Source organism: Neoarius graeffei, chromosome 2 (genome assembly GCF_027579695.1).
Source record: "Neoarius graeffei isolate fNeoGra1 chromosome 2, fNeoGra1.pri, whole genome shotgun sequence".
Taxonomy (NCBI): Eukaryota; Metazoa; Chordata; class Actinopteri; order Siluriformes; family Ariidae; genus Neoarius; species Neoarius graeffei.
Genome location: NC_083570.1, coordinates 73,818,676 through 73,947,427, shown reverse-complemented (window position 1 = coordinate 73,947,427; position 128,752 = coordinate 73,818,676). Strand labels below are relative to the sequence as shown.

The window sequence follows — 128,752 nt, the reverse complement described above, 5'->3', positions numbered from 1 at the left end:
GTGGGCTTCTCTCTTCAGGTAACATCTCCACTCAGCATTACCGGCCATGCCCGCTCTCACTTCCTCTTATTAACTTTCAGTGACTGTCATTGGCTGTTGCCGATCACCTGCTTCCCTCCTGTGTGTATTTAAGCTGCAGTTCTCCCAAGCCTCAGTGTCAGATCATCTGCAACTTCCAGCATCATAACCTGCTCTGTGTTCCTACTACTCTGATTCCTGAAGATATTCTGTTCTGTCTGATTCTGTCTGCTCTCCAGCCCCGGTAACCTGATCTGCCTTCTGTCCTGTCGACTCTGCCTCTTGCCTGCCTCTCCTGTACCTTCGCCTGATCTCCAGCTCGCCCAGCCCTGCTGCTCGCCTGCCTCTCCATCTGCCTGGTGTGAGCAGCCCTGCCTGGAGCCCTACTCTTCTGCCCTGGTAACCTGACCCTGCATTTCTGTCCCCTATCTTGCTACCTGATTTGTGACTCTGTGTTCCAGCCTGCTCTCTATCTCCTGCCTGCTGAGGGACTGCTTGCTGGGAGACTGCCTGAAACCCAAGAGCTGTCAGCCTACAGCCACACCTCTCTGACTATGCCTGATCCTATCTGAGTTCAGCTGCTAAGCAGAATTGGGCCTGGTCAGTACTTGGATGGGAGACCTCAGATGTCACCACCACACTCCCACCAGCCTCTCAGTCCTCCTACCACTGAACTTCTCACACACACATTCTCCCAACTCCCTTTTCCCCTGCTATTAATAAACTGTGGTTCGAGTGCATTTGATCTCCTTTCCTGTCTGGTCCTTGACAATATTTATTGATTCCCTGTTGTGATTTGAAGAACTTGTTTGGTCTGGTCTTTGCCAGTTTTCTGGAAAGTAACATGGGAAATCAGTGTATGGGGAAGGAATAGTAGAAAGGAAAACAATGGAGAAAGATGGATGTTATTCCAGGTGGATTGTGAAGGAAAGGGGGATAAAAGTTATGAAGTGGTAGAAATTGTGGTGGCACCAATGTAAGGAGTTATATCTATAAATCTATTTGTTATACTAATCTGTAAATGTTACTGTAGTACCACCATTGCATGTACCGTAGGTTGACAAAACTGCACTTGTTCATTGTGTGAAGTTCTCTTTTATGTGTCGTTGCTTGACACAGTGTAATTTTGTGTTATGAAGACTGCATGATGCCGTGTCATTTTTGTTATGAGTATCACTGTGGCAGCGGGGGCATGGTCAAGCATCGGTCTGTGACCGGAGGGCGGAGTCAGGGAAGTTAAGTGGCAGAATCACTACACCTGTCATTAATTAATGTGTTTGTGTGTCTTCCCAGTGACCGCGCCCTATTTAAGGAGCGAGAGCGAGAACAGAGGGAGCTCTCTCCCCACCCAGACGACTGATGTGTGTGCATGTGGCTGAGTGTATGAGAGAGTAAACATATAAGCTGAAAAGCTAAATAAAAAGAGTTTTGTGAACTCAGTTCTGGCCTGCTGTCCTTCTGTGCTCCACCCATGTATACGAACTGTTACAGTGGTGCTGAAACCCGGGAATGAGCACAGAAGAGAACAGCCCCATGGAGTCCTCCCCTTTCGCAGACCTGATCCACGCCCTCACCACGGCCCAACAAAGCCAGCACCAGGCGCTGCTCGCCCTCTGAAAGGAGCAAGAACAACGGTTCGAGGCCCTGGTGCTGGCGCAACAGGAAGATCGTCGGGCGTTCCGGCACCTCCTCGCGTCGGCAGGGTCCACCATCTCCACCACCATGGGCCCTTCCCCTCTCACCCTCACAAAGATGGGCCCGCAGGACGACCCCGAGGCCTTCCTCACACTCTTTGAGCAGATAGCAGAGACCTCGGGGTGGCCGATGGAACAGCGCGCGGCGCGCCTCCTCCCCCTGCTAACGGGAGAGGCGCAGCTGGCCACACTACAGCTCCCCGCTGACCGCCGGCTGGCCTACATGAACCTTCGCCGGGCCGTCCTCCAGCAGGTGGGGCGCACCCCCGAGCAACAACGTCAGCGCTTCCGCGCTTTGCGCTTGGAGGAAGTCGGCCGGCCATTCGTGTTTGGCCAGCAACTCCGGGATGCCTGCTGGCAGTGGTTGAGGGCCGACAACCGTGATGCCGAGGGACTCATCGACCAGGTGGTACTGGAGCAGTTCATTGCACGTTTACCAGCAGGAACCGCAGAGTGGGTCCAGTGCCACCGCCCAGCATCGCTGGATCAGGCAATCGAGCTGGCAGAGGACCATTTGGCGGCTGTCCCGATGGCAGGACAGCAGATGACCTCTTCTCTCCTCTCTCTCTCTCTCTATCCTCCTCCTGTGTCTCCTCTTCGCCCCATTCCCGCACTGTGGAGACGGGGGCCGGCACCACCCCAGCCGGCCCGCTGCACCCGCAGTGCCCTCCCGTTTCTCCCTTCTGTGTCTGTCTCTCCCCCCCTCAGGTGAGTGAGCCCCAGAGCACTAGTGCAGAGAGGAAGCCCAGGCCGGTTTGCTGGCGCTGCAGGGAGCCGAGCCACCTCCAACAGCAGTGCTCGGTAATGGAGGTGGGCGCGGTGGTTTGGATCCCCGACGCGCCAGGAGCCGCCCTCGATCGGGCCGGAGCGTATCGCATACTGGTGAGTATCCAAGGGGATACATATCAGGCGTTGGTGGATTCTGGCTGTAATCAGACCTCAATCCACCAAAGCCTGGTGCAAGACGAGGCATTGGGGGGAGCACAATTGGTGAAGGTGTTGTGTGTGCACGGGGATGTTCACAACTACCCCTTAGTGTCGGTCCACATTTTTTTTCGAGGGGAAAAATGTATAGTGAAGGCGGCGGTTAATCCTCGCCTTACCCACTCTATAATTTTGGGGACTGATTGGCCGGGATTTCGGGATTTAATGACACACTTAATGAAGAGTGGGTCCTGCCATAATTTAACAGGGGGAGGTCCCGGTGTTGCTTTGGCGGGAGCAGCTGTCATAGAGCCGTCTACGTCATCTCTGCGTCAGAGTGAGGAGCCACCAGCCCCAACTCTCTCTGTTGGGGAATCCCTCGCGTATTTCCTATTAGAGCAGTCGTGAGACGAGACTCTGCGGCATGCGTTTGACCAAGTGAGAGTAATCGATGGTCAAACGCTCCAGCCAAACGCTACCCCGTCCTTCCCCTACTTCGCGATTATGAAGGATAGATTATACCGAGTGACGCAGGACACTCAAACTAAAGAGCAAGTCATGCAGCTTTTAATTCCAAAGAGCCGCCGGGAATTGGTATTCCAGGCGGCTCACTTTAATCCCATGGCTGGACACTTAGGGCAGGATAAAACACTAGCCCAAATAATGGCCCGGTTCTATTGGCCAGGGATTCACGGCGATGTCCGTAGGTGGTGTACGGCGTGCCGTGAATGCCAGTTAGTAAATCCAGCGGCCATTCCAAAAGCGCCTTTGCGCCCTCTACCATTAAGCGAGACCCCGTTCGAAAGAATTGGAATGGATCTCGTCAGGCCATTAGATCGGTCAACACGAGGGTACTGCTTTACATTAGTTCTGGTGGACTATGCAACGCAATACCCGGAAGCAGTGCCTCTTCGCAATATCTCAGCATGCAGTATTGCTGAGGCACTCTTCTGCGTTATCTCCCGAGTTGGAATCCCGAAAGAGATTCTGACTGACCAAGGCACCTCGTTTATGTCACGTACACTGAAGGAACTGTATGGGTTGTTGGGTATTAAGCCAATCCGCACCAGCGTGTATCACCCACAAATGGACGGTTTAGTTGAATGGTTCAATCGCACCCTCAAGAATATAATTAAAAAATTCGTAAGTGGGGACGCATGTAATTGGGATAAATGGCTCGAACCCTTGCTATTTGCAGTGCGAGAGGTCCCCCAAGCCTCCACGGGGTTCTCCCCGTTTGAATTATTATACGGGCGTAAGCCTCGCGGCATTCTAGATGTGCTGCGGGAAAATTGGGAGGAGGGACCCTCACCAAGTAAAAATGAAATCCAATATGTTATTGACCTGCGCGCAAAATTCCACACACTCATGCACCTAACTCAGGAGAATTTGCAGCAGGCCCAAGAACGACAAACCCGCCTGTACGACAAGGGTACGTGCCTTAGGGAGTTCGCACCGGGAGATAAGGTACTTGTACTGTTGCCCACATCGAGCTCCAAATTGATCGCCAAATGGCAAGGACCTTTTGAGGTCACACGGCGAGTCGGGGACGTTGACTATGAGGTGAGGCGAACGGATAGGGGTGGGGCACTACAGATTTACCACCTCAACCTGCTCAAACTCTGGAACGAGGAGGTCCCTGTGGTGTTGGTGTCGGTTGTTCCGGAGAAGGCGGAGCTGGGGCCGGAGGTTCAAAAGGGAACATTGGCATCACGTACCTCTCCGGTCCCCTGTGGAGACCACCTCTCCCCAACCCAACTTGCGGAGGTTGCCCAGTTGCAGACCGAGTTTTCGGACGTGTTCTCGCCCCTGCCCGGCTGCACCAACCTCATAGAGCACCACATTGAGACGCCCCTGGGGGTGGTAGTGCGTAGCCGCCCTTACAGGTTACCCAAGCACAAGAAAAAAAGTGGTTTGGGAAGAACTCAAGGCCATGCTCAAAATGGGCATCGTCAAGGAGTCCCACAGTGACTGGAGCAGCCCGGTGGTCTTGGTACCCAAGGCCGACGGGTCGGTCCGGTTCTGTGTAGACTACAGAAAAGTCAATGCGGTGTCTAAATTCGACGCGTACCCAATGCCTCATATTGATGAGTTGCTCGATCGGCTAGGCACGGCTCGTTTTTACTTGACACTGGATTTAACAAAGGGTTATTGGCAGATCCCCTTGACTCCATTATCCCGAGAAAAAACGGCCTTTTCCACACCGTTCGGCTTACACCAATTTGTCACACTTCCTTTTGGGCTGTTTGGGGCACCCGCTACGTTTCAGCGGCTGATGGATAGGGTCTTCCGCCCCCACGTCACCTATGCGGCCGCCTACCTTGACGACATTATTATCTATAGTAATGACTGGCCGAGGCACCTCGAACATCTGAGGGCCGTCCTTAGGTCGCTGAGGCGAGCGGGTCTCACAGCCAACCCAAAGAAGTGTACGATTGGGCGGGTGGAAGTACGGTATCTGGGCTTCCACTTAGGCAACGGGCAGGTGCGTCCCCAAATTAACAAGACAGCAGCAATTGCGGCCTGCCTGAGGCTCAAGACCAAAAAGGGGGTGAGACAGTTCCTGGGGCTGGCTGGCTATTATCGTAGGTTTATACCTAATTATTCGGACGTCACCAGCCCACTGACTGATCTGACTAAAAAGGGGGCACCAGATCCGGTCCAGTGGATGGAGCAATGCCAGTGGGCTTTTTCTAAGGTAAAGGCTGCACTGTGTGGGGGGCCACTTTTACACTCCCCTGACTTTTCTCTCCCCTTTATGTTACAGACGGATGCGTCGGACAGAGGGCTGGAGGCGGTTTTGTCCCAGGAGGTGGAGGGGGAGGATCGCCCAGTACTGTATATCAGTCATAAGCTGTCGGTGAGTGAGGGGCGCTACAGAACGATTGAGAAGGAGTGCCTGGCAATCAAGTGGGTGGTCCTCACCCTCCGTTACTACCTGCTGGGACGCCCTTTCACCCTCTGTTTGGACCACGTGCCCCTCCAGTGGCCCCACTGCATGAACGATGCCAACGTGCGGATCACCCGTTGGTATCTGGCACTCCAACCCTTTAACTTCAAGGTGATCCACAGGCCGGGGGCGCAGATGGTCATGGCAGACTTCCTCTCCCATCAAGGGGGGGGGGGGAGTCGGCTGCAGGCCGGACGGCCGGATGGCCGCCCGGCCTGAGTCGGGCGGTGGGGGTATGTGGCAGCGGGGGCGTGGTCAAGCATCGGTCTGTGACCAGAGGGCGGAGTCAGGGAAGGTAAGTGGCAGAATCACTACACCTGTTGTTAATTAATGTGTTTGTGTGTCTTCCCAGTGACCGCGCCCTATTTAAGGAGAGAGAGCGAGAACAGAGGGAGCTCTCTCCCCACCCAGACGACTGATGTGTGTGCATGTGGCTGAGTGTATGAGAGAGTAAACATAGAAGCTGAAAAGCTAAATAAAAAGAGTTTTGTGAACTCAGGTCTGGCCTGCCGTCCTTCTGTGCTCCACCCACCTATACGAACTGTTACAATCACTAAATCGGAAAAAAGTAAAATGCACCCACTAAAGTCACTGTTGGTGGTTAACAAAATTGCACCTGTTCATTGTGTGAAGTTATTTTTTATGTGTCACCGTTGCTTGACACAGTGTGAGTTTGTGTTATGAAGTTTGCATGATGCCATGTCATGCCTGTTCATTGTGTGAAATTATGAATATTCTTATTTTTAAACATACAGTTGAGTGTCACTATTGCTTGGCACAGTGGCATGTTGTGTTACATCTAAAACTAAATAAAAAAGGAAAAACAAACTAAAAAGTAAAATGCACCCATAAAGTCATTGTTGGTGATAAATTGTGTCACATTCATCTCATTATCTTAGGCATAGTAGTGGGTTTAAAAACAGGCTGATGAATGTATGGACTAGTTGAATAAGGACTTATTGTTGAGTCTCTAAAATAGTCATTGAATTAAGTGACTTGTTTGTAAAATGAAGTGTTTAACAACCTGTTAAAAATACACCAGAATGCAGGAAATGGCATCTAATTAATTAAACATTTTCTGGGGGGGGACCCCTAAACCCCCCGCCAGTGTGTCCCCCCACATTAAAAATGCTTCTGACGCCCCTGTCCTCCACTTTCGAGCAGCTGCACCTTGCACCAAAATGTCTCTGCTTGCACTGAGATTCACTTCACTTGCGTGTGGTGAGTTGTTGTAGGTAACGCCCGGAAAACCCAGAGTGGATTTTCAGTGGTATGTGTATTCTCTTATCGATCAAGTGGAATGGATTCTTTCACGAAGCAATAGAAACGGTGCTGGGTGAACTAATATTTTATGTTAAATGTGTGTGTGTGTGTGTGTGTGTGTGTGGGGGGGGGGGGGGGGGGGGGTCCAAACGAAGAATTATGAAATGTGAAAGGGACAAGTTCCCTTCACATTCAATGGTGGCGACGCCCATGGTAGAGAAGGTGCTTTGGTACCAAAAGGTTGCTGGTTTGATTCCTGGGACCAACAGGAGTGGCTGAAGTGTCCTTGAGCAAGGCACCTAACCCCTCTGGGTATGTTGTATGTCTCTCTGGATAAAAGCATCTGCTAAATACCTATAATATAATAGGTGTGTACTACTTATTTAAGGTACAGTATTTTGATGTGGGTTGCCATATAAGGGGGGGAGGAACCTATACAGCAAAGATAGCCCTACTGAATTATTATCATCACTGATGAACAGAGGTACATATTGTATTTGAAATGTGCAACTCCTTTCAACCAGGTTTTTGCACTTTTCTATTGTGAATTTGAATCTGAAACTCGATTAGGTTCTTTCAGAAATCAAATCCCTCCCACTTATTGGCATATGAGAGAGTTATATTTTAATTACATGACATCTGAACTTGTTATTCCTCATACTTGTGCTATCTTTCTGAGTTTCTAATAAAACTGCCTCTTGCTCATTTCCTACATTGCTGATTCACACCTCAGTATGATCTAATTTATCTTCACTATTATCTGTAGGAATAGCCAATGCCATCCTGTTCATACCCCAGCCATGGAATACGCTTGTGTCCATGTTCTGAACAACAGCTGTGTAAATCATTAGTAATAATAATAATAATAATACAAAAATATTAAAAGGAATAACAGTGATATCACTGTGCCATTTTTCTAAATGAAAAAACAGTCTTTTTCAAAAACAACATTTAAATAATGGTCAGCTATTAAAAAAAAAATACCAACCGTGAGCAATTTTGACACAAAACAAAAAAAATCTATATCAATGGTATATTTTCATATGATAATGTGCAGTAGAGGGTTAAAAACTTCATATTTGTATGCACTGAGAGGCAGCTTGCACTGTATAATTAAATTCTTACTATTATATCTTCTATAGTGTTATGCTAAGACGACAAGATTAAATATATAATAAATATGTGGGAAGAAAAGCAGTGCAGTAAGGTTATGAATAAGTATTCATTTGGTCAAAAAACCCCTACATTCCTGAAAAGTCAGTCTTCCTTTTTTTTTTTTAGGATCTAATAAAACACCGGTGCTGATCCTCAGTATAATATGAGAAGTCATCACAAGTCTGACTATCAATGAGTCAGTACTGCTGGGAAGTATAGCCTTTGTGTGTGTGTGTGTGTGTGTGTGTGTGTGTGTGTGTGTGTGGGTGGGTGCTTGGCCTGCTGGTCCAAAGTATCCTCTATGAAAGACCCACATATCTGAGTGTGTTAGTCAGTGTGTGAGGTCACTGTCTGAAATATGACTACATTCTATGATTTCATACCTCACTCAGCTCATTCATTTGAAGTGCACTGAACTGTTGTTAATCAGCTTTGCTCCCACTTCTGACTAAAACAATACAATGCATTTCATAGCTTATTCGGACTTCCGAAAATGCTGCTTGTAACTGTATTCATCTCTATACTTGCCTTATGTTTGTAATATTAATACAGTCTTGAAATAAATGTGCCTTTTTAAACCTGTTACTATAATACTAGGTTAGTTAAACTAACCACACAAGTTCACTTCTGTCACAAATAGCTGTGAAGTGGAAAGTTGCATTACATACAGCGCCCTCCACAATTATTGGCACCCCTCGTTAAGATATGTTCTTAGGCTTCTAATACATTCTTTAAAAATATATATATATAGGACAACAATGCAAAAAAAAAAGAAAAAAATCCAACCTTTAATTCAAGTGCATTTATTCAGTGGGAAAAAAATCCTACATTAAAGGTCCCATGGCATGGTGGTTTGTTGATGCTTTAAACGGGCTCGTGGAGGCTTCCGGATGTTATATCCGCAGCCTTTCTCGAAATGAACCCTCGGCGCGTAAATATAGCCTCCTGGGAGAAAGCCCCATTTCAGCGCTTTTCCCAGTGCATCGTTTTGCTAATGAGAAGCAGGAGGCGGGGAAGGGTAGAGGGTGGGGGCGGGCCATGGGGGGAGGGGGAGGGGCTTGACCAAGCTGCGCACACACATACTTGCTGCTATCAGCGCCTGTAGCCACGCTGCTAAGACAAAACCCCGTTCTCCCTCGGACTCCTTTCGTAAACTCAACGTGACACAGAGAACAGAGAGTGAGAGTGTTCGAAGTGGTAGTTTACGAACGTATAATACCCTAGGCTTGAACACGCACTCCATAACCAAAGAGGATAGAAGCAGCAACTACAGCAACATATCGCTTATCCAACAGAAGACATGCATTGCGGAGCAATAGTCAAACATAAGCTCATAAGTTACAGTCAATTTCCAGACTAAACTCAGTTTAACAGAGCATGCTGCATGCTCTTTAGTTTTGTAGCGCAGATTACCTGGCTAACTGCAGGAAGCGGTTAGCTGCACAGCTAATGTAACCATTGCTAGGCTAACGCACCGATTTTAAAACACGGCAAAACGACCAGTTATACACTTACTTGTTCGGTGTTTGTGGCTGATGCGGCAGGGATGCTTGGTACAGACCCTGGCTTCAGTGACAGTTGATGTGCAAAACCTGCCCTGTACTGTCCCAAGTTGTGGAAACATTCCTCAAGAAAATGCTTCCGACAAACATACACCGTCTTAGGTAGACTCGACGGCGTATTATTGAAGTAAATAAAATTAAGCCACTGCGTCTTCAGGGGCTCTCCCGTCGGCAGTAAAAACAGACTCTTTTCTGTGTTGTCACATCCATGTACAGCGCAATTTCCATGTTTCGCTCGCTTAGGTGATGCCATGTTGTTGTGTCCTCTATGGTCTCCTCACTACAACTGGGCGGGCAATCCATACAGTGGGTGGGAATCCAGGGGGGGGGGCGTGGGGATCATCTCCCTTGCTGACGTAGTAAAGGGAAGAGCTTATCAACGCGCCGTTTTGACGCGCCATTCTCAAATGTTGGGCATAGTTTGGTTTACACATTATGAAATTTCTAGCCACTGGGGTGACTTAAGAAGGTCAGAGGAACTCATTTTAACATTAAAAAACCTCAGAAAGTGAAAATTTCATGCCATGGGACCTTTAAGAAATAATTCTTTTACATTGAATCATATGTGCCACAATTACTGGCACCCCTGATGTTAATACTTTGAACAACTCGCTTTTGCCAACAAGACAGCACGTAATATTCTCCTATAACATTTCACAAGATGGGAGAATACAGAGAGAGGGATATTCAACCATTCGTCTTTGCACAATCTCTCTAAATTGTCCAGAGTCCTGGGTCCTCTCCTATGCACTCTGCTCTTCAGCTCACCCTACAGGTTTTCAATTGGGTTGAGGTCTGGGGACTGAGATGGCCATGGGAGGAGCTTGATTTTGTGTCTGGTGAACCATTTTTGTGTAGATTTGGCCACATGTTTAGGGTCATTATCTTGCTGAAAGACCCAGTGATGACCCATCTTCAGCTTTCAGGCAGAGGCCACCAGATTTTGATTTAAAATGTCCTGGTATTTCAAAGAGTTCATGATGCCATGCACCCTAACAAGGTTCCCAGGGCCTTTGGAAGAGAAACAGGCCCACAGCATCACCGATCCTCCCCCATACTTCACAGTGGGCATGAGGTGCTTTTCCGCATACTCATCTTTTGTGATGTATTAGAGTGTTTGTTGCCAAAAAGCTCTATCTTGGTCTCATCTGACCAAAGCACACGGTCCCAGTTGAAGTCCCAGTACCACTTAGCGAACTCCAGACGTTTACGTGTATGCTTGTAAGTGAGAAAAGGCTTTTTCCGTGCATGCCTCCCAAACAGCTTGTTGGCATGTAGATAGCACCTGATGGTTGTTATGGAGACTTTGTGACCCCAAGATGCTACTCTTTGATGCAATTCTCTAACAGTGAGCTTTGGATAACGTTTTACTTCTCTTACCATCCTCCTCACTGTGCGTGGTGGCAAGATACACTTGCATCCTCGTCCAGGCTTGTTTGCCACTGTTCCAGTTGTTTTAAACTTCTTGATGATTCCTCTGACTGTAGATATGGGCAGGTGTAGGCGAGTGGCTATTTTCTTGTAGCCATTGCCTGACTTATGAAGGTCGACACACATCTGCCTTACTTGAATGGTGTGTTCTCTTGTCTTTCCCATGTTGAAGAGTGGATAAGAGAAATAGGCCTCTGTGTCACATCATATTTATACCCCAGGGAAACAGGATGTGATGAATTACTAATTAAAGGTTCCTACCGTAGATACTCTGATCAACTTTATAAACTACAGTAGAAATGACAGAAATGCTTCAATTACATTTATTTTCTAGGAATTGTTATGGGTGCCAATAATTGTGGAACAGGTGATTTTATGAAAAATAATTATTTCTGTCAGGGATTTTTTATTTTTTGTTTTAATTCACTTGAGTTAAGGGTTACAGTTTTCTACAATTTTCAGTGTGAGATTATGCTTCTGCAATAAAAATTGAATTTATTTTAAGGCTTTTAACACATCTTAACCAGGGGTGCCAATAATTGTGGAGGGCACTGTATTTAGTTCTTTAAGCATGCATAACACTTCATCTTCTAGGATTAAAGCATCATTATGACAGAACCTCTTCCTCAAAATGAACTATGGCTATCTGTTTAAGTTTATCAGAGGAGAAACCACAAGCAAGCAGGCAAGTGCTCACATGCAAACACAGCCGCATTCCATTTATAGTGCACATATGAACTTGGGATAAAATGTAACACATAAAGGTGTTTTTTTTCTGTCATGATGTTAAGACTAGTTATACAGGGAGTCTGGCTGGGGTAACAAAGGCTAAACTTTTTATATAACATCATGTCAAGTGTGTTACCGGAGGTTAGTCTAATTTTAAGAAAGACAATATTTCTCTCAAGATTCCTGAAGTGTTTTTTGAATATTATTTTCCTTAAAGATGATTCCTCTGATGAGGAAACACTCAGTTATAGAGTTTTACAGAGAATACTGTGCTGTAATGAAGAAAATTAAACATTCCGGACTTAGTGGTGTTCTTTGCAAAAACATGATAAAGCCTAACATGATATATGTCATGTAATAAAAGATGAGAAATTGGAGGAGCTTTGCTACAATGTGAAAGATGCCAAAGAATGACATAGATGGAGTTACTAAAGAAATATTTATTCTGCCATTCTTTTACCTGCCAATATTCAGAGCTGCTCGTCTCACTGGCAGCTTTACTAGGCAGATTTATTGCATCGTAAGCTCTGGTCCTGCCAAACATCCCATAAACATGAACTACATTTATGCAAACAGATGCTAGACAATACGACGTCACTTATGCCTCCATGGTTGAGGCACATCTGAGTTCGCTCTTAAAAAAAAATGGAGATCAAACTTAAACTGAATTCTTCATTCTGAATTTCTATTCTGTTCTGTTTTTTAAGCAAAACTCTATAAAGCGTTTTAAGTGGTGGTGAAGTTTCTGCATTACAGAGCTATTTTCATAACCCACTGTCCTACATGACCACCAAGGCATTTAATTTAAATCATTGCCATTTTGACGAAAAAACAAGATGCATTTGAGAATAAAGTATTAGATGTGCCTGTACCCACTTGTTTTTCCTGAAAATCTGAAGAAGCCTAGTTTTAGAAAAAGGGATGGATGGAAAATGGATGAATAGACTTTGTCAAATCTTTTAGAATAAAAGTGTATTTCACTCTTTAACCATTTTGAAGACTCCCTCCACCTGATGCTTTTGTGTAGAAAAGAGGTCTTTCAGACAGCTACATTGTTTTGTTGTTGTTGTTGTTGTTGTTTTTACTCAAAACTGAGATAAGGAATAGGCTTTAGAGACACCATGAATCTTAGTGAAATTGTTTATTTCCCACACAACAACTCTGTCAGACATCATTTCACTACAAAATATATTTTTTTAAATGGAAATTAAAAAAAAAAAAACTGTTCCAGTAAAGAGTAGTAAATCTTAAGTCATTGAAACTTAACTGGGCAGCACGGTGGTGTAGTGGTTAGTACTGTTGCCTCACAGCAAGAAGGTTATGAGTTCGAACCCAGTGGCTGACGGGGGCCTTTCTGTGTGGAGTTTGCATGTTCTCCCCGTGTCTGTGTGGGTTTCCTCTGGGTGCTCCCGTTTCCCCCACAGTCCAAAGACATACAGTTAAGTTAACATGGGGCAGCCTTTGGCTGAAGTGCCCTTGAGCAAGGTACCTAACCCCTGACTGCTCCCTGGGTGCTGTAGTATGGCTGCCCACTGCTGTGTGTGTTCACTGCTTCAGATGAGTTAAATGCAGAGGATGAATTTCACTGTGCTTGAGTGTGCATGTGACAAATAAAGGCTTCTTCTTCTTCGCTTCAGCCTACAAATATTTTTGTATGAGGTAAGTTGATTGCATGTGTACTAGTACAAGGGTATAGTTATCAGACAGGAATAGAAACAGTTGGAATCCAGGGTTTGTTTATAGGAAATAAAGGTGTCATTTTGCCACATCTAGTCTGTTGTTATGGTCCCCAGGCAAGGTATAGCAGCACTTCAGCAGAGACCTTCATATCTAATGACTGTAAAAGATGACTCATAGGATATAGTGAAATACACCTGGCTCTGGCTCTCTCATACACACAAACATACATCCACAAACCCAAATACACAAACCTACACATGTGCGCACACACACACACACACACACATTTACACACTTATGTATTTGACCAGTACACTTTAGAATCTACCATAAATCAGAAGAGCCAGTTGACAGTGATAGTTCAAAGGCGATAGACAGATCAAAGGCTAAAGGAAAATTCCAGACCTATTAGGTAGTTGGTTTGGGTCAACACAGCTCTGTCCACAGAAGTAAAAGATGATGACTGATAGAACAAAAAGAAGGCTTATGCTTGCGTGACAGTATTGTTTCATAAAATATCCTTCTTTCATCATATAACACCATCATGTAATTTTGTACTTGAACTACTTTGAAACTGGTAAAATATTGGTATCAGTTCATTATGGATTGTTACCTCCTCTTTGGTGAGTCAGTCTCAGTGAACTGTTGTCTTTTGAAGTTAGACTGATGAACTTCAAAAAAATAAACAAAAAAAACCAACCTCTAACTGGGAGGTATGAGTACTAAAGAATGTCACAACTCCAGAAATTGGGCAGTTAAGGTGTTCCGAATCCTGGTTTGAGATCTACAACTATAATGTAATTGAGAAAGGGTTATAATATATCAAGGGTTCCATCCATCTATCCATTATCTGTAGCCGCTTATCCTGTCCTACAGGGTCGCAGGCAAACTGGAGCCTATCCCAGCTGACTATGGGCAAGAGGCGGGGTACACCCTGGACAAGTCGCCAGATCATCACAGGGCCAACACATAGACACCCATTCACACCTACGTTCAATTTAGAGCTACCAATTAGCCTAACCTGCATGCCTTTGGACTGTGGGGGAAACCGGAGCACCCGGAGGAAACCCATGTGGACAGCATGCAAACTCCACACAGAAAGGTTCCTGTCGGCCACTGGGCTCAAACCCAGGTCCTTCTTGCTGTGAGGCAACAGTGCTAACCACTACACAACCATGCCGCCCCTATATCAGGGGTTATAATTTGTAATTTATTAAAGAACAGCACATTTACTTATTTAACCATTTATAGTTACAGTTAATGTTGTGGAACATCCACTATACAGGTTAGTTCCTGTTTTCACTTACAACCCCGATTCCAAAAAAGTTGGGACAAAGTACAAATTGTAAATAAAAACAAAATGCAATAATTTACAAATCTCAAAAACTGATATTGAGGAAATCTTTTGGTGGAGAGGGTGGAGACCTCGAATGGCTATCGTAGCCTGCAGGGAATCGGCCATCAGACATTCTGTCGCATGTCCCAGACCCGGTGAAATGTAACTGAATTGTCTTGGCCAGCCCTAAGGGTCCCATCTGCATCCCATCATTGCTGAGGAGTGTGCTCCCATCACCCAATCAAGCATCCAGCCAGAGCAAGTCATGATATTTTTTAACCATATTAACATGCCATTGTTGTGTATTATGCCTGATGTCAAGACTCTTGTCTCTGCGAGCCTACCACACAGATTTAATACTTGTGTCATTTTTAGGGCATACCTAACAACCTGTGTTTTCTCTCTCTCCCTCCCCCCCCCATCTGTCCCTCTGAGTTACATGTTGGTCCTGGGATTGAGATGCTGGCCTCTTCTGCCCCTCGGACCTGCTTGATCCATCCTGGTGCCCTGTGTCTGGTTGGAGTTTTATCGCATCGCTCCTGTGGAGGACAGCCCCATGAGGACAGTTGAGGGTTACACCTGGAGGATGCTCTGGACTCTTACAGTAATGCTTTTATGGCTGAGGACTGCAGTTGACTTGCTAACTTTAGGACTGCAGTTGTCATGAACAGTTTTGCACTCAAGTTTCCATCAATGAAGAGTTACAACATCAACGAAACTGTCTTCATGTTAAAACTGTTAATGTTATAGTCATGCTGTCTGTTGTTGCCCAAATGAGGATGGGTTCCCTTGTGAGTCTGGTTCCTCTCGAGGTTTCTTCCTCATGTCGTCTGAGGGAGTTTTTCCTTGCCACCGTCGCCACAGGCTTGCTCATTGGGGATAGATTAGGGACAAAATTAGCTCATGTTTTAAGTCATTCAAATTCTGTAAAGCTGCTTTCCGACAATGTTTATTGTTAAAAGTGCTATACAAATAAACTTGACTTGACTTGACTTGATATTGTATTCACAATAGAACATAGACAACATATCAAATGTCGAAAGTGAGACATTTTGAAATTTCATGCCAAATATTGGCTCATTTGAAATTTCATGACAGCAACACATCTCAAAAAAGTTGGGACAGGGGCAATAAGAGGCTGGAAAAGTTAAAGGTACAAAAAAGGAACAGCTGGAGGACCAAATTGCAACTCATTAGGTCAATTGGCAATAGGTCATTAACATGACTGGGTATAAAAATAGCACCTTGGAGTGGCAGCGGCTCTCAGAAGTAAAGATGGGAAGAGGATCACCAATCCCCCTAATTCTGCGCCGACAAATAGTGGAGCAATATCAAAAAGGAGTTCGACAGTGTAAAATTGCAAAGAGTTTGAACATATCATCATCTACAGTGCATAATATCATCAAAAGATTCAGAGAATCTGGAAGAATCTCTGTGCGTAAGGGTCAAGGCCGGAAAACCATACTGGGTGCCCGTGATCTTTGGGCCCTTAGACGGCACTGCATCACATACAGGCATGCTTCTGTATTGGAAATCACAAAATGGGCTCAGGAATATTTCCAGAGAACATTATCTGTGAACACAATTCACCGTGCCATCTGCCGTTGCCAGCTAAAACTCTATAGTTCAAAGAAGAAGCCGTATCTAAACATGATCCAGAAGCGCAGACATCTTCTCTGGGCCAAGGCTCATTTAAAATGAACTGTTGCAAAGTGGAAAACTGTTCTGTGGTCAGACGAATCAAAATTTGAAGTTCTTTATGGAAATCAGGGACGCCGTGTCATTCGGACTAAAGAGGAAAAGGACGACCCAAGTTGTTATCAGCGCTCAGTTCAGAAGCCTGCATCTCTGATGGTATGGGGTTGCATTAGTGCATGTGGTATGGGCAGCTTACACATCTGGAAAGACATCATCAATGCCGAAAGGTATATCCAGGTTCTAGAGCAACATATGCTCCCATCCAGACAACGTCTCTTTCAGGGAAGACCTTGCATTTTCCAACATGACAATGCCAAACCACATACTGCATCAATTACAACATCATGGCTGCGTAGAAGAAGGGTCCGGGTACTGAACTGGCCAGCCTGCAGTCCAGATCTTTCACCCATAGAAAACATTTGGTGTATCATAAAACGGAAGATACGACAAAAAAGACCTAAGACAGTTGAGCAACTAGAATCCTACATTAGACAAGAATGGGTTAACATTCCTATCCCTAAACTTGAGCAACTTGTCTCCTCAGTCCCCAGACGTTTACAGACTGTTGTAAAGAGAAAAGGGGATGTCTCACAGTGGTAAACATGGCCTTGTCCCAACTTTTTTGAGATGTGTTATTGTCATGAAATTTAAAATCACCTAATTTTTCTCTTTAAATGATACATTTTCTCAGTTTAAACATTTGATATGTCATCTATGTTCTATTCTGAATAAAATATGGAATTTTGAAACTTCCACATCATTGCATTCTGTTTTTATTTACAATTTGTACTTTGTCCCAACTTTTTTGGAATCGAGGTTGTACATTATGGCAGCTATGGTCCTGCAATGAGTCTCTCTTTTCTATCTCCTGAAATTAAAAAGACAAAATCCCAGCTTGTCATATTACCTGCTTCTTCAGTGTTCTGCCTGATGGCAGGTCCTCTCTGACGGCTTCAGCCATCAAAGTTTCTAGGGAATAATTACAGTAGTGGTTTCCTGTTGTTTCTACTGGATTATTATAGAGGTTTACTCCTCTCAACCATTCAAACACACAGTTTAGAGTAGCCAGTTAGCCTAACTGCATATCTTTAGACTGTGGGGGAAACCGGAGCACCCGGAGGAAACCCATGCAGACATGAGGAGAACATGCAAACTCCATACAGAAAGGCCCCCGTTGGCCATGAAGTTTGAACCTGAAACCTGCTGTGAGGCAACAGTGCTAACCACTGCACCACCATGTCACCTTAAATCAAAAGTTATATTTGTAGATACAGTCCATCTAAGAACCACAACAGTCCCTTTAAGGACTACATTTCCCATCACCAGCTTCCGCGTTGACCTGCGTCACGCGGGGGCGGGATCACCAACGTCACATCCTCCATGAAAGCATAAGAAACCCGGGAACTCCTAGCTCCTCCTCTTTTGGCGCCGTGATTTCAACACGGACACAGGGAGGAATTGCTCGCTCCGCGAGCAAACCCAAAAAGACGTCTTTTCTTTTCTTTCTTGCAAGAATCAGAGTAACGCGATTTCTTTGTTTACCTTTGGCCACGGTAGACTCTAAGATCACGCGATTTTAAACTCAGCTTGAGTTACAACCGGTTTATTCATTATCAGTACGTACGGACTGCAGCCCAACAGTTCAATTAAAAATTAGGAGCGACGGAATTCCTCCTAATTAAATAGCTGTGCACATTATTCTGATCAGAGACTCTCTTCTCATCACGAGCGACCACGCGTCGAACCAAGGGATCCTCTGCTCCACGGAATCGATTCACGGAGACCTCCACAACGGTGAAACTCCAAAGTCTCGGAACATCTCTTCATAATCTTGCTAGAGGCAAGATACTAAGTAAGACTGGCAAATTTTGGGCATAAAGACTAGTCTTAGGAATTAGCTTTTATCAAACTAGTGTGAATTTAAACTCGAACGGTTTAACTGTTTACACTGTTCGACACGCAGCGTGTTGAATTGATGATTGTTATATTTTGTTTTAATCTCTCAATTGTTTTAATAGATAGGCTGTGAATGCTTCTCTTTATTCCTGACTAACACTTTAATTTCCTTATCACACATTTTGACCTTATCAAGCTTTCAGTGGATTCAGTACTGTTATAAGCTAGTGAAATTAGCCTATGGCTAATTTCTTTTGTCCCATTAGCATCCAAAGCTAAGTGTATTGTCTTAGAAACATGTGGCGGTCCTCCCCCACTCACAAACACACCTTAGCTAGCATCCCTTTGTCTTAGCTTAGCCACACGTGGTTAATCTAGGCCTACACGAACACGTGGTCACCAGGCCTGACACACACACAAACACGTGGTCACAGGCCTCACCTGGCCTCACAAATATACCTCAGTTAGCATCCTATGCTAGCTTCTTTCTTTTGCTAGGCTATGGACCCTTTTCACGTGACGTCACGACAAACGCGGCCGCCATTTTGGACGTGTACTACCAGTAGTTTACCACAGCCAACATTGAGGAACGGCAGCAAAGAAAGTGTTTATTTTCAGCAAGACTTCCATCATGCCACTATATTGTTGTGCACCTGGATGTAGTAACCATCAACAAACAAGGCAAGGTTTATCATTTTATCGGATCCCGGTAGATGCTGACCGACGGAGAAGATGGATAGCGGCATACCAGCGCTTGTGTAGTGACCACTTTGTTGGAGGTAAGACGAATAAAATTAGCCAGAAAAGGCATTACATTGCTGTTAACATTCTGTGGCGGCGAGTGTGTAACCAAATAGGCTAAAATAACCCATTGTAACCTCTTTGTTCTTCTGTAGTAGCTATTAGTTAGCGTTGTGTTCCTTTGCTGTTGGTAGACTGTAGGACAGATCAGAGGCAGTGTCCTACAAACAGCGCTTAATTTGAGGGGGAGCAAGCCGGAGCGCGCTCCGGAACCTCGGGCGTTGGCTCCGGCAGCTATTTACACTGGATCCGGTGATCCAACACCTCTTTTGACTATGTAACAAAAAAAAATAATAATAATAATTAAATTAAAAAATGCAAGTTTATTTAGTGTTAATGTCTGATTTTGATATCTGTCTTGTTGGTGATTTCTCTCATGAAACGACATCCACAAAATATCTGCAGATGAACTTAATTTGCAGTGTTATTACAAAACATGCCCAGAAGCGCAGCGCCGCGCCCCTCTCCCCTCTCCTCTCCTCTTTTTTTCCGCACCAGAGCCGCTCATCCTCTGCGCTCCGGGACCTCCCACTTTACAAATTAAGCACTGCCTACAAATAAGTGTTCAAAATAAGAGGAACATGTATTTGTCTCTTAAATCCAGGCTGTTCCCTGTAATCTGTAACAACGGTTGGAGAAAGTAATGGCAACTAGTGAGTGCACAAACCATAGAAGGTAAACTGTACACAGCGCCAGGGCAGTGTGATGGTATGTCTACTTTTAGATTGTGTTAGCTTATCAATGAACACACTCGTCACTCGATGAGTTTCACGTCTTTACGACGGATACTTAAATGTGTGTTAGGTATTACTGTTGCAGTCTAAGCAGTCATTGTAGCAGTTAGATGAGCGAGAACCGAAAGGGTCTGTGCCATAAACCGTTATTTCTGTACGGCGTTGCTAATGTGTCGTTACTGTTGTTATTTCTCCCTCTGCTCGCCCTGTAAATGCCCTACGTCGCTGGATAGCGAAGGTGTTTTCTGCATCTCGCTCCTTTTTCTTGTATGTTCTCCGTTTGTCGCCTTCCTGGCATTCAAACCAATTCGAGCCAAAGTCCGCTACATGTCCAAAATGGTGGTCGCGTTTACGAAGGTCATGTGACTGAAAAGGGTCTATAGGCCTTACCACGTGGTCAACTCCTCCCCCACAAACACACGTGGAGTTAGCTACCCGAGCTAATCCTTTTTGTAGGCCACACACACAAGGCCACAAGGCCTCCCACGGGTGCAGATAGAGGGGGGGATGGGGGGGATTCGTCCCACCCAGATTTAAATTCACCTCGTTCGGTCCCCCCCACTTATAGGGAGGAAAAACCGTCTATGCTGTCTTTCTTTGCATAAGGCAAACCTCACGGAAAAATCAAAAGACTAATTACCATTCGGTTTATTGAGGTGCACAGCAGTACATACATAGTTGCAACTGCGCAGACTGCACAGGTTGCGAGCTCGAGCTTGGTTGCTATGGTTACCCACAAGAAGTTTGACAGGCATATTGGGGACAGCTCCTCCTAATTCAGGACCCCAACACGGCAGGATGAAGGGTGCCAAAAGGCAGAAAACGATTGCATCATTTTTTCAAAAAAAAAACGACTGTAAGTAAACTGTGCCTTACTTTATCATATCACCTTGCAATTTTTTGATAGTCTGTTCAAAGTAATGTCGTAGTGAAAGTAAAATTGTACGGAGTGATGCCTTTCTGGTAGCCTCCTTCTTTCGGTGGTAGCCTGTAGATACAGTGCTCAGAAGGCAGTTTTAATGTTTAATCTGGCGTTCCCTGCCATAATTTCAGCGAGCAGATTGTTTCATAAGGAAACTTTACAAAGAGTTGTTGACTGACTGCCGCTCACGCAACACACAGGCATAGTTAGAAAGTCAGGATGCACTGGTTTACACTTTACACACACGCCCAGCCTCTCGCTATGTTTAACAGTTGGAACTTAGCGGTTTTAAAACTAGTTTTGCAGTTTTGCAATTTCTGTGCATGATGATAATGTGTAAACTTTGGATTTCCATAGGCTATGTTAAAATGTTATCATTGTCCTGGCCTGCAGGTAGTTCCTGGTGATGGCAGTGAGGGAGGTGAAATAACATGTATACACACTCCCGTTCAAAAGTTTGGGGTCACCCAGACAATTTTGTGTTTTCCATGAAAAGTCACACTTTTATTTCCCACCATAAGTTGTAAAATGAATAGAAAATATAGTCAAGACATTTTTCTGGCCATTTTGAGCATTTAATCGACCCCACAAATGTGAAGCTCCAGAAACTCAATCTGCTCAAAGGAAGGTCAGTTTTATAGCTTCTCTAAAGACCTAAACTGTTTTCAGCTGTGCTAACATGATTGTACAAGGGTTTTCTAATCCTCCATTAGCCTTCTGAGGCAATGAGCAAACACATTGTACCATTAGAACACTGGAGTGAGAGTTGCTGGAAATGGGCCTCTATACACCTATGGAGATATTGCACCAAAAACCAGACATTTGCAGCTAGAATAGTCATTTACCACATTAGCAATGTATAGAGTGTACAGTGGTGCTTGAAAGTTTGTGAACCCTTTAGAATTTTCTATATTTCTGCATAAATATGACCTAAAACATCATCAGATTTTCACACAAGTCCTAAAAGTAGATAAAGAGAACCCAGTTAAACAAATGAGACAAAAATATTACACTTGGTCATTTATTTATTGAGGAAAATGATCCAATATTACATATCTGTGAGTGGCAAAAGTATGTGAACCTCAAGGATTAGCAGTTCATTTGAAGGTGAAATTAGAGTCAGATGTTTTCAATCAATGGGATGACAATCAGGTGTGAGTGGGCACCCTGTTTTATTTAAAGAACAGGGATCTATCAAAGTCTGATCTTCACAACACATGTTTGTGGAAGTGTATCATGGCACGAACAAAGGAGATTTCTGAGGACCTCAGAAAAAGCGTTGTTGCTCATTAGGCTGCAAAAGGTTACAAAACCATTTCTAAAGAGTTTGGACTCCACCAATCCACAGTCAGACAGATTGTGTACAAATGGAGGAAATTCAAGACCATTGTCACCCTCCCCAGGAGTGGTCGACCAACAAAGATCACTCCAAGAGCAAGGTGTGTAATAGTCGGCGAGGTCACAAAGGACCCCAGGGTAACTTCTAAGCAACTGAAGGCCTCTCTCACATTAACATTAGCCAATGTTCATGAGTCCACCATCAGGAGAACACTGAACAACAATGGTGTGCATGGCAGGGTTGCAAGGAGAAAGCCACTGCTCTCCAAAAAGAACATTGCTGCTCATCTGCAGTTTGCTAAAGATCACATGGACAAGCCAGAAGGCTATTGGAAAAATGTTTTGCGGATGGATGAGACCAAAATAGAACTTTTTGGTTTAAATGAGAAGCGTTATGTTCGGAGAAAAAAACCCACAGCATTCCAGCATAAGAACCTTATCCCATCTGTGAAACATGGTGGTGGTAGTATCATGGTTTGGGCCTGTTTTGCTGCATCTGGGTCAGGATGGCTTACCATCATTGATGGAACAATGAATTCTGAATTATACCAGCAAATTCTAAAGGAAAATGTCAGGACATCTGTCCATGGACTGAATCCCAAGAGAAGGTGGGTCATGCAGCAAGACAACGACCCTAAGCACACAAGTCGTTCTACCAAAGAATGGTTAAAGAAGAATAAAGTTAATGTTTTGGAATGGCCAAGTCAAAGTCCTGACCTTAATCCAATTGAAATGTTGTGGAAGGACCTGAAGCGAGCAGTTCATGTGAGGAAACCCACCAACATCCCAGAGTTGAAGCTGTTCTGTACGGAGGAATGGGCTAAAATTCCTCCAAGCCGGTGTGCAGGACTGATCAACAGTTACCGGAAACGTTTAGTTGCAGTTATTGCTGCACAAAGGGGTCACACCTGATACTGAAAGCAAAGGTTCACATACTTTTGCCACTCACAGATATGCAATATTGGATCATTTTCCTCAGTAAATAAATGACCAAGTATAATATTTTTGTCTCATTTGTTTAACTGGGTTCTCTTTATCTACTTTTAGGACTTGTGTGAAAATCTGATGATGTTTTGGGTCACATGCAGAAATATAGAAAATTCTAAAGGGTTCACAAACTTTCAAGCACCACTGTATGTCTGATTAGTTTAAAGTGATCATTAAAAAGAACAGTGCTTTTCTTTCAAAAATAAGGACATTTCAAAGCGCCCCCAAACTTTTGAACGGTAGTTTATATATATATATATATATATATATATATATATATATATATATATATATATATATATACACAAAATGGAATCATTTGCTGACAGCTCAGTCCCCCCAGTTCAAAAATCCTATCTGCGCCCCTGCTCAAAAGACCAACAGCGCTCTGGCATTATCAGCTTTTAAAAACTGTACACTTTGTGTGCAGGCTGCCTGCCTACTCACGATAATCACAGCAACTACAAATCAGTCCTGTATGGGCTAAGATTTCATCTGAAAGGATGTACCGGCGTTGTTTTGATCAAGAGTTATCACCAACCTCTGATTCATGCTGGTTTACTCCGCCCAAACCCCGCCTCTCTGTACTACTGTCCAATAGGAAGAGGTGGGCGGGGCTTCACCCGAACATGCTGTCAAAGAATGCACGCATTTTTGAAGATGGTGTGTAGTGTGGGATTAAACCCTCAGCTCGGGGAATTGTGTGCGGCGAGTTTTTAGTTGGCGTGCAGTTAGATTAGTTTTAAATGTGTTAAACGAGGCTGCCGAGTGAAGTGAACACACACACACACACGCAGGATTACAGTCTCCTGTTTATCGGTGAAATATCAGTTTTAAATCCGCTCTCCACGCCGCTGATGTGTGAACGGCATGTCGCGGAGGAAACAGGCGAAGCCGCGGTGTGTCCACATGGATCCCCCTGTACACTCAGGTAAGCTTCAGGAGAGCCGACACGTGACTCAAGTAACAGGTAGATGAGAACTTAGAAAGAACTCAGGATGACTGAAAATATCATACAAAATTCAAACAGTATTAAAAACACAGCTTAATTTTCCAAATGATAGACTGAGCATCACAATCATGTCTGTGTGTGTGTGTTAAAATGCTCCAACTTTTCCATGTTTTCGGGAAAGTTAGTTCTAAACGGTTTGTAATTGTATATTGAGAGAGACAGGCCTATAAGACAGCTACCTAACTTCATATATAGCTTTTATAGTCAGATCTATTCATGCTGGTTTACTTTATTTTCTGTATAAACAAGCCATAAATTCAGTCTTTAATTTGCTCGTGAATTAACTATGACATCACTCACTTGCATTAGGGAGTCCTGAAAAAAAAACATGCTTAAATTCTTCATTTTAATTCAGTGACAATAATACAATAATCTCCCTGTTTTGATGATAATAATAGTCAGGTTCAATGCCCAAACTGATAATCACATCATCAGTTTTTCATTGGCTAATCAGACACAAGGTAAGGTACGCCACCACTCTTGCCGGAGCGGTTGGAGGTTAGGTGCCTTGCTCAAGGGCACTTAAGCCAGTCCTGCTGGTCCAGGGAATCAAACCAGCAACCTCTGGGTCCCAAAGCTGTTTCTCTAATCATTAGGCCATGGCTTCCCCTATAATAATGTTGTTATTATTATTATTATGAATCACTATTTCCACAATAAGTAGTAAAAGCATAATTAATGTGAATTAATTATTCACGCTGAAAACATGTAATAAAATATAATAAAAGTTTGCATTGCCAATGAGTTTCAAAGTGGGAAATGAACATTTGTCTTACAATTGATCTACAAATGAAGAAAATTCAACTCCAAAAGTTGTTCAGAGGATACAATCCACAGACATACAAGTTACCAGAAAACATTTACATCACTTTCAGAAAGGGAAGTCCGATTTTCTGAACTGATAGAATTGTTAGATTTTTCATTTTCATAATGAAGGAATACCTATGGAGTAGTGATGCACAAGTCAAGGTTTATAATATCCACACCCATCCAACCCGTTATGAGAGCCAACCTTCACTGCCTGACCTGCAAAAATTCTGCATTAATCAACCACCTGAACCCAACTCGACCTGCAAACTGCCAGCTTTATCCAAACGGTGATGCTTTATCACTTTTTGAGCCGCTGCACCAGAACCTGCAATATTTTTCTAACAAGCTTACCCGAACCTGCTCAACCCATGGGTTATGGGTCAAGATGTGCATCACTACTGTAGAAGCAAATACTGTACATAAAATGTTTTGTTGATATAAAGTATATTTCTTTGTCTTCTTTATTTTTTCCAGTGGGTATGCAAATATTTTGCATTAAACTTTAATACCATTTGATAGTACTTGAATTTCATGTTTAATGTGTGATTAATGTCTATATCTAACAAAATATATTTTTTCTTTTGTTCTCCAAAGATATTACAGACTTCCACATAAACAATAGGAGCTCTCAGGCTTGTGATGTCCATGTGTGTGAAAATTGCTGCGCTGAGTTTTTAAGCTTCTCAGATCTCCATGAACATCAGATGAGTTGCTCTAAGAATGCACTAGTACTAATAGTGAGTGAAAATGGAGGATTGACCTCTGCGTCTTCGTGTTTCACGTTTAATTCACCTACTCAGAGTACAGAGGACCAAACAAATAACAGCATCAGTACTGAAGATACTGAAGGATTATACGACACAATACTTGAGGAAAACAGAAAATCTTCACCTGTGTCTGACAGCAACAGTGACAACGCCAGTCATTTCCAATCAGATAATGAGAACAATATTGAAAATCTGAGTACATGCATTGATAACCTAACTTCAGAGTACTCAACGGTTATGCCTGAACCAGACTCTTTACCTGAACTGAGTAAATTATCGTCCACCAGCAGCAATGTCATCATTGAGAATTTAGAAAGTACAAAAGTGGCTGTGGCACAGTTCTCTCAGGATGTATGTTTGAATGCCCTGGTTAACAGCAGTAATCTAACCAACAGCCACACGACCATAATGAGTCTGATTGAGCAACTTGTTGCTGTACAACAACAGCAGGTGCAGCAGCTGAAGCTCATTGAGCAAATTCAACAGCACATATTACTGTTATCAGCCCATAATACAGACACACACGTACCCTCCAGCACCTGCCAAGATACATCAGAGATTTCTCAGACTGGCCCTCTAATAACACTTAGCTCACACCTCTCCCAGCAGCTAGCAGAAGCTGCAGGCCTAGCACAAAGCCTGGTGAGTCAGTCTGTCAGCATTAGCAAACTCGGACAACTTAAACATGCGGTATTCTCCAGCAACCATGATAGCACGGCACTCTTGAGTGTCCAAGATATCACTCAAATGACAAATGTAGATAGAAGCAAAATTGGCATGTATCCATCTGAAAAACAATCTGACCATGACGATACATTTTCTAGACAGCAGAGTGGCACAATTCACTCCCCTTCCACTGTTTCAGCTGATAGCACACCAGATTTAACAAATACTCTCAGTCTACCTCATAGTCCTACTGGAAATTACATCTTTGAAAACTCGTTGCCAAGCATTGGGGCAATTGTGGAGGACTTGAATGCCTTGACTGCTTTAGCTCAACAAAGGAAGAGCAAACTGCCCAATATGATTTCATTTGAGCACAAAAGGCCTTTTGATGAAGGTTTGTTTAAACACAAATGCAGATTTTGTGCCAAGGTATTTGGAAGTGACAGTGCATTACAGATACACTTACGATCCCACACAGGAGAGAGACCATACAAATGCAACATATGTGGGAATCGGTTTTCAACACGGGGAAACCTAAAAGTTCACTTCCAACGTCATAAAGAAAAATATCCAAACATTCAAATGAATCCTTATCCAGTTCCAGAGCACTTAGACAATGTTCCAACGAGTACTGGCATCCCATATGGCATGTCCATGCTGCCAGATAAGCCTGAGTCCAAGTGGTTAGACAGCAAACCATCTGTGACCAGCCTACCTGGTTTGTTGTTAACTTCATCTTTGCCAAGTCTTCCAAGCATAATTAAAAGAGAGGCACAAGTGGTATCAGTTGGTAGACCTGCTAGTCCTGGCACTGGTGGTGTAAATGGTTTTGAGAGTGGTAACAACAATAAAGAAGAATCCAGCAATGATCATTTTCCAACACTAAACAGAAAATATAAAGAACTAAAATACCTGAGCGCACAAACATATTTAAACTCCTCTGGAAAAGGTTCAGAAGACCACAGCAGTAATGGCAATACATCTAACCATACAGATTCATTCATCCCACTCCTGCATGTGGATATCAAACCAAAATTAACAGTAGGGGGTCTATCAGATTGTAGAGACACTTCAGAAACCACCAAGCTGCAGCAATTGGTTGAGAATATAGACAAGAAAAGCACAGATCCCAACGAGTGTATGATCTGTCATCGTGTACTTAGTTGCCAGAGTGCTCTCAAAATGCACTATCGCACACATACAGGTGAGAGACCGTTCAAGTGCAAGATATGTGGACGGGCTTTCACAACCAAAGGCAACCTCAAAACGCACTATAGCATCCATTGTGCCATGCCACCTTTGAAAGTGCAGCATTCGTGCCCCATTTGCCAAGTAAAATACACAAATGCCATGGTTTTGCAACAGCACATACGCATGCACATGGTGAGACAAGTCACCAGTGTTACCCTCCCAGAAAAGGACCAAAAATCAGTAGAACCTGATGCATGCTCAGGAGAAGAGAAGAATCTGGATGAGAACCTTTCAGATGAGAACATGGAAATAACCGAGAGTTTTTCAGAGTCCAAAGATGCAGTATCATCCCAGGACAGTCTGTTTTCATCTCTTACCTCATTGCACACTAACAAGACATCTGGGGAAGAGGAAATGATACAAGAGAAGGATTTACTAAATGGCAAGTTAGAGAACGTGTCAATAGAAGGAGATCATTTGTCTCTCAAGTCATATCTTGGTAATGACCTTGCGAACCAACGATCAAGGAGCCCTGCTTGTCCTGAAATCACATATTCTTGGGACTCTTTGTCTAAAAATGGCTTACTAGACAATTATAGATCCCTTACATTTGAGACTCACCAGAAAACATCAAACACAGAGCTGACTGGCACAGGTCTCTTACAGCCAAATTTGACATTTGATTCAACACCTGCTGATATCCTAAAACAAGGAATGACCATTAAGCTTTCTTCAGGTGAACAGGGAACCTCGAAGAACAATGCATGTGATGTCTGCAACAAGACATTTGCCTGTCAGAGTGCCTTGGACATTCACTATCGTAGTCATACCAAAGAGCGACCATTCATATGCACTACGTGTTACAGGGGGTTTTCCACCAAAGGGAATCTAAAACAGCACATGCTCACACACCAGCTGCGAGATCTACCTTTACAGTTATCTGAACAAGCCAGCGAGAATCTTGTTTCAACACCGAATCCACCTGATCCCTCTATGGGCCACTTAGTTTGCTCAAAAGTAAAGATGAAAGTCAACAGCATCTTAAATAAAGATGGCAAAGATGCAGCATTAGGCATGATGACGTCCTCAGGTCGCTCAATGACTGTTCTTTCAGAACCACCAGCACCATCCCGGAAAACCTTCAAACAGCATTTCTGCCGCACTTGTGGAAAGACATTCTCTTCTTCCAGTGCTCTACAAATTCACGAGAGGACCCACACTGGAGAGAAGCCTTTTGCCTGCACTGTATGTGGACGTGCCTTCACCACTAAAGGAAATCTGAAGGTACAACTACCCAAAAGTCCCTTGTGCTGTAAATATCTATCTATCTATCTATCTATCTATCTATCTATCTATCTATCTATCTATCTATCTATCTATCTATCTATCTATCTGTCTGTCTGTCTGTCTGTCTATTTTTTGCTCAGTTTATCTATACAAAATATGAGGGTGATTCAAATGAAAACCTTAAAAGTGTAACATAAAATTGAATACATTTTTTTTTCCTAGGGGAATCCAGACACTAGTTAAGCACTGGAATACGTGCATTAAATGAAATGGAGACAATGTAGAAATATGTTACACTTTGGTGACAAGTATTTGCAATAAACAATGCAAAATAAAATTTTTACATTTGACTCACCCATGTATGTAACACAAATTTAGCATTCCAAAAACCTTTATGGAGTAGAAAAAATATTGTGTGAAGAGAAAAAGAGTTTTTAAGAGTTGCATAAAAGTGTAGTTATCACTTTTAAAAGTTTCCTGTTATCATAAAATTAGTAATATCAAAATGACAAGACTCTAATACTCGTACGAGCATTATTTCACTATTAACAGGATCTTATGCAGCATTAATGCCTAGCTTTTTGGGGTTTTTTTTCTTCTTCTTCTTCTTGTTTTTACTTCCTTCTAGGTTCACATGGGAACCCATATGTGGAACGGTTCTCCAGCTCGCCGGGGTCGCAGGCTCTCTGTAGAAGGTCCTTTTACTGTCCTTAAATCCAAACCTGTAAAAAATCCAGACACTCTTTCAAAAGAAACTGTCAATAGCAATGAGTCTATTAGCTTCTGGAATCAATATGTCACAGCACCTCTCACTACTGGCTTGGCGTTGAAAACTAATGAGATCTCTGTGATTCAGAATGCAAGTATACCACAAGTGTCCCTTTCTGATGGACGTGGAGGAAATTCACCTGTTGGTGGATTCACAGCAAGTCTTGAGAAAACACATAATATAGAAATCAAAAGAGATGTTCCTTGGATTGAGAGGCTTGGTGAGAATGGGACATGTTTTCACATTACACCATTTATTGAGGAGAGTAAAACTGATTAATATTTGTTGAATGTCTCTTCTGAGAATAAAACATTAGTTACCTGATTGCAGTAGATATTCTACTATGAATACATATTCTGCTTTTTCAAAATGTTCAACCATTTACTCTATGTTGTGATTTTTGCTTTTTTAAAATTATATTTGTTAAATGTTTTTAAACTTGAACATTGATTTGTAGGTATTTTGTCCTTACATACTCAGACACTGTTTCACATCAGTCAACTGTAGGGTTTTTTTTTTTTGTTTAAATATATTTTATATATTTGAATCATGCTATGACTGATTTATTGTTAATAACATTCTTAATTTTTTGTTATGGATATTATTAATGATATTTAGAGTTGAATTCTGAATTTTATAGAGGTAGGCCCAATGAGTGTTTATTCACAAAGTAAGAGGGTTTCTTATTAGTACTATAAAACTTATTAGTATTAGTAATACTTAATGCGAAAACTATTTATTGTGTTTATATTTTACATATTTTATCTGCATACTATTATGCAACAGTTTGTTTATATAGGGTTAGTCAAAATTATGTTAACACTGAAATGATAGAAACCATCCATTCACAAAACATACATCATATCTGCAAGATGATTTACAGGATGGTCTCAACCTGTTTGCCATCATGTTCAACACACAAAACCAGCGAGCAACAGTACCATTTAATCTGCCATCCATTATGTATGTCTATCTGCAGGAGAAAAATAATCCATTAGTGTTAACATAATTTTGACTAACCCTGTATATACTTTTTAAACTGTGACCAAAATTTGATAAATTTGGTGGTACAGCAGGTGTACCGCACCTTGGGACAGCGAGGTGTGTGTGTGTGTGTGTGTGTGTGTGTGTGTGTGTGTGTGTGTGTGTGTGTGTGTGTGTGTGTGTGAGGGAGCGAGAGAGAGAGACAGACAGACAAAGAGAGAGAGATTTAACATTATAGTAGTATTACATGTCAGAATGTAAGAACTGCATAATTAAGTTTATATATATATATATATATATATATATATATATATATATATATATATATATATATGAGTGATTACACGCTTATGGGTACTGAAATGGGGACATGAACTTATTTTTAAAAATTCACCTAAAACCATTTCTTTTTTTACCATCAGGTCACAAAACATGTAATCTTTAATGAATGATATGTTAAAAGATAACTTTAATTTTCTGAGATGTAATAAAAACATATTTATATGCCAAAGTCAGAACGTAACAGAAGTGTTGTGGACATATAGATTCTCAATTTTAACAATGTAGAATTATTTTTTGAAACATAGGAAGGTGATGTTTTAGCAAATATAATTAATAAACATGTGTAGTAGAATAAACATACACATTCTTTCAATAAGATTAACATGGTATATAGCTAGATTGTAATTAATTTGTAACAGACGCGAGATGGACAATCGTAACAGAAGTAATGGAACAGACATCATTTTGGAACTCATAGGCTTGACTTTGACATATAAATGTTTTTATTACATCTCAGAAAATTAAAGTTATCTTTTAACATATCATTCATTAAAGATTACATGTTTTGTGACCTGATGGTAAAAAAAGAAATGGTTTTAGGTGAATTTTTAAAAATAAGTTCATGTCCCCATTTCAGTACCCATAAGCGTGGAATCACTCATATACATACATATATATATATATATATATACACACACACACACACACACAGTGTGTGTGTGTGTGTGTGTGTGTGTGTGTGCGTCTCAATATTAGAATATCCTGAAAAAATTCATGTTCTTCTTAATTTAATTCAAAAAGGTAAGCTTTCATATATTCTATATTCATTACATTTAAACTGAAATATTTCAAGCCTTTTTGTTTTAATTTCCATGATTATCACTTACAGCTCATGAAAATCAGAAATCCGGTATCTCAAATTATTAGAATATTTCATTTCGAGTTTGAGTGAAACATTATAAATACTGTGTATCTCTCAGTCTAGTTCAGTACACGCAACCACAATCGTGTGGAAGACTGCTGACTTGACAGTTGTCCAGAAGACAATCATTGACACCCTCCACAAGGAGGGTAAGCCACAGAAGGTCATTGCTGAAAAGGCTGGCTGGAAAAGGTGTATATGTTAACACCAGGGATGACTGCAGTCTTGAGAGGATTGTCAAGAAAAGTTGATTCAGGAACTTGGGAGAGCTTCACAAGGAGTGGACTGAGGCTGGTGTCAGTGCATCAAGAGCCACCACACAAAGACGCCTTCAGGAAAGGAGCTACAACTGTCGTATTCCTAATATCAAGCCACTCCTGAACCAGAGGCAGCATCAGAAGCATCTTACCTGGGCTACGGAGAGAAAGAACTGGACTGGTACTCAGTGGACTTGATAAAACACAGTGGACCAACATCAACAGATAACCTGGTACCCCAAATCATCACAGACTGCGGAAACTTCACACTGGACTTCAAACACCTTGGATTCTGTGCCTCTCCATTCGTCCTCCAGACTTTACAACCTTGATTTCCAAATGAAATGCAAAATTTACTTTCATCTGAAAAGAGGACTTTGGACCACTGAGCAACAGTCCAGTTCTCTCCTTAGCCCAGGTAAGATGCTTCTGATGCTGTCTTTGGTTCAGGAGTGGCTTGATATTAGATATGTGACAGTTGTGTCTCCTTTCCTGAAGATATCTTTGTGTGTGGTGGCTCTTGATGCACTGACACCAGCCTCAGTCCACTCCTTGTGAAGCTCTCCCAAGTTCTTGAATCAACTTTTCTTGACAATTCTCTCAAGGCTGCGGTCACTTGTGCACCTTTTCCAGCCAGCCTTTTCAGCAACGACCTTCTGTGGCTTACTCTCCTTGTGGCCAGTGTTGATGCTCATCTTCTGGACAACTGTCAAGTCAGCAGTCTTCCCCATTATTGTCATTTTGTGTACTGAACTAGACTGAGAGATACATGGTATTTACACTATTTTACTCAAACTCAAAATGAAATATTCTAATAATCTGAGATACTGGATTTCTGATTTTCATGGGCTAGTAGCTATAATCATCAAATTTAAAACAAAAAAAGGCCTGAAATATTTCACTTTACATGTAATGAATATAGAATACCTGAAAGTTTAATTCAAAAAGGTAATTGCAAAAAAAAAAAGTTTCATGAGATTCTATTTGTTTGAGACGCACTAGTATACTGTATATGATTGCAAAGGAGGTTTTGGTGTTCTATATGTTATAGCCGACTTTCCGTCTGTTTCTGTACAGTTCTCTGTGTTGTATGCTTTTATGAAGAATAATGCTTTACAACTTTAACATAATACTGCCAGTGTTTCCACCTGCACAACAAAAGTCATGCCCTTTCACTTGTGATATAAATCTGGGTCACTTTGTCCTCTGAATTTACATTTCAATAAACCCACTAATAATAACACATTGTGCTATACTGAATGATCTTTGCCAATGTAAGGCGATAGCTCTCGTGCTACCTTAACAGAATAAAAAGGCCTATTCATTTGAAAGGTGTACCATTCATAGATATCAACTACTCTGTCTAATGACTTAAAAAAATGTAGTCAACAGTTGCACTATAGGCAGTATTTTTTTATTAAGATTATTCAGAACTGTTCATGAACAAATTACTTCAGCTTGTGCTTACAGTTATACTCATCTTCATTTAAGAATACATAAGAGCAAGGAAATGTAGCATATGATGTGGTGTTATACTCTTTTGTATTAATCAAGTCTTTTTAAAAATATTTCTCCAGAGGCATGCACTCTGTGCACAAGCTCATTACTCTCCAGTGATGGATCCTGGAAAGGAATTTAAGCAGCATCAAATACAACTGACTCATAAAGGCCACTAAATTAGTGCACTGAATGCACCACAATCTCACATACCAAACCCCGTGTTGAATGAGTTCTGCTTCATGAACCGTCAGCCCCCATTAAGTGTTTCTCCTGGTGGCAGTGGCCAGCTGACAGGGGAAACCCAACACCATTCTGTGTCCATTAGCATTATAAAATGAGCAATCAGCTAGAATGAGGCACAAGGGCTTGAGTACAAAACACATCCACTCTGTTCATCAGATACATATCTGACTCAGACAGATGGGACGCCCTGCAGCAGTCTGAGCTGAAGTGTCTGAATAAAAAACAGGAAGGCTGGTCAGGAAGTGAAATGGGCATGCTTTTGTACCCCTTCTCAAGTCTTAAGAAAATTACACAAATGAGACATGGGAGAGAATTTTATATCCTTTCATTGTTTGGTGCAATTATCTAGATTATTGCATGTGGGTTTCTTTTATGATTTTCATGATCATAAAATGTTTCTAAAAGGCAACATAAAAACTATAATAATAATAATAATAATAATAATAATAATAATAATTCCACTGAATATTTTGCTGTGATTCTATTAGACATTTTTATGGTCCTGACAGCTTGTTGAAAGGACTCATAAATGGCAAACAAAACAACGCTTTTCCAATTATCACAAATTTCTCTTCAAAACTGCTGATATCAGCGTGTTGTTTACAATGCAAAGAAAGCAATTCCTTTGTAAGCATTTTCCGCATGATCATCACACTTTTGTTAGCCTGACAATGGAAATATTCAATAACAGGAGAACGGCCAAATCTCCACCAGGGCTTAAACTTATCCACCCCAAACCCTACTACTGATAACACTGTGATTATGGCTTTATGCTGGCTGCACGTATGGCTCAGATCATATCAGTCATAGAAGCTTAGTCAGTTGTTTCATGACTGTGGGGTCAGGCTGTGCCTGCTGTAGTAAATTCCAGAGAGAAGAGCTATGCTTGCTTTGCAACTTTCTATTGCAATAAAGTGCGTTATAACACTTTCAGCAAGTCTATCAACTGTTGGATTGCCATGTGGAGTTTCTTATGTTTTATTCCAGTTTAATCAGTATTATTGCCACAGACTATTCACAGAGTAGCAATTAAATTGGGAACATTTGTGTCACTGGTTGCCGTCAGATCTTAACGAGACTCTAAATAAGCCCTTTAAAGGCAGACTTAGAGTAAGGAGTGAGTATAAACTGTAAAACATAGATACATGGTGAGTCTCAAGTCCCTAATTACAGTGATAAAGGCTTTAGCTTTTCTAGTTAGATTAGATCTAGATTAGTTTGTTCCACTAAAATAAGGTAATTTCTAACTTTTCTCAATTCACTAATCATAATAAAAAAAATTCTTGATTCGCTTGTAACTATGGATATTCAATTTTTAGAGTGATTAAAATAAGGTCATAAATAATAAAAAAGTTAAATATAGAAAGAATTTATTTAGGATTATATAGGAAGTGAATTACAGACCACATAAGAACAAAGTGTGGTATAATATCGAATTTTCTTTATGTTGAAAGAAGTTTTAAAATACCCAATCAATCAATTATGTTGAGCAAGCTCGGACCCCCATGACCCTGCCTCTCCAACCAACTTTATCCTGCACTGCCACAGGCAGTTCTTCTACAACCCAGATTCCAAAAAAGTTGGGACAAAGTACAAATTGTAAATAAAAACGGAATGCAATGAAGTGGAAGTTTCAAAATTCCATATTTTATTCAGAATAGAACATAGATGACATATCAAATGTTTAAACTGAGAAAATGTATCATTTAAAGAGAAAAATTAGGTGATTTTAAATTTCATGACAACAACACATCTCAAAAAAGTTGGGACAAGGCCATGTTTACCACTGTGAGACATCCCCTTTTCTCTTTACAACAGTCTGTAAACGTCTGGGGACTGAGGAGACAAGTTGCTCAAGTTTAGGGATAGGAATGTTAACCCATTCTTGTCTAGTTGCTCAACTGTCTTAGGTCTTTTTTGTTGTATCTTCCGTTTTATGATACACCAAATGTTTTCTATGGGTGAAAGATCTGGACTGCAGGCTGGCCAGTTCAGTACCCGGACCCTTCTTCTACGCAGCCATGATGCTGTAATTGATGCAGTATGTGGTTTGGCATTGTCATGTTGGAAAATGCAAGGTCTTCCCTGAAAGAGACGTCATCTGGATAGGAGCATATGTTGCTCTAGAACCTGGATATACCTTTCAGCATTGATGGTGTCTTTCCAGATGTGTAAGCTGCCCATGCCACACGCACTAATGCAACCCCATACCATCAGAGATGCAGGCTTCTGAACTGAGCGCTGGTAACAACTTGGGTCGTCCTTCTCCTCTTTAGTCCGAATGACACGGCGTCCCTGATTTCCATGAAGAACTTCACATTTTGATTCGTCTGACCACAGAACAGTTTTCCACTTTGCCACAGTCCATTTTAAATGAGCCTTGGCCCAGAGAAGATGTCTGCGCTTATGGATCACGTTTAGATACGGCTTCTTCTTTGAACTATAGAGTTTTAGCTGGCAACGGCGGATGGCACGGTGAATTGTGTTCATAGATAATGTTCTCTGGAAATATTCCTGAGCCCATTTTGTGATTTCCAATACAGAAGCATGCCTGTATGTGATGCAGTGCCGTCTAAGGGCCGAAGCTCACAGGCACCCAGTATGGTTTTCCGGCCTTGACCCTTACGCACAGAGATTCTTCCAGATTCTCTGAATCGTTTGATGATATTATGCACTGTAGATGATGATAATGTTCAAACTCTTTGCAATTTTACACTGTCAAACTCCTTTCTGATATTGCTCCACTATTTGTCGGTGCAGAATTAGGGGGATTGGTGATCCTCTTCCCATCTTTACTTCTGAGAGCCGCTGCCACTCCAAGATGCTCTTTTTATACCCAGTCATGTTAATGACCTATCGCCAATTGACCTAATGAGTTGCAATTTGGTCCTCCAGCTGTTCCTTTTTTGTACCTTTAACTTTTCCAGCCTCTTATTGCCCCTGTCCCAACTTTTTTGAGATGTGTTGCTGTCATGAAATTTCAAATGAGCCAATATTTGGCATGAAATTTCAAAATGTCTCACTTTCGACATTTAATATGTTGTCTATGTTCTATTGTGAATACAATATCAGTTTTTGAGATTTGTAAATTATTGCATTCCATTTTTATTTACAATTTGTACTTTGTCCCAACTTTTTTGGAATCGGGGTTGTACTAGGCAGCCCGTGTCATCCCGCAGTTGATCGATGTAGGTACGTGTGGGACTACCCACAGAGGTGGTACCATGTTTGAGCTGCCATAGAAGGAGATCGCTAGCCAGCTCTTCCTTGTTGCACCAGCAGTGGCCAGCAAACTGTAATCTTTTCTCCCGGATAGTTACCGATACGGGGGGAATAAATCTGTATAGTTCATTATTTGTTAGATGGTCTTTCCAGGAGATATTTAAAGCTGTTCTTAACATTCTTGTAACAGCACCGTTGACTGAGGATTGGAGTTTGGAGGTGAGTGTCCAGGTAAGGCCTCTGCATGCTCGTGCGACAAGGCTTTCGCAGATAGCTTTTCGCAGACCGTTGTAATTTATTGTTGAGCGGGGATAATAGGCGTGCGCGATGTTATTCACCGCCACAACGCAAGGGGGCGCGAAGTCGCTAGGAGTAGTTGGTGGGTGTGGTTAGTGGAGTGTTTATCCTCCGGTTACTTATACTGACTAGAACTTTTTTTTTTTATAATGACTAGAACTGGAGTCGTATAGATGTACGTACTTCCTCAATCAACCGCTCTTCGTGCTGCTCCATCTTCACTCGTGTTTTTAAAAATGGCGGTCGTGAAAACAAAACAAACCGGGAAAGTAGGGAAGCGGAAGTGCGTGTACAGCGGATGTAGAGTGGACCAATCAGAGCCCTCTTGTCTGCGACGCTGTCTGCGAGGCTTCTGCGGTGGTCACAATTTTTGGGAGGTGCGCGCAGAGCGTCTGCGAAGGTGGGGGGGCTACGCAGACACTGTCTGTGACGCTATCTGCGAGGACTGGGTTGTCAGCATAAATTGGCCTGTAGTTGACCCATAAAGCAGGACAGATTCAACGGTGACTCTGAAGAAGTTACGTTTTAGGTCTGGTAGAAGGTTGGATTTCCAAACTTAAAAAAAATAACCCCAAAGACACATAAAACGGATGTCCGATCATGTAATTTGAGCGTCAGTTGTATTTAACAGAATTTATCCAAGAAATATTTTTGCAATTTTAGCAGCTGTCTGGAAAGATGGATACTTTAAACTTGCCTTTTTCCTTTTTCAAACTGATGATAATTTAATGATTGTTTGAACCCTTTTTGACTGACATGTAAGTATGATAAGCAAAAACAAAGGAGTGTGTATGTGGAGGGAGAGAATTGTCCATGTGTGCTAAATGGCCTAGCTGATGAGATTATGACAGCTGGTGCTCAGTGGGGGAGAAGGAGCTAGACATGAGATAGGACCTCCAACTGCAGATGGCAGAGCAGATAGATATCAATATTAGATTCTGATCATGAACTCACTGTTGAATGTATTCCCTGTTGTTGATGTTGTTTCTTCCTCAAGATGATCAGGTGATGTTTGTGTCCACCTTTAGAGACCTAATGGATAAAGCACTGAATATAGGTTTATATATATATATATATATATATATATATATATATATATATATATACACACGTGTGTTCAAAATAATAGCAGTCCAACACGACTAACCAGATCAATCACTGTTTTTGGTGGAAATTATACTACTACATGGCAAATAATTTACCAGTAGGTGTAGTAGAGTCATAGAAAACCAACAGACCCAACATTCATGATATGCATGCTCCTGAGTCTGTGTAATTGAATAATTAAGTGAAAGGGACATGTTCAAAATAATAGCAGTGTGGAGTTTTATTAGTGAGATCATTCATTCTGTGAAAAAACAGGTGTCAATCAGGTGGCCCTAATTTAAGGATGAAGCCAGCACATGTTGTACATCCATTTCTCTCTGAAAACCTGAGAAACATGGGTCGTTCCAGACATTGTTCAGAAGAACAGCGTGCTTTGATTAAAACGTTGATTGGAGAGGTAAAACGTATACTGTAAAGAAGTGCAGAAAATGATGGGCTGCTCAGCTAAAATGATCTCCAGTGCTTTAAAATGGACAGTAAAACCAGAGAGACGTGGAAGAAAACAGAAGACTACCATTCGAATGGATCAAAGAATAGCCAGAATGGCAAAGACTCAGCCAATGATCAGCTCCAGGGTGATCAAAGACGGTCTGAAGTTACCTGTGAGTACTGTGACAATTAGAAGATGCCTGTGTGAAGCTAATCTATTGGCAAGAAGCCCCCGCAAAGTTCCACTGTTAAAAAAAAGACGTGCTGAAGAGGATACAATTTGCCAAAGAACACATCAACTGGCCTAAAGAGAAATGGAAAAACATTTTGTGGACTGATGAAAGTAAAATTGTTCTTTTTGGGTCCAAGAGCCGCAGACAGTTTTTCAGACGACCCCCAGACAGTGAATTCAAGCCACAGTACACTCTGAAGACAGTGAAGCATGGTGGTGCAAGCATCATGATATGGGGATGTTTCTCTTACTGTGGTGTTGGGCCCATTTATCGCATACCAGGGATCATGGATCAGTTTGCATATATCAAAATACTTGAAGAGGTCATGTTGCCTTATGCTGAAGAGGAAATGCCCTTGAAATGGGTGTTTCAACAAGACAACGACCCCAAACACACCAGTAAGCGAGCAGCATCTTGGTTCAAGACCAACAAAATGAAAGTTATGGAGTGGCCAGCCCAATCCCCGGACCTTAATCTGATAGAAAACTTGTGGGGTGACATCAAAAATGCTGTTTCTGAGGCAAAACCAAGAAATGCAGAGGAATTGTGGAATGTTGTCAAATCATCCTGGGCTGGAATACCTGTTCACAGGTGCCAGAAGTTCTCAGAAACTGTGGTTATACAACTAAATATTAGTTTAGTGATTGACAGGAATACTAAATCCTTAAGATTTTTTCAGTTTATACAGTAAATATTTGGAGTTTGTAATGAAAAATGCAGACACTGCTATTTTTTTGAACAGCCCAATGTTCATTTTTCTTCATTTTCTGTAAAGTAATTAAAATATTGATACATTTTTCTTCATGTTTTGATGTAGAATATAATGTGCAGTGTTCCCAATGCATGGAAATAAAAACTATTATAAGGATTTTGAGCTTTACTCACGTTTTTAAACACACTGCTATTATTTTGAACACAACTGTATATATAAATTAATGCATTTCTAATATATCTGAACCAAATGATAATTTGCTTACTCATTCAGTTGCTCTTAGTTAATCCTAGTTAATAAAATAAAGCCTAGATTAGTTAGCTAATCAATCTGTGTCTCTTGTATACACTGTGTATTCGATTTATAGGTACTATGAGCAATATAAGCAAATGCCAAATATAAAAGTGAAGTTAACATTTCTAATGGTCTTTTAGAAAATTACAGAGCTATTATTCACAGTAACCCCAATAAACAATCTGTCTTTATATGAAGGCAGTGACGGTTAGGAGTTGGGTTTATGAGTTCAAATCCCAGCACTCCCAAGCTGCCAATGTTAGGTCCATGAGCAAGACCCTTAATCTTCAACTGTTCAGTTGTATCCTGTCTCAATTTTAAGTCACTTTGGATAAAAAGCATCAGTCAAATGAATACATGTACTCTACATATGATAGGTTGTCCATTGTAATGAAAACAGTATGGAGAATTTCAAAAAAGAAATCCCAACATATAAAAATGCAAACGCACTAGTGTCTGTGTCATTTAAACCAATAACTATAATTTATTTTCTACTAATTAGTTTTTCATAAAAGCTCCACTAATGCAAAATTCACAGCATAACTTACCTGTAGAGTCTGACAAAACTACATGCGTGAATAAATATCCCCTTTTATCAATGTGACAGTGTCATATTAGTGCAGATTTACTTTCATATGCCCAAGAGGGATAGTCAGGCTTCTTACCATCAGACATGGTCAGGTCCCACCTGACATCGATGGTAATACACATGGGGATGAGCTTTCCTTCAGGGGACAATGGGGTTTTCTGTCCCTTTGAATAACAGTCCAGACTTGCCATCATGGTCTCATATCATACACTCCACACCTGCTCTTCTCTTCCTTACAAATACAATATTTACCTCCATACATGTTAACAAACACTTATGATTTGCCTATGGCTAGGATTTTGACCCTGCTGGGTTTCTGTGGGATCTTCCACCGCCAGGTCTGTTTATTTATGTGGAAACCTCTCCATTCTCACACCAACTTAGACTAAACAGTGCTGACTGCTTTTCATTTTGGATTAAGTATTGTAGGCTTTAAAGTAGTGCCAGGATTATCCAATACAGGTATAAATCATTCTGAATGTTTCTCAAAGTATTTTCAGTAGCACTTTATAAACATACACACATACTTAAACCATTAATATGCAATGATTTTGTATTCCTACGATTTAAACAAATTAAACCTCAAAACCTCTCATGGAGAAAATGTTTATATTTTTTTCTGTGAGGCCTCAAAGCCAGTTCTTGAGGGTTGGTTGGCAAAGAGATGAATACTCCAGTGTAGGGTGTGTAGGGTGTTCATACGCACTTCATTGAATAGAAGCTGCATAACAAACACAGTGAGGCATTACCCTTTATAGAGGAAATTACATTCCTGTCCTGTTACTTTGCCCAGCAACCCTGCTGCTCCTTTTCCTCAGTACAGGAGAGGCGTCAGACAAGGACAGTGTGTCTTGTTATCCCACACAGCACTGGATTTTGTCCCAAACCAGCTTGAATAGGATTGTGTAAAGAGCAATCCTTTGAGTGGCAGGAAATGTGCAGGGAAAGAGTGCTGGAGCAATAAGGCCTACAAAGCCTTCATCAGAGGGACAGAGACATTCATCTTTAATTAAAGTTAGTCTTCAAGGTACAGTAAAGGAGAGTCCTTTAGAAGAATAATCAACAAAAGAAGCAAAAACTATTTTCAACTAACCCAAACTGTCATTTGATGTTCTGCATTTTCTTTAGATTTGCACTGGGGAAAGTAATGGAAATCTACGTCACTCTTTTTTTTTTTTTTGTCATAAACATCCTTTACTAGCTTCAGATGTCATTGTTACAATACACAGTCTATTTTTTTTAAAGCATTTGTAAAATAACAGGAATAATGTGCATTTACTGTTAGAAGGCTTGTCCAAAATGGCTGCCCCATAATGTTACAACAATCAGCTGGGTTAGGGTTTATTCATTTTTATAGGTTGCACTAAATCATATTGTGCCCTTAAACCATACCAGCAAGTCTGTGTGACATCACTGAAGAACTGGATGCTGTTTAATGTACATTACATTACAGGCATTTAGAAGAAGAAGAAGAAGAAGAAGAAGAAGAAGCCTTTATTTGCCACATGCACACTCAAGCACAGTGAAATTCGTCCTCTGCATTTAACCCATCTGAAGTAGTGAACACATGCATGCACACACACACACACCCAGAGCAGTGGGCAGCCATGCTACAGCACCTGGGGAGCAGTCTGGGGTTAGGTGCCTTGCTCAAGGCTGCCCCATGTTAACCTAACCGCATGTCTTTGAACTGTGGGGGAAAACGGAGCACCCGGAGGAAACCCACACAGACACGGGGAGAACATGCAAACTCCACACAAAAAGGCCCCTGTCGGCCACTGGGCTCAAACCCAGAACCTTCTTGCTGTGCGGCGACAGTGCTAACCACTACACCACCGTGCCATTTAGCAGACGCTCTTATCCAGAGTGACATACAACATACCCAGAGTAGCATGGGGGGCAGTTGGGGTTAGGTACCTTGCTCAAGGGCACTTCAGCCATTCCTGCTGGTCCAGGGAATCGAACTGGGGACCTTTTGGTCCCAAAGCTGCTTCTCTAACTTATAAATCATGGCATCCTCTGTACATATTTACAGAAAGATTTTTAGACAGATAGACATCCACTGCTAATTAGCTGGATTAACCTTATAGCTGACAGATTACATTTGGAGTAAATGGATATTTGTGGACATATGACTTTTCACAAATGTATTACTGTAATGAGTGTTCACGAAGCATTATTCTGTTTTATCTCTGTTGATTTGTGTTACTGTGTATCTACACACACTCATTCACGTCTAGGGGTAATTTCCATAGCGAATCAGCTACCAACATGTTTGTGGAAGGTGGAAAAAAACCAGGCAACCCCGTAAGAAATTTATGTGGGCACTGAGAGAACATGCAAAACTCTCCACAGACAGTAGCCTGAGCTCAGGATCGAACCACAGATACTGTAGCTATGGCTCACCATGCCACCATATTGTAATTCCTTTTGGGAAAATTAATATCTCATCTTGTCTCATTATCTCTAGCCGCTTTATCCTGTTCTACAGGGTCGCAGGCAAGCTGGAGCCTATCCCAGCTGACTATGGGCGAAAGGCGGGGTACACCCTGGACAAGTTGCCAAGTCATCACAGGGCTGACACATAGACACAGGCAACCACTCACACTCATATTCACATCTACGGTCAATTTAGAGTCACCAGTTAACCTAACCTGCATGTCTTTGGACTGTGGGGGAAACCGGAGCACCCGGAGGAAACCCACGCAGACACGGGGAGAACATGCAAACTCCGCACAGAAAGGCCCTCGCCGGCCACGAGGCTCGAACCCAGCACCTTCTTGCTCTGAGGCGACAGCACTAACCACTACACCACTGTGCCGCCCCAGAAAATTTATATGAATTATATAATTTATTCTCTTCAATTGTTCTCTGCCTGACTGTTTAACACTATGTTTTGAGATCTTCCTGGCATGTTGACTTCATATTCTCTGAGAAGATCACATTCAGCAGACTGCTGTTTTGTGCAGCATGGAATTCTGGGAGATAATGCACATGATCTATGAATTCTCTTCACTGTCATACCCTGGTACACTATTGTTCTCAAATTATAGCTAGGGCAGCCGGACGGCATGATAATCCAGGGACTGATGAGCCTTTGTGTGGGCTCTGCTACCATGTGTTGTTTGTGTATATGTATGTGACAAAGAGAGTGTGTATAGAGCAGAATGTTACACAGATATTTCTGTGCAACATTGTGCAGTAATTAAACTGTGTTCACATACATACACTTATATATTCAAATCAGTGTGCCTCAGTGTGTATGGAAAATACACAATATATAGCTGAACAGGATGTGTGTACGAGTTGCATATGACTGTCGGGTATTTAGTAGTAGTAGTAGTAAGTCAACGCAACTGGATTTGCTGTATAATTCAAGCGGTATCAGTTCGGCTGTGCGATAGTAAATTCCACAGTGTTTAAATCTCTTTATGTGATTCACACTGATGACTTTGTGAAACTCTAAGGCTATTGTTTACTGAATGTGGCTATGTCCTATATCACGTCACATCTATAGAATACATCTATATAACAAACGAGCTGGATGGAAACATAGAAATTGGTTTTGTTTTGCATGGAGGATATGAAATTGAATGATCATTTTGGGAAACCATTAAGACCAAACTGTCATCTGCATAAAAAGCAGGAAGAAGCTGTAGATGGAAATTACGCATGGGGATGGGGGTCAATAATGTAACAGTGGTCTTCTTCTTCTTCTTTTGGCTGCTCCCGATTAGGGGTCGCCACAGCAGATCTTTCGTCTCCATCGCTCCCCGTCTTCAGCATCCTTCTCTACCACACCTGCCACTTTCATGTCCTCTCTCACCACATCCATGTATCTCCTCTTTGGCCTTCCTTGTTTTCGTTTGCCTGGCAGCTCCATCCTCAACATTCTCCTTCCAACATTCTCTGCATCTCTTCTCAGGATGTGCCCATGCCATCTCAGTCTCATCTCTCTTAGCTTAATTCCCAAGCTCTCCACATGTGCTGTCCCTCTGATGTGCTCGTTCCTTATCCTGTCCAACCTTGTCACTCCCATCGCAAACCTTAACATCTTCAACTCCGCCACCTCCAACTTTGCCTCCTGTCTCTTCGTTAAGGGTACGGTCTCCAGTCCATACATCACAGCTGGTCTCCCTACTGTCTTATACATCTTACCTTTCACTTTTGCTGGGACTTTCCGATCACAAATGACTCCCGAAATCCTTCTCCAACTGCTCCACCCTGCCTGCACTCTCTTTCTCACCTCACTATCGCAGCCCCCATTTTCCTGCACAGTTGACCCCAGGTACTTGAATTCACAATGTAACAGTGGTAAGCTGGCTTACTTGGTATCACCCATCTAGGAGAGCGCAAAGACATTGCTTTTGTTGTGTCCCAAACAAGCCTCATGTAGCATCGCTACAAAGCCATCTTACGGGTCTTGTTTCCCATCAGTATGATGGTGTTGTCAGGTGGAAGGAAAAGTGTTAATTTTAGGTCCAGCTAAAGATACAAAGAACATTTAGCAAGCTGGGAGGTGACTATCAATTCAAGTCAAAGTCCCTCTCACGCCAGAATCTGGTCTTCCCAGACAGTCTCCTGTCCCAGTACTAACCAACTCTTTAAGGCATATGGGTGTGGCACCGATCTCCGTTTCGATAGCCCTCGGCCTCTCACCTATACAGTTAGGGTTACAGTGGGGGGGCTAGTCCTCTGGTAACCACGAGAGTTTGACTTCCCCACTTGCATCTGTACTGCAGCGTGCCTTGCCAGACGGTAGTAGGTACCATTTTTATGATGGTCTTTGGTTTGACCCAACCACAAGTAGAACTCGCGATCTCCCGGTCGAGAGGCGGACATGCTAACCACTCGCGGTGGGAGGTGACTGTATGAAGTCTAAAATCCCAGCTTATAATCAAGTAATTTAGTTAGTGAGTCAGTTATTCTAAAGCATGCTATTCAACCTTTAAGAATTATTCAGTAAATAAAGTGAAACTAATAGAGAAGGTCTACACTTAGGAGAATTTAAAAAAAAAGTGAGCCAGAACCGCTGACAAGTACTGCGAATTTGTCATGGAAACTTGCTCACCAAAGAAAATCAAACGCCAAGGAGTTGCAGAAAAATAGACTTTTATTAAATCAGTTCACAAAAGCTGAGTCAGTCTGCAGAGTGAGCTCTCACTCTTCAACCTCATGGTTTCTTATTGTATATAATTATACATGTCATAGTTTATGCCTTTTTTTGTGATAATGCCAGTTATCTCACTTGTTAATGTCTCACCATACCTCACCAGATTTGAACATTTTCTATTGAGCAGTACATCCCATATTTTCATACTTTGTATCCATCAATATTTCCAAATGTTCCAGTAAATGAATACATGATTCAGAAAGACATGCAAAACCAACACATCCATTCATTATCTGTAGCCACTTATCCTGTGCAGGGTCACAGGCAAGCTGGAGCCTATCCCAGCTGACTACACTTGCAGTATACGTTGAGGTGTTAACTTCCGTGGATGACCTAGACGTCTCTGTGAGATGGTTGCAGTTCCAGCTTTCTTAAAATTTTGTACCACTTTTGCTACAGTATTCTGATTGATAAGTAAACTTTGCTTATCTTCTTGTAGGCTTCACCTTTGTGGTGTAAAGAAATTATTTTCTTTGGGGAATTCTGAAGAAACAAGTTGAGCATCACTCTCCATCCAGCATCCAGTCACTAAAAGAGGTCATTGTTGAAGAACGGAAAAAGATTGATGTTGCAAAATGTCGCCAACTTGTTCATTCCATGCCTAGAAGACTTGGTGCCGTCATTAAAAATCATGGAGGCCATACAAAGTACTAGATGTAGTAGTTTTTGTTGTGGGGTGTACTCATTTTTGCACCACCCTAATTTGAGTAAAACTGAAAAATGTGTAATCTAAGTTATATTATTAACCTTACTTTCACGTTATAAGTTAAACAGATGTTATATTAAACTTTGTCTTTTCAACATTTTGGAAATTGTTTGTGTTCATTGAGATATTGTTTAAAATGTTACTTTTCAAAGGGGGTGTACTCATTTACGCTGAGCACTGTATATACTACTCTGTGTTGAATAAAACATATAGAGTGACTTTATACTGACAATTTCATGAATTAAGATTAATTCCTATAATTGGACGATTCATAATTAACTTACAATGCAGTATGAAGTCAGTAAAGAGTACACGTTCTGGAGAAACTAGATTTTATTGATTTGATTTTACTTACCAGTAATGTCTGAAACAGTCTGATGTTGTGTAATGACAGATAAGGCTTAAATGAACACACTGATTCATTTCAATTGAATTGTTTTTGCACTTTTAACAATAAACAGCAGCTTTACAGAATCCAGGTGTACAACCTCGATTCCAAAAAAGTTGGGACAAAGTACAAATTGTAAATAAAAACGGAATGCAGTGATGTGGAAGTTTCAAAATTCCATATTTTATTCAGAATAGAACATAGATGACATATCAAATGTTTAAACTGAGAAAATGTATCATTTAAAGAGAAAAATTAGGTGATTTTAAATTTCATGACAACAACACATCTCAAAAAAGTTGGGACAAGGCCATGTTTACCACTGTGAGACATCCCCTTTTCTCTTTACAACAATCTGTAAATGTCTGGGGACTGAGGAGACAAGTTGCTCAAGTTTAGGGATAGGAATGTTAACCCATTCTTGTCTAATGTAGGATTCTAGTTGCTCAACTGTCTTAGGTCTTTTTTGTCGTATCTTCCATTTTATGATGCGGCAAATGTTTTCTATGGGTGAAAGATCTGGACTGCAGGCTGGCCAGTTCAGTACCCGGACCCTTCTTCTATGCAGCCATGATGCTGTAATTGATGCAGTATGTGGTTTGGCATTATGTTGGAAAATGCAAGGTCTTCCCTGAAAGAGACGTCGTCTGGATGGGAGCATATGTTGCTCTAGAACCTGGATATACCTTTCAGCATTGATGGTGTCTTTCCAGATATGTAAGCTGCCCATGCCACACGCACTAATGCAACCCCATACCATCAGAAATGCAGGCTTCTGAACTGAGAGCTGATAACAACTTAGGTCGTCCTTCTCCTCTTTAGTCCAAATGACATGGCGTCCCTGATTTCCATAAAGAATTTCAAATTTTGATTCGTCTGACCACAGAACAGTTTTCCATTTTGCCACAGTCCGTTTTAAATGAGCCTTGGCCCAGAGAAGACGTCTGCACTTCTGGATCATGTTTAGATACGGCTTCTTCTTTGAACTATAGAGTTTTAGCTGGCAACGGCAGATGGCACGGTGAATTGTGTTCACAGATAATGTTCTCTGGAAATATTCCTGAGCCCATTTTGTGATTTCCAATACAGAAGCATGCCTGTATGTGATGCAGTGCCGTCTAAGGGCCCAAAGATCACGGCCACCCAGTATGGTTTTCCGGCCTTGACCCTTACGCACAGAGATTCTTCCAGATTCTCTGAATCTTTTGATGATATGCACTGTAGATGATGATATGGGTGGCACGGCGGTGTAGTGGTTAGCGCTGTCGCCTCACAGCAAGAAGGTCCTGGGTTCGAGCCCCGGGGCTGGCGAGGGCCTTTCTGTGTGGAGTTTGCATGTTCTCCCTGTGTCCGCGTGGGTTTCCTCCGGGTGCTCCGGTTTCCCCCACAGTCCAAAGACATGCAGGTTAGGTTAACTGGTGACTCTAAATTGACCGTAGGTGTGAGTGTGAATGGTTGTTTGTGTCAGCCCTGTGATGACCTGGCGACTTGTCCAGGGTGTACCCCGCCTTTCGCCTGTAGTCAGCTGGGATAGGCTCCAGCTTGCCTGCGACCCTGTAGAAGGATAAAGTGGCTAGAGATGATGATATGTTCAAACTCTTTGCAATTTTACACTGTCGAACTCCTTTCTGATATTGCTCCACTATTTGTCGGTGCAGAATTAGGGGGATTGGTGATCCTCTTCCCATCTTTACTTCTGAGAGCTGCTGCCACTCCAAGATGCTCTTTTTATACCCAGTCATGTTAATGACCTATTCCCAATTGACCTAATGAGTTGCAATTTGGTCCTCCAGCTGTTCCTTTTTTGTACCTTTAACTTTTCCAGCCTCTTATTGCCCCTGTCCCAACTTTTTTGAGATGTGTTGCTGTCATGAAATTTCAAATGAGCCAATATTTGGCATGAAATTTCAAAATGTCTCACTTTCGACATTTGATATGTTGTCTATGTTCTATTGTGAATACAATATCAGTTTTTGAGATTTGTAAATTATTGCATTCAGTTTTTTTTTACAATTTGTACTTTGTCCCAACTTTTTTGGAATCGGGGTTGTAGATGTAGATTTAGAAGAAAGGAACTAGGAAAATACCCAAATCGACAAGGAAAGATGGAACCTTGAAAGGAATCAGACTCAAAAGGGAATCCATCCTCTTCTGGGTGACACCAGGTAGTAGGATTATAAATTCTTCCTCTAAAATCTAAAGTCAAATAGGATTTTCAGTATGGGCCTCATGGTCTTTATGATTACAGCAGCAGTTCTTGGATACAAGTCAATAATAATTTGGATTTATCCACAGAAGAAAGGGTGACACTTGGACATGAACTATTTTTAGGAAGTGCAAGTCTTTAGAGTATCCACGTTGGACCATCAACAAGTACAGAACATGTCCTAGAAGTTATTCTTGATTTAAGGATATTGCACCAATATGAAGGCATGTCAGACTTTTATCACGTTAATTATGGCATGAACACATCCACCCTGTCCTATTCCTGTGTGTATGACAATACTACTGTACATTTCAATGATAAAATCCTATTAGCTATTCAGCAGATGGGCCAAGCACCACAATGAGACAGTAACACTTCTCACAGCTGGCACGGACAGAGCGCACTAACCCGGCATCTGTGGAACAAAACAGGAATTATGTCCCGAACAATAGAAAATGTATGTATCAAAACTAATAAATAAATGCCAAGCACCAGGCTGCCACATGAAACAATGGAGTGAATTAAAAATAGTTGCTTGATGCCATTGTTCTTTGTGCAGCATTGGGGTTATGTGCTTATGGCCGTATGAATGAGGGGAGCTGAGGAGGATCACACAGATGCTCTTGTCTCATACAGTGGTTCATGCATCCAAAACTCACAAGAATGCTCACACATTCTTTTACATGGTTACAGCAGAAGTTTGAACTGGTAAACTTTTATGAAGAAGATTTACATAGCTGGGTTAAATCAGGCTTAATTTTGACTATAATTCAGCAATGTTGTACGAACAAGAGGTGAGAACTGAATAATACTTTACATCAACATAGCTGTGACTCAGCCGTAGGCACAGGACCACAGGCCAAGTGCTACAACTAATCACAGCCATGAAAATATTCGATATAACAGCACAATTGCGAGTACAATATTACTTTTATACAACAGTTCTATAACCAAGAAATTAGTACAAAGTAACTGACAAACACAGTATGATCAAATGTTTTGCTTATTTTTGCTCTGGTAATGGAAATAGATACTGAAAAACCCAGAGGAAAGGAAATTTTAAAATGAGATCTCTTCTCTTTCTCAATTGTTTCTCCTAGACAATAATGAGATCATAGTGATATTAAAATGAGATTATTGCTTTTGTCTCCTGCTTCTCAGGTTTGTCTCTGGAGCAAAAGAGTTAAGTTATCTCATTGTAGACTCCCTTTAATCTACAAATGAGTTCTCAACAATGTTTTAAATAATGCTCAGTGTTGACCAATTTATACATCTCATACTTTACTCAGGCTGATCCACCAGAGAGCTCTCTCTGTAAACTCACACAATTCTCATTTCAGATCTATTTGGTGAGTCTCAGATTAGGCTCTGTCAGTTTTGTAAAAGAGGTTTCTACACAATCTTGAACCATTCTCATTCTAGTCATCTCAGTTTAGTCCTTTTTTGATTTACAAAATGCGCGGGACAGAATTTTCAGTCCTGCTCCCATCCGCTCCCGCATTGTGCAGTCCCGCTCCCGCAAAGAATTATGATTTTCAGTCCCGCTCCCGCCCGCGCCTGCCATATTTTGTCCCGCTCCCGCCCGCAAATCCCGCATGATGCAGACATTCGCGTTATTTCTCACGAAAGTTGAAATTAGTCAACTAATAAAATAGTCTTAGTTGTGGCTCGGTCGACTAAGGCGCCATACCATAAATCCGCGGACCCGGGTTCGATTCTGACCCGAGGTCATTTCCCGATCTTTCTCCAGCTCATTTCCTGTCTCTACACTGTCCTATCCAATAAAGGTGAAAAAAGCCCCCCACCCAAAAAAACTAAGATCTCTTTTGTGACTCCTACTTGTCTCATTGCTATGTCTCATCTTTTGCTTCTTTTATTTCTCCTAAGGCAAAATTAGGAGAAAGAACTGTGACAAAAGTAATACTTAAATGATCCTTAAAAGAGAATCACCATTTTGTCTCCTGAGCAACAGAAGGGATACAAATGAGAAACAAAATTTTCCTCTGGGAAGTCACATTCACTGATAGCCTGTCAGCTAGCTAGCTTGCTGCTTGTTGGGCCCACAATGATCTGAACATTCCCAGTATCCAGTGTAAGGTGTATCTGGCTTTGCTTCTCCCTTTTCATTTTCATCTGATGAGCTTTCATATTTTAAATCAAAACTTATTATCTTCTTCTTTCGGCTGCTCCCGTTAGGGATCGCCACAGCAGATCTGTTCCGCATATTTGGCGTAGGTTTTTCACCGGATGCCCTTCCTGACGCAGCCGTCCCCAGTCTATCCAGGCTTGGGATTGGCACTAAGTATGCACTTTTTTTTTTTACCTAATCTGCATGTCTTTAGACTGGGGGAAACCGGAGCACCCGGAGGAAACCCACACAGACATGAGGAGAACATGCAAACTCCACACAGAAAGGCCCCCATTGGCCATGAAGTTTGAACCTGGAACCTGCTGTGAGGCGACAGCGCTAACCACTGCACCACCATACCACCTTAAATCAAAAGTTATATTCATGAAAAATGTATTGTTTGCCATGTCCGCTAATGATGTTGCTAACTCTTCTATAGTAATAGTTTCAATTAACTGTCGTTAATATTGGAATTTTACATAGTGGTACACACAGTGAAACGTCCCAGTGTGGCTATACTAAATATAAGTACTCTTGGAACACTGCTCATTCAGTCAGATTAGTGAACGGGATCTAACTGTTGTATAATGGACGTTTTCCAATTATTTGATGTATAAATGCAAGGGTCAAGCACATATGTTCATTCTCATCTCATCTCATCATCTCTAGCTGCTTTATCCTTCTACAGGGTCGCAGGCAAGCTGGAGCCTATCCCAGCTGACTACAGGCGAAAGGCGGGGTACACCCTGGACAAGTCGCCAGGTCATCACAGGGCTGACACATAGACACAGACAACCATTCACACTCACATTCACACCTACGGTCAATTTAGAGTCACCAGTTAACCTAACCTGCATGTCTTTGGACTGTGGGGGAAACCAGAGCACCTGGAGGAAACCCACACGGACACGGGGAGAACATGCAAACTCCGCAGAGAAAGGCCCTCGCCGGCCACGGGGCTCGAACCCGGACCTTCTTGCTGTGAGGCGACAGTGCTAACCACTACACCACCGTGCCGCCCAGTATATATGTTATTAGAGAATATTTACTATATCAGACTCAAGGTGAAATAGAAAAACTCCTGAGCTGATATCATTGTGATTTCTTTACTATTAACATTTTAACACATACTATTTGACTTTGTGTGATACCAAAGGAACATCTGAAAAACACATTAAATGTTTGGTGCTAAAATGAAAACTCTTTATCTAAAATAATATACAATGTACTGTATAAAATCCATACTTTTAGTAAACTCTGTAATAAATCTTTGTCAGCACAATACAAACTGAACAGTACAGCTGTCCTTTAACCAGATGTAGGAAAAAAAAAACGCAAGATAAAAGTTGATGAAATAAGACGGAGAAGCAGCGTGAGACAGCACAGTCATGTTACAGCCATGAGTGATATCACTAGCATTATTCACTCAGTCTTTATAGTAGTGTTTAATACTGAGCACAGCCTTGTAAAGCTCTTCTTGAATAAGAATATTATGAACAACACTAAACAGGGAAATGTTTAAAGCTAGACGGCCTTTCGATTTCATAAAATCAGTGAAATTTAGTTCCCTCTGAAATTTGGTCATTGTGATACATGTTTATTTCTGTAATATCTCACAAAATATCAGGCCATTCTGTGGCTGGGAAGTCATTTAATTTGAAGAGATTCCCGAGCAAATAATGTGCATGAAATCGCTCGCTTCGCACAGTCAAGCAGACAGAGGAAGTCCGTGTGTGCATGTGCAGATTTACCTTTGACCGTGCACTGACAGTTACATCATTTTGTCGCTAAACAAACAGCTGATCACACCAAGGTGCTCGCTGACTGCTGATATTTATTAGTTTGGTCCTGTGTTTCCTTTCCTTCACAACATAACGTCTTTTCTTCTCACTTTCCCTTACTGTAGTCGGTCTTTCATGTTTCATTCGCACACTCATGTCCTCCATTTTCCTCTCCTGTTTCAAATTTGTATTCCACAATGCCTTGCGTGAACGGGGAAAGCCCACCATGTGATGCATGACATAGTATCTTGAATCGGGTCATGTTAAAATAGGAAAAAATAGCTGAGAATTTACGGCTTTCCCCATTTAGAGCCACGTTTAAATTATCTATTTTAAAAAAAAACTAATAAAATTGGAAGTCTGTGATTCGAATTCAGTAGCTTTCGGTCCACTAAACAAAAATAATTGGGTGTTGGAAAAATTCTTTTTATGACCCACACTTGAAAAATCTGAAAGGCAGTCTACCTTTAAGAATGGACCTTTGCAAGCATTACAGTTTTGGTGTAAGATCTCACTGCTGAAAAATCTAGCAAGGACCACCTAGCAGCTGCCAAACCAAAGGCAGAGCTGGTCAAGTACGTAAAGTATCTTTAATAAGTGGTATGTTATATACCAGCATCCTTATTACTTATTAAAAGTGATCCATAAATATTTGAAATTTTCTAAGTGCATTACAGTTGTATTCATTCACCATCCATCCATTATCTGTAGCCGCTTATCCTGTCCTACAGGGTCACAGGCAAGCTGAAGCCTATCCCAGCTGACTATGGGTGAGAGGCGGGGTACACCCTGGACAAGTCACCAGGTCATCGCAGGGCCAATGCATAAAGACAAACAACCGTTCACACTCACATTCACCTATAATAATCACTTTATCCTGGTCAAGGGTTGCAGTGGCTCTGGAGCCTATCCTGGGGACACATGAGGTAGGAGAATTCTTCAGATGGAATGTCAGTCCATTGCAGGGCACCACATATACAGTGGCATGCAAAAGTTTGGGCACTCTTACTGAAAATGTCTGTTACTGTGAATAATTAAGTGAGCAGAAGATGAACTGATCACCAAAAGGCATAAAGGTAAAGATGACACATTTCTTTTCAGCGTTTTCTGCAATATTTGTGTATTATTTTTGTTTTGTACACTTGGAGAGTGAAAAAAGAAAAGGAACACCATGCGAAAGTTTGGGCACCCCAATACATTTGAATTCTCAGGTAACTTTTACCAAGGTTCCAGACCTTAATTAGCTTATTGAGCTGTGGCTTGTTCAAATTCTTCATTAGGAAAGGTCAGATGATGCAGATTTCAAAGCTGTATAAATTCTCTGACTCCTCAAACTTGTCCCTAAAATCAACAGCCATGGGCTCCTCTAAGCAACTCCCTCGCATTCTGAATAGTAAAATAATTGATACTCACAAAGCAGGAGAAGGCTACAAGAATGTAGCAAAGTGTTTTCAGGTAGCTGTTTCCTCAGATTGTAATGTTATTAAGAAATGGCAGTTAACAGAAACAGTGGAGATCAAGGTGAGGTCTGGAAGATGAAGAAAACTTTCTGAAAGAACTGCTCGTTGGATTGCTAGAAAGGCAAATAAAAAAAACCCTGTTTGACTGCACAAGACCTTCAGAAAGATTTAGCAGACCCTGGAGTGGTGGTGCACTGTTCTACTATGCAGCGACACCTGAACAAATATGACCTTCATGGGAGAGTCATCAGAAGAAAACCTTTCCTGCGTCCTAGCCACAAAATTCAGCGTCTGAAGTTTGCAAATGAACATCTAAATAAGCCTGATGCATTTTGGAAACAAGTCCTGTGGACTGATGAAATCAAAATAGAACTTTTTGGCCACAATGTGCAAAGGTATGTTTGGAGAAAAAAGGGTGCCAAATTCCAGGAAAAGAACATCTCTCCAACTCTGAAGCATGGGTGTGGATTGATCATGCTTTGGGGTTGTGTTGCAGTCAGTGGCACAGGGCACATTTCACTGGTCGAGGGAAGCACGGATTCGAATAAATACGAGCAAATTCTGGAAACAAACATCACACCATCTGTAAAAAAGTTGAAGTAAAAAGAGGATAAGTCCTACAATAAGATGATGATCCAAAACACAAGTCAAAATCTACAATGGAATACCTCAAGAGGCACAAGCTGAAGGTTTTGCCCTGGCCCTCACAGTCCCCTGACCTAAACATCATTGAAAATCTGTGGATAGATCTCAAAAGAACAGTGTATGCAAGACAGCCCAATAAACTTGTAGAACTGGAAGCCTTTTGCAAGGACGAATGTGTGAAAATCCCCCAGGTAAGAACTGAAAGATTATTAGCTGGCTACCTGATACTTGCCAAAGGGGGTGTTACTAGGTACTAACCATGCAGGGTGCCCAAACTTTTGCTTTGAGCCCTTTTCCTTTTTTGTCATTTTGAAAATATAAAAGATGAAAATAAAAAATTGTTTTTGCTTAAAATATAAAGGGAATGAGTCATCTTTAACTTTATGCCTTTTGGAGATCATTTCATCTTCAACTTGCTTAACTGTTCACAGTAACAGCAATTTTGACTAGGGGTGCCCAAACTTTTGCATACCACTGTACATACATACATACATACATACATACATACATACATACCTGTTGGCAATTTTATGATAGCCAATATGTCTACCAGCATATTTTGGCAGGAAACCAGATAACCCAGAGGAAACCTCCACAAACACAGGGAGAAAATGGGAAACTTCATATAGAAACAGGACTGAACTCAGCATGGAGCTGTAAGGCAGCAACGCTACCTGTTATACCAGAGTGCCACTCTACTGTTGTGTTGTTTTCTTAAAAACAACTTGTCTGTGATATAGAATTAGTTTTCATTCATTTTCTATATCACTTATCCATTGCAGGTGAGCTGGAGTCAATCCTAACTGACATTGGGTAACAGGTGGGGTACAACCCAGACAGGTCAAGTCTATCATGGGGCTAACAGAGATAGCGAGAGAGACAAACAGCAATTTACAGTCACAACTATAGGCAACTTAGAGTAGCCAGTCGACATAATCTACATGTCTTTGGGAGGAAACCCATGCAGGCACAAGGGGAACATGCAAACTCCACACAAAAAGGCCCCAGTTGGCCAGCATTACATTACAGGCATTTAGCAGACACTCTTAACCAGAGCTACGTACAACGAGTACACACACGTACCCAGTCCCTGGGGGACAGTTGGGAGTTCAAGGGTACTTCAACCATGGATTTTTCCTGTCAATCCAGGGAATTGAACCAGCAACCCTTTGGGCCTAAGGCCATGGTTGCCACATTTGAACCCTAAACCTGCTTGCTGTGAGACACCCCCATGCTGTCCTGTTAGTAGTATATTTTGCTCGAACTTGTTCCCTTTTTAGCAATGCTTACCAGCCGGCAAACATGGTGTACCAGTTTAACGAGCTTGGTTTTATGAGCAGCACTGTTCCCATCATCCATAATTCTAAAACGTTCTCACAAGGTTTTAGATTCAATCTGTTTTGCATTAACACATGAATACAAATCTGAAAAGTCATTTGGTTTTCAGTAAACATTAATCACATTTTTTCAGTAAGCTGAATCATACGAGCTTTATATAAATGTTCTAATACTCATCTGTTTCTGAGAGAAATTCGTTTGTAAAAGAAACATCTCCCCCTGGTGGATGATATCACGGCTTACAACACCAACAACCACACAACAGAACACACTGCATTGTCATCTCATCTCATTATCTCTAGCCGCTTTATCCTGTTCTACAGGGTTGCAGGCAAGCTGGAGCCTATCCCAACTGACTATGGGCGAAAGGCGGGGTACACCCTGGACAAGTCGCCAGGTCATCACAGGGCTGACACATAGACAACCATTCACATCTACGGTCAATTTAGAGTCACCAGTTAACCTAACCTGCATGTCTTTGGACTGTGGGGGAAACCGGAGCACCCGGAGGAAACCCACGCGGACAACATGCAAACTCCGCACAGAAAGGCCCTTGCCGGCCACGGGGCTCGAACCCGGACCTTCTTGCTGTGAGGCGACAGCGCTAACCACTATACCACCGTGCCGCCCCTATACTGCATTGTATCGTAGTTGTATTAATGTCTTCTCATGTAGGGTTACTGGAAAACTCCCCCAAAATATCTTAGTAAGATAGCAGAGTTTCAGTTGGTTTAAAAAAAAACAAAAAAGGCAATGATAATGTGGTGGAATTAATGAAAGCTATGAAGAACATAGACACTCCCACATTCTGGTTTCAGTTCCTCTTGTGAAAACGTTTAGCATGTCAGTTTTACACCATTGGCTCCTATAGTTCAAAATCTAAAGAAATATTTCCGTAAATTTATTTCTATCTAACAAACTAAGTGTCTACAGTAGACTCCAAGTTTCACTGAATTTAGCGAATATAAAAGCAACCCAGGTTCTTCACGCAGGTAAGTAAGATTTCTTTGAATGTTGCAGAACTACTCCAGACTACATGAGGAAGAGAGAATGGTAAATTTCCATTCTGTTTTCAGTATGATAAATACTGATCAGACCACTTCCTCCAAAACTGTTAATTATAACCTGAGCACACAGAAGTGCTATGTGTCACGGCATATTCAAAGATACATTTTAAATGTGTTCTTCTGAGCTTGTGTACCTAGTTTAAATTATTCTCAGTGTAGTATGTGTTTGGACAGTGTAGTACCATGTATATTTAATGTTTACGGCACCTGTGGTGATGATGGAAGAAAATTCTCCTTTACAAGAAGAAAAGAGGGAATGTGGACATGTTATGGCAATGGATTCAGACTCTCAGCTGCTCAGCCTGAGGACTGATGATAAAATGACACATCCTCTGAACACTGAGCAACTAGTGGAGACATCATTTGATACTGGTTAGTATTGTCTGTTATATGTTGGTTGTACTGTATATGTGAGTGTGCACAGTGGTGCTTGAAAGTTTGCGAACCCTTTTGAATTTTCTATATTTCTGCATAAATATGACCTAAAACATCATCAGATTTTCACACAAGTCTTAAAAGTAGACAAAGAGAACCCAGTTAAACAAATGAGACAAAAAATATTATACTTGGTCATTTATTTACTGAGGAAAATGATCCAATATTACATATCTGTGAGTGGCAAAAGTATGTGAACCTCTAGGATTAGCAGTTAATTTGAAGGTGAAATTAGAGTCAGGTGTTTTCGATCAATGGGATGACAATCAGGTGTGAGTGGGCACCCTGTTTTATTTAAAGAACAGGGATCTATCAAAGTCTGATCTTCACAACATATGTTTGTGGAAGTGTATCATGGCATGAACAAAGGAGATTTCTGAGGACCTCAGAAAAGCATTGTTGATGCTCATCAGGCTGGAAAAGGTTACAAAGCCATCTCTAAAGAGTTTGGACTCCACCAATCCACAGTCAGACAGATTGTGTACAAATGGAGGAAATTCAAGACCATTGTTACCCTCCCCAGGAGTGGTCGACCAACAAAGATCACTCCAAGAGCAAGGCGTGTAATAGTCAGCAAAGTCACAAAGGACCCCAGGGTAACCTCTAAGCAACTGAAGGCCTCTCTCACATTGGCTAATGTTAATGTTCATGAGTCCAGCATCGGGAGAACACTGAACAACAATGGTGTGCATGGCAGGGTTGCAAGAAGAAAGCTCTCCAAAAAGAACATTGCTGCTTGTCTGCAGTTTGCTAAAGATCATGTGCACAAGCCAGAAGGCTATTGGAAAAATGTTTTGTGGACACATGAGACCAAAATAGAACTTTTTGGTTTAACCCTTTGATGCAAAACATGGGTCAGAAGTGACCCGGCTGAGTTTTTATCTTCTATATCTTTGCAGTAAATTAATTCCATCATTCAGTATTCAAGGTATTCCTCAATTAACTTGTTTTTGATCATCATACATCCTTATTTTATTTTTTCCTTTCTTACTTTTTGAATAAAAACCCTTTTTGTATCACTACCCTTCTAATGCACAACATGGGTCAAAAATGACCTGCATTCATTTTCCAGGTTATTTCATGTATGGCTGAGTGTTTCTATGATATACTTTTGAAATAAATTCATTTTGTCATTTACTTTTCCAAATATGCAGTAAATATCTTGTTTTTGTTTAGCACAAATCATCATATTTATTTTTCCTTTCTTAAGTTATGAACAAGCACAGTTTTTGTAATTCTACATCAAGTTTACACACATGGGTCAGAAACGACCCGCATGCATTTACTACAGCGTTTGGTGGGAACTGTGAATTGTGCTTGTGTCAGACATTTCACAGCTCAGCACAGCGCCCTTTGCCCATCTAATACATGGAAGCAATGTGGAAGTACTAATACATGGAAGTAATGGGTCAATTGTTCTAACATTACCTTAGAAAAAAATTGATTATGTTGAGGTTACCTTGAGAGTGAGTAGATTACTTGTCAGAAAGTTACAAGTAATTACTATTAGCTACCTAGCTGTTGACATATTCTACTTTAGTTAGCTAATTTTATTGTAGTTGGCTTAGCTAACTACATAGTTAATAAATAAATAACTGGCCCCATTCACTGCTAAAGTAATTACTTGAAACAAATTATTATTATAGTATTAAGACATTTAATTTTAAATCACACTTGGATGACCCATGTGTAGTAATATAAAAAGTATTTTTGTTCATAAAGTAGGAAAGAAAAAATTAAATTAATGATTTGTGGTAATTAAAAACAAGATATTTAAAGAATACTTGGAATATTCAATCATAAAATAAATTGATTTCAAAAGATAGAGCAAAGAAAAACTCAGTCAGCATGAAATAACCTGGAAAATGAATGCAGGTCATTTTTGAACCATGTTGTGCCTTAGAAGGGGTGTGCATATGTTTTGCATCAAAGGGTTAAATAAGAAGCGTTATGTTTGGAGAAAGGAAAACACTGCATTCCAACATAAGAACTTTATCCCATCTGTGAAACATGGTGGTGGTGGTATCATGGTTTGGGCCTGTTTTGCTGCATCTGGGCCAGGACGGCTTGCCATCATTGATAGAACAATGAATTCTGAATTATAACAGCAAATTCTAAAGGAAAATATCAGGACATCTGTCCATGAACTGAATCTCAAGAGAAGGTGGGTCATGCAGCAAGACAACCACCCTAAGCGCACAAGTCGTTCTACCAAAGAATGGTTAAAGAAGAATAAAGTTAATGTTTTGGAATGGCCAAGTCAAAGCCCTGACCTTAATCCAATCGAAATGTTGTGGAAGGACCTGAAGCGAGCAGTTCATGTGAGGAAACCCACCAACATCCCAGAGTTGAAGTTGTTCTGTACGGAGGAATGGGCTAAAATTCCTCCAAGCCGGTGTGCAGGACTGATCAACAGTTACCGGAAACGTTTAGTTGCAGTTATTGCTGCACAAGGGGGTCACACCAGATACTGAAAGCAAAGGTTCACATACTTTTGTCACTCACAGATATGTAATATTGGATTATTTTCCTCAATAAATAAATAAATAACCAAGTATAATATTTTTGTCCCATTTGTTTAACTGGGTTCTCTTTATCTACTTTAGAACTTGTGTGAAAATCTGATGATGTTTTAGGTCATATTTATGCAGAAATATAGAAAATTCTAAAGGGTTCACAAACTTTTAAGCACCACTGTACATGACAGACTGAAGATACTGCATTATTAAATAAATCAGTGGATTTTTTTTTTTGCATGCAGCTGCAGGCATCAGTGCCTCCTGTCTCACTACAGCAGAGCTTCAGCAGCATTGGAGGGCAGTGAAACAAGAGATTAGGTCTGTCAAAGTGCTCTTTCAGATCCCATCCGCCCGTACTATAGAACACACAATCTCCAGATACGTGGTGAGTTAAGCCATGGCCCAAACAGATTAATTGTGCATAATTATCAATATCTCTAGTATATATTGTATGTTTCATGTCACTGTTTCCATAAGGGTATCATACTAGTTTTTCATCAAGTGCTTCCTCTGCCATTCTCACAGGTGTATCAGATAATAGTGATCAGATCAGGCAGTTATGATCTTAAGCATGTGGCCATTGAGCGCCGCTACTCTGATTTCCTCCACCTGCACCATGAGCTGCTTCAGGACTTCAATGAGGAGCTTGAGGATGTCACCTTGCCTAAGAAGAGGCTGATGGGCAATTTCTCAGAAGAAAACATCACTGAACGGCGTGTGACTCTCTGTGACTACTTGACCCAGCTGTACTCTCGGCGCTACATTCGTCGCTCACCTGCTTTCATAGCGTTCTTCACTCACCCTGAGCTGAAGACTGCCTACGATCTATTGCGTGGGGGCCGTTATTCTCACGCCCTGGAGGTCCTGCAGAATGCACTAGTACTCCAGGAGAAATTGTGTTCTCATGATTCATCCCTGCTTGTGCCAACACTGTGTGCAATGTTGGTGTGCCAGAGGGACCTGGATGATTTCCATGCAGCTTTCCAGACTGGAAACAGGGCACTGCCAGCAGTAAGGCGCTATGGCCTGTGCAGGTATCGTAGCCCACTGCTGGAGGCCATGGTGGATCTGGGGTACAAATTACAGCACCCTGTGGCTCAGTTGCAAGAGGAGCTGATCAGAGTTCAAAACTCACCACATGGACCAGAGCCTAAGATGTCACTAAAACAGCTTGTGGTGCAAGAGTTTACATGAACCCATATTTTATTAAAAGGTTCCTATAATCCCACAAAGATGGGTAAAACTTTATTAAATTGTTTTCAACACACCGACCTTGTGTAGTACTGAGCCAGTGTTTGACAGTGTGTGTGTGCGTCACATTATGTGATTATTATGTGATTTATATATAGGCAACAGGACATGTACCGTATAGCTGGAGTGGAGCTTTACTAAGTGAAAAGTTTTTAATATGCTGTTAGAACAACAGTTGTGTTTTCTAATCACTGAAGTACACAAGTCATTCCTACAATATGCTGTTTTGGGTTTTTTTTGTTTTTTTGCTGTTGTATTTTTTTTTTTATCATAGCTTTAATCTAGGGCAGCACGGTGGTGTAGTGTTTAGCGCTGTTGCCTCACAGCAAGAAGATCCTGGTTCAAGCCCCGTGGCCGGCGAGGGCCTTTCTGTGCGGAGTTTGCATGTTCTCCCCATGTCTGCGTGGGTTTCCTCCGGGTGCTCTGGTTTCCCCCACAGTCCAAAGACATGCAGGTTAGGTTAACTGGTGACTCTAAATTGACCGTAGGTGTGAATGTGAGTGTGAATGGTTGTCTGTGTCTATGTGTCAGCCCTGTGATGACCTGGCGACTTGTCCAGGGTGTACCCCGCCTTTCGCCCGTAGTCAGCTGGGATAGGCTCCAGCTTGCCTGTGACCCCTGTAGAACAGGATAAAGCGGCTAGAGATAATGAGATGAGATTTAATCTAATCCTAGACTAAATTATTACTGTCATGTCACTCTAGAAAGCGGTGGATTATAAACACTTATTTGACCTTATAGGCTAATGTACACCTTTCAGCTAATTTCCACATTGCACCTATTCCTGGTTTAATTTGTTGCTCTAATATTTCTCCAGATATCCAGCCCATTTTCTAGATATAAATCCAATTCTTTTTTAAATATCAAGAATCTTTCATGTTTCCATTTACAGTTATGCCTTATCCAAAATATTGCTGGGAATTTCACAAGTTCATGCCACAAACTAGAACCAGGAGTTGGTGCTAATAAATAAATTAGGAAGGAAGACAATTATTATTGAAGGAAAGAGTCCTTATGCATATTACACAGTGTATTTCAGTACACTGTGAAACTATGTTGGAATAATTCCATAAAAGTTATGCTCCCTTAAGTTACTCAGGTATTACAGTGGCTTGCAAAAGTATTCATCCCCCTTGGTGTTTGTCCTGTTTTGTTGCATTACAAGCTGGAATTAAAATGGATTTTTGGGAGGTTAGCACCATTTGATTTACACAACATGCCTACCACTTTGCAAATTGTTGTTTAATTGTGACACAAACAATAAATAAGATGAAAAAACAGAAATCTGGAGTGTATTCACCCACTTCCATATGAAACCCCTAAATAAGAGCTGGCAGGCGCGGTTTTAAGGGGTGGCAAAAGGTGGCAGTTGCCACTGTAAAAATATGTCTTGCCACCACAGTTGCCCCCCTATTTTAAAAAGAATTATTTATTAAAACACATTTTTGAAATTCAATTATCTATCTACAGAGATACTAAGCCCTCATCTCATCTCTACCTACCGTTATTTACGTTATTTCACACCCCACCCCACCCCACCCCTGGAATTTTGAAATGGTTTCACCCAGAGAGAGATGTTCTTCTGTTATGATTCTTCTGAACGCTTGACTTCTGATGAGGCAACGTGCTGGAGCAAAGAGGTTGGCCAAATTGTTTTCACCTGATAGAACACAGTCTTGTCCTTTCTATGTTAAATGCATTTTGGTACTCAATTATTCTTTTAGCCCAGCTATCTTTATTATCAATATTTTTATATTGGTCGATCAGCAACTAGACTAGCACGCTAGTCTTGCTCCACTAGCATAGAAGCTTTAGTTATCTATCTGTCCCATGATCTGTCCTGACCTTAGTTTGCAGAGATTACACTAGCAGTAGCTCACTAATCAATGTGTAACTAACATTTTGTCAAGGCTGGCATTATGCCCTACCTATACTGTTAATGAGGTAATGTATTTATCATTCAGTTAAAATGTGCTGGTGGGGTCCGTTTTGCTTTTGTGCCAGGGAACCTTATCCACAATCTAAACCGTTCGCTATCTGTCTATTTTTTGATACATTGCTAGGGCAGAATAGTTCCATTCATTGCTTGGGAATATACTTTCAGAAAAGATGGTTTAGATGGTTGAATCCATTTTCCTTGATGGTACAATAGCTCAATACATATTTGACAAGATGACTTGATTGTGAGTCTTTCTTGAGCGTAAGTAAAAATGATTTCTATGATTTGCATAAACTGCTGCATCGACAACCTATGCCCCCCTCCTGGAACCTATGCCCCTCCTTTGCCACCCTAAGAAAAAATCTCTGGAGCCGCCACTGAGAGCTGGTCCAACCAATTCACTTTATAAGTCACATAATTATTTGATTAAGATCCACCTGTGTGCAACCAAAGTGTCACACAATCTGTCACATGATATCTGTATAAATCAACCTGTTCTGGAAGGACCCTGGCTCTGCAACACGACTAAATAAGCAACATGAAAACCAAGGAGCCTCCAAACAGGTCAGAGACAAAGTTGTGGAGAAGTATGGATCAGGGTTGGGTTATAAAAAATATCCCAAACTTTGAATATCCCAGGGAGCACCATTAAATCCATTAAAGCAAAATGGAAAGAATATGGCACCACTACAAGCCTGACAAGAGAAGGCCGCCCACCAAAACTCACAGACCAGGCAAGGAGGGCATTAATCAGAGATGCAACAAAAATACCAAAGAGAACACTGAAGGAGCTGCAAAGATCCACAGTGGAGATGGGAGTATCTGTCCATAGGACCACTTTAAGCTGTACACTCCACAGAGCGGGGCTTTATGGAAGAGTGGCCAGAAAAAAACCATTGCTTAAGAAAACATGTTTGGAGTTTGTCCAACAGCATGTGGCGGACTCCCCAAACACATGAAAGAAGATTCTCCGGTCAAATGAGACTAAAATTGATCTTTTTGGCCATCATGGGAAATGCCATGTTTGGCACAAACCCAACACCCTGAGAACACCATTCCTACAGTGAAGCATGGTGGTGGCAACATCATACTATGGGGATATTTTTCATCTGCAGGGACAGGAAAGCTGGTCAGGACTGAAGGAAAGATGGATGGCACTAAATACAGGGCAATTCTGGAGGAAAACCTGTTTGAGTCGGCCAGAGGTTTGACACTGGGACGAAGGTTCACGTTCCAGCAGGACAATGACCCAAACATACTGTTAAAGCTACACTGCTGTGGTTTAAAGGGAAACATTTAAATGTCTTGGAATGGCCTAATCAAAGCCAAGGCCTCAATCCAATTGAGAATCTGTGGCATAACTTGAAGATTGCTGTACACTAATGCAACCCATCTAACTTGAAGGAGTTGGAGCAGTTTTGCCTTGAGGAATGGGCAAAAATCCCAGTGGTTAGATGTGGTAAGCTAATCCAGACATACCCCAAGAGACCTGCAGCTGTAATTGCAGCAAAAGGAGGCTCTACAAAGTATTGACTTTTTTTTTGGGGGGGGGGGGGGGGGAATACTTATGCACACTCCAGATTTCTGTTTTTTTCATCTTAATTATTGTTCGTGTCACAATGAAACAACAATTTTCACCTTTAAAGAAGTAGACATGTGTAAATCAAATGGTGCTAACCCCCCCAAAAAAATCCATTTTAATTCCAGCTTGTAATGCGACAAAACAGGACAAACACCAAGGGGGATGAATACTTTTGCATGACACTGTATATTCTACTGGAGCACAATAGCAGGTGCAGGATCATACGGTGCTTTATAATTCACTTATGAGTTTAAACTCTAAAATTTACAGTTATGAAACAAAAACATGCAAATGTATAAACTTAAGCATAATTTAAAGCTATGAGCAAAAAAAATCATAAGCATAATAATAAAACAAGAGCATACACTTGTATATGAAATAAATATGGAAGCCCGTTTCCATCACCATAATGATGAGGTTTCTTGTGAGACTTAAAGGTGCTGACTGCAAAGTCATCTGAAATTTTTACATTTTTTTTATTGTGCATGGCATTTTCCTGTCTCTCAAGAACAATATGATGCAGGCAAGATGTGATCATTCTGATGTACTGAGGGTCCCTTTTCTCCATTTTGGGACTGTTTTCCTTCCTCTTTAAGTAAACAGTATGGTCTTACGGAAACAGCCCAACACGAGGAGGGTTTTTTTTAATGCGAGGAGCTTTAACTAATTAGCATAACGATGGAACTGTGTCACACCAAGATGGCAACGAGTGAAAAACGTCATGACTCTGCGTTGACCTCAAACAGTTTTCAGTCACAGGTATGTAATTTGTGGTTGATGTTCGCAAATAGATCCATGAAACAAAAGAAAAATATATCTTTTCTCTGTTTCTGCTTTTGTGTCATCGTTTCTTTCTCTGTAAGAAACGATACTTGGTGGGGCTCATAATTGGAGGGGACGAGTCGGCCTACAGGGACGAGGTGCAGCAGTTGGCAGAGTGGTGTGCCACAAACAACCTGGCTCTCAACACCAAGAAAACAAAGGAGATGGTCATGGACTTCAGGAGGCACAAAGCTGACCCCGCTCCCCTCTACATCCACAGAGACTGCGTGGAGAGGGTCCGCACCTTTAAATTCCTGGGGACTCATATCTCTGAGGACCTTTCCTGGTCAGCTAACACAACAGCCATAGTGAGGAAGGCCCAACAGCAAATCCACTTCCTGAGAGTCCTCAGAAGGAACAGACTGGAGGAGAGGCTGTTGGTGACCTTCTACTGCTCCACCATCGAGAGTGTGCTGGCTTTCTCCATCATGGTGTGGTATGCTGGCTGCACAGCAACTGACAAGAAAAAGCTGCAGAGGGTGATCAGGTCAGCTGAAAAGACAATTGGCTGTCCTCTGCCCTCCCTGGATAACATCGCTAGCTCTCGAAACCTCTCCAGAACTAGGAAGATCATTCGCGACCACCTCCATCCCGGACACCACCTGCTCAGCCTGCTGCCCTCTGGAAGGAGGGACAGGAGCATAAAGAGCAGAACAAACAGACTGAAAAACAGCTTATTTCCATGGGCTGTCAGGACACTTAATACACACACAGGTTGCTAAAATGTTCTTTGCTATTTTTATGAAGTGCAATAACTTTAACTACCTTGATTTTATTTATTTATTTATTTATTTATTTATTTATTCCATTTTCATGACAACCAATTTTTTGTTTTTATGTGTTCTTGTTTTTATGTGTTCTCATTTTTATGTATGTTGTTGTTCTTATGTGTTTTTAATACACCTTCAGTTGTGGCATGTCAATTTCGTTGTGCGGGTGACTGTGCAATGACAATAAAGGCTATCTTATCTTATCTTATCTTATCTTATCTTATCTTATCTTATCTTATCTTATCTTAAAAAACATGAGGTGTATAATTCCATATTCACTACCGTGGAGTCAAGCCCATGTATTCTAAGGCTAAGATACCGAAGCACTAGCGAGTTATCTGTCTAGAAAAATGATGTCATCTAACCTTGCTCTATCTTGCAGTTGCACTCACTAGGCAGGCTTTCCTTTTCTTTTCTGCTGGATTTTAGCTGGCAGGAAAGCTGAGTCCGCCATGTTTTCCCACTCCGACTTGTTCTGGTTAAAAGTAGGTCAAAAACGCTCCAAGATGGTCACTTGATATTGTTGCTTACTTGCTTCGGCAGAGGCTCCAACTCTCCCGCCATGGGCGGGAGATCTCCCGCTTTAGGAAACATTTAGAAAATCCTCCCGACCTCCCGCTGACAACATAAAAATCTCCCACCTGCCCTTACTGCACATGATTAGTTAAAAAAATATATACCGGTAACTTCATACGTTTATGTTGACGAAAATTAATAGTTGACTTTCCGCTTTTCGTGTGTCTGACATTGTATGGGTGGACTCAAGTGTGTACCCCGCGGTATATGCCGATTCCCCGGTCGGTACACCGATCAGCGTAACAGGGGGATTGGAGTGAATGCCAGAGGCATGCATGCGCAGATCAAGCGCGCACATGAATTGAGCGGAATTCAGTACGCCACGGGGTACACACTTGAGCCCACCCAATGTCTTAGCAGTTACCTATAAAGCATACAGATGGCACTATTAATGATACACGCGAGAGAACGAGAAAACCTGCAACACTCAACCATTTTGTTTGTTTTTTTGCATCTGCATTTCGTCTGCATTTATCGCCTGCTTGTCTTTAACTTTATGTTCTCTTGAATGAGATAATGAAACAAAGTTCTGTTGGTGGAAATGGCGAAAGCCAAACTACGAAGAAAAAATATCAGAAAATCACCAAGATAAAGTTCGGATCGCCCATCGCAATGGTCGCCAGAGACAAATGGCGGACTATTTTGGACGGCCGCAAGACGACCCTATATCTGACAAGGTTAGATCACCAGACCAGATGTTAGATTCTAACAAACTTGTCTGACTTTTTTTGTCTGATTTTTACTAACTTAGACTTAGAAATAGAATATTATTAGAAGAACATTATCATCAGAGGGTCTACCATTGGCAATTTATAATGGTCATTATTGACATTAACATTGACTTTAGGCATATTAAAGTTTGGTCTACTGGATTTATCTAGATCTGTTACTATTAATAAGATTTAATTGACACGAAATTGACACAAAATGTGGTGAATCATTCATATATATATATATATATAAAACTTGCCTTTGTGCCTACGGCGCTCAAACTTGTCTCCCTCCGAGCTACTCGCAGAGAGGGAGAATCTCCCTCTTTGTAATTTCCCAAGTTGGAGCCTCTGCTTCGGCAATCTCCAGAATGGTAAAACGCGGGACGCATTTTATCTCGGCAAAACATTTACAAATAGGATACACAGCGTGTGCAGCAGCGAAACATCTCAAAACTCCAACAGCAAGAGAAATAGAACATTTTGCCCAGAATTCAACTTTGCAGTCAGCACCTTTAAGTTCTCATCATAATGAGAGAACAATTTGAGAAACATTTCTCATTATTATGACATACAGTATTATGTGACTTCGTTTTTTTTCCAAGTGGCAGAAACGGGCTCCCGAAAATACAAATTTTTCGCTCACTTTCAATTTTCGTTTCCAGCTTGAGTACATCAGGCATGAATAATCGCTGCACAGATCATTAAGGCCAGAGTACATGGGAGATGGCAGCACCTTTGGGAGAATGGGTCTTCTGGGAGGCATCTTTTTAACATTCAGCCTGAAATACATAGAGCTATTGGTTCACTTAATGCAAGACAGGAGGAAGTGGTATTGGCCAGGCTGAGAACTGGGCACTCCCATCTTAATAGTACCCTCTTTATTATGAGAAGGCATGCTGATGGTAACTGCGAGTATTGTGCATCACAAAGCCCAGAGACTGTAGAGCATGTTCTTATTCACTGTCAAAAATACTATCAAGAGAGACAAAATTTTATTGCTCAAGTCGAGGCCAATAATACACCCTTTAATGTCAGAAATATCTTACAAAGAAGTAATGGGAAAATGTTATCTTATTTGTTTACTTTTTTGAAAAACACAGGATTATTAAAACGTCTTTAATTTCTAGATAAGAAGCAACTCCTGTTCCACACTCCAGTCCAGCGGTGGCGGTAATACACCGAAACATCTGTCAACCGCCATATAAATCAGAAGGAGAGAGAGAGAGAGAGAGAGAAACATAGGAATTAGTGGGAATGAGGTAGCTGATAAGCTGGCAAGGGAATATTTAAGTATTAACGATATTACGTTGGCAGTTGGTCCAGGAAGGACCGAACTGAGGAGTCAGCTTATGGGAAATATTTTCCAGACATGGCAAGCTGAATGGGACAAAGATTTAAAGGGGAGACACCTGTACTCTATTCAGCCTTCAGTAAACACACTCTGTACACTATCAGGGGGTAGGTCTCAGCAAGTGGTCCTGACTCGTCTCAGACTAGGGCATTGTGCCTTAAACTCTATGTTACATCTGATCCATAAACACAGTGACGGTCTATGTGAAGTATGCAGAGTCCCTGAGACAGTTCCCCATGTTTTATTAGAGTGTGTGCTATACTGTGAATTTAGGCGTATATTGGTCATTGAATTATCTCAGCTTGGTGTTACTACTGTATCCCTTAACTCTCTGCTTCAGCTAAAGGATTCGAAAGTCACTTCAAGTCTAGTTAGATTTCTAAAAGCATCTGGAGTATACACTAGAATCTAAGAGACTGAATGAACTTGCAACGACGTGTAATATCCTGTAGGCGGCGGTAATACACCGGATGGTGTCTAACCCGCCAGTATTTCCTGAAGAAGAAGAAGAAGAGAGAGCGAGAGAGAGAGAGAAAATCGCTGCACAGTCGACTGTGCGATTAAGTGGGTCTTAGGCGCATGCGTAGTGTGTTTTTGTGCGCGTGGAGTATGTTCATCTGATGCTGTTAGCTATACACTTTAAAATAAAAATAAGAAATCGTAAGAGGTTGTCGGTAATTTCGTTTTGTTTAAATTATAGGTAATAATTTTCTAATAAAAACCCGATACAATGCCAAACGACAGCTCAATGAAATTGTCGAAAAACCTATTACGGATGAAGGTAAGTGAAGCTGGTTTGGGATTGTTGTTGAGGATTTGTAGTTTGCACTGCGACAAAAAAACCGTGTGTCTGAGAGTCATGTCTGAGTTTTAAAGTCAAAGTCCGGAAGCAGTAATTAGCTCGTTATAATTAATCTTGTCGGGTTTTATTATCTAACTGCTGGTAAAGTGTAAAATACCCCTACCTGCTCAATTTGAGATCAAGTTTCCAGAAAGGTCAAATTTGTTGGAATAACTATGCAGTGTATGTTCCAGGTTTTGATTTAGGGGGTTTTATTATCTAACTACACACTGAAGTAACAAAGTTGTTTTGGGTGTTTTGTTTTTTTTCCTCTACAGTTTATGCAAAGAGGACTTGATGTAGAGGCAAAGAAACAACTTGAGGAAGAAGAGAAGAGGATTATAAGTGATGAACATTGGGTTTTGGACCTGCCTGAACTTAAAGCAAAAGAGTAAGGGTTTATAATCTTCCTGTGGTTAAGATTTAAGTAACTACTATTTCCTACCAACACTATGTCTATGGTATACTGGGGAAAATGGGATTTAGGAGGTGGTGAAGCCGTTGTCACGGTCTGAATTTACCAGTTAATAAAATTAACTTTATTAATTTTATTTACACATATACTAATAAAATTCAATCCAAACCATTCACACAATACAAAAACACATTATCTACACATTATACATCTGAAAAAGATTGTAAAAATATCATCTTTCTTTTTTGCTGGTCTCATGCCTCTTTGGACTGTGTGTTTTGCTGATCTAAATTTTGTGACTGGGAAATGATTGTTTCCTCATCCATATTCAACAGCTTGTCTACTGATAATCAAATCTCACAATTGTAGTCACAATTTGCGTTCTATTAGTCCACAAATGTGTTGAAATGCTCGGTACAAAATTGCAGCAAGAAATGGTAAATTTAGACTTCCCGGAAGTTGACTGGGAAAAAAAATCGGTATGCGCATGGTAAATTTATACCAGCTCACGATCAGACCGTGACACCGTACGTATTTCTTGGGTGCCAAAAAACTTGGAGTAGTTTGATCCCAGCCCTGTCAATAATAATAATAATTATAATACATAGGGCCAAATTTACTCAATTCTGATTGGTCAGTCAAGGAGGGCTTTTTTTCCTTAACACGGGCTGTATTTCTGAAATGCTATTGGCTAGTTTGTTGCTTGGTTACGGTTACAAAAATTAGCAAATTTTGTCAAAATGGTTGACTCTGCTGACTCAGCAATGCTGCGTTTCGCTATATTTGACGGAGAAATGATAAACCAATTGAGATCTGCAAGCGAAAATTAATACAAAAAAAGTATGAATTTTTGGCTTTCCGTGTTTAAGAAATGGGCCGCAGAAATACAAATAAACACCTCTCTAGTGGCATATGAATGCTGTGAGTTAGACAAGGTGCTATCGCAGTTTTATGCAGAAGTGAGGAAAGACAGGGCTCGTGCAGGTCCTTGAACTCCTTGAAAAGTGCTGGAATTTGAAAACTCATTTCAAGGGCACTTGAAACTCCTTGAAAATTGTAAATACTCTTTGAAAAAAAAAACTTAAATTCTTCCTGTGTATTTAGGTGTAATTAAAAAATTAAATTTAAAAAGGTGGCGGCACGGTGGTGTAGTGGTTAGCGCTGTCGCCTCACAGCAAGAAGGTCCGGGTTCAAGCCCCGTGGCCGGCGAGGGCCTTTCTGTGCGGAGTTTGCATGTTCTCCCCGTGTCCGCGTGGGTTTCCTCCGGGTGCTCCGGTTTCCCCCACAGTCCAAAGACATGCAGGTTAGGTTAACTGGTGACTCTAAATTGAGCGTAGGTGTGAATGTGAGTGTGAATGGTTGTCTGTGTCTATGTGTCAGCCCTGTGATGACCTGGCGACTTGTCCAGGGTGTACCCCGCCTTTCGCCCGTAGTCAGCTGGGATAGGCTCCAGCTTGCCTGCGACCCTGTAGAACAGGATAAAGCGGCTAGAGATAATGAGAATGAGAAATTAAAAGAAAAATTAGAGAAATGAAGTGAAATCAATATAGAAAAACGATGACACAATTGTCATTTAAAATGAACACTCTGGGCTTCCTGTGTTTTCGCACATGCGCTTTGGTTCTCTGGCGCCATATTGAATTCTCCTCTTGGGCGTGCAGGCGTGCACAAGGAGAGAGAGAAAGGCGTGCAAAAGGAGAGAGAGAGCGCATGAACAAGGATGTCAGTGATGAAATTTTCGCTATGCAAACAAGGAGACGTATACTAGAAGATTAATCTCAACTGAAAGAGAGTGTTGACAAGCTGATGGAACTAGCAGAACAAGAACGCAAGATAGTGCATGTCACGAAAGCAAACAGCTTCAAAAGGACAATAAAGGATATGGAACTCGATGCTAATGAGCTAAACGACAAAATTGAGGAGCTAAAGAAGAAGCCCAAGCGTTAATGTTTTTAATTTTGAGTGAACCAAATCGCTTAGCTGCAGTGGTTACATTGCTATAACATAGAGGCAGTTTGTTGCAAACATATTCTGCCGTATACAGTTTTTTAGAAAGTTTTCCATGTTTAAATTTGTTGTTGAAATGTAACAGATTTCAATTATATCAGTGACAGTGTTTCTAACGATTGTTTTCGAAATCTGTTTTAAAATATAACAAGCGAAAATAAAAGAAACGAATTAAATGTAACACCCATGCAAAGGCCATGCTTTTTTCTAATAACAAACGAAACAAAAGGCTCGGCTACCAAGCTTCGAACCATGAGTGACTTTAACGATTGTAAATTCCAAAACTAAACACCTCAAAAAGCAAAGAATACTAAATATAAACACAAACTATGTCGATATCATGGTTGTGAAACTGGTTGTGGAGTATTTTGGAAAGGTTTTTGCAACCCAAAACTCCAGTTTTCCTCATTCAAAAGTTCAATCAAATGTTCATTATCCTGATTGTACCTATCGTGATGTGGTCCTTGAAAATTTTGATTTTGGTCCTTGAATACTCCTTGAAATGTCCTTGAATGTCTTCACAAAAATCCTGCACGAATCCTGAAAGAAAATGGGGGGGAAAACTACGAACCAGACTCTCAAAGTACTGCAGGCAGCATTGGATCGGCATCTAAGATGAGAGAAATATCCAGGATCAATCCTGAAAGATGTAAATCCTCATGTCATGTCGCCGTGTCCTGATGAAAGATGCTTTAGAAACTGATTCAAACGTGCAAGATTGGTTCAGAAAACGTGAATGACAAGTGTTGTGAACTTGAATGGCTTCCAAAGTATGAATTTGGCCCTGTATATTATAAACAAGTAATCGTATGGTTCCTCGTAAAATTAAGGATCAATTTCACTCGTGATTTCGAAGTTTGAAATTGTTTTCTAAAGAAGTTCCAATAAAATTTTGTAAACCACTTTCAAAATCCTCGTGTCGTGTCGCTGTGTCATGATGAAAGACGCTTTAGAAACTGATTCAAACGTGCAAGATAGTCTTACGCCCTGATTGGTTCAGTTATAGGACATAGGGCCAAATTGCTCAATTCTGATTGGTCAATCAAGGAGGGCTTTTTTTCCTTAACACGGGGCTGTATTTCTGAAATGCTATTGGCTAGTTCGTTGGAATGGGTAAAAAGCCAAACAAGTCCAAAAGCCTGACGAAACAACAAGATATTCTGTGGAAATGCGGTCCTCGTGTCGTGTCAGAATTGAGTAATTTGGCTCTATGTATTATTAACAAGTAATCATATGGTTCCTCGTAAAATTAAGGATCAATTTCACTCATGATTTCAAAGTTTTGAAATTGCCCTCCTCACTTCGCGATGAGGGCTATTTTCAAAACTTCGAGATCACTCGTGAAATTAATCCTTAATTTTACTCGGCCCCATACGATTACCTATACCAGTAATTCCCAACCACTGTGCCGCGACACATCAGTGTGCCGTGAGAGATCATCAGGTGTACCATGGGAAATTATCCAATTTCACTTAATTGGTCAGAAAATTATTTATTTACTGCAAATAATTTGTCTTAGTTTGTCTATGCCAGCGACCTATAGTGACAGGCAGAACAATTAAACACTCTTCCACTAGATGGCAGCAGGTAGCTAATTAACCTGTGTTATCTACAGTGGTGCTTGAAAGTTTGTGAACCCTTTAGAATTTTCTATATTTCTGCATAAATATGACCTAAAACATCATCAGATTTTCACACAAGTCCTAAAAGTAGATAAAGAGAACCCAGTTAAACAAATGAGACAAAAATATTATACTTGGTCATTTATTTATTGAGGAAAATTATCCAATATTACATATCTGTGAGTGGCAAAAGTATGTGAACCTCCTAGGATTAGCAGTTAATTTGGAGGTGAAATTAGAGTCAGGTGTTTCCAATCAATGGGATGACAATCAGGTGTGAGTGGGCACCCTGTTTTATTTAAAGAACAGGGATCTATCAAAGTCTGATCTTCACAACACATGTTTGTGGAAGTGTATCATGGCACGAACAAAGGAGATTTCTGAGGACCTCAGAAAAGGCATTGCTGTTGCTCATCAGGCTGGAAAAGGTTACAAATCCATCTCTAAAGAGTTTGGACTCCACCAATTCACAGTCAGACAGATTGTGTACAAATGGAGGAAATTCAAGACCATTGTTACCCTCCCCAGGAGTGGTCGGCCAACAAAGATCACTCCAAGAGCAAGGCGTGTAATAGTCGGAGAGGTCACAAAGGACCCCAGGGTAACTTCTAAGCAACTGAAGGCCTCTCTCACATTGGCTAATGTTCATGAGTCTACCATCAGTAGAACACTGAACAACAATGGTGTGCATGGCAGGGTTGCAAGGAGAAAGCCACTGCTCTCCAAAAAGAACATTGCTGCTCATCTGCAGTTTGCTAAAGATCACGTGGACAAGCCAGAAGGCTATTGGAAAAATGTTTTGTGGATGGATGAGGCCAAAATAGAACTTTTTGGTTTAAATGAGAAGCGTTATGTTAGGAGAAGGAAAAGACTGCATTCCAGCATAAGAACCTTATCTCAACTGTGAAACATGGTGTTGGTAGTATCATGGTTTGGGCCTGTTTTGCTGCATCTGGGCCAGGACGGCTTGCCATCATTGATGGAACAATGAGTTCTGAATTATACCAGCCAATTCTAAAGGAAAATGTCAGGACATCTGTCCATGAATCTGTCCATGTGGGTCATGCAGCAAAACAACGACCCTAAGCACACAAGTCATTCTACCAAAGAATGGTTAAAGAAGAATAAAGTTAATGTTTTGGAATGGCCAAGTTAAAGTCCTGACCTTAATCCAATTGAAATGTTGTGGAAGGACCTGAAGCGAGCAGTTCATGTGAGGAAACCCACCAACATCCCAGAGTTGAAGCTGTTCTGTACGGAGGAATGGGCTAAAATTCCTCCAAGCCGGTGTGCAGGACTGATCAACAGTTACCGGAAACGTTTAGTTGCAGTTATTGCTGCGCAAGGGGGTCACACCAGATACTGAAAGCAAAGGTTCACATACTTTTGCCACTCACAGATATGGAATATTGGATAATTTTCCTCAATAAATAAATGACCAAGTATAATATTTTTGTCTCATTTGTTTAACTGGGTTCTCTTTATCTACTTTTAGGACTTGTGTGAAAATCTGATGATGTTTTAGGTCATATTTATGCAGAAATATAGAAAATTCTAAAGGGTTCACAAACTTTCAAGCACCACTGTATCTGTTGCCATTCAAACAATAGAATTAGTAATGCTTCAGGTGTGACAGCAGTGATAGCGATGGATAAATATTTGAAAAGAAAAAGTGCACAATCCAAACTGGGTCCTGGGGAAAATTCTGACCCAGATGAAGGCCCTAGTATGAGTAATGGTTAGAAGAAAGCAAAAAAAGGTGAGCTCAAGACAATACAACAAAAGTTATCTTTCCTTTGGATTTACTTTTACTGGGGAACCAACCGAGCCGACTCCATTATGCTTGGTGTGTGAGGGGGAAAAAGCTGTCCAACAGTGCAGGAGGAAATAACTGTACTGAGACAAAATCATGGTTTTAAGCTGAGCTTTGCTGATCTACCTTTGGACAGTTTTTGGCTGACTGCTGCCAAGGAGTTCACCATTCTGGCAAGCAGAGCTCTTTCAGCTCTGCTCCCATTTTCCACAACCTATCTATGCGAGCTGGGCTTTTCAAGCATGACTGCTAAAAAAAACTTAAAAAAAAAAAAAGAGACACTCAGAGCAGTTCAGGAAGATCTTTGTGTATGTCTTTTCTTCAATTCCTGCAAGTACCGTATCTCAGTTTTGTGTTCGACTAAACAGGCCCAGGTTTCACAATGAGTAAGTAAATTGTGAGTAAATTGAGACTAGATGATCATTTATATTTCATTATATATACTTTTTTGTTTGGTGGTGTGCCGTGGGATTTTTCTAATGTAAAATATGTGCCGTGGCTCAAGAAAGGTTGGGAAACACTGCTCTAAAGTTTAGTTTGCCAGTTGAAATACCGTAAGAAGACAAAGGGTTGAATACATATATCAGAGTCAAGTTTATTGCCAAGTCTGTTCTCACATACAAGGAATTTGCTTTGGTGATTGTTGCTTGAACAGTTAAGATAGAGAATTTAGCAAAGACGAAAGCAGTTATATACATAGAATAAAGAATAAGAAGAGCCTAAAATGTACAAATTTGAAAAGTGGACATATTTAAGGAGTATGTGCATGGGTTGTTTTGAAGCCCAAGCTGCACATTGTGTCCTGGAATGTGCAATAATAGGTTGCATAATGAAGAGTCATGACATGAATGGGTTAAATAAATAGCCAAGCTGTACAGTGTGTGCCGGAATGTGCAATAAAAGTTAACAGAATGAAGATGTATGGCATGACCATGAAATGTGCAAAATCACAGTTTAGAGATGAAGTGCATTAACGTTATAGATTGAAAGTATGAGGTTCGAGTCAGTGGGGTCTCTGACCTTTATTGATGAGATCTTGATTGAGAAAATCATCAGGAAGAGAGAAAACATCACTAACTTGAATGATTATAGAACTTTTTAAAAGAAAGGATCATGGGCATCAACATGGAGAACCACTTAACTGCGACAAGCTCATTACAAAGTGAATTATCACCTTGTGGTGTTCAATATATTTTTAGGATATGTATGAAGTTTGTATTTGTGATTTACCGTTATATCAAATAACAAATCTCTCTCTGCTAGTACACTGCCCAGCCCAAAAAAAAAAAAAAGTCACACACATTAATATTTCATTGGACCGCCTTTAGCTTTGATTATGGTGCACATTCACCATGGCATTGTTTCAACAACTTTATGCAACATCACTTTTTTTTTTTTCCCATCCAGAGCTGCATGAATGTTTCACCAAGATCTTGTCTTAATGACAGTAGCATCAAACCATTCTGTAAAGTCTTCTCCAGCACACCCCAAAGACTTTCAATGGGGTTAAGGTCAGGACTCTGTGGTGGCCAATTCATGTGTGAAAATGATTCCTCATGCTTCCTGAACCACAAAATTGGAGTCCTAATTTTATGCTCGTGCCATCAGGAAAGAAAAATCCATTGATGTGATACCCTGGTCATTCAGTACGTTCAGGTCATCAGCTGACTTCATTTTATTGCCCCATAACATTTCTGAGCCTCGACCTGACCAACTGAAGCAACCCCAGATCATAACACCGGGTTCCCGCGGGTCCTTAAAAAGTCTTAAGTCTTAAATACAACTTTCGGTTTTCAAGGCCTAAAAACGTCTTAAATTGTTTGGAATGACTGGAATTTTCGAAAGGGAGGTATTAAATTTAATATTGGACCGAATGAGTGAAATGTCTCCATCCGGTTTGGGGTATTTTTTTTTAACCATAATTTTAAAAGTGACCAGCGTACCTTTTGGGGGCAGCATTGGTTCTGTGCATTCTGTAGATCAAGAGCTAACGTTAGGAGGCTACTGGAGGCAGTGTGGTGTGTTGCGGTGGTTGTGGAGAGTGAGAGATGCGCAGGTAGCTTACGTGGGCGCTAGAAAGCATTGATAATTATGGGAAGATGTCTGTTTAACGACAAGTGGTTGGGGGATGACAAATACCCCCAAAATAAGGAGAAGACTTGTTTGCGATAAAAAGCGCTGGATTTCACAAATGTGTTTAAAGACGGTAACGCAGCACTGGGGACACGGCGGACTGGGAAACTGGCTTTTCACGGACATGAGGCGCGCGCGTGTTAGAGGTCAAGCGCTCCGGAGTGAAATGCAGGGGGGTTCGCGCATGCGCACAAGAGTCAGGTGGAAAATGGGGCTTATAGGAAATACTACTAATAATAATGATTTAGCATCATTTTTTTTACATAATTAACATTGTTTATTGTACTAAGTTTAATATAAATATATAAACAACCTTTATTTCAAAACTCAATTAAAAAGAACTCCAGAAAATACAATAATTCTAAATATACTACAATATAAATAATTTGTACAAAAAGTTTTTTAGCTTTTACTTATTGTCTACAACAGTGTTTTTAATATAATAATAAGAATAATATTAACAACCACTAATAATAATTAGTAGTAATAGTAATTTATTATTAATCATTACTACTTATGAATTAGTGACTAATAAGTACTAGGGATTATTAAATGTTATAAAATTAAGTTATTAAAAATTATTACAAATAATTATTAAAACGTAGTAATTGGTAGAATACAAAAAAATACTCATGGATTATAGTTTTTTTTTTTAAATAGTGAACATTGATATAAAATAACTATACTACTACTACTACTAATAATAATAATAATAATACTAGTAATACTTGTTGTTGTTATTATTATTATTATTATTATTATTATTATTAGTTCAATTGTTATATCAATGTTCACTATTAAAAACAAATTATCTATAATCCATGAATAATTGTTTGTATCACTACTAATAATAATAATTACTTTTTTAATAATAATTTTAACTAATCTTATAACTCAATTTTATAGCATTTTAATAATCACTACTTATTTATTAGTATAATTTAGTAGTTGATGATAATTACTACTTATTATTAAATTACATTTTGATAATCACTGCTTATTAAGTAGTAATTAATAATACTGAATTATAATTGCTACTCTATTATTAATTAATATAGCTAATAAGTAGTGATTATTAAAATGTTATAAAATTGAGTTAATTTTTTAAATATTATTAAAAAAGTAGTTATTATTATTATTAGTAGTAGTAGTAGTAATAACACAAAATTATTCATGGATTATAGATAATTAATGATTATTTTTGAATAATGAACATTGATATAATTGCACTGATGATAATTAGTTTACAGTTATTACAACACGTTGATTAATATTGATAATGGTTATGAAAGGTGACAGTTGTTTTTCTGTGTTTAATGTAACGCTCTGATGATTGTATGACTGCATAAACAGGTTTATGCTGTTACCTGCTATAATGCAGAAGATACTCGAGAACTTCCTCAGCCAGCTGTATACTGTACGACACTCAGACTGATTTTGCTGTCGGACACAAACTCACACATCATCAAAGATAATCTTTGGGGATTTAAAGGTGGGGTATGAGATTTTTTTCAGGAGTATTTTTTACCATATTGCTTGAAAAGCTCCTCACACCCATGTTGCAAGCAGTACTATGGACCCTTTTCAGTCACGTGACCTTCATAAACGCGACCGCCATTTTGGACATGTAGTGGACTTCGGCTCAAATCGGTTTGAATGCGAGGAAGGCGACAAACATAAAAGAAAAAGGAGCGAGATGCCGAAAACTGTATTTACTAGTTTACTGTAATTATGATCTGGCAGCTATTTACACCGGATCCAGTGTAAATAGCTGCCGGAGCCAACGTCCGGCCGGGCCGCGAGCGAGTGCGCTCCGGAACCTCGGGCGCCGGCTCCGGCGGCTATTTACACTGGATCCGGTGTAAATAGCTGCCAGATCATAATTACAGTAAACTAGAATGGAATGTTAACAGCAATGTAATGCCTTTTCTGGCTAATTTTATTCGTCTTACCTCCAACAAAGTGGTCACTACACAAGCGTTGGTATGCCGCTATCCATCTTCTCCATCGGTCAGCATCTACCGGGATCCGATAAAATGATAACCCTTGCCTTGTTTGTTGATGGTTACTACATCCAAGTGCACAACAATATAGTGGCATGATGGAAGTCTTGCTGAAAATAAACACTTTCTTTGCTGCCGTTCCTCAATGCTGGCTGCGGTAAACTACTGGTAGTACACGTCCAAAATGGCGGCCGCGTTTGTCGTGACGTCACGTGAAAAGGGTCCATAGAAGGTTTGACCCAAAAACGAAATATTTTAATCCAGTCTACAGTGTAAAATAAAGGAAAAACACCATCAAATCCTCTTTCGATTACGTTCATTATGTCTTATATTAAATATAGTTAGTTTTTTTTTTTTTTTCCTTTTTTATCAGACATCTAAAGATGTCTGATAAAAAAGAAAAAAAAAAAAAAAAAAACTAACTATACCATCAAATCCTATCGAGGTACCACCTCAAAATGATTGGATACTGACACGTCAATCAGACTGAAGCCCGCGAGCAGCCCGTCCCTTGTGTGTGTGTGTGTGTGTGTGTGTGTGTGAGAGAGAGCGCGAGCAGCCCCTCCCCCAACCCACGCGCTGCGAGCAGAGTGTCACACAGAAAGCGCAGGATTTTCTCAGTGCGCTCCCTCCAAACAACGGGGATTTACACAAAAATGGAAGGAGATATTCACAAAATTATTTCACAGTGAGTGCCACAAGGCTCTCCTGAACACACTGATGTAAATTTGTCTGTAGTGTAAAAAATGAGGTCACTAGAGCGAGTTAAAAACAAGTGACTTTTCTGCCAAGTTTATCTCATCTCATCTCTAGCCGCTTTATCCTTCTACAGGGTCGCAGGCAAGCTGGAGCCTATCCCAGCTGGCTACGGGCGAAAGGCGGGGTACACCCTGGACAAGTCGCCAGGTCATCACAGGGCTGACACATAGACACAGACAACCATTCACACTCACATTCACACCTACGGTCAATTTAGAGTCACCAGTTAACCTAACCTGCATGTCTTTGACTTGGGGGAAACCGGAGCACCCGGAGGAAACCCACGCGGACACAGGGAGAATATGCAAACTCCACACAGAAAGGCCCTTGCCGGCCACGGGGCTCGAACCCAGGACCTTCTTGCTGTGAGGCGACAGCGCTAACCACTACACCACCGTGCCGCCCCTCTGCCAAGTTTATAATGGCAGTCTATGTGGCTGCACGGCTGTCCTCTCCTCTCCTCCTCACTTTCAGGCTTCTCATTCAAAAACTGCAAGTCCTATCGTGTAGGTAGATACATTGTGTGAACCAGGACAAGTGTGGCTACTACTTTTGAGAAAATTGTGTGTGGAGTGAAAATTGGGGCTGAAAACACAGTTTAAATGAGAAAGTTTGAGCTATTTTTCCAAGCTCTCTACACTCTAACTTAACGAGCTCCACTGGTGTGTAACGCAATAGACACCCATTATAAAGCCGGACTTTCTCAGGCTTTATAAGGGGGAGGAGGGGTGGAGACGCGGGGGGTGGGAGCATGGCGAGGGCGGGCGTGGTTCTTTTCAAAATATGGCTTGCGGGAACCGTTATTCCAAAATCTCGTACCCCACCTTTAAATAATGCCGGCTAAGGTTGTTCAGCTGGTTCTACTTGCCGTTTATTGTTTTCGTTTTTGAAATGATTCATGGTGTTTTCTCCAGTAAACCCCAGTCTTCTCCTTGCTGCTACAGTAGTTCTGCAGGCCCAAAACACACGACTTTGCTTCAGCTGTTTGCGTGTCTAACAGTTGCCATTGATGCACCCTGTTGTTCACCAATTGTGTGCATTCTTCTTAAAGTTAGTAAAAAAAAAAATATTGCAGAAAACAGTTTTAAGTTGTCGTATTTATCATTTTCTTTGCCATGGTACAGTCTTAATTTTTCCATTTAGAGGTCTTGAAAAGGTCTTAAAAGTCTTTAAATTTGTACTTGAAAAATGTGCAGATACCCTGTAAGACTGCCTCCAGAGGCTTGTACAGTGGCTTCTAGGCACTTCACGCACTACCCTTCTTACCCTGACACACCCATCACTCAGAAATAGGGTACATCTGGACTCATCAGACCACATGACCTTTTTCCATTGCTCTAGAGTCTAATCTTTATGCTCCCTAGCAAATTGAAGCCTTTCCTTCCTCTACTCTTCGTAACAAGTGGTTTTCTTATGGCCACACAGCTGTTTGGTCTCAATCCTGTGAGTTCTCGTTGAATTGTGCATGTGGAAATGCTCTTACTTTCACTGTTAAACACAGGCACGATTTGTACTGGCAATTTTATACGATTGAGCGTCACCAAGCATTCAGGTAATCTCCGATCCCAGTCAGCAGGGCAGGAATTTCACGAGGCCCACAAGGGCCATGGCCCTCGTGCCCTCTCAATTTGGCCTTGTGCCCTTGGAAAAAATATCTGCCGTAAGGCCACAGTGGCCTTGATGCCCTGCGGTTTTATAGTCTGCCTCGTGACTGCCAATAGGCTTTAACATCACCTGCGTCTATTGAGAAAAAAAATACGTCTTTTGATGACATTCTGGATTCTTATTGGCCAACTCATCAGTGGTGGATCGGGCTCGAGCCTTGCATGAACCGCTCCGACGTGCTATAATGACACCGATCTATCACCAGCCAACCAGGAGACTTAATCAAATGCATCCCCCGCCCACTTGTGTCCGCGTCTGAGACGTTGAATTTTCACAGAAGGAGGGAAGAAGTTGACTGAGGTAAGACTGTGTAATAAATCAACGAACGAATAAGAGAGGAATTTCAACATATAGGGCTTAAGTTTGTTACCGTTAAATAAGCATTGCTTGTGCAGTAACGCTATGTCGTTACAATGTTGACCCACTTTTAACGTGCCGAGTACTGACTGTAGCCGCTAACAAATGCTGATTAGCTTGCTGTCAAGTTTTTCCTTTGTCGAGCTTTAAGCGTAAGGTCATGGATGTTACTACTGCTTGTTCCTGCCGTAATGTGATATGTGCTGTTTGTTCATAGCCACTTTTTTAATCTATGCAGTTAGCATTGTTTTGTTACTAGTATTGTATGTTTCTTTTTGCTGTTTAACCGAAGTGTAACTGTGACCCTCAGGTGATAGTTTAAGTTTGTTTAAATTACAAAAATGAGTACACCCAATGACTGTCTCATATACTCTTCATATACTCACACTGTTTAAGTAATGCAATAAAACTAATCTTTAAAAGTGGAATTTACTCAAACTGTTTGCATAGAATGAACTTTGGGGTTAACAGTGTAATAGTGTTGCAGTGTTCTGCAAATTTGCAATTTAATATTTCAGATCTTGAGACATGAAAGTGCTATTTTAAAAAATAAAAGGTCAGAAATGTTTTTTCTTTGTCGTCTATTTAGTTCATTTTATTTCCTTAATAATTTTCCTTGATTGAGAAATCGGTCTGGGCTCTTATGGGTTAATCAGTAGCCTGCATGCTAGTATATGTTCCATTTACAGTCAAACATTTTGATGTACTCCGGGCTCAATTTTGATTAATCAAAAATCTGCATAGTAGTACAGTCTGAAGATGCTCTTGCACATTCGGTGTCAATTGAACAAAAATTATGGGAGGATATAGGTTTAAGTTTTGCAATTTTTGAAGTGAGTGATGGATTGATAAGTTTAGATGTGTTCAATATTTTCTTATCTTCAGACATAATAGTGTAGGAGATGTTTCTTTACCTGCTTGATAGTTTCGACTGAGACTCCAATCTTCCTGAGAAGTGTCATTAGTCCTTAAATTAAATTCATTATAGACGTGAACTTAAAATCATTGTTTTATTTTATGGCCTTGGTGCCCTGGCTTTTGGCCTTCGTGCCTTCAAAAAATTGACAGCACAAAAGGCCAAGTGGCCTTGCCCCTAAAATGACGAACTTCCAGGCCTGCCAGTCAGTCAGTGCGTTTACATGCACATAGAGAAAATCGAATTTCTGCCGTTGCTTGACTGAAATCGAAGTTCTAAATGCCATGGAAACACCTTAGCTCGGCTGAAATCGAACCGAACTTGATTTCTCGTAATCAAGCTACACGACCTAGATTATGCGATTTTTGCCGAGCTACTTAGTGCATGTAAACCCTATCGAGCTACGTAGTCCAGCTACTTACTTCAGCACTGCCCCTTCCGGAAGTGACGAGACCACAAGCGGGAAATACAACAGCCTTGGTCGGCATGACAACGAATCATGACAACGGCATCTTTTCTTTTTGTGGCATTGTTTGCACTGTTAAAATTTAGCTCACTTACTGTATCACCAAATACATCTGTACAGCTGTTGCATAGCTGTGAATTGTGTACATAAACAAGTCATTGTATTTGTGTGTGTGTGTGTGTGTGTGTGTGTGTGTGTGTGTGTGTGTGTGTCCAACATCTGAAGAATGTCAATAAAAACAAAACAATTGAACTTTTTGTGTGTTTATTAAGACATAAGTTAAATTGTAAGCAAAAAATGGACTTTAGAAAAATATACAATTGTGCAAAATAAGTTGTCTTACAAAACAGTGGTCTGCGCAGGACAGTCTGTAGCCATACAGTCTGTTAGAGCAAGCCTAACAGCTTGAGCACGGAATAACTTTGTTTATACTCTTGAATAGCTCTTCATGACGACAACCGGAAGTGTACCAACACGATGGGGCGTGTAGCGCCACCTGTGGCTCGGGTGCACAATGTACCTCACACAATAGCTTGATTTCCTTGTGTGCATGTAGGATTGGATTTCTCTGGCACCCCTGCTGGGACCCTTAGCTCGATTACCGACAGTAGCTCGATTTGGATGTGCATATAAACGCACTGAGTCAAGTGTTTTTTTTTTTTTTTTTTTTTTTTCTTTTTTCTTCCCCCCAACCACATTTCTTCTGCAAAGTTGACTGTTCACCACCATCCTTCCAGGTTTTAATAATGCTTTGGACAGTTCTTAACCCAATTCCGGTCATTTCAGCAGTCTCCGTAGTTGTATTCTTTGCTCAGTGCAGGCCAATAATTTGACTCTTCTGAAATAGTTTTCTTTTCCACAACCACGGGATACGTCTTCTGATATGGTTGTGAAAGATGAGCAACTACTCACTGCATCATTTAGGGTTAAAAGATTTTTTTCCAGCCTGAAACATTAATCACTGCAGTAATTATTTAATCAAAGGCTCTTAAGTATTTGCTTATTTAAATCCAAATTATGACACTTTTTTTTTTTTGGCCAGGCAGTGTATATTTTCAAAGATTTTCATATATTTTTCATATTAATAGAAAGTATTGGCCATTAAATAGCACTTTCTCAGCTGTTTTGTACATAAAGACTTAACTGAATTGTTGTATCTTTCATGTAGAAGCTTCATTGTTGAAGAAAGAAGTTATGTACCATGTTTAGACTTGGTTTATGGAAGAATGTCATTTAAGGGATTCAATCCTGAAGTTGAGGTAATCTATGTGTATCTGTTTTCCCTACTTTTAAGTATCTATTCCGAATTTCTGATATTTATAGTGCCTTCTTTACCATCTGATTGAATCCTCTGTAGAAGTTAATGGTTTTGATGAATGCTCCCAAAGAAGAGGAGGATGAAGAGGAGGAGGAGAAGGATATAACTCGAATGGACACAGATATTACAGATGAGGAGATGGCCATGAGGTATATGTACAAGAGAAATATGTAACATGGTTTTGAGTAGTTCCATCAAAATAATTTTGTTTACCATGCACCTCGTCCAACATATTTTTTACAGATATGGAAGCTTGGTTGAAAGCATGAAAAGAAGATTTGCCAAAAAAAGGGACCACACGTCTCCGAAGAATGACGAGAAAGACATCAACCATGATGATGTAGAGACACAACCCAAGAAAGTGTTCTTAAAGCCTAAGGACTGAGGCATATTTATAGGCTTTATAAAATGTGTGTGGTGGCCGTGTTCGGTGTTTTTTGTTTGTTTTAAGATATATGCACACACTTTGGACTCTGTTTTTATATTCAGTGAATAATGTTCTGTAAAATTGCAGTAAAAATGGAAGATGTAAATTCTTATTTTCAAATGAAAGTTTGTGCATTGTGTGAGATTGACCTAGCCATCCAGATTTTTTTTTTTTTTGACCAGTTGTGAGAAGTTTAGGGTTCTTGTGCAAGAACTGGAATACCTGTGGAATTTAAATCTGGTATTTCCAGTCCTGAGAAAAGTATGGTAACCTAAACCTTTTACTCAAGCATGTGTGGATCATCTTCTGTTAAAGTAAAACACAAAGCACTCTCTTGTCTTTAGGCAGTAACGCAAACATCATGTGTGTATCCCTTTTCATGATGCTGTTATTGACCCTTTAAATATAGCACACAACTGAAAATAGATTCTGGACAGTAAAATGGACCAGCGAAATGGCTTGATTATTTATGCAATTCTTTTACAAGGAAAAAGAAAGCATTGTAGTTTTGTTTACAGATAGAATGTATGTGGCGCTGTTACCATTTAAAAAAAAAAAAGAGAATTTGAAGCAAAAACCTGAGTCTGTCGACTGAAACTAGAGCACTATGCTGATGCTGCCTTCGGTTTCTTTGCAAATTGGGTTTAAAAGGAGTGTTAAATTAACATTTAACTTCTTTTGTGTGTGTGTGCTCGCCTTTAAACACATACGGATAAACACAGCTTACTTTATAAAGTTATGATCAGCCCTTGAGTATTATTGGACTGCTCATTTTTGTCTGTCAGGTATTTGAACTGTGATCAAAATACACATCTCTGCATTTTGGTCACAAAATACAGAATCTATTTTCTAGTGCCAGGCAAGTAAATAACGGGACTCCCTAAAGTGAATGACGCATGAAATGGAATGACGAATGACAGCTAGTGATTTGAACAATAAATGGTCCCTTGTCATTCAGATTCTTATAAATGGAATAACGATTGAAATGTAGGTGGAATGACATGCTTTCAGCTCATGAAATGGAATGACATTGTTTCTAAGTGGAATGACATACTTTTAGGTTATGTTATCAGTGATATCCCCTTTTACAAATGGAATGAGTGTTTTTAGGTGGAATGACATACTTTGAGGCAATGTTATCAGTGATATCACCTATAACCTAACCCTAACCCTAGAAACAATGTCATTCCATTTGTTAATTTGATATCAGTGATAACATTGCCTCAAAGTATGTCATTCCACCTAGAAACCTCATCTCATTATCTCTAGCCGCTTTATCCTTCTACAGGGTCGCAGGCAAGCTGGAGCCTATCCCAGCTGACTACGGGCGAAAGGCGGGGTACACCCTGGACAAGTCGCCAGGTCATCACAGGGCACCTAGAAACCTTATCATTCCATTTGTAAAAGGTGATATCACTGACAACATTAGCTCAAAGTAAGTCAATACATATAGAAACCCTGTCATTCCATTTGTAAAAGCTGATATCCCACCAAGCACCCACTTATCTTATCCTACACAGCAAATTCCTCAGTGTTGAATTAACACTTTCAGAGTTAATTTGTGTCCAGTTGGACCTATATAAACACAGTAGGGTGTTAAATCAACACTCTGGGTGTTAATTCAACACGGGATTTTGCTGTGTAGGGAGGTCTAAAACTAAAGATTTCAATCGTTATTCCATTTGTAAGAATCTGAATGACAAGGGACCATTTATTGTTCAAATTTACTACCTGTCATTCGTCATTCCATTTCATGCGTCATTCACTTTAGGGGGTCCTGTAAATAACACGGAGTGGTCTTCTGTGGGTTTACCCCTTTTTGTAAGAACAGGAGATGTAATGGCAGGGGGATGCAGTTTTTCCTTTAATGTTTTCGCTTTAATTTTCAGGGTGGTTACAGAGTGAGACAGAAGAATATTTAAATCTGTTGTTTTGGGGGGTTTTTTTCCCAATAGATTTCCTGCAGACTGCCCTCATTCTGAAAATGCACATTAACTAGAGCCTTAATGTATTTGGACACTATATATACACACAGGACACCTGCCTAATATTGTGTAGGTCCCCCTTGTGCTACCAAAAGAGCTCTGACCTATCGAGGCATGGTCTCAGTGAGACTTCTGAAGGTGAGCTCTGGTAGCTGGCACCAAGATGTTAGCAGCAGATCATTTAAATCCTGGAAATTGCGAGGTGGGTCCTCCATTGAGCTGACTTGTTTGTTCAGCACATTCCATAGATTCTTGGTCAAACTGAAATCTGGGGAATTTGGAGGCCTAACATTTTGTCACGTTCCTCAAACCATTCCTGAACAATGTTTGCTGTGTGGCAGGGCACGTTATCCTGTTGAAAGAGGCCACTGCCATTAGGGAATACTGTTGCCATGACGGAGTGTACTTGGTCTGCAACAATGTTCACGTTGGTAGGACGTGTCAAAATAACATCAACATGAATGCCAGGACCCAACATTTCCCAGCAGAACATTGCCCAGAGTATCACACTGCCTCTGCCAGCTTGCCTTCTTACTATAGTGTATCCTGGTGCCATTTCTTCCCCAGGTAATTGACATGTATGCACCCTGCCATATGGAAAAAAACTCCACACAGAAAGGCCCTTGCCAGCCACGGGGCTCGAACCCGGACCTTCTTGCTGTGAGGCGACAGCGCTAACCACTACACCACCGTGCCGCCCCTCTGCCAAGTTTATAATGGCAGTCTATGTGGCTGCACGGCTGTCCTCTCCTCACTTTCAGGCTTCTCATTCAAAAACTGCAAGTCCTATCGTGTAGGTAGACACATCGTGTGAATCAGGACACGTGTGGCTACTACTTTTGAGAAAATTATGTGTGTGGAGTGAAAATTGGGGCTGAAAACACAGTTTAAATGAGAAAGTTTGAGCTATTTTTCCAAGCTCTCTACACTCTAACTTAACGAGCTCCACTGGTGTGTAACGCAATAGACACCCATTATAAAGCCGGACTTTCTCAGGCTTTATAAGGGGGAGGAGGGGTGGAGACGCGGGGGGTGGGAGCATGGCGAGGGCGGGCGTGGTTCTTTTCAAAATATGGCTTGCGGGAACCGTTATTCCAAAATCTCGTACCCCACCTTTAAATAATGCCGGCTAAGGTTGTTCAGCTGGTTCTACTTGCCGTTTATTGTTTTCGTTTTTGAAATGATTCATGGTGTTTTCTCCAGTAAACCCCAGTCTTCTCCTTGCTGCTACAGTAGTTCTGCAGGCCCAAAACACACGACTTTGCTTCAGCTGTTTGCGTGTCTAACAGTTGCCATTGATGCACCCTGTTGTTCACCAATTGTGTGCATTCTTCTTAAAGTTAGTATAAAAAAAAAAGTATTGCAGAAAACAGTTTTAAGTTGTCGTATTTATCATTTTCTTTGCCATGGTACAGTCTTAATTTTTCCATTTAGAGGTCTTGAAAAGGTCTTAAAAGTCTTTAAGTTTGTACTTGAAAAATGTGCAGATACCCTGTAAGACTGCCTCCAGAGGCTTGTACAGTGGCTTCTAGGCACTTCACGCACTACCCTTCTTACCCTGACACACCCATCACTCAGAAATAGGGTACATCTGGACTCATCAGACCACATGACCTTTTTCCATTGCTCTAGAGTCTAATCTTTATGCTCCCTAGCAAATTGAAGCCTTTCCTTCCTCTACTCTTCGTAACAAGTGGTTTTCTTATGGCCACACAGCTGTTTGGTCTCAATCCTGTGAGTTCTCGTTGACTTGTGCATGTGGAAATGCTGTTACTTTCACTGTTAAACATAGGCACGAGTTGTACTGGCAATTTTATACGATTGAGCGTCACCAAGCATTCAGGTAATCTCCGATCCCAGTCAGCAGGGCAGGAATTTCACGAGGCCCACAAGGGCCATGGCCCTCGTGCCCTCTCAATTTGGCCTTGTGCCCTTGGAAAAAATATCTGCCGTAAGGCCACAGTGGCCTTGATGCCCTGCGGTTTTGTAGTCTGCCTCGTGACTGCCAATAGGCTTTAACATCACCTGCGTCTATTGAGAAAAAAAATACGTCTTTTGATGACATTCTGGATTCTTATTGGCCAACTCATCAGTGGTGGATCGGGCTCAAGCCTTGCATGAACCACGCCGACGTGCTATAATGACACCAATCTATCACCAGCCAACCAGGAGACTTAATCAAATGCATCCCCCGCCCACTTGTGTCCGCGTCTGAGACGTTGGATTTTCACAGAAGGAGGGAAGAAGTTGACTGAGGTAAGACTGTGTAATAAATCAACGAACGAATAAGAGAGGAATTTCAACATATAGGGCTTAAGTTTGTTACCGTTAAATAAGCATTGCTTGTACAGTAACATTGTCGTTACAACGTTGACCCACTTTTAACGTGCCGAGTACCGACTGTAGCCGCTAACAAATGCTGATTAGCTTGCTGTCAAGTTTTTCCTTTGTCGAGCTTTAAGCGTAAGGTCATGGATGTTACTACTGCTTGTTCCTGCCGTAATGTGATATGTGCTGTTTGTTCATAGCCACTTTTTTTAATCTATGCAGTTAGCATTGTTTTGTTACTAGTATTGTATGTTTCTTTTTGCTGTTTAACCGAAGTGTAACTGTGACCCTCAGGTGATAGTTTAAGTTTGTTTAAATTACAAAAATGAGTACACCCAATGACTGTCTCATATACTCTTCATATACTCACACTGTTTAAGTAATGCAATAAAACTAATCTTTAAAAGTGGAATTTACTCAAACTGTTTGCATAGAATGAACTTTCGGGCTAACAGTGTAATAGTGTTGCAGTGTTCTGCAAATTTGCAATTTAATATTTCAGATCTTGAGACATGAAAGTGCTATTTTAAAAAATAAAAGGTCAGAAATGTTTTTTCTTTGTCGTCTATTTAGTTCATTTTATTTCCCCAATAATTTTCCTTGATTGAGAAATCGGTCTGGGCTCTTATGGGTTAATCAGTAGCCTGCATGCTAGTATATGTTCCATTTACAGTCAAACATTTTGATGTACTCCAGGCTCAATTTTGATTAATCAAAAATCTGCATAGTAGTACAGTCTGAAGATGCTCTTGCACATTCGGTGTCAATTGAACAAAAATCATGGGAGGATATAGGTTTAAGTTTTACAATTTTTGAAGTGAGTGATGGATTGATAAGTTTAGATGTGTTCAGTATTTTCTTATCTTCAGACATAATAGTGTAGGAGATGTTTCTTTACCTGCTTGATAGTTTCGACTGAGACTCCAATCTTCCTGAGAAGTGTCATTAGTCCTTAAATTAAATTCATTATAGACGTGAACTTAAAATCATTGTTTTATTTTATGGCCTTGGTGCCCTGGCTTTTGGCCTTCGTGCCTTCAAAAAATTGACAGCACAAAAGGCCAAGTGGCCTTGCCCCTAAAATGACGAACTTCCAGGCCTGCCAGTCAGTCAGTGCGTTTACATGCACATAGAGAAAATCGAATTTCTGCCGTTGCTCGACTGAAATCGAAGTTCTAAATGCCATGGAAACATCTTAGCTAGGCTGAAATCGAACCGAACTTGATTTCTCGTAATCAAGCTACACGACCTAGATTATGCGATTTTAGCCGAGCTACTTAGTGCATGTAAACCCTATCGAGCTACGTCGTCGAGCTACTTACTTCAGCACTGCCCCTTCCAGAAGTGACGAGACCACAAGCGGGAAATACAACAGCCTCGGTCGGCATGACAACGAATCATGACAACGGCATCTTTTCTTTTTGTGGCATTGTTTGCACTGTTAAAATTTAGCTCACTTACTGTATCACCAAATACATCTGTACAGCTGTTGCATAGCTGTGAATTGTGTACATAAACAAGTCACTGTATTTGTGTGTGTGTGTGTGTGTGTGTGTGTGTATATGTCCAACATCTGAAGAATGTCAATAAAAACAAAACAATTGAACTTTGTGTGTTTATTAAGACACAAGTTAAATTGTAAGCAAAAAAAAATTTTTTTGTAAGCAAAAAATGGACTTTAGAAAAATATACAATTGTGCAAAATGAGTTGTCTTACAAAACAGTGGTCTGCACAGGACAGTTTGTAGCCATACAGTCTGTTAGAGCAAGCCTAACAGCTTGAGCACGGAATAACTTTGTTTATACTCTTGAATAGCTCTTCTTCATGACGACAACCGGAAGTGTACCAACACGATGGGGCGTGTAGCGCCACCTGTGGCTCGGGTGCACAATGTACCTCACACAATAGCTTGATTTCCTTGTGTGCATGTAGGATTGGATTTCTCTGGCACCCCTGCTGGGACCCTTAGCTTGATTACCGACAGTAGCTCGATTTGGATGTGCATGTAAACGTACTGAGTCAAGTTTTTTTTTTTTTTCCCCAACCACATTTCTTCTGCAAAGTTGACTGTTCACCACCATCCTTCCAGGTTTTAATAATGCTTTGGACAGTTCTTAACCCAATTCCGGTCATTTCAGCAGTCTCCATAGTTGTATTCTTTGCTCAATGCAGGCCAATAATTTGACTCTTCTGAAATAGTTTTCTTTTCCACAACCACGGGATACGTCTTCTGATATGGTTGTGAAAGATGAGCAGCTACTCACTGCATCATTTAGGGTTAAAAGATTTTTTCCAGCCTGAAACATTAATGACTGCAGTAATTATTTAATCAAAGGCTCTTAAGTATTTGCTTATTTAAATCCAAATTATGACACTTTTTTTTTTTTTTTTTTTGGCCAGGCAGTGTATATTTTCAAAGATTTTCATATATTTTTCATATTAATAGAAAGTATTGGCCATTAAATAGCACTTTCTCAGCTGTTTTGTACATAAAGACTTAACTGAATTGTTGTATCTTTCATGTAGAAGCTTCATTGTTGAAGAAAGAAGTTATGTACCATGTTTAGACTTGGTTTATGGAAGAATGTCATTTAAGGGATTCAATCCTGAAGTTGAGGTAATCTATGTGTATCTGTTTTCCCTACTTTTAAGTATCTATTCCGAATTTCTGATATTTATAGTGCCTTCTTTACCATCTGATTGAATCCTCTGTAGAAGTTAATGGTTTTGATGAATGCTCCCAAAGAAGAGGAGGATGAAGAGGAGGAGGAGAAGGATATAACTCGAATGGACACAGATATTACAGATGAGGAGATGGCCATGAGGTATATGTACAAGAGAAATATGTAACATGGTTTTGAGTAGTTCCATCAAAATAATTTTGTTTACTATGCACCTTGTCCAACATATTTTTTACAGATATGGAAGCTTGGTTGAAAGCATGAAAAGAAGATTTGCCAAAAAAAGGGACCACACGTCTCCGAAGAATGACGAGAAAGACATCAACCATGATGATGTAGAGACACAACCCAAGAAAGTGTTCTTAAAGCCTAAGGACTGAGGCATATTTATAGGCTGTATAAAATGTGTGTGGTGGCCGTGTTCGGTGTTTTTTGTTTGTTTTAAGATATATGCACACACTTTGGACTCTGTTTTTATATTCAGTGAATAATGTTCTGTAAAATTGCAGTAAAAATGGAAGATGTAAATTCTTATTTTCAAATGAAAGTTTGTGCATTGTGTGAGACTGACCTAGCCATCCAGATTTTTTTTTTTTTTGACCAGTTGTGAGAAGTTTAGGGTTCTTGTGCAAGAACTGGAATACCTGTGGAATTTAAATCTGGTATTTCCAGTCCTGAGAAAAGTATGGTAACCTAAACCTTTTACTCAAGCATGTGTGGATCATCTTCTGTTAAAGTAAAACACAAAGCACTCTCTTGTCTTTAGGCAGTAACGCAAACATCATGTGTGTATCCCTTTTCATGATGCTGTTATTGACCCTTTAAATATAGCACACAACTGAAAATAGATTCTGGACAGTAAAATGGACCAGCGAAATGGCTTGATTATTTATGCAATTCTTTTACAAGGAAAAAGAAAGCATTGTAGTTTTGTTTACAGATAGAATGTATGTGGCGCTGTTACCATTTAAAAAAAAAGAGAGAATTTGAAGCAAAAACCTGAGTCTGTCGACTGAAACTAGAGCACTATGCTGATGCTGCCTTCGGTTTCTTTGCAAATTGGGTTTAAAAGGAGTGTTAAATTAACATTTAACTTCTTTTGTGTGTGTGTGCTCGCCTTTAAACACATACGGATAAACACAGCTTACTTTATAAAGTTATGATCAGCCCTTGAGTATTATTGGACTGCTCATTTTTGTCTGTCAGGTATTTGAATTGTGATCAAAATACACATCTCTGCATTTTGGTCACAAAATACAGAATCTATTTTCTAGTGCCAGGCAAGTAAATAACGGGACTCCCTAAAGTGAATGACGCATGAAATGGAATGATGAATGACAGCTAGTGATTTGAACAATAAATGGTCCCTTGTCATTCAGATTCTTATAAATGGAATAACGATTGAAATGTAGGTGGAATGACATGCTTTCAGCTCATGAAATGGAATGACATTGTTTCTAAGTGGAATGACATACTTTTAGGTTATGTTATCAGTGATATCACCTTTTACAAATGGAATGACAGTGTTTTTAGGTGGAATGACATACTTTGAGGCAATGTTATCAGTGATATCACCTATAACCTAACCCTAGAAACAATGTCATTCCATTTGTTAATTTGATATCAGTGATAACATTGCCTCAAAGTATGTCATTCCACCTAGAAACCTCATCTCATTATCTCTAGCCGCTTTATCCTTCTACAGGGTCGCAGGCAAGCTGGAGCCTATCCCAGCTGACTACGGGCGAAAGGCGGGGTACACCCTGGACAAGTCGCCAGGTCATCACAGGGCACCTAGAAACCTTATCATTCCATTTGTAAAAGGTGATATCACTGACAACATTAGCTCAAAGTCAGTCAATACATATAGAAACCCTGTCATTCCATTTGTAAAAGCTGATATCCCACCAAGCACCCACTTATCTTATCCTACACAGCAAATTCCTCAGTGTTGAATTAACACTTTCAGAGTTAATTTGTGTCCAGTTGGACCTATATAAACACAGTAGGGTGTTAAATCAACACTCTGGGTGTTAATTCAACACTGGGGATTTTGCTGTGTAGGGAGGTCTAAAACTAAAGATTTCAATCGTTATTCCATTTGTAAGAATCTGAATGACGAGGGACCATTTATTGTTCAAATTTACTACCTGTCATTCGTCATTCCATTTCATGCGTCATTCACTTTAGGGGGTCCTGTAAATAACACGGAGTGGTCTTCTGTGGGTTTACCCCTTTTTGTAAGAACAGGAGATGTAATGGCAGGGGGATGCAGTTTTTCCTTTAATGTTTTCGCTTTAATTTTCAGGGTGGTTACAGAGTGAGACAGAAGAATCTTTAAATCTGTTGTTTTGGGGGTTTTTTTTCCCAATAGATTTCCTGCAGACTGCCCTCATTCTGAAAATGCACATTAACTAGAGCCTTAATGTATTTGGACACTATATATACACACAGGACACCTGCCTAATATTGTGTAGGTCCCCCTTGTGCTACCAAAAGAGCTCTGACCTATCGAGGCATGGTCTCAGTGAGACTTCTGAAGGTGAGCTCTGGTAGCTGGCACCAAGATGTTAGCAGCAGATCATTTAAATCCTGGAAATTGCGAGGTGGGTCCTCCATTGAGCTGACTTGTTTGTTCAGCACATTCCATAGATTCTTGGTCAAACTGAAATCTGGGGAATTTGGAGGCCTAACATTTTGTCACGTTCCTCAAACCATTCCTGAACAATGTTTGCTGTGTGGCAGGGCACGTTATCCTGTTGAAAGAGGCCACTGCCATTAGGGAATACTGTTGCCATGACGGAGTGTACTTGGTCTGCAACAATGTTCACGTTGGTAGGACGTGTCAAAATAACATCAACATGAATGCCAGGACCCAACATTTCCCAGCAGAACATTGCCCAGAGTATCACACTGCCTCTGCCAGCTTGCCTTCTTACTATAGTGTATCCTGGTGCCATTTCTTCCCCAGGTAATTGACATGTATGCACCCTGCCATATGGAAAAAAACTCCACACAGAAAGGCCCTTGCCAGCCACGGGGCTCGAACCCGGACCTTCTTGCTGTGAGGCGACAGCGCTAACCACTACACCACCGTGCCGCCCCTCTGCCAAGTTTATAATGGCAGTCTATGTGGCTGCATGGCTGTCCTCTCCTCACTTTCAGGCTTCTCATTCAAAAACTGCAAGTCCTATCGTGTAGGTAGACACATCGTGTAAATCAGGACACGTGTGGCTACTACTTTTGAGAAAATTATGTGTGTGGAGTGAAAATTGGGGCTGAAAACACAGTTTAAATGAGAAAGTTTGAGCTATTTTTCCAAGCTCTCTACACTCTAACTTAACGAGCTCCACTGGCGTGTAACGCAATAGACACCCATTATAAAGCCGGACTTTCTCAGGCTTTATAAGGGGGAGGAGGGGTGGAGACACGGGGGGTGGGAGCATGGCGAGGGCGGGCGTGGTTCTTTTCAAAATATGGCTTGCGGGAACCGTTATTCCAAAATCTCGTACCCCACCTTTAAATAATGCCGGCTAAGGTTGTTCAGCTGGTTCTACTTGCCGTTTATTGTTTTCGTTTTTGAAATGATTCATGGTGTTTTCTCCAGTAAACCCCAGTCTTCTCCTTGCTGCTACAGTAGTTCTGCAGGCCCAAAACACACGACTTTGCTTCAGCTGTTTGCGTGTCTAACAGTTGCCATTGATGCACCCTGTTGTTCACCAATTGTGTGCATTCTTCTTAAAGTTAGTATAAAAAAAAAAGTATTGCAGAAAACAGTTTTAAGTTGTCGTATTTATCATTTTCTTTGCCATGGTACAGTCTTAATTTTTCCATTTAGAGGTCTTGAAAAGGTCTTAAAAGTCTTTAAATTTGTACTTGAAAAATGTGCAGATACCCTGTAAGACTGCCTCCAGAGGCTTGTACAGTGGCTTCTAGGCACTTCACGCACTACCCTTCTTACCCTGACACACCCATCACTCAGAAATAGGGTACATCTGGACTCATCAGACCACATGACCTTTTTCCATTGCTCTAGAGTCTAATCTTTATGCTCCCTAGCAAATTGAAGCCTTTCCTTCCTCTACTCTTCGTAACAAGTGGTTTTCTTATGGCCACACAGCTGTTTGGTCTCAATCCTGTGAGTTCTCGTTGACTTGTGCATGTGGAAATGCTGTTACTTTCACTGTTAAACATAGGCACGAGTTGTACTGGCAATTTTATACGATTGAGCGTCACCAAGCATTCAGGTAATCTCCGATCCCAGTCAGCAGGGCAGGAATTTCACGAGGCCCACAAGGGCCATGGCCCTCGTGCCCTCTCAATTTGGCCTTGTGCCCTTGGAAAAAATATCTGCCGTAAGGCCACAGTGGCCTTGATGCCCTGCGGTTTTGTAGTCTGCCTCGTGACTGCCAATAGGCTTTAACATCACCTGCGTCTATTGAGAAAAAAAATACGTCTTTTGATGACATTCTGGATTCTTATTGGCCAACTCATCAGTGGTGGATCGGGCTCAAGCCTTGCATGAACCACTCCGACGTGCTATAATGACACCAATCTATCACCAGCCAACCAGGAGACTTAATCAAATGCATCCCCCGCCCACTTGTGTCCGCGTCTGAAACGTTGGATTTTCACAGAAGGAGGGAAGAAGTTGACTGAGGTAAGACTGTGTAATAAATCAACGAACGAATAAGAGAGGAATTTCAACATATAGGGCTTAAGTTTGTTACCGTTAAATAAGCATTGCTTGTACAGTAACATTGTCGTTACAACGTTGACCCACTTTTAACGTGCCGAGTACTGACTGTAGCCGGTAACAAATGCTGATTAGCTTGCTGTCAAGTTTTTCCTTTGTCGAGCTTTAAGCGTAAGGTCATGGATGTTACTACTGCTTGTTCCTGCCGTAATGTGATATGTGCTGTTTGTTCATAGCCACTTTTTTTAATCTATGCAGTTAGCATTGTTTTGTTACTAGTATTGTATGTTTCTTTTTGCTGTTTAACCGAAGTGTAACTGTGACCCTCAGGTGATAGTTTAAGTTTGTTTAAATTACAAAAATGAGTACACCCAATGACTGTCTCATATACTCTTCATATACTCACACTGTTTAAGTAATGCAATAAAACTAATCTTTAAAAGTGGAATTTACTCAAACTGTTTGCATAGAATGAACTTTCGGGTTAACAGTGTAATAGTGTTGCAGTGTTCTGCAAATTTGCAATTTAATATTTCAGATCTTGAGACATGAAAGTGCTATTTTAAAAAATAAAAGGTCAGAAATGTTTTTTCTTTGTCGTCTATTTAGTTCATTTTATTTCCTTAATAATTTTCCTTGATTGAGAAATCGGTCTGGGCTCTTATGGGTTAATCAGTAGCCTGCATGCTAGTATATGTTCCATTTACAGTCAAACATTTTGATGTACTCCAGGCTCAATTTTGATTAATCAAAAATCTGCGTAGTAGTACAGTCTGAAGATGCTCTTGCACATTCGGTGTCAATTGAACAAAAATTATTGGAGGATATAGGTTTAAGTTTTACAATTTTTGAAGTGAGTGATGGATTGATAAGTTTAGATGTGTTCAGTATTTTCTTATCTTCAGACATAATAGTGTAGGAGATGTTTCTTTACCTGCTTGATAGTTTCGACTGAGACTCCAGTCTTCCTGAGAAGTGTCATTAGTCCTTAAATTAAATTCATTATAGACGTGAACTTAAAATCATTGTTTTATTTTATGGCCTTGGTGCCCTGGCTTTTGGCCTTCGTGCCTTCAAAAAATTGACAGCACAAAAGGCCAAGTGGCCTTGCCCCTAAAATGACGAACTTCCAGGCCTGCCAGTCAGTCAGTGCGTTTACATGCACATAGAGAAAATCGAATTTCTGCCGTTGCTCGACTGAAATCGAAGTTCTAAATGCCATGGAAACATCTTAGCTAGGCTGAAATCGAACCGAACTTGATTTCTCGTAATCAAGCTACACGACCTAGATTATGCGATTTTAGCCGAGCTACTTAGTGCATGTAAACCCTATCGAGCTACGTCGTCGAGCTACTTACTTCAGCACTGCCCCTTCCAGAAGTGACGAGACCACAAGCGGGAAATACAACAGCCTCGGTCGGCATGACAACGAATCATGACAACGGCATCTTTTCTTTTTGTGGCATTGTTTGCACTGTTAAAATTTAGCTCACTTACTGTATCACCAAATACATCTGTACAGCTGTTGCATAGCTGTGAATTGTGTACATAAACAAGTCACTGTATTTGTGTGTGTGTGTGTGTGTGTGTGTGTATATGTCCAACATCTGAAGAATGTCAATAAAAACAAAACAATTGAACTTTGTGTGTTTATTAAGACACAAGTTAAATTGTAAGCAAAAAAAAATTTTTTTGTAAGCAAAAAATGGACTTTAGAAAAATATACAATTGTGCAAAATGAGTTGTCTTACAAAACAGTGGTCTGCGCAGGACAGTTTGTAGCCATACAGTCTGTTAGAGCAAGCCTAACAGCTTGAGCACGGAATAACTTTGTTTATACTCTTGAATAGCTCTTCTTCATGACGACAACCGGAAGTGTACCAACACGATGGGGCGTGTAGCGCCACCTGTGGCTCGGGTGCACAATGTACCTCACACAATAGCTCGATTTCCTTGTGTGCATGTAGGATTGGATTTCTCTGGCACCCCTGCTGGGACCCTTAGCTTGATTACCGACAGTAGCTCGATTTGGATGTGCATGTAAACGTACTGAGTCAAGTTTTTTTTTTTTTCCCCAACCACATTTCTTCTGCAAAGTTGACTGTTCACCACCATCCTTCCAGGTTTTAATAATGCTTTGGACAGTTCTTAACCCAATTCCGGTCATTTCAGCAGTCTCCGTAGTTGTATTCTTTGCTCAATGCAGGCCAATAATTTGACTCTTCTGAAATAGTTTTCTTTTCCACAACCACGGGATACGTCTTCTGATATGGTTGTGAAAGATGAGCAGCTACTCACTGCATCATTTAGGGTTAAAAGATTTTTTCCAGCCTGAAACATTAATGACTGCAGTAATTATTTAATCAAAGGCTCTTAAGTATTTGCTTATTTAAATCCAAATTATGACACTTTTTTTTTTTTTTGGCCAGGCAGTGTATATTTTCAAAGATTTTCATATATTTTTCATATTAATAGAAAGTATTGGCCATTAAATAGCACTTTCTCAGCTGTTTTGTACATAAAGACTTAACTGAATTGTTGTATCTTTCATGTAGAAGCTTCATTGTTGAAGAAAGAAGTTATGTACCATGTTTAGACTTGGTTTATGGAAGAATGTCATTTAAGGGATTCAATCCTGAAGTTGAGGTAATCTATGTGTATCTGTTTTCCCTACTTTTAAGTATCTATTCCGAATTTCTGATATTTATAGTGCCTTCTTTACCATCTGATTGAATCCTCTGTAGAAGTTAATGGTTTTGATGAATGCTCCCAAAGAAGAGGAGGATGAAGAGGAGGAGGAGAAGGATATAACTCGAATGGACACAGATATTACAGATGAGGAGATGGCCATGAGGTATATGTACAAGAGAAATATGTAACATGGTTTTGAGTAGTTCCATCAAAATAATTTTGTTTACTATGCACCTTGTCCAACATATTTTTTACAGATATGGAAGCTTGGTTGAAAGCATGAAAAGAAGATTTGCCAAAAAAAGGGACCACACGTCTCCGAAGAATGACGAGAAAGACATCAACCATGATGATGTAGAGACACAACCCAAGAAAGTGTTCTTAAAGCCTAAGGACTGAGGCATATTTATAGGCTGTATAAAATGTGTGTGGTGGCCGTGTTCGGTGTTTTTTGTTTGTTTTAAGATATATGCACACACTTTGGACTCTGTTTTTATATTCAGTGAAAAATGTTCTGTAAAATTGCAGTAAAAATGGAAGATGTAAATTCTTATTTTCAAATGAAAGTTTGTGCATTGTGTGAGATTGACCTAGCCATCCAGATTTTTTTTTTTTTGACCAGTTGTGAGAAGTTTAGGGTTCTTGTGCAAGAACTGGAATACCTGTGGAATTTAAATCTGGTATTTCCAGTCCTGAGAAAAGTATGGTAACCTAAACCTTTTACTCAAGCATGTGTGGATCATCTTCTGTTAAAGTAAAACACAAAGCACTCTCTTGTCTTTAGGCAGTAACGCAAACATCATGTGTGTATCCCTTTTCATGATGCTGTTATTGACCCTTTAAATATAGCACACAACTGAAAATAGATTCTGGACAGTAAAATGGACCAGCGAAATGGCTTGATTATTTATGCAATTCTTTTACAAGGAAAAAGAAAGCATTGTAGTTTTGTTTACAGATAGAATGTATGTGGCGCTGTTACCATTTAAAAAAAAAAAAGAGAGAATTTGAAGCAAAAACCTGAGTCTGTCGACTGAAACTAGAGCACTATGCTGATGCTGCCTTCGGTTTCTTTGCAAATTGGGTTTAAAAGGAGTGTTAAATTAACATTTAACTTCTTTTGTGTGTGTGTGCTCGCCTTTAAACACATACGGATAAACACAGCTTACTTTATAAAGTTATGATCAGCCCTTGAGTATTATTGGACTGCTCATTTTTGTCTGTCAGGTATTTGAATTGTGATCAAAATACACATCTCTGCATTTTGGTCACAAAATACAGAATCTATTTTCTAGTGCCAGGCAAGTAAATAACGGGACTCCCTAAAGTGAATGACGCATGAAATGGAATGACGAATGACAGCTAGTGATTTGAACAATAAATGGTCCCTTGTCATTCAGATTCTTATAAATGGAATAACGATTGAAATGTAGGTGGAATGACATGCTTTCAGCTCATGAAATGGAATGACATTGTTTCTAAGTGGAATGACATACTTTTAGGTTATGTTATCAGTGATATCCCCTTTTACAAATGGAATGACAGTGTTTTTAGGTGGAATGACATACTTTGAGGCAATGTTATCAGTGATATCACCTATAACCTAACCCTAACCCTAGAAACAATGTCATTCCATTTGTTAATTTGATATCAGTGATAACATTGCCTCAAAGTATGTCATTCCACCTAGAAACCTCATCTCATTATCTCTAGCCGCTTTATCCTTCTACAGGGTCGCAGGCAAGCTGGAGCCTATCCCAGCTGACTACGGGCGAAAGGCGGGGTACACCCTGGACAAGTCGCCAGGTCATCACAGGGCACCTAGAAACCTTATCATTCCATTTGTAAAAGGTGATATCACTGACAACATTAGCTCAAAGTAAGTCAATACATATAGAAACCCTGTCATTCCATTTGTAAAAGCTGATATCCCACCAAGCACCCACTTATCTTATCCTACACAGCAAATTCCTCAGTGTTGAATTAACACTTTCAGAGTTAATTTGTGTCCAGTTGGACCTATATAAACACAGTAGGGTGTTAAATCAACACTCTGGGTGTTAATTCAACACTGGGGATTTTGCTGTGTAGGGAGGTCTAAAACTAAAGATTTCAATCGTTATTCCATTTGTAAGAATCTGAATGACGAGGGACCATTTATTGTTCAAATTTACTACCTGTCATTCCATTTCATGCGTCATTCACTTTAGGGGGTCCTGTAAATAACACGGAGTGGTCTTCTGTGGGTTTACCCCTTTTTGTAAGAACAGGAGATGTAATGGCAGGGGGATGCAGTTTTTCCTTTAATGTTTTCGCTTTAATTTTCAGGGTGGTTACAGAGTGAGACAGAAGAATATTTAAATCTGTTGTTTTGGGGTTTTTTTTTCCCAATAGATTTCCTGCAGACTGCCCTCATTCTGAAAATGCACATTAACTAGAGCCTTAATGTATTTGGACACTATATATACACACAGGACACCTGCCTAATATTGTGTAGGTCCCCCTTGTGCTACCAAAAGAGCTCTGACTTATCGAGGCATGGCCTCAGTGAGACTTCTGAAGGTGAGCTCTGGTAGCTGGCACCAAGATGTTAGCAGCAGATCATTTAAATCCTGGAAATTGCGAGGTGGGTCCTCCATTGAGCTGACTTGTTTGTTCAGCACATTCCATAGATTCTTGGTCAAACTGAAATCTGGGGAATTTGGAGGCCTAACATTTTGTCACGTTCCTCAAACCATTCCTGAACAATGTTTGCTGTGTGGCAGGGCACGTTATCCTGTTGAAAGAGGCCACTGCCATTAGGGAATACTGTTGCCATGACGGAGTGTACTTGGTCTGCAACAATGTTCACGTTGGTAGGACGTGTCAAAATAACATCACCATGAATGCCAGGACCCAACATTTCCCAGCAGAACATTGCCCAGAGTATCACACTGCCTCTGCCAGCTTGCCTTCTTACTATAGTGTATCCTGGTGCCATTTCTTCCCCAGGTAATTGACATGCATGCACCCTGCCATCCACATGATGTAAAAGAAAACGTGATTCATAAGACCAGTCCACCTTCCATGGTCCAGTTCTGATGCTCATATGCCCATTGTAGGTGCTTTCGGCAGTGGAAAGGGGTCAACATGGTCACTCTGACCGGTCTGTGGCTATACACAGCCCTATATGCAGCAATCTGCGATGCACTGTGTTCTGACACTTTTCTATCATAGCAAACAGTAACTTTTTCAGCAATTTGTGCTACAGTAGCTCTTCTGTGGGATCAGAACAGATGGGCTAGGCTTCACCCCTCATGTGCATCAATGAATCTTAGGCACCCATAACCCGATTGCTGGTACACCGGTTGTCCTTCTTTGGACCACTCTTGATAAGTACTAATCACTGCATACCGGGAACACCCCACAAAATGTGCCATTTTGGACATGTTCTGACTTCAAGCACAGACTGTTCACTTGCTTCCTAATATATCCCACCCCTTGACAGGTGCTATTGTAATGAGATAATGTTATTCTATTCACATTCACTGGATATGACAGGGATGAGAATTTTCCGCCAATCGGCGGATTTCTGACTTTTTCAGACCAAAATGATCGTTTTTGAGATCGATGTAAATCCACTGAGAAATTTTTGGCGGGGGGATATGGTTAACAATCTGTGGTCACCTTATAACGCAGACATCCCAGTCTCCCAGAAGTTCCGGGAGTCTCCCGCATATTGATAGCGGCTCCCTGATGCCCGCAAATTGGAGAATATCTCCCGGAATCTAGAGCAAGCGAGGAAGCGCGTGCACGTGAAACATTAATGTCTGCATTGCGCATATGACGGAGAGCGCGAGAGAGAGCGCATGCTAGACTTATGCTGTGTTCACACTTATACCGGTACGAAAGTGGTATAACTGTATCGATACAAAATATACTGGTACAGTTTGGTGCATCTGTCCACACTAGCGAGAAATGTTTGCGGTTTTCTTTCACGGTAGTTGAAATGCGCGTGCGCAAAATGTTTCCGTGGTTACCGAGTAACTTCCTTCCGAGAATATGGCGGATGAAACGACGTGTGTGTGCTTTTTGTTGTCAATGTACAGTCTGTATTTCTGGTGGTCATTTATTCAGTCGAATCATATAAAACGTGCGAGGCAGTTGAGAAAGAAACAAAGAAAACGAATCTCCCTCTCTCCCCCCTCTTCCCCTCCCTTTCTCCCTCTTTCCTTCTCTTCCCCTCCTTTTCTCTCCCTTTTCCCCTCTTCCTCCCTCTTTCCCCCTCCCTCCTCCCCCTCTCCCCCCCCTTCTTTGCTCCATGTAGCTCCACGGTCATTTCGTTTTCGCATGCACATTATATTTGTATCAATACAGAGCTGCTTCATCTGTCCACACTACAGCGAAGCGCTACAGTACCGATACTGTACCGGTATGAAACCCATACATTTGTGGGTTTCGTACCGATACAGTTATACCGCTACAGTACTGGTATAGTTGCTAGTGTGGACAGGTGTTGCGGTATGAAAGTAGTTTCGTATCGGTACAAAATCCCTAGTGTGGACAGGGTAAAAGAGCATCCTGATTGGGTTACTCAGCAAAATAAGCCAATCAGCTTTCAGTGTGGGCAGGCTTTTATCTCTTTTCTCGAGGACTGAAGCTTTCAGTTGAGTCAGTGCGGCCTACAGGATTGGCATGGCAGAGAGCAAGCGCGCGCCCCAAAAAACGAAAATACAAAACCCACTTCAGCTCAGATTACACAAAAGAATCTCCCTGTCTAATAAGGGTCAACAATAATGACAGTTTTGCGTGATGTACTGTTTGCAGCAGTGGTTTCAGCATTGCCCATGGTGGCTTAAATGATTGTAAAAGACATGTTGAGGTGAGGAGTGTCAGTTCATGTGCATTATATTTAGGTCTACAACAGGCTGGCATGAAAAGACCAAACTTACTGAAGATTTCCGTAAAGTAACAATGTATGAATATACATCATATATATCACATATTTATCAAACACACGTCATATATAAGTGTGTATCTTTTATAAATGGGGTTAGCTTATCTAATGTAGCATGTTGGGGAGAATCATAGTATCATATCTATATTTCTGATAAAATTTTAGGTATGATACCGTGTATAACTCCTACTTATTGCTCATTTCATAGGGGGACGGGGGGATTGCTGGCGTGTGCTGCGCGGGAGCGTCTGCCCAAATTTTTTAGGCCGAGATGAACTTAGTTTTTTATTTAAAAAAAAAAATTCCAATATGTAATGCCCATTGTACATGCCTGTTCTTTAATTCAAAATCACCATCTTGATCTTCAAATTGACCATATGGTATCTGTATTACATTACACAGCTTCCTGTCCAGATAAAACCTCGTTAGTACACACAACAGTTGAAAGGGAAGTGATGAGTGATGTTGAATGTTGCCTGCTTGATATGCAAGGCCTCCTGCTACCATGATAACATCAGAAGAAAGCTTAAGAGAATTATATGATAGAACTTTTTTCTGGTTTGCACTTCATTTTAAAGGATTAGAGTATTCAAAGACATGAATAGCTAAAATGCAGAAATATAATACTGTAGAGCTCGTTTATATTAAAAGGTGCAGTGATTTTTTGAAACCATCAAATGTGAATTGATTAAAAACAAGTCTCTTGTACCATATTAATCATTTTCACCTGGTAGTCCACCAAGAAGGGGAATTTATTTCCAAATACATTGCAACTTTTTGCTGAAAAAATTAATGGTTTTGGGGAAAAAAAAAAATAGCCAAAAATCATTAGCTCCCTGCCCCCGGGCCCCGCTGGGTGCCTGCAGCCCCCAAACCCCTGGCTTTTTTCAGACTTTTTAAAATATTTTTCATTCTCATCCCTGATATGAGCAATTGCGCACTCTGATTGGCTACTCTACTACTAGGATATCAGCTCATATACCGTGAGTAGAGAAAAACAAAATGGTGGAGCGTGTTGCTGAACCAACCGAGGATGAAATAAAAACTCTACTCAAAAACAACCCCCCCCCCCCCCCCCCCCCAAAAAAAAGCAACCAAATATGGAATAAAAGTATTTGATGATAAGAACGTGGTTTTTTGTTTGTTTTCAAGAATTATTCTTATAGCATTTTCACACATTGCTACTGTCATTTCATGGGTTTGTTTACATTCTAAGCGGAAATTATTTTGTTGGATGTTTTGTATAAAGTTTTTATTTATGGAATTTGCAAAAATAAAAATGTTCCGTTTCTCAAAATCCAATGAATGTGAATAGAATAAAACAGTTATTCCACTCAACTCATCGTACGTCTTATAGCCAACTCGTCGCTACGCACCTCATCGGCTATCAGCTCATGTACGACTCCATTTCATGGAATAACTTAATTATTCACCTCACCTGGTTTTAATGTTATGTCTGATTGGTATATACTAGTGCATCTAAAAAAAATTAGAATATCATGAAAAAGGTTTTCTTTTGTAATTCAAAAAGGTAAACTTTCATATATTCTACATTCATTATATATAAAGTGAAATATTTCAAGCCTTTTTTTTCTTTAATTTTAATGATTATGGCTTATAGTGAAAAAATCAGAAATCCAGTATCTCAAACTATTAGAATATTTAATTTTGAGTTTGAGTAAAACAGTATAAACACAGTTTACTATCTCTCTGTCTAGTTCAGTACACACAACCACAATCATGGGGAAGACTACTGACTTGACAGTTGTCCAGAAGACGATCATCAACACCCTCCACATGGAGGGTAAGCCAGAGAGTAAGAGAATATCAAATATATGAAAGTTTACCTTTTTTAATTAAATTACGAAAAAAAATGAACTTTTTCATGATATTCTAATTTTTTGAGATGCACTAGTATACATTAGTCTGCTTCTAAAAAAAAAAAAAAGTCAGGACGCTGTGTAAATAAAAACAATGTGGTGACTTGCAAATCATGGAAACCCTGTATCTCATTGAAAATACTACAAATATATGAAATGTTGAAACTGAGAAACTTTATTATTTTTTGAAAGATACAAGCTCATTTCAAATTTAATGCAACATGTTTCAAAAAAGTTGGGACAGGGCAACAAAAGACTGGAAAAAGTTGTGTAATGCTAAAAAATAATAATTAAAACTAATTCCGTGAATTGGCAACAGGTCAGTAACATGATTGGACATAAAAAGAACATCCAAGAAAGGCTGAGTCTCTCAGAAGTAAAGATGGGGAGGGGTTCACCACTCTGTGAAAGAATCTGATTTGATTTTTTTTTTTTTAAATATCACGGACACTATCCTCCGGGCTAAAGAGGAGAGGGACCATCCGACTTATCATCGGATACACAGTTCAAAAGCCAGCATCTGTGATGGTATGGGGTACGTTAGTGCACATGGCATGTGTAGCTTGCATATTTGCACAGCCTGAATGATGTATACAGGTCTTGGAGCAACGTGCTGTCATCCAGACGACATCTTTTTCAAGGAAGGCCTTGCTTATTACAGCAACATAATGCCAAGGTACATTCTGCACATATTACAACTGCATTGTTCTATAGTAAAAGAGTCCGGGTGCTAAACTGGCCTGTTTGTAGTCCAGACCTGTCTCCTTCTGTGCTGCTGCAAACAGGAAATTTCCCCATTGTGCGATAATAAAGGTCTTCTTATTTTAATATTTGGCACATTATGACATGAAAAATATGAAAAAAGAGACACTGAACTGTTGAGCAGCTGAAATCCTAGAATGGGACATTGCACTTTCAAAACTACAGTAATTAGTCTCCTCAGTCCTCAAACATTCACAGACTGTTGTTAAAAGAAGAGGTGATGCAGCACAGCGGTAAACATGCCCTATCCCATCCATCCATCCATGATCTGTAACTGCTTATCCTGTGTAGGGTTGTGGGCAAGCTGGAGCCTATCCCAGCTGACTATGGGCAAGAGGTGGGGTACACCCTGGACAAGTCACCAGACCATCACAAGGCTGACACAAACAACCATTCACACCTACGGTCAATTTAGAGCCACCAATTAACCTAACCTGCATGTCTTTGGACTGTGGGGGAAACCAGAGCACCCGGAGGAAACCCACGCAGACACAGGGAGAACATGCAAACTCCGCACAGAAAGGCCCCGTCAGCCACTGGGCTCGAACCCAGAACCTTCTTACTGTGAGGCAATAGTGCTAACCACTACTCCACCGTGCCACCTTATTTTAAAATGTTCCTTTATAATGTAAAAACTTGTGCTAACATGAGAGAAAGTCCTGACACAAAAAATCATGTTGGTAACCAAACTTTAGAGCATGTTACCTTTAGATAGGACTTTAAGATTAAGATAAAAGCACATAAAAAGCCTTTATAGACCTTTATTGGATATGATGCTATAAACATAATATGGTGTAACTACATTATAGTGCTCTGCAGAGTAGAAAATGCAATATACCTGACATACTGGACACACACAATCCTTCCTTGTGCTTGTCTTATCAAAGGCAGGAAAACTTTGGTCACCTCCACACCAGCAATAAAATTCACATTCAGGATTTTTCTTAATATTCCCATGGGAAGAAGTTCTCCATTACACATACTTCCAAGCACTCCTGCATTGTTCACCAGTCCCCAAAGGCCTGACCAGAGATAAGAACTCAGAAGTCAGTGTATTGTTTCATGAGTGCAAATGTTTTATTTGAATGGAAATGTCTTATTTGATCTTGACCTGATTTTGTAAATTCAATTGTTTATTTGTATTTATGTCTATGTTTAATGTGACAATGTGCTGAAACTGTTGTTTTTTTTGTGCTGCCATTCTTGGCCAGGTCTCTCTTGTAAAAGAGATATTCGATCTCAATGGGACAAGCCTGGTTAAATAATAATAATAAATAATAATAATAATGAAACTGCACACCAGTCACTTGCCCAATTAGAGAGAGAGAGAGAGAGAGAGAGAGAGAGGTTTGTTTAGTGGTCTTTTTTTTTGTTTTGTTTTTTTAAAGCTTTAAGTACATAGACCTACAGTGGTGTATTGGCATCAATAGCACATATGCACTAAAGTTACATCATGGCGCATATTCTCAGTCTAAAGCATTCATTTATTGGAAGTTGCACCTACTTGGCTGAACTTCCTGTACCTAAATATCTGTGCAAAAATGGCATCAGACAGCCAAACTGGAGCGATCCTTTGGAAGAATGGAATGACCCAGGCACCGCGTCCCGGGAAGTAAAAGGGCCTTGGCTTTTCTGAGAGTAACGCATGTTGTAGATCGTCTAGAACTGGTCCGAAATCAGCACAGCCTTGAGCCTCCATGTTATTTAAACGGTGCAGCAAAGAGCAGATGTACTCTTTTCCGTATGCATCTATTACTTCTTGGGGCTGGGTGCTGAAGATCTCCTTTTGGATTTTATTCCATTCCTCTTGATTGCCTAAAATGTCTGATACACAAATATTGTGTTTCTTTGACTGAGTGAAAATGTTAATGTGAAAAGTTAAATACAATCCCAAATCAGAAAAAGTTCAGACCGTATGTTAAAATTAAAACTGAACACAAGGATTTGTAAATAATCTTTGACTTGTATTGCACTCAAAATCATACAACATATCATTTGATGTTTTACCTTGTGAATTTCATTGGGGTTTTTTCTGCTAACCCCATTTTGAGAAAAGTTGGGATATTTTACAGACAAAAATTTAGGATTTGTTAATTTCATATGAACCTTTATTTAATTGACAAAGTACAAAGATTTTCAATAGTTTTCCTGACCAAATTAACTGTATTCGGTAAATATAAACAAAGTTAAAAAAATTGATGCCTACAACACACTAAAAAAAAAGTTGGGACAGAGGCATTATTATGAATGTGTTGCATCACCTTTCCTTTTATCAACACTTTTTAATTGTATGGGAACTAAGGATACTAATTGTTGCAGTTTTGCAATTGGAATTTTTTTTCCCCATTCTTGCTCGATACAAGACTTAAGCTGCTCACAGTGCATTGTTGCATTCCCATCTTCATGATGGGCCATACATTCTCAACAGGAGACACAACTGGACTGGTAGATGGTACTGGTTCCATGGTAGTTTTCATCAGCACTGAAGCTTTTAATCGGTCATCCTTTTATTATTGCCCATACAGCCCTTTCACTCTCTGCATTGTTTACACAAAATACGTGTTCCAACTACTTGGTACTATAACTCTGGCCAACAACATTAACAGTCTACGTTTTGAGCAGTATTAATCTTGAAAAAAGTCTGAGAGACCATGTAAACCTGTAATAATATTTGAACATCCGATACTTGAACATAATTGAACATCGAAACTGATTATATAGCCTAATACTGTTTTTTTGTTTTTGTTTTAATCAGCAGCAGCTTAGGCCTGGCCACTGGAAGTTCCCAGCCATGCAGTGGATTGTGGGATATGTGAAAGGGGTGAATACCCAATCATGTTACTAACTGACCTGCTTATTGTGGAATCTTCCAAAATGGTGTTACTTGAACATCCTACAAACTTTTCAGTCTTATTTTGCCTCTGTCCCAACTTGTGTGTGTGTGTTTTTTGCAGGCATCAAATTATATATCTTTGTTTATATTTACAAAATACAATTAAGTTGGTCAGTAAACCTATCAAAATTTCAGTTTTAATTCTTGCAACACATTTCAAAAAAGGTTGGGACAGTAAAGCATTTACCACTTTATAATGTTGCCATTCCTTCTCACAACACTTAAGATGTTTAAGGACTGAAGACACCAAGTGACGAATCATTTCAGGTGTTATTTTCTCCTATTCTTCCTGCAAACAGATCTTAAGGTGTGCAACAGTACGGGGTCATCGTTGTCGCATTTCGTTTCAAAATTTACCACACATTCTCTGTTGGAAACAGAGGGGACAGACACCCTCTTCTTCCACAGCCATGTCTTTGTATGGTGAAGAATTGCATGGTTTTGCACTGAAAATGTGTGGCTTTGCATTGTCTTGTTGAAATATCCCTGGAAAAGATGTCGTGTTGAAGGCAGCATATGTTGCTCCAAAATCTCAATGTACTTTTCTGAATTAATGCTGCCATCACAGAAGTGTAAAGTTATCTTTGCCAATGGCACTGACACAACCTGGCTTTTGGACTTGTTGCTGGGAACAGTCTGGATGGTCCTTTTGGTCTGGAGCATATGTTGTCCATTTCTTTGAAAAAAAAAACAAAACAAAACCCTGGAGTACTAATTTTTCTGACCACAATACATGTTTCCACAGTGTGATGGTCTATCCCAGATGCCTCCAAGCCCAGAGAAGTTAACAATGCTTCTGGACATAGTTAACATAAGGCTTCCATTTTTGCAAAGTAACGTTTTGACTGGCATTTGTGGATGTAACTCTATTGTAGAGCTTGACAAAAGGTTTGCCAAAGTAATCCCAAGCCCATGTGGTTATATCAGCTACAGACGAATGACGTTTCTTGACGCAGTGCTGTCAGAGATCATGGGTGTTCAGCTTAGGATTGTGACCTTGCCCTTTACACACCAAAATTCCTTGAATCATTTAATGATATTCTGCACTGTAGAGGGTGACACAGCCACATTCTTTCCCATCTTTCTTTAGGGAACATTGTTTTTTTTTTTTTAAACATTTCAATAATTTTCTCACCCATTTGTTGACAAACTGGTGCTCCTCATCCCATTGCTGCTTCTCAAAGACTAGGCCTTTCCTGGATACTGATTTTGTACCAAATCATGATTACAATCACCTGCTGACATCACCAGTTTCAAATCACATCATTATTTAATTGGTTTGCCTCTTTACTAGCCCTAAATTGCCCCATCCCAACTTTTTTGTGGAATGTGTTGCAGGCCTGAAAGGCAGGAATGGATATATATTAACAATTGAAATGAAGTTGACCAGACAAACCATGAAATATCTTGAGTTCATACTGTCTGCAATGAAATACAAGTCAACATAAATTTTGAAAATCACTGCTCTCCTTTTTACATTTTCCATACCATCCCAACTTTTTCTTATTTGGGGTTGTACATTGGGTCATGGTCTAGATACACGAAACTGTGTAACAATATCTGGTTCAGTACTTACTCGTCTTGAAGCCCGATGGCTGAATAATGGCCACTTTTATACCCCAGCAGGACAGCTCCTGTCTCAGCACTCCAAAGAAAGAAGTCACGGCTGCCTTAGATGCTCCATATGCAGCAAAACCAGGCATCGGAACTTCTCCTAAGAAAATCCATTGAAATAAATATTTACATGAATGCATGAATGACAGGATGGTTAGACTGAACTGAATATTATGTATTTACTTCCATTTTTAAATCTGTGTGTCTTGAGTTTTACTTAATAAATGTAATGAAAAAAGGAGGTCCAAGAAAGAACAAGACATTTGTAATAAAATGCTCAGATTTTGAAAAATCAAACAAACCCCAAGATAAACTCACACATTAAACCTACAAACAAGACAATATCCAATATAATGCACTGTGTTTGATGTTATTTTTAAAATACATCCATCCATTATCTGTAACCGCTTATCCTGTGCAGGGTCGCAAGCAAGCTGGAGCCTATCCCAGCTGACTATGGGCGAGAGGCAGGGTACACCCCGGACAAGTCACCAGGTCATCACAGGGCTGACAGAGAGACAAACAACCATTCACACTCACATTCACACCTACGGTCAATTTAGAGCCACCAATTAGCCTAACCTGCATGTCTTTGGACTGAGGGGGAAACCGGAGCACCCGGAGGAAACCCACGCAGACACGGGGAGAACATACAAACTCCACACAGAAAGGCCCCGTCAGCCACTGGGCTCGAACCCAGAACCTTCTTACTGTGAGGCAATAGTGCTAACTCCACCGTGCCACCTTATTTTAAAATGTTCCTTTATAATGTAAAAACTTGTGCTAACATGAGAGAAAGTCCTGACACAAAAAATCATGTTGGTAACCAAACTTTAGAGCATGTTACCTTTAGATAGGACTTTAAGATTAAAATAAAAAGCACATAAAAAGCCTTTATAGACCTTTATTGGATATGATGCTATAAACATAATATGGTGTAACTACATTATAGTGCTCTGCAGAGTAGAAAATGCAATATACCTGACATACTGGACACACACACAATCCTTCCTTGTGCTTGTCTTATCAAAGGCAGGAAAACTTTGGTCACCTCCACACCAGCAACAAAATTCACATTCAGGATTTTTCTTAATATTCCCATGGGAAGAAGTTCTCCATTACACATACTTCCAAGCACTCCTGCATTGTTCACCAGTCCCCAAAGGCCTGACCAGAGATAAGAACTCAGAAGTCAGTGTATCGTTTCAGGTACCCTACAGCACCTGCATTTCAAATATAATATAAAATATATAATATAATGCACAATCCTTATCAGTTTTCACTTTAAATATTTCTCATAATTATTTTAATCATTAAAGCCAAAAACTGCACAACTTAAATTCTGGCATTTAGTTTCTACCTCTTTGAAATATTTCACTGACTAGTTGGTTTGTGTGTGTTGTGTAGTGAATAGGTCAATTGACAAAATGGGCTTTACCTGTGTCACAAGTTTACAAGCGAGTATATGACTAATTAAAAAAAAAAAAAAAAAACACCTCTTGTATTTTCACCTGGAAAACTTTCAACTGTGCGAAATATTATATTGTTTTAGGGTCTAAAGGTTTTAGGCTACTATCAAGGAGTGTCTTACATTTTATGAAAAATAATTATTTTTTGTCAAATAATAATGCATTACCCTTGAAGGACAAGCAAGTCTTTGTATTAGGTTTTGATAAAGAATTAACCACAACAAGCTCTTAAACTTGGTGCATACGTTTTGTTTTTTTTTTGGGGGGGGGGTTTGGAACTTTTTAAAATTTACCTGCCTCTCCTATTTGACTCTTGATAAGCTTATGAACTTCAGAGATTTGGTTGATGTTTGTGATATCCATCTGTAGGACGGTAAGCTGTGCAGATGAAACTTCCCTGAGCTCCCGTGCACCAGGTCCGGACTCCTCCAGCACTCCAGCATACACTTTCATCCCAGCTCTGTCCAGGGTTTTAGCGAGATTGTGGCCAAAACCAGAGTCACAACCTGTTACACACACACACACGAGCTGGTGGCTCTCCTCCATAACATATCCTAATATTATTCTCTACACTGATGCAAAATGTTCAATTGCATGTTGACATCTGCATGAAAAGTAATTTCCACATCTTAGTTTACTCTCAGAATCAAGCAAATCAGCTGCAATATTAAAGAATGCCTCAGAGAGTTTCACTTAAACCATATATTACATATTAAAGTTTAACCTTAAGAATAATTTGCTTTATTAAAAAAATAATAAATCATATTGGAGCATGCCCAAAGCATCCATATATCAAGTTATACTCCCTATACTAGTTTTGAATACAGTTCACAATTAACTTTGAATAAATCCAGGAAGTAAAATTCTAAGTTTCATTATCACATTTAAAAGCACTTGAAAAAGTAAAGCTCGTTACCTGTAATGAGCACTGCTTTGCCTTTCACAGGCAACATGTCCTCTTTTCTTCCTGCAGTGAAGTGGATCACACAGCAAGCACAGCTGGCACTCAGTAGTATCACTGCCACACTTCCATTTGATACCCAATAGCATAGTGTCACCTCCACCACCACAAGCCCCACTGACCATAACAAGTGACCTCTACTCCAGCTCACCATCAGCAGTGCAGCACTGGTAGCTACGAACAAAACACACAGCCACAGCTCCATTCCACTTGCCTGCATGCTTACCACCACCACACCTGGCCAAGGAAGAGAAACTGCCTTAAGACGCAAACAAGGTGCAATGCCTGCAAAACAGGCAGTCTTCCCTTTCCTTAACCTTTCACATAGCAGTACTATCTCAGACAAGTCACACCCTACACACAGCCAATGAAAGCTCAAATCCACCTTTCTGAGTCGATCAAGTTGAGATAGAGTTTGCTAGCTGGAACCTGTCACCTTATCAACTCCATGTTTTCTTCAACAAATTCCTGAGACAGCTGACTCAAACTGCACAATGGTTTCTCATTCTAATGCTTGTTCTCGTCTCGTCATAATGCACAATCCTGATCAGTTTTCATGGATTTTAAACATAAAGACTCCCAAACTTCACAAGCAACTAAAAAGTTGCTGGGATTTATTTTATATTTCTGGGACACATTTCTGTAGGCCAGGTTGTTCATAATGGCAGGTAGGTGAAATGTTGAAGGCAAAACCAGCAGTACTGGCCTCATACAGGCATACAAGCAATCATATAACTGCGTTTGTCCATTATATTATAACATTTTATTGTTCAATCATAATGTGGATAACTTTCAGTTGTGCTAAAATGTATATTGTTTTAGGGTTCAAAGTCTATGGATACTGTTGAAGCCTGTCTTCAGTGGTGGTTCTCACTTGTATGGTGCTCTGGGTGAACCCCTCCAAATATAATAATAATAATAATAATAATAATAATATCTCATTATCTGTAGCCGCTTTATCCTGCTCTACAGGGTCGCAGGCAAGCTGGAGCCTATCCCAGCTGACTACGGGCGAAAGGCGGGGTACACCCTGGACAAGTCTCATCTCTCATCTCATTATCTCAAGCCGCTTTATCCTTCTACAGGGTCGCAGGCAAGCTGGAGCCTATCCCAGCTGACTACGGGCGAAAGGCGGGGTACACCCTGGACAAGTCGCCAGGTCATCACAGGGCTGACACATAGACACAGACAACCATTCACACCCACATTCACACCTACGGTCAATTTAGAGTCACCAGTTAACCTAACCTGCATGTCTTTGGGCTGTGGGGGAAACCGGAGCACCCGGAGGAAACCCACGCAGACACGGGGAGAACATGCAAACTCCACACAGAAAGGCCCTCGCCGGCCCCGGGGCTCGAACCCAGGACCTTCTTGCTGTGAGGCGACAGCGCTAACCACTACACCACCGTGCCGCCCCCTGGACAAGTCGCCAGGATAATAATAATAATAATACAATCAAATATCGGTGGCACGGTGGTGTAGTGGTTAGCACTGTCGCCTCACAGCAAGAAGGTCCTGGGTTCGAGCCCCGGGGCCGGCGAGGGCCTTTCTGTGTGGAGTTTGCATGTTTTCCCCGTGTCTGCGTGGGTTTCCTCCGGGTGCTCCGGTTTCCCCCACAGTCCAAAGACATGCAGGTTAGGTTAACTGGTGACTCTAAATTGACCGTAGGTGTGAATGTGAGTGTGAATGGTTGTCTGTGTCTATGTGTCAGCCCTGTGATGACTTGTCCAGGGTGTACCCCGCCTTTCGCCCGTAGTCAGCTGGGATAGGCTCCAGCTTGCCTGCGACCCTGTAGAACAGGATAAAGCGGCTAGAGATAATGAGATGAGACAATCAAATATCAATATGCAACAAAAACAAATTGTAGTACATAAATTAAATAAGATACAATAATGAAGAAGTTATGAGGGAAAAAAGGTGCTAGTGATGTTTTTGCTGCAGACTACACACATTATGAAAGTGTGTGAAATTATATCCTAGGTGGACAGAAAACAGAATAGTGTCACTCTGTGTAATAGCAGAGCAAACAACACAGGCTAACACACACAAATACTACACTCACACATTTCATCACATGCATAAGATTGTACTCATAAAGAGATGACCTAGCTTATCTTTTGTGCATTTCTTCGCCTCTTCTTCTTCTTCTTCTTCTTTTCTAAACTGGCACCTGATAGCAGTATTGCCAACTCCTCAGTAAGGAAAGTTGCTATTGGCTGCCCTTAAAGTAGCTAGAAGTCGCTAAATGACGTCATCGCCTAATTTGCATAATCGACAATTTGCAAGTAATTGCAAGGGACGCTTTAGGAGAGAGGAATAACGTCGTGGGAGAGACAAAAAGTGAGTAACAAACACCCTAAATATGTTTAGAACTGCAATTGAACTTTCTTCTTCTTCTTTTTTTTTTATTTTGCCTTTCGCCCGTAGTCAGCTGGGATCATACCTGTCAACCCTCCCGTTTTTCCCGGGAAATCCCTTATTTTGACTTATTTCCCGCTGTCTTCCCGTTTTTTTTATTTTCCCGAAAATATCCCGTATTTTCACATTATATAAAAGTCCCGTATTTTCACAATATAAAAAAGTCGGTAGGTCCAGAATTCATGATGCGCCTCTGACAGGAGTTTACAGCAGGAAGTCGCGCCATGAATTCACGTCCCCGCCCTCTCAGGCATCAGTCATTACAGAACTCCGTCCGGAGGCACGGGCCCAGATAGAGGGGGGGACGCGGGGGATTCGTCCCACCCAGATTTAAATTAACCTCGTTCGGTCCCCCCCACTTATAGGGAGGAAAAAACGTCTATGCTGTCTTTCTTTGCATAAGGCAAACCTCACGGAAAAATCAAAAGACTAATTACTAGGGCTGCACAATTAATCGAATATCGCGATTTTGGCTGCCACGATTAAATTAAATGAAAATCGCGATTTATTTCCATTTAAAATGCGAGCTCTGCTGCATATCTGATCAAGCACTTTTTGACCAGTACTCCGCCAAACCATTAGGGGGCGAACCGACGCATGTAAGGTTTCATTACTCCGCCTAAATAAGCAAGCAAGCCAAGTGCGCAGAGCTTCAGTGCAGCGGTATCTTCTTCAAGGGGTGGTAGCGTGAGAGTAGGTAACAGGTTGAGGTGAGAGAGAAAAGCTAACTATGTCGGAACAACAGACTATTTAGCACTGGAGGCAATGCTGTGACCTGCCTTCGCTCGTGTTTAAAGCCAGAGCATGTTGATAGGCTGGTCTTTCTAGCTAAAAACTTGTAGGCCTCAGTATAATGCTATGTAATTGTTGCAATTGAGTTTTCAGTTCCTTCATCCTTTGGTAATTTCTTGGATAAATTTCATTTATTTGTCATTTGGAAATCAGAATTTCTCTTTTAAATTTCATTCTGCACTGAAAGCTGTTCATATTGTTTGTTTGAATATAGTGAAATAAAATTTAAGTGATTTCCCTAACATCGAGAATAATTGTGATTAATAATCGTGATTACAATTTTGATCAAGATAATCGTGATTATCATTTTTCCATAATTGTGCAGCCCTACTAATTACCATTCGGTTTATTGAGGTGCACAGCAGTACATACATAGTTGCAACAACTCACATAAAACAAAGACTGATATTCGGTTGGTTGAGCTGCGCAGACTGCACAGGTTGCTAGCTCGAGCTTGGTTGCTATGGTTACCCACAACAAGTTTGACAGGCATATCGGGGTCAGCTCCTAGTTCAGGACCCCAACACGGCATGATGAAGGGTGCCAAACCGAAAAGGCAGAAAACGATTGCATCGTTTTTTCAAAAAACAATGACTGCAAGTAAACTGTGCCTTACTTTATCATATCACCTTGCAATTTTTTGATAGTCTGTTCAAAGTAATGTCGTAGTGAAAGTAAAATCGTACGGAGTAGAGATGCCTTTCTGGTAGCCTCCTTCTTTCAGTGGTAGCCTCCTTCTTTCAGTGGTAGCCTATAGATATAGTGCTCAGAAGGCAGTTTTAAGGGCATCAGAGTATATTCCTTGCACAACACATGTTGGGGTTGGTTTGCTGGCAGCTTTGTTCCCCCCAGTTCAAAAAACGTATCTGCGCCCCTGTCCGGATGCGAGACTGAGCAAGTGATTAGGTCCAGTGTTGCCAGATTGGTTGGTTTCCCACCCAAGTTGGGCGGTTTCAAGTGCATATTGGCGGGTTTTGAACATATTTTGGGCTGGAAAACGTCAGCAGTATCTGGCAACACTGATTAGGTCTGAGGTGAAGATGGCGATGCTAATAGCTAAGAAAAACATTAGCCTCGCTTTCTTTGATGATTTCAACAAGTAAGTGTGTGGCTGGAATGTTCCCAGACTCTTCCCTCGCAAAGAAATTTTCCATGGGAAAAACGAAAGCCTCCCAAATAATCAAAGGTAAGCTACACATGTTTACATTAAGTATGTCCTGGCTAAGACCTCATAAATAGCCTAGTGTAAACTTATTGGTGTATTAACTGTTTTATCCACTCATTTTATTTTCTATCTGAAACTTACCCATTTTAAATCACTCTTGGTTTAATATCTTATATTACTCTTTATCTATCTATCTATCTATCTATCTATCTATCTATCTATCTATCTATCTATCTATCTAGTGTTCCGAGGCCATGACTAAACCATAATAAATTGCAATGGAATTGAACTTATTGACTGGTTATATAATGACCTTTCTTATTTTAACATAAGATGCGTCTTTTAAGGACTCCCTAAAGTGAATGACGCATGAAATGGAATGACAAATGACAGGTAGTAAATTTGAACAATAAATGGTCCCTTGTCATTGGACCATTGTCAAATGGAATAACGATTGAAATCTTTAGTTTTAGACCTCCCTAGGATAAGATAAGTGGGTGCTTGGTGGGATATCAGCTTTTACAAATGGAATGACAGGGTTTCTATATGTATTGACTTACTTTGAGCTAATGTTGTCAGTGATATCACCTTTTACAAATGGAATGATGAGGTTTCTAGGTGGAATGACATACTTTGAGGCAATGTTATCAGTGATATCAAATTAACAAATGGAATGACATTGTTTCTAGGTGGAATGACATACCTTTACCTTATATTATCAGTGATATCACCTTTTACAAATGGAATGACAATGAATTTAGGTGGAATGACATACTTTTAGGTTATGTTATCAGTGATATCACCTTTTACAAATGGAATGACAGTGTTTCCAGGTGGAATAACATACTTTAAGCTAATGTTATCAGTGATAACACCTTTAACAAATAGAATGACAGTGTTTCTAGGTGGAATGACACACCTTTACCTTATATTATCAGTGATATCACCTTTTACAAATGGAATGGCAGTGTTTTTAGGTGGAATGACCTACTTTTAAGCTGATGTTATCAGTGATATCACATTTAACAAATGGAATGGTAGTGTTTTAGGTGGAATGACATACTTTGAGCTAATGTTATCAGTGATATTGCCTTCAACAAATGGAATGACAGTGTTTCTAGGTGGAATAACACCTTTAGGTTGTTATCGGTGGCATCACTTTTAGAAATGGAATGACATTGTTTTTTAGGTGGAATGACATACTTTGAGCTAATGTTATCGGTGATAACACCTTTAACAAATAGAATGACAGTGTTTCTAGGTGGAATGACATACTTAAATAATGACATACCTTATATTATCAGTAATATCACCTTTTACAGGGGCGGCACGGTGGTGTAGTGGTTAGCGCTGTCGCCTCACAGCAAGAAGGTCCTGGGTTCGAGCCCCGGGGCCGGCGGGGGCCTTTCTGTGTGGAGTTTGCATGTTCTCCCCGTGTCTGCGTGGGTTTCCTCCAGGTGCTCCGGTTTCCCCCACAGTCCAAAGACATGCAGGTTAGGTTAACTGGTGACTCTAAATTGACCGTAGGTGTGAATGCGAGTGTGAATGGTTGTCTGTGTCTATGTGTCAGCCCTGTGATGACCTGGCGACTTGTCCAGGGTGTACCCCGCCTTTCGCCCGTAGTCAGCTGGGATAGGCTCCAGCTTGCCTGCGACCCTGTAGAAGGATAAAGCGGCTAGAGATAATGAGATGAGATGAGATCACCTTTTACAAATGGAATGGCAGTGAATTTGGGTGGAATGACATACTTTTAGGTTATGTTATCAGTGATATCACCTTTTACAAATGGAATGACAGTGTTTCTAGGTGGAATAACTCCTTTAGGTTATGTTATCGTTGATATCACCTTTTACAAATGGAATGACATTGTTTTTTAGGTGGAATGACATATTTGAAGCTAATGTTATCAGTGATATCACCTTTTACAAATTGAATGACAGTGTTTTTAGGTGGAATGACACACTTTGAGCATATGTTATCAGGGATATTTCCATTTACAAATGGAATGACAGTGAATTTAGGTGGAATGACATACTTTTAGGTTATATTATCAGTGATATCACCTTTTACAAAATAAATGACAGTATTTATAGGTGGAATAACATACTTTAAGCTGATGTTATCAGTGATATCACATTTAACAAATGGAATGACAGGGTTTCGAGTCGGAATGACATACTTTGAGCTAATGTTCTCATCTCATCTCATTATCTCTAGCCGCTTTATCCTGTTCTACAGGGTCACAGGCAAGCTGGAGCCTATCCCAGCTGACTACGGGCGAAAGGCGGGGTACACCCTGGACAAGTCGCCAGGTCATCACAGGGCTGACACATAGACACAGACAACCATTCACACTCACATTCACACCTACGGTCAATTTTAGAGTCACCGGTTAACCTAACCTGCATGTCTTTGGACTGTGGGGGAAACCGGAGCACCCGGAGGAAACCCACGCGGACACGGGGAGAACATGCAAACTCCACACAGAAAGGCCCTCGCCGGCCCCGGGGCTCGAACCCAGGACCTTCTTGCTGTGAGGCGACAGCGCTAACCACTACACCACCGTGCCGCCCCTGAGCTAATGTTATCAGTGATTTTACTGAAATGGAATGACAGTGAATTTAGGTGGAATGACATACTTTTAGGCAGGGCTTTGAACCGGTTCAAGGAACGAAAACGAAAACCGGGAACTTTTTCTATTTCACATGGAACAGAAACGAAACCAGAAACTTTATTATTTTTTATGTTCCGGAACAGAAACGCTTATTAAAAATAATGGTAACCGGTTAATACCGGTTTTTATTTCGTTCCTCAAAGTTTCTGTAGCCTACAAATAGTCATTCTTCTCCTGCGGAAGTTTCTATGACCCGCTGGGGTTCACTTCCTGTGTGACGTTCGCTGACTGAATGGAGAGAGCGGGAAGGTGGACTACTAGTGAATACTAGGTGAATTACTGAGTGTCTGAGCAAAGAAGAGCCTGAACGATGCAACCTCCCTATTGGCTGTTTGTAAAAATGTATCAGTAGTTGCCCCTCCCACGGGAATCATCGCGGGCTCGAGAGACGAGACCTGACGAGTTAGTTCGTTGGTAGCAGAACAAAATGCCTGGACACAAATCAGGTTTTCAGAAAAGGAAAGAAAATAAACGGAGGGTCGAAAATACAAAAAAGGAGGCAGAAAATGCAAAACGAGTTTTAAGGTAGGACAAATGGTTACTTTTTAAGGCAGCCCGCCGTGGCTGCAGGCCTTCAGTTGTCATTGAATGGTTAGTTTTCTGAGGCAGCCCGCCGTGGCTGCCTGCTAAGGTATTAGGCAGAGACCCGTCCACCCGTAAATTTGACGGGCAATTGCCGATTTCAACGGGCAAGTATACACACAGACGGATACTGAAACGGACGATAATGCCGAAAATTTTCGCACATGAATACTCCCACATGTCATCCGATAAATCCAGTTATGTTCCGCCCACACACGGACTGGCCATCGGGAGTAGCGGGAGTTTTCCCGGTGGGCTGGTGGTTCAGCGTGGGCCGGCGGAGAAAAAAAAAAAAAAAACAGTTGCGCGCTGGCCTTTAATATGATAAGCAATGTTAACAGTTTCTTTAACAAACTGTTAACATTGCTTATTACAGTTGCGCGCTGGCCTTTAATATGATAAGCAATGTTAACAGTTTGTTAAAGAAACTGTTAACATTGCTTATCATATTAAAGGCCAGCGCGCAACTGTTTTTTTTTTTTTTTCTCCGCTGGCCCACACTGAACCACCGGCCCACCGGGAAAACTCCCGCTACTCCCGATGGCCAGTCCGTGTGTGGTTCCGCCATCATTTACAAATCGTAAGAAACACAGTTTAATACGAAAAATACTGAAAACTTGAAATGAAAAATCAGAATATTTCATCGTTTCCGCCATTTTGGCCCGCACTGAATCTTGTAACATGCGGACTGAATAAATCGCGAATTCTGATTGGTCGAAAATTGCCAAACACCCTGCGTTGTAGTTTCCTCTTTCTTGGCGGGAGAACCGCATTTTTTTTTGCTGACTCACTCTTCTGGATCAAGATGAATCCCAACAAACGCCCCAAATTGAATGTGACAAAAACTGATTCGTTTTTCCACAAAAAGACAGAAAAGGTATGTGTGATACATTGATTAACAAGGGGGGTTCATTGGGGTATGGTAAAATAGAATACTGTTGGTTTTTTTTTTATTAAATACTGTAACTAGATCAAAAGATTATATACAATTCATTGTTGTTTATTTTCTTTTCACTTTTGTTACCAAATCAAACACCATACATACATCTGATACATTCAGGAGTGAAACTGAAAAAAATACAAAGTAAAAATATGCAATATTTCTGATAAAAAATTACACGCCATTTCACCCTGAAAATGTCCTAGAATGCAGGAAATGAAGTCTAAATTTCAAAAATTTTCTGGGGGGGCATGCCCCCAGACCCCCCTAGAGGGACTTCGCGCCTGCGGCGCTCGTCTTCGCACCTGCGGCGCTTATCAGGATTATATAAAATATTATTTTTGACTGGTAAATTTCTTTTTCTGCCTAATACCCTACTGCCTGCAGGCTGATTTATTATAGCCCATTTAGTTAAAATAGTTGATATAAAATGTTTATAGTTATAGTTATGTGATGGTTGTCCTGATTTAGACTGGTGGTTTTTTTGGGGGGGGTGCGCGATGTTGCACCCGGGCCCAGATTAGGGCAGAACCGGCCCTGGCTACATTTCAGCTGTAGTTTATGAATGTATGCACTTGCATAGATGTGTACTTCCAATATGGCGCCTAACAAAATCTCGCGGCGCGGTGACGTCATGCGGTAGCCCTCTATAGGGCCTGACTAGCCTTTGGTAACACACTAAACGAATTATCTTTCATTTTTGGCACTTTTTCTGTTTGTGTAGATGGGAAGACATACTGAGAATCCAAATCACCAACATTTGAAATAATAATTGTTTTGAATTATTTCTTGTCTTATTTAATGAAGGTTGTAATAGAATTAGCCTACATTTGGCTTAAGCTGGATGAGACAGAGACATAATTTTATAGCCATTTGTTAAACAGCTGACAGGGAACGTAATGAACCGTTCCGGGAACGAAATTTTTTTGTTCTAACCGGTTCGGGAACGTCTGTTTAATGGTGGAACCCAAAACCGGAAACGTTAAAATTCCGTTTCTGTTCGGAACGAACCAATAGGAAAAAAATTCCGATTCAAAGCCCTGCTTTTAGGTTATGTTATCAGTGATATCACCTTTTACAAACGGAATGACAGTGTTTTTAGGTGGAATGACATACTTTAAGCTGATGTTATCAGTGATATCACATTTAACAAATGGAATGACAGGGTTTCGAGTCGGAATGACATACTTTGAGCTAATGTTATCAGTGACACCACCTTTAACAAATGGAATGACAGTGGTTTTAGTAGAAATGACTGACTTTGAGGTTATGTTATCAGTGACACCACCTTTTACAAATGGAATGACAGGGTTTCTAGGTGGTATTGATTTAAAGTTACAGGTTTTAGAATTCAGTTAAAGGTATAGGCCCTTTGATGTGGCCAGTTGTTTGACGTCAGTCTGTCTATAAACTGTTTCAAATTATAATCTTCTAAAAGCATGCATTAGCTGGTAATTCATTGATTTTCTTTATTGCAGTCTTACATAATTTCCTAGAATTTCATTTTCAGAGCATATCTTGAACACTAAAGTCAAGGTCAACCAAACTTGTTACCATAGTCAATCATTTCCTGCAAGGTTTTCCATTTTCTTGCATAGAAACCAGTCTGAATGGCAGTTCTTTTTCAAAGAATTTCGGTTTCAGAGCAGATCTTAAAAACTTAAAGGACTACCTCTACCAAAACTTGCCATAGTGATAAATCATTTTTTTATGGGATTAGGCATGTTAGGAACCCAGAGAGATAAAACTAAAATTTGATATATTTAATTATGATTCAAATTGTAGTTAATTTCTCACTGTTCCTTTGCCACAATAATTTCTTTTCTGTTGTCTGCTTATTTCAAGTAGTAGTTGGTGCACAGGTTTTGGTTATTTCAATAAACTATCATTCAAACACAGACATCAATTGTCACTAATGAAAATGTATTTGTCAACAAAATGTATGAATTAAAACAGGATTACAACACTTTTCATTCAAAGACAACAAACACATCTGATCTTTCATTATATATTTGGTTTTACCAGTGTTAACTGATAAAAGTGACATTACGATTGAGCGGCACAGCTCGCATGACATATATTTGTTATGCATTCTTTTTAAACAAAGTGGAAAATAGAAAAAATTAATCTTATTTTTACACGTCAATTAATGAGATAACAAAACATTTGTACCTAGACTAAAAAATAGTCTGTGAAATTTGTTCCCTAACTTTGTTTGTAAATTTGTTAAAGGTGATATCACTAACATTGCCTCAAAGTATGTTATTCCACCTAAAAACACTGTCATTCCATTGTAAAAGGTGATATCACTGATAACCTAAGTGTCATTCCACCTAAATTCACTATCATTCCATTTGTAAAAGGTGATATCACTGATAACATAACCTAAAAGTATGTCATTCCACCTAGAAACACTGTCATTCCATTTGTAAAAGGTGATATCACTAACATTGCCTAAAGGTTTGTCATTCCACCTAAAAACATTGTCATTCCATTTGTTAAAGGTGATATCGCTGATAACATTGCCTAAAGGTAAGTCATTCCACTTAACACTGTCATTCCATTGTTAAAGGTGACATCACTGATAACATTAGCTTAAAGTACGTCATTCAACCTAAAAACATTGTCATTCCATTTGTTAAAGGTGATATCGCTGATAACATTGCCTAAAGGTATGTCATCCCACTTAGAAACCCTGTCATTCCATTTGTAAATGGTGATATCACTGATAACATAACCTAAAAGTATGTCATTCCACCCAAATTCACTGCCATTCCATTTGTAAAAGGTGATATCACTGATAATATAAGGTAAAGGTATGTTATTCCACCTAGAAACACTGTCATTCTATTTGTTAAAGGTGTTATCACTGATAGCATAACCTAAAAGTATGTCATTCCACCTAAATTCACTGTCATTCCATTTGTATAAGGTGATATCACTGATAACATTGCCTCAAAGTATGTCATTCCACCTAAAAACACTGTCATTCCATTTGTAAAAGGGGATATCACTGATAACATTAGCTTAAAGTATGTCATTCCACCTGGAAACGCTGTCATTCCATTTGTAAAAGGTGATATCACTGATAACATAACCTAAAAGTATGTAATTCCACTTAGAAACAGTCATTCCATTTCATGAGCTGAAAGCATGTCATTCCACCTACATTTCAATCGTTATTCCATTTATAAGAATCTGAATGACAAGGGACCATTTATTGTTCAAATCACTAGCTGTCATTCATCATTCCATTTCATGCGTCATTCACTTTAGGGAGTCCCCGTATTTTAGCCCTTAATTTGGGAAATAACTGGTACCACTGAAAGCAAATAAAAATAAATGTATAGTTTATTCACAAATGCACTCTATAAACCATAAGCATATTGAGTTTGGGTCTTGGCTATCACCAACATGCACCAGAGTACAGGAAATCACAAATACTAGATAGAAAATTGCCCCCCCCCCCCCCCATTCAACTATACACCCACTTTTGGTGAAGGGTATGACTTTCCGAAATTTTCCCTTATTTTGAGTTAAAAATCTGGGAAATATCCCTTTTTTTCAAACCTCAAAGTTGACAGGTATGGCTGGGATAGGCTCCAGCTTGCCTGCAACCCTGTAGAACAGGATAAAGCGGCTACAGATAATGAGATGAGAATTTCTATTTTAACTAGGGCTATCGAAGTTAACGCGATAATAACGCATTAACGCGATCTCAATTTATCGCGATTAAAAAAAATAGTGCCATTAACGCAAATTCTAATTTGGCCCTGCGAGTCACCCATAGTTCCTGTTGAGGCTTGTCGCGCGCTGCTTCAATCAGACCCTCCAGGACTTCGCGATGTTGCAATTTGCAACTTCAACGCAAATTCAACCAATCCCCGCAAATTCAGGGTGGTGTTGCAATTATATCCAATCACCGCAACTTTCCCGCAAATTTGACCAATCGTTGGTGACGTCGACAAACTACCTTCCGCCTTCCTTCCGTGTACGTTCAAGAGAAGCAGCATGTGCGCAGTGTTGCCAGATTGGACGGTTTTAAGTGCATTTTGGCGGGTTTTGAACATATTTTGGACTGGAAAACGTCAGCAGTATCTGGCAACACTGCATGTGTGAGTCAGTGTTTATGGAGGCTTAAATTCTGTTACTGAAAGTGTGTTATGTTTACAGTGAAGGACTGTGCGCACTTTACATATTTTTTTACTTAATACAAGAAATTAATGAATGCCAACATTTTTGCCAAAATGGTATTTTATTTTCCATTGTTTAGGCAGCTTCAGCATCATACTGTGAGATTCTGTTCAATTTTTTTTTTCTTCTATGAAGCCTGAGCCATTTATTTTATTAGTTTATAATTATTGTTTAATTTAGTCTTCAGGAGAGACTGCCTGCACACAGTACTAGTATTAATAGTTTTTTTCTTACATGAAAGCTGAGGCATTTATATTATATTTTAAGGTAACTTCATGTTGTGCTGTGAGGTTCTCTGCACTTTAACTTTTGAACCAACAGGTGCATTTGGATAAGTAAAGCCTATTTTTCTGCATTTTTGTAGTCCTGGTAATCTTTTATATTGGTAAAGTTGTTTATAGGACCATTTCTCAGTGTCTGTTTTTATAATCAATAGTTTTTCAGTAATAACTTAATATTTAACATATCACTCAATTTTAATCACAAAAAGAGAAAATCGCAACAATTTCTCGCAACTTTCACTTCCTCCCGCAATGTAATCGCAACAAAAACCTAAAAAACACCGCAACTTTCATCGCAATTTTTTGGAAAACCCCCCGCAACATCAGACATTTTAGCCCGCAACAATCACAAAAAAGGCCCGCGGAATCCTGGGGGGACTGATCAGTTAGAGTAAGTGTGAGTGACGGAGAAAGGTCTGTTAAACAGGAAGTTTCATTTCAAAAGTAGAGTGTGAGATTGAGTTGGTTTTGGTATGCACTTTGAAGTTCTAAAATACTTTTGTAAAGTGAGATTTCAGTATGC

At 40.6% G+C, this 128,752-nt stretch overlaps 6 protein-coding genes across 8 annotated transcripts; 5 read left to right on the top strand and 1 right to left on the bottom strand.

Moving 5' to 3' along the window:
* Positions 1-23,868: 23,868 nt before the first annotated feature.
* Positions 23,869-29,899, top strand: sall1b (spalt-like transcription factor 1b). Its single transcript, XM_060909658.1, has 3 exons — positions 23,869-24,049; positions 25,544-28,848; positions 29,480-29,899. The coding sequence occupies exons 1-3, from the start codon at positions 23,989-23,991 to the stop codon at positions 29,897-29,899; spliced, it is 3,786 nt and encodes a 1,261-aa protein (XP_060765641.1). The 5' UTR covers positions 23,869-23,988.
* Positions 29,900-57,335: 27,436 nt separating this feature from the next.
* snx20 (sorting nexin 20) lies at positions 57,336-62,267 on the top strand. 3 transcript variants are annotated; one of them, XM_060909645.1, is made up of 4 exons: positions 57,336-57,508; positions 57,830-57,955; positions 60,780-60,922; positions 61,063-62,267. In XM_060909645.1, the coding sequence occupies exons 2-4, from the start codon at positions 57,853-57,855 to the stop codon at positions 61,729-61,731; spliced, it is 915 nt and encodes a 304-aa protein (XP_060765628.1). In that variant the 5' UTR covers positions 57,336-57,508; positions 57,830-57,852; the 3' UTR covers positions 61,732-62,267. The 3 variants fall into 3 exon arrangements, with proteins under 3 accessions (XP_060765628.1, XP_060765619.1, XP_060765612.1); XM_060909636.1 differs by having other exon boundaries at positions 57,827-57,955; XM_060909629.1 differs by having other exon boundaries at positions 57,336-57,955.
* Positions 62,268-70,079: 7,812 nt separating this feature from the next.
* On the top strand, positions 70,080-86,738 carry LOC132873820 (M-phase phosphoprotein 6-like). Its single transcript, XM_060909623.1, has 5 exons — positions 70,080-70,322; positions 70,661-70,773; positions 85,707-85,797; positions 85,896-86,005; positions 86,100-86,738. Exons 1-5 carry the CDS (start codon positions 70,272-70,274, stop codon positions 86,239-86,241), a joined length of 507 nt encoding a protein of 168 aa, XP_060765606.1. The 5' UTR covers positions 70,080-70,271; the 3' UTR covers positions 86,242-86,738.
* Positions 86,739-93,129: 6,391 nt separating this feature from the next.
* On the top strand, positions 93,130-94,155 carry LOC132873810 (M-phase phosphoprotein 6-like). Its single transcript, XM_060909614.1, has 3 exons — positions 93,130-93,214; positions 93,313-93,422; positions 93,517-94,155. Exons 1-3 carry the CDS (start codon positions 93,182-93,184, stop codon positions 93,656-93,658), a joined length of 285 nt encoding a protein of 94 aa, XP_060765597.1. The 5' UTR covers positions 93,130-93,181; the 3' UTR covers positions 93,659-94,155.
* A 6,380-nt stretch (positions 94,156-100,535) lies between these two features.
* Positions 100,536-101,560, top strand: LOC132873799 (M-phase phosphoprotein 6-like). Its single transcript, XM_060909603.1, has 3 exons — positions 100,536-100,620; positions 100,719-100,828; positions 100,923-101,560. Exons 1-3 carry the CDS (start codon positions 100,588-100,590, stop codon positions 101,062-101,064), a joined length of 285 nt encoding a protein of 94 aa, XP_060765586.1. The 5' UTR covers positions 100,536-100,587; the 3' UTR covers positions 101,065-101,560.
* Positions 101,561-107,703: 6,143 nt separating this feature from the next.
* On the bottom strand, positions 107,704-115,491 carry hsd17b2 (hydroxysteroid (17-beta) dehydrogenase 2). The gene is made up of 5 exons (XM_060914948.1): positions 115,136-115,491; positions 114,513-114,725; positions 113,732-113,917; positions 112,713-112,850; positions 107,704-110,067 (listed from the first exon to the last, which is right to left on the bottom strand). The coding sequence occupies exons 1-5, from the start codon at positions 115,398-115,400 to the stop codon at positions 109,724-109,726; spliced, it is 1,146 nt and encodes a 381-aa protein (XP_060770931.1). The 5' UTR covers positions 115,401-115,491; the 3' UTR covers positions 107,704-109,723.
* Between the last annotated feature and the right edge of the window lie 13,261 nt (positions 115,492-128,752).

Coding starts and splice junctions, on each gene's coding strand:
- hsd17b2 (XM_060914948.1), bottom strand. CDS start 115,400: ATGCAGGCAAGTGGAATGGAGCTGTGGCTGTGTGTTTTGTTCGTAGCT. Junction 114,726..115,135: donor CAAAGCAGTGCTCATTACAG/GTAACGAGCTTT, acceptor TGTGTGTAACAG/GTTGTGACTCTGGTTTTGGC. Junction 110,068..112,712: donor GCCATCGGGCTTCAAGACGA/GTAAGTACTGAA, acceptor TTTGTGTATCAG/ACATTTTAGGCAATCAAGAG.
- LOC132873810 (XM_060909614.1), top strand. CDS start 93,182: ATGTCATTTAAGGGATTCAATCCTGAAGTTGAG. Junction 93,215..93,312: donor GATTCAATCCTGAAGTTGAG/GTAATCTATGTG, acceptor AATCCTCTGTAG/AAGTTAATGGTTTTGATGAA. Junction 93,423..93,516: donor GATGAGGAGATGGCCATGAG/GTATATGTACAA, acceptor TATTTTTTACAG/ATATGGAAGCTTGGTTGAAA.
- LOC132873799 (XM_060909603.1), top strand. CDS start 100,588: ATGTCATTTAAGGGATTCAATCCTGAAGTTGAG. Junction 100,621..100,718: donor GATTCAATCCTGAAGTTGAG/GTAATCTATGTG, acceptor AATCCTCTGTAG/AAGTTAATGGTTTTGATGAA. Junction 100,829..100,922: donor GATGAGGAGATGGCCATGAG/GTATATGTACAA, acceptor TATTTTTTACAG/ATATGGAAGCTTGGTTGAAA.
- LOC132873820 (XM_060909623.1), top strand. CDS start 70,272: ATGCCAAACGACAGCTCAATGAAATTGTCGAAAAACCTATTACGGATG. Junction 70,323..70,660: donor AAAACCTATTACGGATGAAG/GTAAGTGAAGCT, acceptor TTTCCTCTACAG/TTTATGCAAAGAGGACTTGA. Junction 86,006..86,099: donor GATGAGGAGATGGCCATGAG/GTATATGTACAA, acceptor TATTTTTTACAG/ATATGGAAGCTTGGTTGAAA.
- snx20 (XM_060909629.1), top strand. CDS start 57,778: ATGTTTACGGCACCTGTGGTGATGATGGAAGAAAATTCTCCTTTACAA. Junction 57,956..60,779: donor GGAGACATCATTTGATACTG/GTTAGTATTGTC, acceptor TTTTGCATGCAG/CTGCAGGCATCAGTGCCTCC. Junction 60,923..61,062: donor ACACAATCTCCAGATACGTG/GTGAGTTAAGCC, acceptor CCATTCTCACAG/GTGTATCAGATAATAGTGAT.
- sall1b (XM_060909658.1), top strand. CDS start 23,989: ATGTCGCGGAGGAAACAGGCGAAGCCGCGGTGTGTCCACATGGATCCC. Junction 24,050..25,543: donor GGATCCCCCTGTACACTCAG/GTAAGCTTCAGG, acceptor AAGATATTACAG/ACTTCCACATAAACAATAGG. Junction 28,849..29,479: donor CCACTAAAGGAAATCTGAAG/GTACAACTACCC, acceptor ACTTCCTTCTAG/GTTCACATGGGAACCCATAT.